The 144,179-nt window shown below is 35.5% G+C and overlaps 7 protein-coding genes, 4 long non-coding RNA genes and 2 pseudogenes across 20 annotated transcripts in view; 7 read left to right on the top strand and 6 right to left on the bottom strand.

Annotated features, from left to right (window-relative positions):
* Positions 1 to 6,137, top strand: part of LOC108347547 (AUGMIN subunit 7) — a 9,895-nt gene extending 3,758 nt beyond the window's left edge. For all 4 annotated transcript variants that reach the window (XM_017586862.2, XM_017586861.2, XM_017586860.2 and 1 more), the window contains 6 exons: positions 556 to 647; positions 752 to 877; positions 2,183 to 2,273; positions 3,730 to 3,837; positions 4,355 to 4,453; positions 5,710 to 6,137. In XM_017586862.2, the coding sequence (XP_017442351.1) occupies positions 556 to 647; positions 752 to 877; positions 2,183 to 2,273; positions 3,730 to 3,837; positions 4,355 to 4,453; positions 5,710 to 5,907 (714 nt within the window). In that variant the 3' untranslated portion in view covers positions 5,908 to 6,137. The remainder of the gene's footprint in view (positions 1 to 555; positions 648 to 751; positions 878 to 2,182; positions 2,274 to 3,729; positions 3,838 to 4,354; positions 4,454 to 5,709) is intronic.
* A 20,056-nt stretch (positions 6,138 to 26,193) lies between these two features.
* LOC128194026 (uncharacterized) lies at positions 26,194 to 26,717 on the bottom strand. The gene is made up of 3 exons (XR_008245309.1): positions 26,670 to 26,717; positions 26,362 to 26,585; positions 26,194 to 26,262 (listed from the first exon to the last, which is right to left on the bottom strand). It is a non-coding gene; the product is annotated as an uncharacterized LOC128194026 (long non-coding RNA).
* A 2,954-nt stretch (positions 26,718 to 29,671) lies between these two features.
* Positions 29,672 to 31,249, bottom strand: LOC108347193 (low affinity inorganic phosphate transporter 4). The gene has a single exon (XM_017586354.1). It carries the CDS (start codon positions 31,247 to 31,249, stop codon positions 29,672 to 29,674), a length of 1,578 nt encoding a protein of 525 aa, XP_017441843.1.
* Positions 31,250 to 43,844: 12,595 nt separating this feature from the next.
* Positions 43,845 to 48,086, top strand: LOC108346926 (pyruvate decarboxylase 2). 2 transcript variants are annotated; one of them, XM_017585996.2, is made up of 6 exons: positions 43,845 to 44,629; positions 45,865 to 46,028; positions 46,351 to 47,001; positions 47,093 to 47,210; positions 47,397 to 47,585; positions 47,674 to 48,086. In XM_017585996.2, exons 1-6 carry the CDS (start codon positions 44,108 to 44,110, stop codon positions 47,842 to 47,844), a joined length of 1,815 nt encoding a protein of 604 aa, XP_017441485.1. In that variant the 5' UTR covers positions 43,845 to 44,107; the 3' UTR covers positions 47,845 to 48,086. The 2 variants fall into 2 exon arrangements, with proteins under 2 accessions (XP_017441485.1, XP_052724511.1); XM_052868551.1 differs by having other exon boundaries at positions 43,848 to 44,629; positions 47,081 to 47,210.
* Positions 48,087 to 48,450: 364 nt separating this feature from the next.
* LOC128194095 (uncharacterized) lies at positions 48,451 to 50,500 on the top strand. 2 transcript variants are annotated; one of them, XR_008245413.1, is made up of 4 exons: positions 48,451 to 48,708; positions 49,661 to 49,695; positions 49,786 to 49,985; positions 50,081 to 50,500. XR_008245413.1 is itself a non-coding variant. In XM_052868824.1 (3 exons), the coding sequence occupies exons 1-3, from the start codon at positions 49,672 to 49,674 to the stop codon at positions 50,157 to 50,159; spliced, it is 303 nt and encodes a 100-aa protein (XP_052724784.1). In that variant the 5' UTR covers positions 49,622 to 49,671; the 3' UTR covers positions 50,160 to 50,500. The 2 variants fall into 2 exon arrangements, 1 of the variants encoding a protein (XP_052724784.1); XM_052868824.1 differs by lacking the exon at positions 48,451 to 48,708 and having other exon boundaries at positions 49,622 to 49,695.
* Positions 50,501 to 52,992: 2,492 nt separating this feature from the next.
* LOC128194048 (uncharacterized) lies at positions 52,993 to 54,868 on the bottom strand. The gene is made up of 2 exons (XR_008245336.1): positions 53,409 to 54,868; positions 52,993 to 53,318 (listed from the first exon to the last, which is right to left on the bottom strand). It is a non-coding gene; the product is annotated as an uncharacterized LOC128194048 (long non-coding RNA).
* Positions 54,869 to 55,797: 929 nt separating this feature from the next.
* Positions 55,798 to 58,249, bottom strand: LOC108347198 (uncharacterized). 2 transcript variants are annotated; one of them, XR_001833847.2, is made up of 6 exons: positions 57,729 to 58,249; positions 57,515 to 57,593; positions 57,324 to 57,404; positions 57,074 to 57,195; positions 56,437 to 56,482; positions 55,798 to 56,022 (listed from the first exon to the last, which is right to left on the bottom strand). It is a non-coding gene; the product is annotated as an uncharacterized LOC108347198 (long non-coding RNA). The 2 variants fall into 2 exon arrangements; XR_008245163.1 differs by lacking the exon at positions 57,515 to 57,593 and having other exon boundaries at positions 57,729 to 58,247.
* Positions 58,250 to 70,080: 11,831 nt separating this feature from the next.
* On the top strand, positions 70,081 to 89,666 carry LOC108346641 (uncharacterized; annotated as a pseudogene).
* Positions 89,667 to 90,145: 479 nt separating this feature from the next.
* On the bottom strand, positions 90,146 to 94,882 carry LOC108346640 (transcription factor bHLH140). Its single transcript, XM_052868850.1, has 6 exons — positions 94,745 to 94,882; positions 94,544 to 94,653; positions 92,532 to 93,493; positions 91,371 to 92,043; positions 91,105 to 91,275; positions 90,146 to 90,642 (listed from the first exon to the last, which is right to left on the bottom strand). The coding sequence occupies exons 1-6, from the start codon at positions 94,782 to 94,784 to the stop codon at positions 90,304 to 90,306; spliced, it is 2,295 nt and encodes a 764-aa protein (XP_052724810.1). The 5' UTR covers positions 94,785 to 94,882; the 3' UTR covers positions 90,146 to 90,303.
* A 12,737-nt stretch (positions 94,883 to 107,619) lies between these two features.
* On the top strand, positions 107,620 to 134,162 carry LOC108346391 (kinesin-like protein KIN-14D). 4 transcript variants are annotated; one of them, XM_017585479.2, is made up of 9 exons: positions 131,303 to 131,577; positions 131,664 to 131,715; positions 131,814 to 131,867; positions 132,068 to 132,123; positions 132,219 to 132,273; positions 132,396 to 132,470; positions 132,555 to 132,701; positions 132,783 to 132,921; positions 133,892 to 134,162. In XM_017585479.2, exons 5-9 carry the CDS (start codon positions 132,262 to 132,264, stop codon positions 133,909 to 133,911), a joined length of 393 nt encoding a protein of 130 aa, XP_017440968.1. In that variant the 5' UTR covers positions 131,303 to 131,577; positions 131,664 to 131,715; positions 131,814 to 131,867; positions 132,068 to 132,123; positions 132,219 to 132,261; the 3' UTR covers positions 133,912 to 134,162. The 4 variants fall into 4 exon arrangements, with proteins under 4 accessions (XP_052724490.1, XP_017440967.1, XP_017440968.1 ...); XM_052868530.1 differs by lacking the exon at positions 131,303 to 131,577 and adding an exon at positions 107,620 to 108,114 and having other exon boundaries at positions 132,068 to 132,273; XM_052868531.1 differs by lacking the exon at positions 131,814 to 131,867.
* Positions 113,159 to 120,475, top strand: LOC108318685 (receptor-like protein 35). Its single transcript, XM_017556406.2, has one exon. It carries the CDS (start codon positions 114,019 to 114,021, stop codon positions 117,346 to 117,348), a length of 3,330 nt encoding a protein of 1,109 aa, XP_017411895.1. The 5' UTR covers positions 113,159 to 114,018; the 3' UTR covers positions 117,349 to 120,475.
* Positions 134,163 to 135,131: 969 nt separating the features above from the next.
* LOC128193974 (uncharacterized) lies at positions 135,132 to 136,862 on the bottom strand. Its single transcript, XR_008245183.1, has 3 exons — positions 136,636 to 136,862; positions 136,348 to 136,538; positions 135,132 to 135,275 (listed from the first exon to the last, which is right to left on the bottom strand). It is a non-coding gene; the product is annotated as an uncharacterized LOC128193974 (long non-coding RNA).
* Positions 136,863 to 137,793: 931 nt separating this feature from the next.
* LOC108323700 (receptor-like protein 7) lies at positions 137,794 to 142,137 on the top strand (annotated as a pseudogene).
* Positions 142,138 to 144,179: the final 2,042 nt, after the last annotated feature.

Genomic DNA, 144,179 nt, shown 5'->3' with positions numbered 1-144,179 from the left:
TAGTGATACCTGTTCACTACTGTTTAAAAGGGTTGCCTAGATTAGCAGATGTAGTATATGGGAATTTTAATTCTTGTGACTACATTGATGCATTCGTGAACAGATTTTAGTTATCTTTGGGGACCATATCTATATATTTTGAGTCAAGGCTTAAAGCAGAAACGGTTATTGGAAATTAGCTGAACTGGGAACTACCTGTTAATGTGCTAAAGCATAGCAATTGATTGGTCTGGTTTTGTCTAATTCTCTTTTTAACTAACATGTACTATTAATCATTAATAGCTAATCCATTGAAACTTCACTAAATATTATATAATACTAATGGTTTAATAAAATTCTTGTGTATTAATAAAGAAAGGAGGTTACGATAGGCTTGCCAGTGGTCTATTTTTCTCCTATAAGTTGTATCCATTGGTCTATTATATTTTGAATATATGGAGAAGAGTGAATATTTAATGTTTTATGTCCTAATCTTTAATGCATTACAGTAATATTCATATATGTACTTGTAATGATTTACCTAGAAGGCTGGTAAGTATTATTCAAATGTGATAGGGGCATGGAAGCTATGAAGACCGCACTGAAATGCTTCGTCTTATTGTAGATCTTGTGGAGGCAACAATATGTGCAGATAATCCGGAATGGAGGTTGTCCACTCTCAAATATTTCTAAGTGATAATTTTTTTTTCCTGTAAATTTTGTTTGTAGAGAAGCATTGACATAAATTTGTTTTTTATTCTGATTTCTGTAGTGTTGACGAGCAGGTAGCCAAGGACATTCAATTGATAGATTCCATTGCAGAAAAACAAGCTCAAATATTTTCTGAAGAATGCAAATTGTTTCCTGCAGATGTTCAGATTCAGTCCATATATCCATTGTAAAAGTTTCTTCATTTTCTTATGGATATTTACCTTCCCATTCTGTGATTATTTGAGTAAATATCTTTATTTCATAACGACGATCCCCCATTTGTAAAATTAACTCACCAAATTATTTAACATTTGATATAGGGTTGACATACGTAAGACATTAGGGCATATATTTGAATTGCATTGGCTTGGTTTATGATGCAACATCAAATGTTACTTAGAAGTCAGGGGAGAAATATTCCGAGTGAAAAATTTGAAATATTCCATGATTATGCACAGGAAAAGCAGTATTTAACAGTTTGTCCTCTGTAAATATTAACATTGTGAAAATATAAACTGACGAATGCCAGTGAAAATTTCAGTCTGGTGTCCATAGAGGCAACCTTTTGTTCTATGGAAGATGGAGGAAGGCTAGAATATCATCAAAGTTTTTGCATTAATTTGTTCTTTAGAGCTTTAATTGTGGCAAAGTTGTTGCATTAAATTGTAAAAGATCACCCATTAATGTTTAATCTTATGCTCGAGATGTATATATCTTGGCGTGAGGGGGTGTTGGAGATTTCACATCAACTATAGATATTTCACCTTACAAACCGATTTTGTAAGGTTGAGTTAGATTTAAAGTCTCTTTCTTAACAGAAACTAATAGAAAACAGTACAGAACCAGAGCCTTTACAGTACAAGTACACACTTTATAAATAATATCAGGTCATAAATATTTGAAAAATAGGCTATAATAACCACTGTATAAATGATTCTCTAACCAAAATTTAGTAACCATAAACGATGTTATATAATGCACACTAGACTCTGCCAGTGTCTTTTTCTGGGGACTTTCTATTTTTATCATGCAGGGACTGCACATTTTTCATGCTTTATTGATATTTTCGTTTTCTCTGTTTTGAACCTTGTTGTGTCTTGGAGAATATTTTAAACTCTCCTTAATTATACATTTGCACTTCTGCCATTTGAACTTATTTTTCTTTAAAATGAAGTAAAAATAATATTGCTTTGAAAAGTAACACGTAGTGAAGGTTCGTATGCACACTCACAAACTTACCCATTAAACATATTTAAAATGGATCCATAATTTTAAAGATTTTTTTATGCTTTTAAGATTATTGTGTTTCTTTAAAGTTGGGCACTCAAATGCTGCTGACACTTTGGATTCAGCTTTTGGATTCAATTCATATAAATAATATATGTTCAATTGGAAGTTCAGTTGATGGAAATGGTTTATCTTTTGCTAGTAAAAGAAATTGTCTCCCACGAGAGATTGTAACATTCTGGTTTTTTAATCAAAATATTTTCAGGCCAGATGTCTCTGAGCTGGAGTCAAAGTTTTCTGAACAATCAAAAATATTGTTGAATCTTCAACAAAAAGTTGATGACTTGGCATCCAAGGTTTATTGAACTCCTCAACCCAGTTGTCTTTAATAGTCATATGATATGATATCTGTAGCTGGAAATTAATCAGTAAATTGAATTACTTTTTGTCCGTCTTTTTCTTTCAAGCCATATGGTTTCACCTATTTAGTGTACTGCATGTTTGATGATTTCTGTTTTTACCAAAATAAACCTATGATAGCACTGAGTTTTATGTTTCTTACTAAATAGTTTCCAGATACTTATTTTCTTCCTTCATCCTCTTTCTCTGCTTTTCTTCTTGTTTTTTTTTTTCTTTTAATTCTTTACAAGGATTTACTGAAAGAGGACATGAACCAAGTTTGTTATTGATACTGCGTTGCATTTCTTGTTGACTGCTGCTATTTCTTTAAATATTATTTTGCTATAGATTTAGGCAGATATTCTTATAGACTAATCTACACCAAGAGCTACTAAAACTTTACTTCATTTGTTTACTATAATTTAATTTTCTCATGATTTTAAAAATAGTTTCCTTGCAATTGAATTAGTTGAGTCCAAAGATAGTTGCCTTGCAAATTTATGAAAATGGGGAACTTAAGATTGAAACTGTAAAATAATTCTAGAGGGCTTGATTGATCCCTCTCACAATCTTCTATTTATAAGAATAAATTGATACATAAGTACATGATAAATAGGATAACCCTAGACACAATATAATTATGATAAATAGGATAATCCTAGACACAATATAATCATGATAAATAGGGTAACCCTTGACACACTATAATGATGATAAAATAGGATAAATATCCTAACAGGGGAATAAAAAAACACAAGATTACACTTTTATAATTACTGGTGAAGATATCGGTTGGTAATGAAGAAAAAAAACAAAATAGTTTTTGGATTTAGAAAAGGTTTTGTTTTCATTTCCTATTTCCACAAATAATTGCATAAATGCTGCCATGCTTTTACTTATTTTCGAAGACTTGTATAGGAAATAATAACAACACTATGTTCTTGTTCTCACTATTTCCTGTACAAATATCTTTGAAGAATGGAAGTAAAATGAAAATAAGGTAATATTTTCATAATATTGTTGCAAAAAATAATTACAACAATGTTATCTTGTTTAGCTGTTTCATGTTTTAAAAGGGTCTTGTTTTCATTGTTTCCCATACAAATCTTTAAAATTGGAAACAAAATGGAGACAGGATGACATTTTGGTAATTAGTTGTGAAAATAGGAGATTAAAACAGAAAGTTCTCCCAAACAAAACTGGCCTGTAAATGTCAGTTTTTCTTTTAGTGAGTCTCAACTCTTTGTCTCTTGCCATTTTTGTTGACATTGTGTGCTATTTTTCCTCGTCTTTTAATATCTTATTTTCTAATTATTATTATTGTTTTACAGGATGAGACTTTAATTTCAAAGCATTTCTGTGTAATACTATCATATATATTTTGATATTGGTGCTATCTTATCCTGTTTGTAGCATGCATACCATCCAGACGAGGAGTATACAGAGGTGGAAGCCCAGCTGAGAGCACATTTGGAGTCTTTCCTAGAAACAGCTAGAACATTCAATTTGATTTACACCAAGGTTTAATCATGCGTTTCTCTAAGATGTTTGCATTCCCTGTCCTATTTATTTGAATCCAGTCAAATAAATATGTAGTAGTACTACAAGTGAAAAAAGAGAGCATGATAATGAATGACGGAACTATCCTTGCTTTTATATTCAACTAGTCAGGTTTTTGTTTATTTACTTCTAAACATCCCATAATTTGAGCATCTAGACCAGAATAGCTGATATCTACGGTGATCTGATCACGGTACTGCTACCTCTGAAACTGGTAATTTTAATTGACATTTATGAAAACCTGTAATTGACTAGGTATAGCTCAGAAATAAAACCATAGCTAAAAGGTGATTTTGATACATTTTACTGATTATTAAATAGTGCTGTATACTTACAGTTCCAATCACTAGAAGGTACTTTAATGTATAAATTTTGTATTAATTTTTTGGTATTACTATTACGTATTTTCATGATATGACAATGCTCTCTAAAACAGTAATTACATCTGGGGAAAGTTTATAAAAAATTGCTTATGTAGGAAATTCGTCCATGGACACACATGATGGAGGTTCCACAACTTCATGGCTTTGGACCAGCAGCCAATCGTTTATTGGAGGCCTATAAAATGCTTTTGAAGGTAACCTTCTTATGCTTGGCATAAATGTTTTTTCAAAAACATTTGGTACTACTGTTTATGTTATTAAAAATTTAAAATCAAGTGAGGCTGAACGTGATTCTAAATTAATCTATTAGTGGCTAGTTACAGAGATACCTATTCATAAAATACAGAACTCCTTTTTGTGTTCTGGTAGATCATCCTTGTTTTATTATTGGAGATCATATATTGATTAGAGATATGACTTAATTATTGTATATAAGTTGGTAAAAACTTCATTATATAATTAGATTTACTTTTTAAAATGATATTAAAGTCTATTCTAACAAGATTTGTTGGACCATTCACTATATCATATTGTTATCAAAGCACTCTTATGTATATTCTTACGTTTGAGATGTCTAATCCATGCGATGAGATGGTGAGTTGGAGATTCCATATCAACTACAAATATGACCAAATTAAAGTTTATAAATTGATGTAAACATTATCTTGTAAATCATTTTTGTAGGCTGAGTTTGATTTAATGTCCATTTTTTAAGACATGTAGTTCTTATTGTCTACCTCTCTTAATCCCTCCAAATTTTCTAATTAGATTGAATTTTGCTCATTTGCTAAACTTTTTTCTCATCCACTTTTTTATTTGGGTTTGGTCTTAAGCTATTAGCCCTATTTCGTCATGAATTTCCCATTAATTCCGTGATTGACCAAACTTGGCATCAAAGCATGCTGTCCGCAATATAAAATGTGTGCATGTCTGTATCATGCCTTTAGGTGCTTGCAGATGTGAAAGGGATAAACAAGTGGGAAACAGTATATGACAATCCCATGTTGAAGTTTTGGTTGCTTAAAAGTTGATCTAATTCATAGTTATAATAAAAAGAAACGTGTTTTTTTGGCTGATCTGATGACTAAACGATATGTATATTGAACAGTGATTCTTGTGGTATAATGGCGTGATTCAAAATAGTCTTAAAGTTCTGAGTTTGTATTGATCTTGAAAGAATAGAGAGATCAAGTAGATTTTATCTAATTAGAAAAAAAATTTGGTGGCGGGTCAACTCCTTTTTCTACCTTTACATGAATAGGCAAAACACAAGCTCTGTAAACTATAGTAGATCTGATTTAGAGTTGTGCTATTGGTTTACACTGAACATTGCATAAAATTTCATGTTGGTATGTTTTTGTAAAGTGAGAGAATTGAGCTGTTAAAGGAACCTATGTTCTGAAAATATTATTGCCTTCACCGACTATATTTATGTGATTATTTGAAACAGTTTTTGGGCAACCTACGGAATCTTAGAGATTCACATGCAGCTCTTGCCTTTGGTTCTTCTGAGACATCTGACGGGCCTTCCTCTGTTACACGAATAATATCTGAATGTGAATCTGCATTGACAGTCTTAAATCATGATCTCGGAATTCTCTCTGCTTCCATTGCTCGTGAACAGGGAGAGAAGATGAACATTGGATGAAACATGAAAAACTAGTTACTAATCCTTATTCTTTTGATTTTCTGAACTTGTGCATAATGTTCATATTGTTAACATGAAATTGTTTCATTTTCCAGACATATTTAGAAATTGCATGTAAGCAAGGCTCTCTGACAGGGTTAGTGTAAACACGTTGAAAGTCTTAAGTGTGACTCGTAGACTTGACTTGTAATCAAAGAAGAGAATACTTAATACACAAATCATTAGAAAAACTTAGTCAGTGTTATATATATATATATATATATATATATATATATATATATATATATATATATATATATATATATATAATGTAAAATATGAATAAACTAAATAGAATATTGATCACCATCCTTCATTAGATATCTCAGCGATTGGTAGGATTTTGCTCTCTGCACTCCAATGATTACTACCTACATCGTCGTACTAATAAGATTAAAATACCCTTGTTTGTTGCTGCCGCAAAAGCTATTGATGTTGAATTTTTGTGGAGATTATATAACGAAACAGTGTTCTCTTTTGAATTGCTGAATTCGTAATATTTCTGAAATGTTCAATCTGACAAGGAAAGATAGGTGTTTATGTAAGGTTTCAGAAAGCTTGTTTAAGAAAACATCTCTATGTTTAAAGAAGTTCGTTTTTTAACAGATTTAATATTTTTTGTCTTAATATTTATAGTAATTGTTCAGTTTGTTTTAACTTTTTTTTTACCCAATGTAATTTTAATGTTTAAAAAAATAAATTAATATGGTTTGTTAAATTAATGTTAATGTCATTAGAGGATAATAACTTAGTGGAATGACAAGAACAAGAACATGTGGCAGAGTTAACCTTCTCATAAATCACCCTCTCGTCCTAATTCCATTTCACTCCTCCAACTCTTGGTGTCGTGGTCGGAGTTTCAACATGGGTGTCTTGTTGCTGCATGGGAAGGTGAAGGACATGTTCGCGGTGGTGAATGACTCGAGCAACCCTTATAACGATTTCAGGACTCTAATGCTAGAGATGATTATGGAGAAGCAAATGCTTTTGCAGACGAATATAGAGAATCCCTTGTAGTGTTTTCTATCTCTGAATTTCTATCATCATCATAAGATCATTGTCCAGGTTTCATGGAGATTTGGGAGGCTCTCTTCTTTTATTGATTCTAATATTAGTAAAAGAATAAATAAGAGGAAGAAAGAAAATAAAGTGTTTTTTGGTATTTTTTGTCAATTATCCTTTTCCTAAGGTTCAGTTTTTTTTTTTTTTTGGAAAATAGGCTTCATGGTGAGATATGAGGAACTTTGTGGCCCTTGAAGTCGTCCACACAGAGAAAGAGGGGACCAAGAACTGCAAAACGGAGGGGTTTCTTCTTGCACCTCAATTTTACTGCTTGCACCCACACATTTTACTGTGATGTCAAATATGTCCCTTTCAAATTTATATAAAATATTAAATTAATTAGGTAGGTGCAGTAATTACTGTTTAACAAACGTACTTATTGAGGGAGGAGATATATTTACTGATCTTGGCAACCCAAGTTACTTTTAACTTCAATTTTCTCTCTTCTTCAACTTCAATTTTCTTTTTCTTTCAACGGCGTTTTGGTGAGTTTTCTTTACTTCGTTTTCATTCTTGTTTGAAACTTCCTTAATTTTCTTCATCAAATAAAGAATATGTATTCATTTCATTCTTCTTCACTTATACATTTGTTTTTTTGAATGTTAAGATCCGGTATTTATTACATAAAAATGTCATAATATTATATTAAATAAACAATAAAAAATGACATATTTGATTATTGAGGTTGGCCTGAAAAGGAAAAGGCAAGAGGAGACAGAGGGGAGAGTGAAAGAAGTGAGTAAAGTGAAAGAGGAAAAGAGTGTGTATGTGTTGTGGGGATGACGGAAGGAGGAGAGAGAGTGAAAAGTAAGAAAGAAATTAAGAGTGTGTGGCATTCCTTTTGGAGTGGAGTGAATGTTGTGAGGAAGTAAATATAAGAGAGAGAAAATAAGATTTAGGATTTTTACAGCAAAAGATATGGGCAGGTTTTAGAAAACCTCGGAGGTGCAAAAAGGAAAGTTAGAAGTGCAGGAAGAAAGCCCTAAACGGTGTGGCTTTTCCTTTTTCTTTTAGCATTAAAAGGTCATTCCTTGGTAAATACTAGGTGAGAAATTAATCACTTTTTTTTATTCGATTAGACACACTACATAAAGATTGTTGAGTCATGATGGTGAACCATGTAATTTTACAAGTTATTTATAAGAACTACTTTCCAATTCAGTTTTTCTACTAAATTTTTATGTAATATTATCTGTTGTACCTTTAAAATATATTGATGTATATTGATTTTGATATTTTAAAATATATTATATTTTTTTTTAAAATAGTATATTTTAAAGGTAAAAAGAAAAAAGCTTAAGAGAAATTGGATTGCCATATGTTTAAAGTTTAAATTGTTTTTTAAAGGTTATTTAATTTTGTTAGAGGAGTAAAGAGTGTATATGTTGAATACAGAAACTATTTTAGGCAGTGGAAGATGAGACTAAATACACCAAGAATTACCCAAATTGATAAATAATGTGCGATACCAAAATCAATTAAAAAAAATCGATCAATGTGGATTAGAATTAATTAATCATTCTGTTAAGGCAAACAAATCAATAATCAAATTTAATAAAATTAGATTTTGATTAGGTCGATTCTAATAACAATCTCTCCATGATTAAGTTTGTTTATTTAGTTATTTTAAATTTTAAATTTATATTTTAATTTATTACATTTTTATTTTCAACATAACTATGCATGAATCACATGAACAACTGTGATCCATAAATCTCAAATTTGGTCATTTATACCATCAAATCTTTTGGTTCTTGGAATTTGAAATCTTCTTGAGCGGATCACGCATACCAGACAACACAATGCGATGAACCTTAATCTTCAAACAAGAACATGATGCACGCTCCACTCACATTACATGCATTCTTCTCTAACTATCGCTCTCATTCATCAAAAACCTGCAACAAGCATTAATGAATCGATTAATTCAATTCCATTACCACCAACTTTGTTTCTGGTTTTCTTTCATGTCTGTGGACAACCTACCTAAATAACTAAAAGTTCATGTTGTTTTGTTTTAATCGCCCCTTGGTTTGAACTCAGACGTTGTTACTAGCTGTCGCCAGTGCCGACCAGTCTGAGCCAAATGGTTCTTTGTTTGACCAATTGCGCAGCTTTCTTTTGCAGCCACCGAATGGGTCCACAAAATCTTGTAAGCACCAACTTTTGTCTCATTTTCCACCAATTTTGTGTATCAGGTGGGCAACACAATCCAGGCTACTGGCTAAAGCTGTCGTTACATTTATATTGGCTCATGATGACACTTTACAAAACGGTATTATTTAAAATATAAATGTTTTTTGAAAAAAAAAATACATGTTTTTCATAAGATTTTTTTGTCTTATTATGTTTAGTAAATAATAAAATTTTAAGAACAAATGTATTATTTATTTGTTGATTAAATTTGTATTGTTATCTTTTATTTTTTTTTTCATTCAGAAAATTGTTACTTCATTTATTATCTTGAAACAAAATATATAAATAAGTTCGAAAAAGTTTCTTCCACCATTCTAAAAGCTTAAATAATTAGTGATAATATCAACGTTATAATTATTTTATTTTATCTGTTTTATTTATAGGTTTATATTTTAATTTTTTTTAATTATGATATAACGGGGATTATTGGATTTTTTTCCTACTGATAACATTAGTATCAACCTTTATTATTTAAAATATCTTAAGTAATTGATATTTAATATATATATATATATATATATATATATATATATATATATATATATATATATATATATATATATATATATATAATCTCAAAGAGATGTAGTCCTTTATATTTTTTTTATTATGTATGATTTGTAAGTGTTCCAAATTTTATAAAATATTTTATTTTATGGGTTAAATATGTTTTTAACACTTAAACTATCAAGCGAATTTATTTTTAGTACATCTTTTAAAGTAAGCTATATTTTGATCTTTCTTTTTAAAAAAAACTATAATTTTTCGTCTTTCAAAACCAACGACGTTAAAAAGAAGCTGAGCTAGCTAACGGTGGAGTGTTACGACATTTTTTTTTGTCATTCCTGCCATATCAGCATCTCCTTCAACCTTTCTTCACAGAACCCTAATTTCCCTCAGAAACCCTAGTCGCCATAATGCCGCAAGCCGCCATCAATGTCGCACTGCCAACACAATGTCGCGCCGGCCAACCACCATGCTTAAATTCAAGATGGTACAGTACTGCGATGAATTAGAAGTGGAAGAATAAAACTGAGAAAATATCATTACTCAAAACAACCGTAAGTCAAGAGGGACTACATATCGAGGAGCGCTTCGGTGGCATCAGAGAGCATGTGGACGAATCTCATGGCCAGAATCACCCAACGGCAAAGGCCTTGGCAACCACGAGGGTTGTTGTCGCGAAGGAGAAACGCACTGGAATTTCTTCCTTGTAGTATCACGTTGGAGGTTATGATTTAGGGTCTGCTTGCAAGTTTGAGCGTTCGGATGGAGGTGGTGAGGCACTGTGGGGGTTGCGCGAGCTCAAGGCATGTGTTAGGGTTTCTGTTCTGGGTTTGATTTGGGGTTTTTTGGGCTGTTGCATTTTTTGGGTTTTGTCTTGCAGGTCAGGAAGAAAAAGTCGCGAGGAGCTTCGCCGTTTGGATGTTCAACGGCGTTGCTTGCGGTGCAGAGAAAAGTCTCACAACGCAGGTTTCCTAGAGGATTGGGAGTTTTGCGATTATGATGGTTATGATTGTGGAGGCTCGCGACAACGATGAATGGTTGATCATGGTGGTGGTCCGATGCGAGCTTGGAGGATGACGAGGTTTTGATGGCGGCCTCGCGATGATGAAGGGAGAGTGGTGGCAGAGAGATTGAACTCCTAATGTTACTGCTTGCGTTGAGTGGTGGCACGATGAGGTTGCTCGCGTCTGGGTGTTGATGGTGGAGGTGCGTGATGGAGGATGGCGACAACTAGGGTTTCTGCGGCGGCGGCTTCACGACGACATGGTGGCTAGCTGGCGCGACATTGTATTGGTAGTGCGGCATTGACAGCGGCTTGCAGCATTACGACGACTAGAGTTTCTGAGAGAAATTAGGGTTTTGTGGAGAAGGGTTGAAGGAGATGCTGACATGGCAGGAGTGACAAAAAAAAATTGACGTTGCACTCCACCGTTAGCCAGCTCAGCTTCTTTTTAACGCCAAGACGAAAAATTATGATTTTCTTAAAGAGAAGGATCAAAATGTAATTTACAAGAAGGACTAAAAACAAATTCGTTCTTTTTAAATTTAATCCTTATTTTATTTATCCGTGTAATCAATAACATAAGATATTGTTTATAATTGAACAATTTATAATATTTTGGATGGATTGATTGAGATAGGTAGGTAAGGGTTAATTATTATCAATTAAAATAATCCTTATATCCTTGATCATAAAAAATAATGTTAAGTTTTTTTCTTATAAATTCATGTTATATATTATTATGTATTTTGTCATTTTATATCTTGATCATAAAAAATAATGTTAATTTTTTATTTTATACATTCATATTATATATTGTTATGTATTTTGTCGTCTGAACTATGCAGATATTTCGGTTATTTTAAAGTACAAGTATCATCTAATCACATGCACAATTTTATTAATAAATAAAAGAAAAAATACAAAAAAATAAAACATGAGATCGAAGCAAACCTATATAAATAAAACTGATAAAAAATTAAACAATGCAAAAAAATAATTGGAACCTATTATAAAAAAAAGAAAAAATGAAATTTAGATGACATTTTGCGTACCATTTATTGTGATAACCATGCATTGTGATTATCCTCCATGTGAATATTTAATATTTTTACAGAATTCCAAACATTTATATCATCTCTTAAAAAGAGAAGGGAAAATAGAATGTAGCTCCTTATATTATGCATAACAACCTGCATAGAAATCATGCAGTGAAATATTTCATTATTCCTTCTCCTCCCTATCATCCTAACTGTTACCTTCGACTCTTATTAAAAACATAGCATATTTCAAAATCAGTATAATTTAAAATCTTTTAATAGCATATTTCAAAATCAGTATAATTTAAAAGATTAGGATATGTGAACAATTTTTTTAATAATTTTTTGACAATACATTATAATATCACTATTTTATTAGTTTGTATATTTGAAAAGAATTAATCACAAATATCATATTACTAAAAAATAAGGTTGTTAAAAAAACATTTTTCTAATCTAAATGATTTTTTCTCCAACCGCGTACATGATATTTTTTTTTTGTACCGAATCAAATAAGATACCAGTTGAAGTACTTAGACTAGAAATGCCACTAGAATTTTGACGCTTTTTTAACTATCCTATGAAAAAAAAAGAATGTATTTCTATCTTTAAACCAGAACAAATTTGCCTTTTTCTTTCCAAAAAAAGTATTGACACTCCAGAGCACTATTTGATTCAACCATAACTTGACATTCCTTATTTAACAATCTATCAAGATCATATTCTATAGCAGTTTTTAACAATTTAAAGAACTTGTTTTTCAGCTATAATACGTTTCAAACAAACTTGTCTGTTCCAAACTTTTAAAACTTTCTTTAAATTTTGTAGTATAAACATGGGACAACCAATAATAGATTCAGACCAGGAATTTTTAATAACAGTTTTACAATCTAGATTTTGCAGAGCCACATTTTGAAAAATCTAAAAGAAGATGGCCTATTAGCAATTCTAAATTTAGTAACTAAACAATCAAAGGACAGTGATCAACCTAATTTCTTTGGAAAATAAAATATACTGAAATCATTCTTTCACACATACAAATCTTTTTCATTATTCATTTTATATTATTTTTCTTAATTTTTTTTAAAATACAAATTTTTATTTTTTATAATTATTTTATTTGTATAATATATGTTAAATGAATGTATATGTATATCAGTTACTCTAATTAAAATATATGTTTTGAAACCACTGCTCTAAACTTTGAAAATTACCTAAAGCTTTGTTGTGGATATTCCTGACAATTCTAGACAAGAAATATGATAAGGCATGGCACCACCTTTAGACTATACAAAATCTAAGACAACAACTAAGAACCCTCCAAACTATTAAGCTACCAAAGACTCCTTCGAGCAACGTATGAATTTATCCTTCTAGCGATAAATCCTCTTGGTAATTAGTAAAAATATAATTCGGTAACTTACACATTTGAGGTTTCTATAGGATAGTGTAAGAACCTAGAAAATAGAGTAATAGAATATATAAGTAGATTAAAATAATGAAATGAGCGTTTTACTTTTAAAATAATCGTATAATATAGATATAACTTACTAAGGCTCGGTTCATTATCTAAATCACTTCATCTCTCTAAAACTTTCGTTCTCTACTCGTTCTCTGCCTTCTCTCTAGCTTTCCTTCTTACTGAGTTGTCGGATTGACGATCAGGATGTGCCCAGACGTCCACGGCGTAAAGGGCTTCATAACTGACCGATCAATTTCTCGATTCTAGTAGATAAGCTGTTCTTCCCTTTTTCTCCGATGTTTTTGAACCTAGACCATGTAATCTCTGCTGGTTGCATGTGTCTTGTGCGTTTTCTCATCCATTCTCTGTCAAATTCTAGCTCTAAGAGCTATTCTTGATCACCAATTAGTGATTTGTAGGGTCCTGTTGAGTTTCCTTGCAGTGCAAGGTACTGTAGAGGTGATCTGGTGAGCTGCGCTGTGATCTCTGAGGTAAGAGGAGTTAGATACTATTTTTAAATTATTGTATAAGATATATATGCTGAGTTATGTATTATCCTGCTGTTTGGAGTATAATTTGTAATTTTGGAGTGGATTGAATTGGATGTATGTGAATGTCTAAATGTAAAACTGGGAATTGATGTTTGTGAATTGATTTGGATAAGATATATTGTTGTAATTAAGTTATTAGAGATGTTAAAACTGTTATGATAGTGATTAGGTAGATGGTTAAGTGAATTATGGTGTTTTGGGGCATTTTTAGAGGAAGCGAGGTAGTGAATTTGGGAATTAGAGGTAAGAGGATCATTTGGTCTGTTTAGGCAGTATAGGTAAGTCAATTGTGACTTGTGTGAGTCTTTTAAATGATCAAAAACCTGTGCAAAGTGGTAGAATTGAGTTTGGGTCTTTAAGTTAAGGAATTGAAGGTTGTAGAGTAAGAATTAGTTCATAATCACTTTAGATTGGTGGTAGGCATGTTTAGGATCACTTAGACAAGTTTAATTAGGTATATAATACAATCTAGAAGTGTTAGAAGTTGGGAGAAATGGTTAGAATTGGTATTTTGTGGTTGAGTTGCATAAATCTGCAGAATTTCGTTATGCAGATTATGCAGACTCGTTGTGCGAATAATTTCGCATAGCTATGGTGAGCTGCTCTCTGCCAAGGGTATTCGCACAGCACACCAACTGCGCTGTGCGAATGACTTAAGAGGTTGCTCTCTGTATGGGGTGAGTTGCTCTCTGCCTAGTGATTTGAATGGCGAATCAGGGCGCTGTGCGCCTGGTTGGGGTCTGAAGTTATTCCTGATTTTTATTCGAAGAGCGATAAGGATCGCATAGCGGGTGGGTTAGGAAGGTTGGTCTCTATCTAGACTTTCGCATAGCGACTTGGAGCTGCTATGCGAGGGGTTGAGGTCTGGTACCTCTGCGAGTTAATTCGCATAACGAGACAAGTCGCTATGCGAGGGACTCCTAGTTTCGCCTTGCGAATTGGGTACGCAGAGCGAAAGGTTTGAATCAGTTGCTCTTTAATTACTTTGTATTGAGTTGATTAAACTAATTGTGGTATGTATTGTGAATTATGTTTGAAGATGGATGTTTGTATATAATTGAGTATGATTATGAGTTCAATTCCAAATAAAAGGTATGTGATTCAAAGGGGTGAATGTAAGTTTCATTGTAGAATCTCTTGGTGAGATTCCAGGTTATTTAGAATGAATGTAGGAGCTCAGTCTTGAGGGTTATCTTGAAACTCCAATGGTCAATTATTTTCAAGTAGAGATGATTGAACCATGTCGTGAGGAGTAGCAGGAGGTCTTAGTCTTGGAGGCTTCCAGTATGTCTCAAGGCCCGGAACAGACTAACCTCGTGAGTGTGGTACGGTGAAACCCATTGGCAATAACTTTGCAAAGCAGTAGAGGCCACCACGAGTGAACGACCCGCCATAGCTCGGCAATTATTCCAAGTCCGGACGAGTCAAGTCTAGAATATAACATGTTAGGAGGTGTGATCTAGTATACTTTGTTTGAGTGAACTTTGTATGTTACATGCTATTATAACTATATGATCTTTGTATATCTAGCTCACCCTTTTGCTTATGTTTGTATGTTGTTCGTGTGGTGTTTTCTTTTGCAATGATCATCCATTTGGATGTAAGTAGAGGTAGACGAGGTGTTCCTGGAGCAGGCTTTGGAGGGTGATGACGCTGCTGTCTAGTTTAGTTAGGATTTCTAAGATCTTTTTGTATAGTTTTGAAATACTCTATTGTATATAAAGTTTTAAATTTTATAGTCATTTTGGATGACTGTAAGATTAACTCTTTATCTGCAAGTCTTTAATTGTTCTATCATATTATAATGTTGACTACTATTTATATAGTTTATGCTATATATTTTGGAATGTTACAAGTAGAATAAAAAAATCTTAGTAATCTTATCTCTTGCATTAAATTTGTTATATCATGAACAATAATAATTAAGTATCTTTTATTCTTATCATTGTAGGAAATATTTTAAGTTGTATGTTATTCCATCTTTATCAATATTTTATTCATCTTATGATATTTGATCATTTTTTAAATGTATATATCAACTATAAACAAAAATTCATGAAATATAAGAAATATATATATATATATATATAAACTAATAAATTATTGTAAAGTAATTAAGTTTCTTAAATTTATCAATTAGTTTATTCAGGATTCAATACATTTATTATTAGTATTATTTTATCTAATTTCAATTTTAAAAATATACAATTTTTTCTTTTCAAATTGATGATAAATTACAAAAACATAAAACATATATGATATTTATGATGGTTAAAATCACGGTCACAAATAAAAATTTTAATGATTAAAATTACAATAAAAATTACATATGTCAAAAATTAGAAATATTTTAACTGCTCCTAATTTTGTTAGAAAAAAAATTCTAACCATTAAGAACTATCACAAAATTTTCTATTTTTTTTAATCTTTGATCATATATTTTAACAATTAAAAACCACTACAAAATATATTATATTTTATTATCATTTAATATTTATTTATGAGACCCCTTAAAAATTATGTGTGAGTGGAAGTCAGGTGTTAGTGAAAATCAGAAAGTGGAAGACAGGTGTGAGCAGCTGAGTGGCCGATCGGTTTTGACGGTGATGTAAAATTTAAACTTTCAAATTTCGTGCCACTTTTTCTGCATGCACTCTTCATCTTCAACCTTCTGAGTTTTTATCTTCTCCTCCTTCTCTCTACAAATCTCATTCTTCTCTCTAAGAATTCTCATCTTTCTCTTCTTCCAATCTTCAATCAGATCACATTTGAGTCTTCCTGGTGCCAAGAGCTTCACTTTACACTGATCAAGTTGTTGGTTTGAGCTGGTAAGTCATTCCTCTCTTAGCACTGTTGTTTTATGTCACATGCAAACCAAGTTTCTGGTTGCATGAGTTTACCATCTCATTCTAAGCACACTTCTGGTCTTTTATTTGGTTTAGTTTCATAAATCGTGACCGTAGGAGCCTAAGATTTCTGGTGGTGAATTATCCTATACAAATTGTGAGCGTTCGGCTAAGCTTAAGAGATAAGGGAAGCTTATATAATTTGATTAAGGTTATTAGTTTTGAATGGCTGTATGTTGGTTTGATTATTTGATGAATATGAAGTATTGGTGCTACTGCATGCTTGTTTATATGAGTGGATGATTTATAACTAAGGTAGACTGGGTTGATATAGGGTTTGATCTTCAATCTGCAGCTTTCTGCATAATCTTGTGTTTGACACCGAGAGTCATTATTGACCGTTCGGTTTTCCTTTGAGCATTCGGTCTAAACTGAGTTCTTCTTCTGTAGAGAATTTCAGTTAATGACCGATCGATTTTATATTATTATATATGTAAATAAGCGTTCGGTCTACGTATAGTTTCTCCTTTGTACTTCTTAAATAAGCTTAGTTAAGATATTCAAAAATACCTGAATTCTTAACTATTATATTTATCCTTTGTTGAAAATAAGTCATATGTAATTGTAATTAGAATATATTCCTTCATTGTATAATCTCAGTAGTGCTTGGTCATAAACCTAGCTCTTGGTCTTGGTAGTGCTCGGTCACAAACCAAGCGCTCAGTCTCAGTAGTATTAGGCTCCGAAATAAGTGCTCGGTTATACAATATATTCCTTAATATATCTGCATTGGGTATTAAGAGTGTTCAACCAAACTCCAAAGTGTTCGGCCCTAGTTTGTAGTGTTCGGTTTAAACTCTTAGGTCTTTGATAAAAACTTTCCTTATCTTTCAGTCAGGTTTAAGTATATTTATTCTATAGTATTCCACATATTTCTTGAGTTCTGTCTAGTAAAGATCTTTCGGTCAAAGTTGTTGTGTATCTCGTAGTCTTTTCTTATTATTATTATAAGTGTTAGGCTTATAACGAGTCTTGTCTCTCATGGACCGTTCGGTCCTATTTGGTGGATAAGTGAAAGACTGCTCGGTCTTACACTAAGTGTTCGGTTAGATTAGTTTAAGAGGTATTTTCTCTCGTTCGGTCTTGCTTCTAAGATGGAATATTGTTTCCTTGATTCAGTTTGACTGTATTGATAATGAAGTATGATGACTTTAAAGTATGATGTGATTTGAATGGTATGGATATGGAAGAGTATTCCAGGGAGGAATATCTCAGGATGTGTTATGGAATGGTAAAGTATGAATGTGGTTATGCTAAGGTGGCGTTTATCCTGATATTCTATGATTACTCATTCTCGAGTAGAGAGGAGTAAATCATGTGTGAGAATGACAGGAGGTCCTAGTCCATAAGGTTAAGATGGGCGATATAAGAACGAACTAACCTCGGGTGGCAGCTGTTGAGGACATCCCAGCTACTACATCACCCGAGTGTAAAAACGTCGTAGCTACACAAAATTCATACAGTCCGGAGAATCAGAGTCTAGTGGTCGTTAATTGCATGCATTAATGTATGATTGGTGGATTGATTGAATTATGGAATTATATCATATTGATATGAATTATATGTGTATTGAATTAATTAAATTACATAAGCTTACTCTATTTTCCTGTCTTGTCTGTTTTGTCCTTCCTGTTGTCGTTTTCTGTTGCAATGATCATCCTATGGATGTGAGCAGAAGGAGAGGAGTTGTTGGAAGGGACTCTGGAAGAAGTGGAGGTTAAGACCGAACCATAGAACCGTTCGATAGTTATAGTTATTGTGTTTTGTATACGCGTTCGGTTTAAGCTTATTTTGTTGGAACCGTTCGGTCTAGACTTTGTTTTGTAAGGTTTAAATTTTGGAGTATTATTGTAAAGCCGTTCGGCCATAATCGTACCTCTTCTTTTTCAGAACTGAACTGGAATATTGTTAATATGTGAATATTTTATGGTATGATTTTATACTGTATTTTTTGGATGTTACATTATTAAAGATTTAAAACTACCACAAATTGTTTAAAATTTTAAAAATTTCAGATATTAATTATTTTTCAAAATTTTATAATAATAATTAAATTATCTGTTTTATTTAAAATTATTTTAAATGATAAATGGTATTAATAATTAAATTTTCATATGATCTAAATGATAAATTTTTTTACATACCATGCACAACAAAATAACATTAGTTAAGAGTCAAAATGACAAAAACAAAAAATTAAACAGGGCATCAAATGATAAACTTTACATGTTTTACATCCAAATTTTCCATGTATGACAGAAATAAATGGGTTTCAGTCAAGTTTTACATGTTTGTAGCATGAGCTTTAAGGTTACCAATCCAACCATAGCTAACTCATCACTGAATTACTTTTTATGTCGGTATAAAATATGCTTCATAAAATGAAACTCTAACATGTTAGTTTAAATAATTAATTTTGCAACATTGTAAAACCTTGCTGCAAATCAGAGTAGCCTTGAGAGATAAATAAAGTCATCATCAAATGCCCTCCTAAGTACCCATTTCTAAATTCTCCCCCCCTTTTTTTTTTTCTATCTGAACAAATTAAGTAGAAAACCACTTAATAGAATGTAGGCTTAATTACCTACTTAGTCCCCATGTTCGGAGGTAATTTGCTGTTTAGTACCCGGTTTTAAAAATGTAGGCATTTGATACCTATGTTTTGAAATTTGTATCAATTGAATCCTACCCACTTAACGCCGTTATAATTGATAACGTTTTTCTGACTGTGTATGTGATTTGTGCAATCGTGGCAATGAGGTGGCTTAAGTGACTTGACGTGGCAGGCTGAATTGGGAATTTGAAATGGGGTTACATTTTTTAAATTGGGGAAATAAACTAATTAGGGTTTTTTTTATAGGTAGCTAGTAGCAGAGGTTAAAGAGGTGAACTGAGGTGGGGGTGGCCTTCGCCGCGAGAGGATCCTCTACCTCATCCGAAGTTTCGCCGGCGACGCTAAGCACCACCAGGACCACTGCCGGCGATGTCGTTCACGCCCGTCGGAGCAGTTCTGGCCGCCGCCTCCTCCAAGCAGACCGCCGCAAGTTGCTTCTGGTCTTTCTCCTTCTCTTTTCACCGTCGACCCAGCCACCCGTGCCACCACCTCTTGCGTCGCCGGCAAACCCCAAATACCACCGGATCCGTTCCCAACCGCGACGCCGTCAGCCTTGGAAGCCGCCGCCGATTGACTCTCCCCTTCTCCTTTATCTATTTTCTGTTTTTGTGTTTGGGTAGTTAGGAATGGTGGGTTTCTGTTGTGTGCGCGTGTTTCCTGTTCAAAGATTCAACTCCTTTGGTGGTGATTAGAGATGAAAGGAAGCTTGATGGCTTAGTCCCAGTATCTGGTTTGGTTTTCTGGAATTCTGGGTGGTTGGCGGAGGGATAATGATTGTTGCTGGAGGAAAGTTTGGTTAATGGGTAAAGTTGAACTGGATGCTGGTTGATGATTGTGATGTTGGCTGTGAGACGGTGGAAGGGAAATCACGGGTGTTGGAGGTGATTGAAGAAGATGAAGACGTTAGGCGCAGGCCGTGAGTTGTTGGAGACGAACGCTCGTGAGGAAGACGAACGCTCATGAGGAAGACTGGATGAGAATTGGCCGTGCGGTAGGTTGGAGGTTCAGTCTTGGAGGAAGCCTGCCACGTCAAGTCACTTAAGCCACCTCATTGCCACGATTGCACAAATCACATACACAGTCAGAAAAACGTTATCAATTATAACGGCGTTAAGTGGGTAGGATTCAATTGATACAAATTTCAAAACATAGGTATCAAATGCCTACATTTTTAAAATCGAGTACTAAACAGCAAATTACCTCCGAACATGGGGACTAAATAGGTAATTAAGCCTAGAATGTAAGATTTTTTAAGTGGTGGTGTATTACAACTTTCTGTACACTTACCATTTGGTTTGGTACTCAACATCAAAGTTCATTGCAACTCCAATAAACTCTAAAAAATGTTACTCTAGCTTCTGCACCCCAGACAAAGGTTGATTTATTAGCAATCATATTGGTGGATTGCTTTAACTTGCATTAGAAAGAGAAAATATCATCAGCCCTTTAACTTCAACAGTCAAACCATTTAAGTTAATCTGACTAAATATGATAACTGTGGGACCTTGAGCCAAGTTTACTTCAACTCCTAAGAATATAAACGTCTAATTAACAAATAGTGTAGTGATGTATCAATCCCTGTCTCTATACATAAGCAGTGGGACACCATCCAGCGTTGTGTTTGCATTCACCTTCAGACCATCCATTGGAAAATGTAACATCCAAAAGAACAATACAAACTGTACTCTACAAACGACCAATAAATTATTCGGTCACACGCTGTCATATTCTACTTGCCTACAAATCGATCTATCCTATCTAGTTGATATGTTTCTATCCGATCACAATCCGATCACAACACGATATGTTTCAATCTGAATACAAATTAACTTGTTTTCACATAATTTTTTAACTTTACATATTCTAGATCAAAGAACTGTATTATAAATTAAATGAGTCACGATATCTGTCTTCATCTCTATATATAAGAACTCACAATATTTATAATTATCTTATAAATAGTCTAACCATCAAAATAAATAATTCACGTTCGACCTACTAACAAATTTTGGATTATATCATGACGAGGCATGAACTTTTATTTTGTCCTAGACTTCGGATAAACTTCATAGGAGACAACTATAACATAAATCTTGTTTTTAACAGTGCATTCATAAAAAAATATATGACAATTTGATAATGAAAAGATGTATATGGAGTAAGAACCCAAATACTTTATGGTTTAAATTATATATATACATATGCAATGCAATCATTTTAAAATGATTGTATATATATAATGTAAAAAATCTTCATAAATTCAAATATGTTGACAGTATTTACATGAGATGTTGGAAGCATTAAAAGAAAAGAAAAATATTTGTATAGGCTACACATTGAGCAACAATAAACTACAAGACTTACCTTTGCAAAAAAGTATGTGCCTGTTTGACTGTTGTGTTTATAATGAATGCCATTTGAAGCAGAATTTTCATCTACAGGTTGATTATGTCCCTCTCTTGGCAGTGGTAATGTAGCCTCTTTTGGTTGTCTTTCCTCCTCAACTATCTAACTCCATATAACATATATAAGATACAAACTATTAATTTGATCGGCATCACTAAATAATGGCTAGAATATATTCCAAAATTTAACATGTATAATGGACACAAGAACTATTATTTATTTTTCTGATCATGTGAAGGAAAATCAAGTATTCATTTTCAATTTCACTTCATAATCATATCCTCCAATTCCAACTTCATAATCATAACTTCATAAATTAACAACTATTTTTTTCGTAATCCGAAGACTAAGAAAGCTTAGAAAACAATTACTATAAATAAAAAAATCAAAAAATAAAAAATGAAAAAAATTATATGTAAGTACAAATCTGTCATCTACAGAAAAACACTAATTAAACTCTTACTATAACATTCAAAAATAGAATATGATTTCAAAGAACAAAAACAAACTCTGTAAAAATTTTAAAATATATTTTGAAAAACTTAAGCTATCAGACCTTAATGTCAATTTCTTTTGATGTTGTAATGTGAATGTTGATCTAAAAACCGTAAGAAAATGATATTTTAAAATTGATATTATTTTTAAAATAATAAAATTCAATTATTTATAATCGAATTTTATTATAAAAATTACTCCTAAGATCTTATTGTGTGTCTTGCATGTACAAAATTTAAACCCGATCGATAATAACATAAATATTAACCTTAATACTCATCAAAAGCTTATAAAAAATGTATATAGCTGAGCTTATTTTATTTAAATATAAGGCCAATTTAAAAAATAAAAATAAAAATATAACTAAATTAAGAATTATTAAAATGATGCAAAAAAAATTGTAGAACTTAAAAATGGTTAGAAAATGGAATTAAAAATTATTAAAATAATGCAAATTATCGATTTTAACTTAACTGAAATCTATTCTTTATTAATAATTTCAAAAATGATATCTATCTACTTTTCACTTATTTTTATCTTATTCATTTTCTTTTCTTTTCTCTTTTCTTTTTATATATATCTTTTCTTAAGTATAAGTTTGTTTCAAGTATTCCGTTTTAATTTTAAATTATTTTATTTTCTATAAAAAAAATATACCTATAAATATACAGACAATATGGTCTAACTGAAATCTAAGCAATTAAAAGATTAGAAAAATAATAATTTGATGTATGTAAATTTTTTACAATAATTTGACATTATTTTTTTTATTATTTACTCTTTCTTTTAAAAAAAGATAACTATAAAAATTTAATTTTATATATAATTATTTTACCTTTATTATGTTTCTCAAATCTTTATTAGGCTTAATGTCTCCGTAGGTCCCTATTTTGGTCATGAATTTCAAATAGTTCCTCTTCATTTTCGGCGTATCAATTGAGTCCTTGTTTTTGTAAAATTGAATCAATTACAGGCCTGCCGTTAATTTGGACAAACGGCCGTTACGGTATTGGTTAGGTGGCATGGTTGAGTGCAGTAACTAATCAGACGTGGCATTTAAAACGATTTTTGTATTAAATAATTGGTATGCACGTATGATTATTCAGTTTTGGGTAAGGGCATACTAGGAAATTTGAAAAAATTAAAGGCCAAGAGGTTTTAATTGACGAATGCACATGAGATTGGGGAAAGAAATTGAGGGTTTTTAATATTAGGGTTCGCGTGAGAGGCCAAAAATGGGATCCTAAGTTCGATCCAAAAATCAGGTGTATCTTTGTTCGATTCGAAGTGGGAGGGTGCGCGTTCTTTGTTCGATTCGAAGTGGGAGGGTGCACGTTCTTTGTTCGATTCGAAGTTGGAGGGTGCGCGTTCTTTGTTCGATTCGAAGTGGGAGGGTGCGCGTTCTTTGTTCGATTCGAAGTTGGAGGGTGCGCGTTCTTTGTTCGATTCGAAGTGGGAGGGTGCACGTTCTTTGTTCGATTCGAAGTGGGAGGGTGCGCGTTCTTTGTTCGATTCGAAGTGATGGATAATGAAGTGCAAAAGTCGCATTCTTGTTCATCTTCGACATGCAATGGGTGGCGGAATCAAAACTGTGATGTCGTTTTTCGTGGTGGTGGAGTATCTACCATTGATGGTGTATCACCCCTTTGCCTCTGTGGAGAGAAAACAGTGGTAAGAACAGCTAGAACTGCTAAGAACAGAGGGAAGCAATTCTGGAGCTGCCCTAAGTACAAGGTAAGAACGTGTAGAAGTAGGGTTTTGTTTGAGTGGAAAGTGGTTTTAATTTTTATTTTTTTCACAGACTGGACATGAAGGTGGTTGCAATTTCTTCAAATGGTGTTGTGAAGACGGTGATGACAAAAGCTATACGAATGTGAAGTGGGAAGAAAAGCATGAGTCTTTGTCAAAGACAAGAGAAATGGGAGGTGGATCGAAGATGATGAGTGATTTGATTAAATCTGTCAACGTTGTGGAGAAATGGATGAAGGTGTTGACAGGATTGGTTATTTTGATTTTTTTTACTTAATATTATTGTAATTTCAATATGGATCATAAATCCATAATGTAGTAGTGTTGATCGTATTCTTAGGAAGAAATTAGCCGGGTTTATGTATATGACTAGATGTAGTAGTGTTTATGTATATGACTAGATGTGAAGGAATGAAGTTGTGTTACTGAAGTGATAAACATAATAAATTGAGGTTTTGGATTAATGTAGCAGGTTTTAAGCCTTTTGAAAATTGTTTAATGTTTATTTTATTCACAGCAATGTTACATAATAATTAATGCTCGGTCCGGTCGTCCTACCGTGTGTATCGCTCGTCAAACTAGGTCCCTGTTCCCTAGCGTTCGGTTTAGTCATCCTCCCTCGTGTATCGCTCATCCACCTACGTCCGTGCTCAAGACCTTTCGGTGTGGTCGTCCTCCCTTGTCTAGCGCTCGTCCAACTACGTGCGTGCTGAAGACCGTTCGGTGTGGTCGTCCTCCCTTGTCTAGCGCTCGTCCAACTACGTCCGTGCTGAAGAGCGTTCGGTCTGGTGGTCCTCCCTTGTCTAGCGCTCGTCCAACTACGTCCGTGTTCAAGACGGTTCGGTCTGGTCGTCCACCCTCGTGCATCGCTCTTCCAACAACCTCTGTGCTGCAGACCGTTCGGTCTGGTCGTCCTCCCTTGTCTAGCGCTCGTCCAACTACGTCCGTACTGAAGAGCGTTCGGTCTGGTGGTCCTCCCTTGTCTAGCGCTCGGTCAACTACGTCCGTGTTCAAGACGGTTCGGTCTGGTCGTCCACCCTCGTGCATCGCTCTTCCAACAACCTCCGTGCTGCAGACCGTTCGGTCTGGTCGTCCTCCCTTGTCTAGCGCTTGTCCAACAACCTCCGTGCAATAGACCGTTCGGTCTGGTCGTCCTGTATCGTTGTATATAAGACGTCGAAGAAGGAAATTGTAATATAACCAAAACATTGTAATACATCCAAAACAGTTCCTGGTCATTGACAAAATAGTTCCTGCTCATTGTAATACATCCAAAACATTGTAATACATCCAAAACCATACATAGTTGGCATCATTGTAATACATCCAAAACCATACATAGTTGGCATCATTGTCATTCATTAAATTACATAGCAGTAAAACAATTAACCTTGTTCCTTAGACTATTACATAACCAAAGTTCCTTAAACTTGGCATCATTGTCATTTATACACACATCTATAGTTCAGCTTCCTCATCATTCATACACATTTCAGATAATTGCGATGATGGCATGATTGGTTCTTGGGTTGCTTTCGGGCAACGACTCCTGTTGTGTCCAACCTCCCTACATATCCCGCATCTCTTCCGCAAACCACCCTTTCTCACTCGTGAATCATCCTTTCTGATCTCCCACTGCTCCAGTCTTCTTTTCCTTTTAGGTCTTCCAGGCATAACCTTTTTCCTAGGAGGCATGACATCCGGATATGGTGTTAGGTCCCACATGTTGTTGCCGTTGATGGGATATACGATTGATGCATAGGTTTCTTCATAGGTGGACTTTAGAAAGCAAGCCGGAATGAACTGCTGGCCATCAATATTAAGAAACTTCATTGCGGCAAGGGAGTGACAACATGGAATTCCTGTGATGCTCCATCTCCTGCACGAGCATGAGAACTCGTCTATGTTTACAACAAATTTTTCTCCACTTTGGGAGACGTGTCTTACTTCAAACAGTTTGTGTGCTGACCAGCTATAAAGAAATAAAAAATTTAAACAACACATTTAAGTGTCTGACATAAAGTTTACCAAGGAATGAATAAACATTTATGAAGTTATGAAGAAAGTTACCTAGGTATCCAATTCTTGGTTGCTTGGGATTCCTTTGTAAATCTGGCCTGGATCTTTGGACAAATTGGTCCTGAAAATGATTGTATCTTAGACCTATTTTTTGCCCATCTTTGCATTATGTATACCCTAATTTCTTCCAGCATTGTTATGATTGGTTTAGTCCTGGTGTGAACCAAGACACTGTTAAAAGCCTCACTGATATTGTTGACCAATGTGTCACATTTTGGTGTTGGACTGAATCTGGACCTTGACCAATATCTACAACAGATGATATATACACATGTTAAAACTGCAACTAATATGGACAAACATAAAATAATATAGAAAGGGCAAAAATAATTAATACAAATTGTCAACCTTGGAGGGATGGCAATCAAATGCTTGAATGCGTCTTCATTTATATCTTTAATGTTTCTCATCTCCCTTTCCCAGTTTTGTGGATGAGTGGCAGTAGCTGCCCTCCACATCAGCTGTTTCAGATTTTTACCAGGAAACTTTTTCCTAAAGTTTGAATATAAGTGTCTGACACAAAATCTCTGGTCAACACCTGGGAGTAACTGTTGTATGGCTGGTAGTAGACCCTGTGGTGTTAACATAAATGATTTATCACCATATCAAATTAATGAACCAATATACGAAAGAAGCAATTTAAATATGATTATTACCTTTTGTTGGTCGGAGACAAAAGTAATTGAAGAACACACTTCTCCACCACTAAGATCATCAATCAAAAGTTCCAAAAACCACATCCATGAATCTTTGTTTTCGACTTCTACCACCGCATATGCAATGGGCAACATTTGATCATTTCCATCCCTCCCAACAGCCGTCAACAGCTCACCACCATACTTCCCTCTCAAAAAGGCTCCATCTAATCCAATTATTGGCCTACAGCAGACAAAACTGTCTTTGCATGCCTTCAGACAACAGTAAAATCTCTTGAAAATTAACTCACCCTCATTATTCTCAACATGGACCTTAACTGTAGATCCTGGATTTCTTTCCAACAACTCATGCGCATAATCATATATCCTCTTATATTGTTCATTAAAGGACCCATCAATTTCATTAGAAGCAATAGCTTTGGCTCTATAAGCCATAGACCTTGATATACCTATGTTCCACTTCCTTTGAACTTTTTCACGAATATCAACACCCTTCATCTTAGGATTTTCCTGAACTGTTTTCACCAACTTTTTGCTCAACCACTTGGCGTCAACTAACTTCAGGTTGAACTCCCTGCTGCATGTATGAATGTCTTTTTTAGTTCTCAGCTGCCATGATTTTACAGCCTCCATATAACCAAAGTATATGGTCCATGGGCATTCTCCTTTTGCACCAAAGCACTTCATCCTCAATCTTCTCTTGTCATTTTTTACAAACTTTATATTCCTCTCATTTTCCAAGGCATACCCTTTTACAGCATCTAAAATATCTTGCTTTTCTGCAAAAAAAGTCCCAACTTCCCATGTAAAGTCTACCATACTTTTTGGCATACAAAAAATACCAAAACTCCCATAACCTTCACTGTCATTAACCTCTTCATCACTATCTGTTGCACTAAAAAATTCCTCAGATTTCCACTCAAAATCTGACAATCCTCTATCGTCATGATCATCACATTCAACACTGACATTATCACGGTCATCATCACTATCATAAAGACTTTCTACTTCTACTTCTACTTCGACATTACAATCTACATCACCATCTATATCACATTCAACACTCACATCTACTAGGCCCTCTAAGCACTCATTAATTCCATGTACATCACCTTCTTCAATAGATGTACTCCAACTACAAAGATAAACTTCATCCTCCACGACTCCTTCACACACATTCAACTCTTGCTCTTCTTCAACCTCATGCAACTCTTGTACGTGACCATGACCTTCAACCTCTACTTCAACAGCACCACCATCTTCTTCACCCTCATTCACCTCTTGTAAGTCACCATCAACTACATCATTTACTTCAACACCGTCACCATCTTCTTCACAAACATTGACCTCTTGTAAGTCACCATCAACTACACCATTTACTTCAACACCCTCACCATCTTCTTCACAAACATTGACCTCTTGTAAGTCACCATCAACTACACCATTTACTTCAACACCCTCACCATCTTCTTCAAAAACATTCACCTCTTGTAAGTCACCATCACCTTCACCATTTACTTTAACAGAATCACCATCTTCTTCAACCTCTTTTTGTACTGTACCATTACCTTCAACTTCTCCTTCATCATTAGTAATGTCTTCAAGCATATGAATGACTTCGGGATCAGAAACTACATGGACAACGTATAAGTGAACTTCACCATTAAGCCTAGCTAAGTTAGCCATATGCATGGCACCTCTGTCATCAATCAATTGTTCAAACCTATTTTCCAACACTAAACCCCCTCCTAAACAGTACCATAAATCTTTAAAATTCTCATATCCTAAACTTTTGACTACACTGACAACCACAAAAAAACTCCACGTGTCAGGGTCAAAGGACAAAGTTGTTGTCTCCCCTTCATACTTTAGGGTACTATCATTAATGAACTTTCCTCCATGGTGGAACACACACACAATAGCGTCCTCCATTACGCACAACACAACATAAATATATCTACAGACCTATTATGAAAACATATCACGACAAAAAAAATATATATTAAAACAGGCACAGAGATCAAATAACTTTAAACATACGCACTCAGACAAAGTCAAATAACTTTAAACATACATGGGGGACCACCAAAATGCAATCAAAACCAGAGACCAAACCATACATCAATGGGGGACCACCACCGAATATTGTAGTTTCGATTGAATAAAAACGAATACAATAAAGCACAAACACTTACCTTCCTTTAGATGAACCTCCACTGACCACGTGCTTCAGCTTCTTGCTTCCAACAACAAAAGGACCCACAGACACCGCCCACTGCATGCACTCTGCCGCTTCAGCTCGAACTTACGATCGCGATTTTTGGCCTCTCACGCGAACCCTAATAATAAAAACCCTCAAATTCTTTCCCCAATCTCAGTTGCCCTTTAATTTTTTCAAATTTCCTACTTTGCCCTTACCCAAAACTGAATAAACATACGTGCATACCTATTATTTAATACAATAATCGTTTTAAATGCCACGTCTGCACTCAACCATGCCACCTAACCAATACCGTAACGGTCGTTTGTCCAAATTAACGGCAGGCCTGTAATTGATTCAATTTTACAAAAACAAGGACTCAATTGATACGCCGAAAATGAAGAGGACCTATTTGAAATTCATGACCAAAATAGGGACCTACGGAGACATTAAACCTCTTTATTATGTACGTGTCATGCTATTATTATTCCAAAAATTAACATTGAAAACATGCACTTTTCTTTATAATGGAGCTCCTTTATAATATTAATATAAAATATATTAACAACATTCACAGACGATCGAATCCTGGCTTGAGCTGTATTGATCACACAAACACGAATCCAATATCTTATTTGTAGAATAAACATATACCATGAGACACAAAAAAGCATAAATTTTGGCCCCATTGTTGCTATGATTATTATTAGTATGGGTTACCATTTTTTGATTATTATCATACTGTAATAAACCTGTAATATTAAACCTGGGTGCAGCAACATGCAATTGAATCAGTTCCTCTTTACATGGTCTCTGTCCTTGACACCGGAACCCTATAATCGTTGGGCGTTGCCGTCAGTTCACTCTCTCTCCCATCCTCACCGGAAATCTCCTCCAACGATCTACCCTTAGTCTCAGTAACCAAGAACGAGCAGAAGAACCCTAACAGGTTAGTCACCGCCAGCAAAATCATCGCCTTCTTAATCTTGGGCGTTTCACCACCCACCGTCAAGCTCTGTATTCCGAACGTCCCCACCAGTGCCCCTGCCTTCCCCGCCGCTGCACTCAGCGCATGGCACGTGCTCCTCACTCGCGTTGGAAACAGCTCCGCGGGAAGTACGAACGTCGTGCTGTTAGGTCCGAAGTTTGCGAAGAAGAACGTCAAGCCGTAGAGAAGAGCGAAGAGGCCCTTGTTCTCGCTCTTGAGGTAATCGTACTTCACACCGATCACAAACATGAAGAACGACATCATGAAGAAGCCCACGAGTTGGATCTTGTAGCGCCCCAGCTTCTCGATGAAGAAAACGGTGAACCAGTAACCGGGGAAGGTCCCCAGCAGAGCGATCACGAACATGGCACGTGACGTCTGGAACACTTCACCGATGGCGCTCATTTCAAAATCTTTGTCTATGAGTCCGATGGCAGGGAAAATATCCTTCTGGGTTAGATTCTGGCTGTAAAAAGCGATGTCAAGAAGAAACCATGAGCTCATGGTTCCGATCAAATGACGCCCATGACGGTTAAAGAACTCGTTCGACCACAAAGGGTAGTTATTCGCTGCGTTGAACTCGGCAATCTTATCTTGCTCTGCTTGGATTTCAATGTCCAAAACTCTCGCCATATCCGCCGCAGCTTGTTTTGCGTTACCTTCTATGATGGCAGTGTAACGCCCCGTTTCTGGCATCTTCATTCGCCAGTAGTAAGTCATCAGCGCCGGAATGGCACCGATCATGAAAACCAACCGCCATAGAAAATCAGCCTCCGGTGGCGTGGACAGGACGCGGTTTTGGGTATACGTCGGAGCATGGTAATAGGATTGGAAAAGCGCGGAGAGTGTCATGGAGACAAGCCCCGCGAAGATGATTCCCACGCCCTGCATGGCGAACACTGCAGCTATAAACGCCCCGCGTGTCCTCTTGTTGGCGTACTCCGACATGATAGTGGCGGAGAGGGGGTAGTCGCCGCCGATACCAAAGCCAAGCCAGAAGCGGAAGAAACACAGCGTTCCCATTACGGATTTCGCGCTGGCCCCGAATGAGAGACCGGAGGCAATGGCGCAGAGAACCATGAGGATGAGGGTGATTCCGTAGACCTTTTTCCGGCCGAGTTTATCGCCGAGCCAGCCGAAGACTAGCTGGCCGGAGAGGGTTCCGACAATGGCGACACCAATGACGAAGTTGTTTACTGATGTTGGGAGCTTTCCCGGCTTGTTGGAGCTAGGATCGAAGTAGTACAGGCGTCCCAGAAGTTTGGAAACCGTTGAGATACAGAAAAGGTCGTAGGCGTCGGTGAAGAACCCCATGCCTGCGATCACGATGGCCGTAACGTGGTACCATTGGGTTCGCGCTGAATCAAGCGCTTCAAGCACTTCCAGTGCCATACTTAACAAGCTTCCTTATACTTTCTTCACTATGTGCTTGCCCTTTGTTGTCTTCTCTCATCACCATCAACATTTCCCCTTATATATAAATACAAAACAAATGTTGATGTAAGTTTGAAAGTGTTTGAATGCAGCCATGGACGTTTACTTCTATGCTTTGTGGATGTGAACGAGAGAAAGTTGTGATTATTTGGTACTTGTTTATGTGGATATTCTCCTTGAGTTGATCATCTGAGAAGGATATGCTTAATTTGAACCAAGTTCTCTTTGGCTTTTTCTTCGTTGCTGTCTGTCCATAGGGATTAATGCTATGGCGTTACTCTGTTGGAGATTTAGCTGCTTCTGAAAGCTTTCAAATGAAGTGTACGTGAGACAAACGTTGATTGCTAAAAGAAAGCTACCTACTAAGCTTGTCTACAATGTGCTCTCTGTGAAAATTTTGTTAATATCATAAAACATTATTGGATGGTTTCAACAAAGTATATATTTAAGTAGAAGATAATTTAACAATATTTTTTGGCAACGATTTTTATAATAAATGTATTCATTTTTATAACAATTACCTTAAACATGATACTCATAAAATTTTACAATTACCAACTTTGTTAGAGGAAGGAATCTAGATTTCGTGGTGGAGAAATTGGTGGTTTTTGGTAAACTCTCTTTGATGGAGTTAGGATACTATCTGCTTATTGAGATATTTAGCCAAAGTAGATAAATACATGTCTACCCATTATAACATTTTCCTGAAATACTGCCCATGTGTGCAACGACTACTTGCTCATTAGCTGATATTTTTAATTATAATAAAAGGTATAGTAGAAACTGCCATATAACTTTTTGGTATTATCTTTCTAATTATTAAATAATTATAATTCTCAGTGAATTTTTCTTTTATACCAACCTTTTATATCGGTTGAGATCACGCAGTGATAATATCGTAAATATAAGAAGTTTTTCTATATTATGGATCTAAAACAAGTATAAAACGTGACAATAAATTATAAACTTTCTTATACCAATTTTGTAATAAATTGATATAAAAAGTCAATTTTCTATACCGTTTAAACTTAGAATCAGTATAAAAAGTGTATTGTCAAACCCGAAGACCAACCATTAACCGAATAATCTAATAAAATTCATGATTGATGACATTTTGGACTGAGTCCCTAGACCGACCTCTTGGACATATCACTTATGACTGGTATGATTGGGCAGTAGTTAGATCGACAAAAAATAAAAGCACCTACCAATCACTATAAATAAAGTTCTAAAATATGACTTTCATAACATATTAGTATATTATTGTACTAATCATTTATTTACTGACTTTAACATCAGAGTACCTTTTGTAGGTATCATCCAAATAATTCTAAGCAAACATAAATCCTTTGGAGATCTAAAAGACAAAGAAGAAGAGCATAACAAAATAAGCAATCTAAGAATTGATACAACATTTCCTGTTAACACTCCAAATAAATATTATTAAAAATTATTTTTAGGAGAGTTACTAATAAAAAACTATAGGTATAAATTTTTTATAACATGAATAAATAGTTTAAAACGAATAAGAAGAAGAATTGTGAATACTGAATAATAGTTTAAATGCCTATAAAATAAAATATTGATGAATTAGATATGAAACCTAATAGGTCAAATATATGAAACTTAATAGATTAAATATCAAGGAACATGAAAGGAGAACAGTAAAAAATTGAACAGAGAAAAAAATGCACACTTGGAAACTCAAAAATAAAAAATTAAGTGAGTTAAAGGTAAGTTCAATAATACATTTCTTATTTGTGTGACATTTATTTATTTATTTCTTAAAAAGTTGAATAAAACATCTCTTATTTACGTGACATTTTAAAAGCTGTCACAATGCTGAAATAAATTTCAACATCTTATTATAAAATATTGTTTAGAAGTTACACAATATAAAACAATATAAAGAGTGGGAAAAAAAAGTGAGGAAACATTCATTATAGATCCTAAAAACCTACCATTGTCACATTAATTTTTAAATTAAAAACTATATTCAATATGTATTTAGAGTAAAAAACAAATGTTGGTTAAATATAATTGCTTATTATAATTTTAGTGTGTAAATACATCTTTAACATTTATGATTAAGGAAATAAAAATCATTCCACCCAATTTGAAAAAAATGTTAAATAAATTTGTGTACAAACAGGTAATTTTAAATAAGTAAAATTAGTAAAATGAATAGTAATAGTTGAATTCTAATAATAGATTATAATTTTTGTGGATATTCAATTTATTTTAGAAGTGAAGTTTTAATATTCATAAATTCATAAATAATTTAAATTTTCTCTTTTTGTAGGATATTTTTTATTAAAATTTTAAATTTTCTTTTTGGTAGGTTATTTTTTTATTAACATTTCATTTATTAATAATTTATATAAAATTATAGATTATTATAAAAATAATCATTAAAATCATACATGTGATTTTTATTAAAGATTTAGTATATTTATTTTATTTATTCAAAATTAAAATATTTTTTTTCAACAAAAAATATTATCTACAAACCTATAGTACAAATATATGTTAAAATTAATCCATAATCCTGATAACTAATATCTGATTAATCCAGTTTCGTATTATTATCCAAACCAATTCTAACATAATTAGGTTTACTAACATTGTTGATTTAGTTATTTTTAATTTTAAATTTATATTTTAATTCATTACATTTTTATTTAGTTAAAAATTTTGGATGATCTTTCTATTTATACTAAAATCTCAATTAGGTCTTAATTTTTAAATTGTGTAATAAATAGACAATTTCCGTTAAGTAAAAAATAAGGCATTAAAATGTGTCTGTAATATTTAACAAAACACATGTCATTGTTGAATCATTTAAGTCATTGACGTGTTATTTCATCCTTTCTAGTCATTCACTGTTTGCCCTAAAATTTAAATTAACTCAAACATTATTCATCTTCTTCGAAAATTGATTGGCTGAGACGTGTATAGTTCTTCTTTGTTCTGCACTTACAATGGTCAGAATGGGCAAGCTACTATGCTCTTGCCACCACCCAGAAACTCCAAGTCAGACCAACCACCACCAACAACATTCACTTCTATATTAGAAACCCAAGGAAACCCCAAGGTGCAACCACCAACAATGAGTACCCAAAACTTAAGAGACTGAAAAAACATAAGTCACTGGATCATGAATATCAAGCTCGCACCACCAACATGCAGAGATGAATCAGAAAATCAATTCGCAACCCCGATCCCCAAACGAACCCAGATCGCAAGAATCAGAAACCCAAAACGCGAAAACCTTAACCCATAATTCCCAATTTAAGAAACCCTAATTTCAAACCCTAAATCGTGACCATCGAGAACCATAAATTGAAAGAACATAAGCAAAAGAAAACCCGAAAACTGCAAAGTCGCAAGCCACACACGATTTTCCCTCACCGCGAATCGCCGCGCCTGCCACCGGAAAAACGTCCCTACATCGCGAGTTGAACCAGAGGGGAAAACAAGGAAGAAGGGAGCCCTCTCCTTGCATCGTAACCAAAAATGGAAAGAAGGAGAAGAAAGGTACCTCCCCTAGAAACATCTCTGCACACGAGACCAAGAAACCCCACGAGATTAGGTTCTTTTTCGAGAGAGAAACAAAACATTGGGGATTCAATTAGAGTTCTGAGTCTCCGGTTAGAGAATAAATTAAAGGCTTAAATGTTTATGTAAATTTGTGTTTAATATTCGGTTTTAAAAATGAAGGCATTGAATTCCTATGTTATGAAAAATGTATGAATAAAGTTATGTCCGTTAAGTTGACAGTAACGGTGATTAAGTCCATGCTAATGTGACCATATTTTTTTTCTTCTCTTTTATGTTGTTGAATTTTTTTTTTCTTTTATTTAGTTTTTTCTTTGATGATTTGTTGAACTTGTTCTTTCTTTGTGAACCTTATTCATATATTTTTCATAGAGACCCAATGTCTTTATTTTTAAAACTGAGTATTAATCAGAAATTCATCTAACATGGGAACGAAGTAAACATTTAAGCTTAAATTAAATACAAATTAAATTTTTTAGAAAATAAATTAAATACGTATTCCACACAATAAACTTACTCATATCATATGCGCCACGTCAACACATCTTAGCTATTTTTTTCTATTAAAATTGTCTATTTATTACATATTTTAAAAAATTAAGACTCAATTGAAACAATTTATAAGAATCAAATTGAGATCTCAATACAAATATGAGGATCATCCGAAGATTTTAATTCTTTTATTTTCAACATAACTACGCATGCGTCACATAATAAAAAATGTGTCGTGCAAAATCTTTTATTAGAATAGATTTGATTCCAAAATTATTAAAATTGTGCAAGTTTTGAAAAAAAAAAGTTAAAGTTGGACAAATCTGGGCATGTTGCATGACTTTATAACAAAAAAAAAATGTTACATTACTAAAACAATTTCGTTGTAACTGAAAAGAAATTGTGTAAATTTTGGACGACTTTTTCTCTCTCTCTTTTTTTTTTTTTTTTAAATTACTCCTTCATTCACATTATATATATAAATAGAGAGGTTGTTACAACATTCAACAACTTTAATATATGTCTCGGTTGATATTTTTGGGACCGAGAGACTAACCTGCTGATGTGTCTGGGCCGCTCGCTCGCTTCTAAACTCCCGCTGTTGGCCGATCGGTGTTGGCATAAACCGATCGGTCTTCTTCTAGACGGGGGAGGATGTACCTGCAAAAGGTACTCCGACGCTCAAGTTAGGCGTGTGATTTGAAGAGCCTCGGCTCTTGGTTGAATATTTAGTGAATGATTATCACTGTTCAGTATTTGAGAGTAGTGTAGAGCGAATAATGCGTAAGTGGAACGTACCTGGCCTTTGGCCCTGACTTTGTATTTATAATTTACCTCATGGATCCTAAGCTGATATAAGCCCAATAAAATATAAACAGAATAAGATATAAACAGATTACCTGAATATCTGGTTGGTTGTTTGTAACCACTCGGTTAATATTTTATACTATACATTATGCCCCCCAAGTCCGAGTTAAGCGGTTGGCTTTAGCCGTGGTTAACTATAGGACTGATGAGTTTGAGGGAGGCTGCGTTGGCGGAACTGAAAGCGTTTTACCGCTCGACCTTCAATAGTAACCGAGCGGAATTTACCGCTCGGTCTTCGACATTTGTCGAGAGGGTTTTACCTCTTGACCTTCGACATTAACCGAGCGGGATTTACCGCTCGTCCTTCAACAGGAACCGAGAGGAATTTACCTCTCGGTCTTCGACATTTGTCGAGAGGGTTTTACCTCTCGACCTTCGACAGTAACCAAGCGGGATTTGCCGCTCGTCCTTTAACAGGAACCGAGAGGAATTTACCTCTCGGCCTTCGACATTTGTCGAGAGGGTTTTACCTCTCGACCTTCGACAGTAATCGAGCGGGATTTACCGCTCGTCCTTCAACAGGAACCGAGAGGAATTTACCTCTCGGTCTTCGACATTTGTCGAGAGGGTTTTACCTCTCGACCTTCGACAGTAATTGAGCGGGATTTACCTCTCGACCTTCGACTTTAACCGAGAGGGATTTACCTCTCGACCTTCGACTTTAACCGAGAGGGGTTTACCTCTCGACCTTCAACTTTAACCGAGAGGGATTTACCTCTCGACCTTCGACTTTAACCGAGAGGGGTTTACCTCTCGACCTTCAACTTTAACCGAGAGGGATTTACCTCTCGACCTTCGACTTTAACCGAGAGGGATTTACCTCTCGACCTTCGACTTGAACTGAGAGGAATTTACCTCTCGACCTTCGACTTTAACCGAGAGGGGTTTACCTCTCGACCTTCAACTTTAACCGAGAGGGATTTACCTCTCGACCTTCGACTTTAACCGAGAGGGGTTTACCTCTCGACTTTCGACATTTACCGAGAGGGCTTTACCTCTCGACCTTCGACATTAACCGAGCGGGATTTACCGCTCGACACTCGACTTTAACCGAGAGGGATTTACCTCTCGACCTTCGACATTAACAGAGAGGGATTTACCTCTCGACCTTCTACATTAACCGAGAGGGATTTACCTCTCGGCCCTCGACTTTAACCGAGAGGGATTTATCGCTCGGTCTTCGACCTAGGAGTGCTTCCTAGGGAACGGGCTTTATCGTTCGGCTTTGAGAGGGTTTTACCTCTGCTTTGAGCTAGGATTGTTTCCTAGTGAACGGGATTTACCGTTCGTCTTTGAGAGGGCTTTACCTCTCTCCCGAGGGGGATTTACCGCTCGGTCTTCGACCTAGGAGTGCTTCCTAGGGAACGGGCTTTACCGTTCGGCTTTGAGAGGGTTTTACCTCTGCTTTGAGCTAGGATTGTTTCCTAGTGAACGGGATTTACCGTTCGTCTTTGAGAGGGCTTTACCTCTCTCCCGAGGGGGATTTACCGCTCGGTCTTGGACTTGATCGTTAATTTTGAACTTTGCTGACGAAATTGGCAATCAGTGTTTGCAATAGGAGACTTCCCCTTCGTTAATTGAATTCCATGATACTTTAAGCATGAAGTCCGTTTATGACAAGATCTTAGTACGCACTTGCATAGTTGATGGCGTGGATTTTGATATATATTTCTTCAAGATGTCTTGCTGAAATTCTCATGATGATATATATTATGGTATATAACCGTATAATAAATGATTCGGTTATGAATTGCACCGAATAAATAACATATATAATAAACAAGGTATCAAAACCGTCTTGAGATTTTATAATATTGTTGTTGATAATTATCTCTAACACAACAATTTCTTTGACTATTTTAATCATGCCAAAAAATGTTTCGGTTATAATAATTAGATAACTATATTTATAGTTATATACTATATTATATATCATATATCATATAATATATTATGGATTATAACATATATATTTAACATAAAAATAGTTGTTATAATATCTATTATCAATTAGATATTTTATGAAATATTCATATTTCAAAAAATACTTATCTTGTTGACGACGTCTCACGTAGAGATGATGATTCATCTACTGTAGTTTTTGTCGAAAGTTTCTGGTGTGGATCTGAAATAGTGATGTCGAGACTGAACGCTCGTCTTGGTTTCTTGTGGTCATCATTGGGTTTGACGCTCGGCCCCACGGTGGGCGCCAAAATGTCTCGGTTGATATTTTTGGGACCGAGAGACTAACCTGCTGATGTGTCTGGGCCGCTCGCTCGCTTCTAAACTCCCGCTGTTGGCCGATCGGTGTTGGCATAAACCGATCGGTCTTCTTCTGGACGGGGGAGGATGTACCTGCAAAAGGTACTCCGACGCTCAAGTTAGGCGTGTGATTTGAAGAGCCTCGGCTCTTGGTTGAATATTTAGTGAATGATTATCACTGTTCAGTATTTGAGAGTAGTGTAGAGCGAATAATGCGTAAGTGGAACGTACCTGGCCTTTGGCCCTGACTTTGTATTTATAATTTACCTCATGGATCCTAAGCTGATATAAGCCCAATAAAATATAAACAGAATAAGATATAAACAGATTACCTGAATATCTGGTTGGTTGTTTGTAACCACTCGGTTAATATTTTATACTATACAATATACTTCACAAGATAACTGAAGTAATGCTAACATGTCTCGAGACTTTGCTTTTGACTCAAATAATTAACAGAGTCGTTTCAAGTTGCAATGACTTTAACTTTTACAAAAAGAAGTCGTCCAAAGTTAACATGATTTCACTTCAGTATGAGATGACTTTATTTATTATGCACGACACAATTTGTCAAACCTCGGAATTTGTTTAAAACTTGTATCATTTTCATAATTTCATACCACATTCTATTTGTTTAGTAGACTAACTTTAATTGTTTAATATTGAATAATACAATTCATATAGGTTCATATTTAATCCAATAGCACGATCCAACAACGTTCATTAAATCTCTTTATTCTTAAACAACTCAAGCTTATGTTTATTGAGAAATATTCACATATCATAATTAATCTCAACAATTTAATACTATGATTTATTTTAATGAAATATAATTATATTGTTATTAACTACTTTGATATTATATACTTGAGATTAATATTATTCTAATGATAACATAGGTTCACGATCCGTGTTAATCTTATAAATGCAACTAGTATTCTTCAATAAATATTCATTCAATAATCACTCATATTCACTACTATATTCATAAATATCAAATACTAACTTTGAGCGTTAAAGAATCTTTTGTTGATGGATCTCCCCTCCTGAAAAACAAGGGATTCAATTTTGGTCATCAAAAGCATTCAAGCCACCACTAGGATCTTGTCACCTGTCCATAGATCCATGCTCAAGATTCTAGTAAGATGACATTGGTACCTATTGTGGGGCTGGTAAAGAGATTCTCAGACAAACCATTGGTCTCTTAAGTCCTCCATTGGGGATGACCAATCATTCATTTTAAACCTCAACTAAAGGGCTTATCTTTCTACGATACATAATAGTTCCAATTCACTTAAGAGTCGAGGCCTAAGACAATTTAAAACTCATTACGCTCTTAGACGTCTTTTAAAGACAAAAGAATGACATGCATCAAAGCAAATAATACCTTAGATGCATAGTGATTGACCCTAACAATAATACTCGATAGCTTTAAAGTAGAAATACATTATAAATTTTTTGCTACGCTAAATAAGTGTTTTTTCAATTATACTTTATTAGATATACATAAATTAAACAATATTAGACTAAAAATTATAATTGGTACAAATTATATTATATTACACTGTTGTGATAATAATAAATAAGTTAAATCTCTCGGATGGTCCTCATATTTGTACAAAAATCTCAATTCGGACATCAAGTTTTAAATTGTCTCAATTTGGTCCTCATTTTTGAAAATGTGATACAATTTGACAATTTTCGTTAATATATAATTGACGACATTAACTCAATGTCATGTGTCAATATGTGGTTTTTTATATTTAATTTTATTTTTAATTTTTATTTAAAAAAAAACTTTGTCACATGTCAAATGAGGTTCTTGCCACATGCAGAGATAATGTGGCGTGACAAAGACAATGTCATGTGACAATGATAGTAACATGTGTCATGTGAAAAATCTCAATTTAGACCTTTTATTTGTATTTGGTCTCATTTTAGTTCTAATATTTTTTTTTTTAAATTGGACCAATTTCATCCATCTCCAAATTAAAATCAAATTTAACTTTTATATAGATGTATAATGATATCTTTATTAAAATTGATATTTTTATTAAATAAGTTTTACAATATTAAATTTATGTTATGCATTGAACTTTATTTAAATTTTGTTTCAATTATGTTATACATTTTAAAATATTTTTATAACAAATTAAAATGAGTATATTTAAAAGAAAAATTTATAGATTTTAATTTTTTATATTTATTTTAAATTGTTATATCATTATAGATCTATATAAAAGTTAAATTTGATTTTAATTTAGAGAGGAATGAAATTGCTCCAATTTAAAAAATCATTAGAACTAAAATGATATCAAATACAAATAAAATGACTAAATTGAGATTTTTCATATGACACGTGTCACAATCACTAGTCACACTGTTTCAACATGTGACAAAGTTTTGTTTTTAAAAAGAAAATAAATAAAATTAAAAAGATTAAAAAATAAAAAAAACCACATACTGACCTAGTTATATATTAAAAAAAATCAACTTACATCACATTTTTTTTTGAAAAAATGAAGCCCCACTTAAAATAACTTAAAACTTGATCACCAAAATGAGATACATATACAAAGGTAAGACATTCGAGAGTTTTAACATCCAAGAATTGTCACTTCTTTTATTTGAAAAACACAATCATTCAAACACTAACATTTAATTATGATTTAAGGAGACAAATTGATTATGTAACATCCCAAAATACAGTAATAACCATAAATTAGAATTAATTACATTGCAAAATCAAACAGTGCAGTCTTACACTAAACATCAACGTTCAAAAGCCGAACGACATTAATTTCAGAGTTAAAATGCAATAATACAGAAGTAACAATAGTTCGGGACGAACGGTTTTACAAAACCAACTAACCGAACGTTCAAAATCAAAACTAACTAGCTATTGCCTATGAATAACCGGACGTTCTAAGGCTCGGCCTTGACTTCCACATCTACCAGATTCTCCTCCTCAATTATATCTTCCAACAAGGCATCTCCTTTTGCTCACATCCACATGGATGATCATCACAATGACAAGACGGACGTACAAGGACGAGACAACACAAGAAAACACAGGGTAAGCTTATGTAATTTAATTCATACGTCAACATATAATTTAAACATTTGAAATCACACAAAAATATTTCAACACATATAACCATCCAAAAACTCTCATTAGCCAGACCGTCCGGACTGTATGAATCTGTGTAGCTACAGGCATTCTTGCACTCGGGTGATGTAGTAACTGGAATAATCACATCAGCTGCCACCCGAGGTTAGCCCTATCCAAAGTACCCCTAAGGATTAGGACCTCCTGCCGTTCCCACACATGACCTACCCTCCTCTACGTGAGGACGAGTACTCACAGAACATCAGGATGAACAACCAGCATTAGCATGCCCACAGTCATACTTTACAGCATTCCATATTCATTCATACATGAGTCGTTCCTCCTTGGAACGCTCGTTCAAATTCCACAACCATTATTTCATCTCATATACTGTTCAATCCTTATAATTTTTCACTTTAACCTCATTTTCGTCTTCCATTACAATTACATAAAATAACGAGCGTTCAGCCCTCTTCATAACGAGGACGAACGTGAAAACGAGATCGAGAACTCCTCTTTTCAGAACCGAATAAACCGACACATCATATTTGACGAACGTCATTTTCTACTCGAATCAGTTGAATGAACTGACTCTAAGAAGATCAAATCATTTCTCAAAGAATAATTTAAGTAGGAAGGCTCTAGGCCGAATCCAATTGGATAAGGACACCTCAAGATGATTAAATGACCATACCGAGCACAATTTAACTATAGAAGCCGACTGCCAGTCAATGACCGAACGCGGTACACGGATTTACAGAATTTTGGACGAACGCTATTTCCACTCATTTGGTAAGTAACGACAAGGACGAGCGTTCGGTATAAGACCGAGCGCCACTCGTAACGTACGCTTTGGGTCAAAACCCATCGCGGAGTTGTACTCATAATAGAAATAAAAATAAAGGTAACACGAGATGGTGAAGTTAGGATTTAGGAATAACTGAGTGTTCAAAGGTATATTTATAAAGTTTCTCAACTCCTCACATAATACTCAGGGCATCTACGTTTGGCCGAACGCTCAAACGTAGCACTAATACAAGAGGGCGTTCGTCCTCAACTAGAATTCTTCCCAAATGAAAGAATTCCATTTCAAATAAAGTTTAATAATAACACCGAACGGTCAAGGACCGTTCAATGACGAACGTACGTTATCATAGGGAAGTTTTTATTCAAAGTTTCATTTACATTTACTCATTTCTCAGCATATACATTTCATATTTTCAAATACTCATATCATAGTACATTTCATATTCACCATGCATCAGTTCATACTTATGATCATATATCAAAAATCAAATAACACAGATCATGCTTCATGCAACTCACAGAACGTCCATACAGCACAAATAAAACATACGAATTAAATTAAATAAGCTTCCCTTACTTGGATTCGTGAGTGAAACGTTCTAAGCGCAAGATTTTGATTCGTCCGCTTACAGCTTTCTATCCTCAAGATCACTTAACTATTCCAATTTAATCTAACCACATAAAAATTAGGAACAACTTAGACTTACAACCCATGCATGCAACCAGAACTTGGTTTTGCATGTAACACAAGAACGAACGACTAGGGACAAGAAACTTACCAGTTTCAGAATCTGGAATTGTTCGGTCCAGAATGAAGCTCACGACGCCGGGACTTCTTCTACGGTTTCTGAAATGGGATCGGAGAAAGGAAGGATGAGTTACAGTAGAGAGAAGAAAAGGTTTTTTCTAGAGAGAAGGAGAAGGAAATGGAAAGTCAGAGTTGGGAAGGAGAAGTGCATGCAGAGGAGAGTGAACAGAGTTTTCAGAAAAATTATTTTTGTCTGCCCCACGTCCAAACGAACGTGTGCTCTCTTGTGGACACCTGTCCTCCACTACTGATTTTCGAATCTTCCATTCTTGACACCTGGCGTCAGTGTTCAGAGTTTTGGGTGGGTTTTTAATGATTCTGAGCAGGGTTTTGGACGCATTAAATGAGATTAAACAGGTGGGGTTTGGGTTAAATTTCCGAGATCTGACAGATTAACTTACAATAAAAATAATACAATAAAAAATAATAAAAACATGTATTTATAAAATTTATACATTTATTAACTCTGGTCATATATTAACAAGCAAAACTATAAGTTTTTAATTAGAGAAACTTTTTCTCAATTCATAAGTATTTTTACTAGGCTTTTCATTAAGTAAACAAAAAATTCACATAAAGAAAAAGAAAAGTCAGCCGGAGCAAAAACAGTGTCGTAATTATGTGTCGGAAGTTGAATTTGGAAGCAGTGAGACACACATCACATGACATATCACATGGTGCAAAGCAAAAATAGGAGAGAGCAGTAATACCCATTCCAAATGGCTCTTCCTTCCAACATGCAAAACCGGAAAACCGCCCCTTGTAATGCAACCCACCATCTTCTCTTCCTCTCACTATTACACCACACACACACACACCCTTATAAATTCCCATACCCTCTTATTTCTCTCTCACATTATTACAATCACCGTCAACACACACAACCTTAACCTCATCAAACTCAAACAAACCCATGGACAGCATCGGCTCCCTCGACTCCAGTAAGCCCGCCAACAACGACGTCGGCAATGTCCCCAACGGCACCGCTTCAGCCATCAAGAACTCCGTCCCCGCCACAGCCGTCCCCACCACCGAGGCCACCCTCGGCCGCCACCTCGCGCATCGCCTCGTGCAGGTTGGGGTCACAGACGTTTTCTCCGTCCCCGGTGACTTTAACCTCACCCTCCTCGACCACCTCATCGCGGAGCCCAAACTCACCAACGTCGGATGTTGCAACGAACTCAATGCCGGGTACGCCGCCGACGGCTACGCACGGTGCCGGGGTGTCGGCGCGTGCGTGGTGACTTTCACAGTGGGCGGGCTGAGTGTGATCAACGCAATCGCCGGCGCGTACAGTGAGAATCTTCCGGTGATTTGCATCGTTGGTGGACCCAACACGAACGACTTCGGCACGAACAGGATCTTGCACCACACCATTGGGTTGCCAGATTTCAGTCAGGAACTCAGGTGCTTCCAAACTGTTACCTGCTACCAGGTCAGAATCTCACCCTCATTTTGTTTCCATCTCCATTTACCATGTTATTTCATTACAATAATCCATGGTTTTTAATAAAAATAATAATAATTCGACACCTATGAACAAATAATAATTCTGGTCTAGTGACTCTTGATTTAAATTACAGTGTTTTTGTATATCTTTTTTACATAAATACGATTGATTTATTAGAAAAGTTGGGGTATTTGAATAAAATTATGAAAAATATTTTTTTAATAATTATTTTTATAACTTTTTTACAATTGCAATTGGTTTATTTCAAATATTTTTTTAAAAATAAATTCTAACAAATTAATAAAATAGTAATACATGATTTATTATTAAAAATTATTATAAAAAATTGTCCAACATATCTGAGGTCTAAAATTATTTAGATCGTGACACATGCAATAATCATAATAGCGTCTTAAGCATTTAATTAAAGAGAACATTCATTTTCTTAATTTGCCTGCTTTCTATTTTCAACCAATCAGACATCATCATAAATATGATTTAAAGAAATATTTTACTTATTCTAAAAAGGAAGAAACTACATTAGTGTGTGATTAGACATATTGTATTCAACTTTTAATTGTTGATTATTTATAACAGACTTCTTTCCTATTTATGTCTTTTTCTGTGGGTGTAATCTGAAAGGATAAAGTGATTTTGAGTAGATCTCAGTAAAAAGAGAATTAATGCACCTGAATATTTGTGAAACTAAAAATCACCATTCATACTTTTACCCCTCATAATAAAAAAATTATTTTCAGTAATGAATTTTATTAAATTATTTTTTAATATATGTAATAAAAATAATTATTTTCTAAATTAAATTATTGATGTATAATGTTATATTATTAAAATAAAATTTTGAAGTGAATGTTTATTTCAATAAACAACGTCAAAGTATAATTTTTCAGCTACAATTACTTCAGTTTTAAGTGTACAAGGTGCAATAGTAGTATTCCTGTATGTAACGTGACTTGAGTACTTATCTTCTGAAAAATTATAAACGGATACCTTTTTTATCTTGTACATTTTTCTAACATAATAAAGTATTAATATTTTTAACTTTTTATTTAATATAGATCCGTTTATTTTACATTTAAAAATAAAAATATTCTTTTAATATACATGAACTGAAGTAAAGAAAATAAAGTTTTATTTCTTAACTTTCTTGATGGATATGAATCTGTGATTGTGCTAAATGATTTTAGTGTATGGTTTGATAGGCTGTGGTGAATAACATAGAGGATGCTCATGAAATGATTGATACAGCGATCTCAACCTGTTTGAAAGAAAGCAAGCCCGTCTACATAAGCATAAGCTGTAACTTGCCTGGCATTCCTCACCCCACTTTCAGTCGTGAACCAGTTCCATTTTCTCTCTCTCCCAGGTTTGATTTTTCATATTCTTTTGATTAAATACTCAACTTGGTTTGTGAGACATTGATTCCCTTAAATGGAAATTTATCAGTCACTTTAGTTCAACATTTGAAATGTCATTCTACTTGAGTAATGATGTTAACATACTTTTTATGAACTAAAATTGCAGCAAGTGGTTAGATTTAAGGTTTAAATTGATAGCATGAGGTTGTTCTTATTCTTGAAGGACTAATGTTTGTTGTAAGTTCTTTTAGAAAGGGGAAATGATGATAATAGATGTATATGTTTCTTTCTCAGTGATTTTCTTTATTGATGGGTGTTATACTGTTACAGATTGAGTAACAAGCTAGGGTTGGAGGCAGCAGTGGAGGCAGCAGCAGCGTTCCTAAACAAGGCAGTGAAGCCTGTAATGGTGGGTGGTCCAAAACTGAGGGTGGCTAAGGCATGTGAGGCTTTTGTTGAGCTTGCCGATGCATCTGGCTATCCATTTGCTGTGATGCCATCAGCCAAAGGACTAGTACCTGAGTACCACCAGCACTTCATTGGCACATTCTGGGGAGCTGTGAGCACTGCTTTCTGTGCTGAGATTGTGGAATCTGCAGATGCATACTTGTTTGCTGGCCCCATTTTCAATGACTACAGTTCAGTAGGGTACTCTCTCCTTCTGAAGAAGGAGAAGGCCATCATTGTGCAGCCTGACCGAGTTGTGATCTCAAATGGACCTGCATTTGGGTGTATCCTCATGAAGGACTTCCTCACAGCACTTGGAAAGCGTCTTCAGCATAACAACACTGCATATGAAAACTATGCCAGGATATTTGTCCCTGATGGAAAGCCTCTGAAGGCTGAACCAGGAGAGCCTTTGAGGGTTAATATACTGTTTAAGCATGTTCAAGAAATGCTGTCTGGTGAGACTGCTGTGATTGCTGAGACAGGGGACTCCTGGTTTAACTGCCAAAAGCTGAAGTTGCCAAAAGGATGTGGGTGAGTAGCACGTTCAGTGTGATTGGTGTTTACCATTTTAGTTTTCATTCTATCGTTTGTTTTCAGTTTTGAAGAGAAGGTTTGTTGACAGGTACGAGTTCCAAATGCAATATGGTTCAATTGGATGGTCTGTTGGTGCAACTCTTGGTTATGCTCAGGCTGTTCGTCCAAAGCGTGTGATTTCTTGCATTGGTGATGGAAGCTTTCAGGTTTGCCTTTCATAACTATCTAAGCACACTTCAATCAAAAGGAAATTGTTTTTTCTTGGTTACAGTACTCCAATAAATTTACAATTTTCACTCCCTCATGGTCTGCTATAACAAGTCTAAATTTTTTTATCCTTACTCAACAATTCTTGAGCTAATTATAATGCATTTTGTTTAACTTGTTTGCAGGTGACAGCTCAGGATGTCTCCACAATGATACGAAATGAGCAGAATCCCATCATCTTCCTGATAAACAATGGTGGATACACCATTGAAGTTGAAATTCATGACGGGCCATACAATGTGATTAAGAACTGGAACTACACTGCCTTGGTTGATGCAATCCACAATGGTGACGGGAAATGCTGGACCAGTAAGGTAAGTGACTACAAATTCTTATACATTCAACAACAAATTTGTTAATTTGCATTCTTATGAAAAGTTCATTATGCATGCCTTATTTCAGGTCACATGCGAGGAGGAACTTATTGAAGCAATTCAGACAGCAACAGGAGACAAGAAAGATTGCTTATGCTTCATTGAGGTGATTGTTCACAAGGATGATACGAGCAAAGAATTGCTTGAGTGGGGCTCTAGGGTCTGTGCTGCAAATAGTCGTCCTCCTAATCCTCAGTGAATTTCCTACCATGAGCCATTACAAAGCTGATGGAATCAATATTGGAGTTTGGCTTTATCTTAGTTGAGATTAATTCCTTCGAGATGCTTGTGTACGAGAGAAATTATCCTGTGTCTGTGCTTTGCACTTAATGTTTAGGTGTAGTGCATTTTACGGAAATTTATTCTTCGGGGACAAAAATTAATCTTTCACATTTTTTCTATAAATTAATGCTATTCTCTATTAACTTTGAGTTCGGAAAATTTATTACTTTATCTCACATTTACATAATAGAATCAGTTCACCTACCATGGTTAATTAATTTCTTTTGTAGTCATATGAATCAAAGTTCTCTAAAGTTGAATTTTCATCTGCATGAATCACATTGATTAAAATTAAACTTTAATATTAAATTATAAATAAGTTGAAAATTATAAATCATTTTATTTCAAACTACATACATTTCTTTTTAAACTACAAGTTCTCTTTATTAATGTGACATATATATATATATATATATATATATATATATATATATATGAGTAGTAATACGGTGACACGCTTACGTGTCACTTACATTCATTTGACACGGTCCACGTCAGCTTTTTTAAAAAAAAACTGCAAAGTGATGGAGGGTAAAAGTGGAAAAACACCTAGGGTTTGTGTTTTCAGATTCGAAATCCCCATTTGAGTTTTCTTAAGAAACTCGATTTCCACCACTGTCATATGCTTCTCAATTTCATCTTTCAGACACCTTTTTCGTTTGATTTTACGGTCCAGGTTTGGTCTTCAGATTTGTGTCGCGCGTTTCGTCTTCGGATTTGTGTCGCGCGTTTCCATCAAGAAACTCCATTTCTGTCGCGCGTTTCGTCTTCGGATTTTACGGTACAGGTTTTTGATTTTTTATTTTCTGTGTTAGGCTGTGTAGTTTTTGTGGCAATGTAATTTTTTGGTACATCGGTTTATTGATGTGGGGTTGTGGGGGACCAATCTCTGATTTTTGGGTTGATGGGAGGTGGGGTTGGTTTGTTGGTGATGTGTTCTATGTTGGAGGTGGGGTTGGGGTTGCTTTGCTGGTAACGTGTTTTATGTAGGAGCTTTATGTGTGGTGCGACAGGAAGCAGAGTAGTAAAAAGGTTGAGTCTTTTGAGTTTCATTTTGACCCTAGGGTGTAGGCGTGATACGGGGTCCATTCGGTTTAAAATTGGGGAGGTGGTTTTTTAGACTTTTGAGTTTGTTTTTGTCGCTATGCCGTTGACTGAGGTTGGTTTTTAAGACCCTTTATGCATGCATGAGTTGAGTAACGAGCTGCAGGAAGTGGTTATGTTGTTAATCGTATGTGGTTATTTGTAAATCTGGTTTTGTACTGCCGTAGAAGTTTTTTATATTCAATGAGACAATGAGAGCCTTAGAAACAACGAGACCCTTCACAACCTGCTAAGCCAGTGAGCTTGCAGGGCAACCTTTTCTTCCACTACCAAACGAAATCAGATTGCAATATTCTCCCTGCATTAGCTGGTTATCTTGTTAGTCGGATGTGGTGATTTGTAAATCGGTTTTTGTACATCTGTAGCAGTTTTTATATACAATATCAATGTCCACATTTTAAAGTGCAATAAGTGGTGTTATGGTTAGTTATGCATGCATTAGTTAGAAACATTGTATTTTTTGGTACAGTAAGTGGTCAATGTTCAAATTTTAATATCACGATTCCACTTTATGCATGCATTAGTTTGATACACTGTATTTAACCAATTTATTAATTTGAACATGTGACTGTCAAGTGAGATACATAGTATTATACAATCAATTTTATTTTGTTTTGTTAAATTTGCAGGATATAGTGATATGGACAAAGAAGTCAGTGAAATGGTAAGTATGGTGTATTTTTATTAATTTACCATTAAATATGCACAATGTTGTATTGAATTAAGTAACATACGGTTTGATTTATAATTGCAGGCCTCACTTAGAGTTAGGCATCGAGTCCAGACACAACATATAGTTCAAGTGAACGGTTGCCTATCATCCTTTCAAAAGGAACGTTTAAAGTCAACACCTTTCAAGTGGTTGGTGGATATGGTTGATGATATGGTTATTTCTAGCCCTATTCTTATAGAGTTAATCAGTAGGTGGCAAAAAAAATGCCCGATTACACAACGGTTGGTCTTCTTTAAGTATATGTTTGTATTGTTTTAAATGGTTTTTTAAAACAGGTTATTAATTATAATATTTCACTACTGTAATATCAATGCAGGAGCAGTTACAACTTATTCGACAACAAACGGTGTGTGATTGGGTATTACATGAAGGAAATATGCATAGAAGTACAGTAATGAAGAACTGTGGAATGCTATAGCAAATGAAGAAGTCATGAAATAGGATATAACTTGTAATGATGTTGCTGGAATATGATAGAATATGAAACAATTTTTGTTCTATGGTTTTTTAAGTTGTTTACTATGTATAGTGAAGGATTAGTTATGCACTAGTATCACCAATGTCCATTTTGTGTACATAAGCTATTAACTAAATTAGCAGAACTTGCAGTGAACAAAAGTTATTGAGCAAATAACCATATAAAACTTAACAGATAACCACTAACTGTTCGAAAAATATTTGACATTGAAATTGAAGTTGAACACTTGTATTGTTGTGTCGTCCGTCTCTCTTCGTTCAAGCCTTGCTTCTTCTCGTTCGTTCAAGCCTTGTCTCTCGTCCGTCTTCTCTCTCGCTGTGTGACTGGATCCTGGACAACGAGAACATTAGCAGAATGGAAGCCCTAAATCTATACGGCATTGTCTAGGATTGCTAAGAAATTATCAAATTTTGACATGTATAAGATGTTCAAATATGTACCTAATGTTATTTGACAATTTTGACATGTATAAGATGTTTAAATATGTACCTAATGTTATTTGACAATGTACACTATGTGTTTGTAATAAGAATAGTGGTTGGATTTCGAAATGAATTGTTTTTACTTTGCGTTTGTGTTTGTTATAATGACAAAATTAGTGATTGAAAAATCAACGCAGCATTATAATAAAAATTTGAACAGTACGAGACCATTTTCACTAAAATTAATGGTAATTAATGCGAAGGATTTGATAAATTTCTGAGTGGGGAGATGGGTGTTGGTGATTGATGTGAACGCAAGAAGCGTGGAGTGACCCGTGATGAGTAGGGGGACGAAGTAGTGCAAGGAATGAGTGAGACTGCTGAAAAAAGGGTTTGGTAATCGTTTACAGGACCCCTGTAAACGATTACCCGAGAGAAATTGTGAATTTGTACAGAAAGTCCAACACAGGTACTCAGTCAGATGAACACAGGTCACCATTGGACAAAAAACTGACTTTTATGCTAATCTGTACCTGTCTGAGGCTTGTGCAGGTGTTCCAGAGGTGGGAGAGGGTGGATGGTGATGTAATGTGAGGCCAAGGAGGGTGGGGAGACCCCTCATGAGTTGGAGGAGCAAGCTGTGCAAGGAATGAGTGAGACTGCTGCAAAAAGGGTCTGGTAATCGTTTACAGGACCCCTGTAAACGATTACCCGAGAGAAATTGTGAATTTGTACAGAAAGTCCAACACAGGTACTCAGTCAGATGAACACAGGTCACCATTGGACAAACAACTGACGTTTATGCTAATCTGCACCTGTCTGAGGCTTGTGCAGGTGTTCCAGAGGTGGGAGAGGGTGGATGGTGATGTGATGTGAGGCCAAGGAGGGTGGGGAGACCCCTCATGAGTTGGAGGAGCAAGCTGTGCAAGGAATGAGTGAGACTGCTGAAAAAAGGGTCTGGTAATCGTTTACAGGACCCCTGTAAACGATTACCCGAGAGAAATTGTGAATTTGTACAGAAAGTCCAACACAGGTACTCAGTCAGATGAACACAGGTCACCATTGGACAAAAAACTGACTTTTATGCTAATTTGCACCTGTCTGAGGCTTGTGCAGGTGTTCCAGAGGTGGGAGAGGGTGGATGGTGATGTGATGTGAGGCCAAGGAGGGTGGGGAGACCCCTCATAAGTTGGAGGAGCAAGCTGTGCAAGGAATGAGTGAGACTGCTGAAAAAAGGGATTCAGTTTTAGGCACCCCTCATGAGTTTTAGGCACCATTTTGTATGACATAATTAAATTCATTATAACACACCATTAATAGAGATTCAGTTACACAACATACACAACAAAATGATATATTGTACGTTTCAAATATTACAGTTATCCATGAAATAGTGTTAAAAGAGTGTTAAAAATGTGTTGTTGGAATATCGCGGTCCTTCAGTAAATAACCGAATAAAGTTGTCCATATATCCAGTTAGTGCATCAAAGAATTAAAACTTTGATATTGAATTTAACCAGTAATATTGTTGTACAAAATAAAATTCAGAAATAACCACAAAGGTCTAACAACATAACCATTTATTGTAACCAAATCAGCGCCTATGCATTTAGTGAACGAGCGCTCTCTACACGTGACCGAGCGTTCGTTCTGTACAGCTGACCGAGCGTCCAGCGTTTTCGCCCATTTATTGTAACCAAATCAGCGCCTATGCATTTAGTGAACGAGCGCTCTCTACACGTGACCGAGCGTTCGTTCTGTACAGCTGACCGAGCCTCCAGCGTTTTCGCACATCGCCCTGTCGCCCAGGACGCTCGTCACATAGCGAGCGCACGAACATTTCATAGCAAGCTGACGCTCGTCGCCCCCTGCACGCACAAGAGGACGGTCGTCCACAGAAGATCAAGTCCACGCTCGATCTGCTAGTGGACGCTCGTCCATACGTCCGTCGCTGGCACATGGACGGTCGTTTAAAGGTCGTGCAGACGCTGGACCAGATGGACGCTCGTCCAGACGCTCATCCAGAAGGACGGTCGTCCAGATGTGGACGCTCGTCCAGACGCTCATCCAGAAGGACGCTCGTCCAGAAGATCGTAGAGAAGTGGACGCTCGTCCATAAAATTGGACGGTCGTCTAGAAAATTGGACGCTCCTCCAGAAAATTGGACGCTCGTGGTGGTGTACAAAATCAAATTGCATAAATAACCACTTATATTGTTGTAGAAAACCAATTCAATAAATAACCGAATAAAGTTGTCCATAAAGTTAAACACTTTTAATTTTCACGAAATGAACTTCATATAAAACTTATAACATAACGAACATTACATAAGCACTTAATGCAACAACAAATTGATCAACATAAGTTAAGTAGTTCACAAATTTTTCTAAATAACACATCCATGTGACCACGCACAATATTCGACAACAAACAACAACGATAAATCTGAAATACAGGCAAGAAAATTATGAAAGTTTTAAAGTTGTTGCATTTATATTGTTCTTCTTTCATCCAGTGCCTTGAGGTTTGTGAAGAGGTGGAATCAATTTCGATAGAATGTCATCAACGGAGCGTGTTGGAGGCTTCTTGGTATCAATTGGTATTGATAGACGTACTAGGTCATCAGTTGGGCCCCCAATATCACTTCCAAAAACCTGCACAATCCGAGAGTATCATTTAAAGTCATAGAAAAGTTTACAACATATATAATAGTACAATAGAAAATTGTTCACCAAAATCTTTACCTTGACAATATTCCTCAGAGTTATGTCATAGGGTAATACATGCAAAACAATTAATTTCGTAAGAGCTGATTCCACAAGGACACTAGAAACAGAAAAAATGGAGAAAGAAACTTTTGGTGTTAATCAAGCACTTAGCTCTATGAAAGAATAATCTATATTTAAATTCATAAATTAGATGAAACTATTCTCTACATAAAATCCAAGGAGTTATAAATAACAGTGGCCAAACACCATATACAAACCACAAACAACATAATCACGCAATATATCTAGGGGCAAACAGGGCACAATGCAAAATGCTAATACAACTGACCAAGAAAGGGCAACCTAGTAGTGATAGAAATAAAATATATGTGATGGATTCCAAAGCAAATTTATCACTGAGTAAAAAACAGTGGATGCAGGTAAATAACATATACAATACATAAATTAAAAATAAAATGGTGCCAGAAGCAAATGTATGAAAAATTCAGGACACCTTAAACTGATGTTCAACTCTCATGACAATATTTCCCTTTTTCTAACTCAAAAAAAATATCATCAAACAGATAATAATGAAGGAACACAGAGGGAGCCAATGCAGCATGGACAGGGAGTTTTCGGACTATAACAAAAAGGGGAATCATTTCAATCAGTTCATGGGAAGTAGCTCCACCATTGGCGCGAAGACAGTTAGAAACGTTTGCGTTGCATTTCGTGCTGCTGCTGAGCAGAATAACCGTGCTGGGTGGGTGCCATTTTGCAAACTATTCCAATCACTATTCCCTCTGATTTCGTGGAACTTTTTCACTCTCTAGCTCTCCATCGACACTACCCTTTTTCCATTTCTTGTAATCATCTCACACTTTATCCATTTATTGCAATATTCCCTTTTGCAAATAAGCAAACCAAGCCCAAAAACACTAAGGACAGTAAATAATCCTACAGGTTTGCCCAATCCAGAATTTTATCTCTCACAACATTTCCCCCTTTAGTCTAGGGTTTCCGATAAAATACCAAAAATAAAAACAAAGATAGACAAATTCTGAGAAAAGAACAAAGGAACAACAGTATCATACTTTATATTATTCAAACGGTACAAAGGGGAGAAATAAGAAAGGGGACAAACCTTCCGCGCTCCACATCGATCACGTCCGGTACGAACTTTGCCTTCGGCTACACCTTCGCTGGTACAAACTTTTCCTATCACGTCCAGCCTCCGGTGGCAGCAATGGAGTAGGGTTTGTGTTTTCTCCCTCGATCTCTCTGGTTCTCTCGTTATCTCTCGTTCTCTCTCAATCCTAACCCTAGCTCGAAATTTCGAAATTTGAAATCCCACACACGATCCTAAGCCAGCAAGTTAACTTGAGCGTTTCGAAATTTGAAATCCCACACACAAATCCTAAGCCACACAGTGAAACGCAACGTTTCATTTAACTTTTTTACCTACCAACTCAGCACCAGCCCATAATGTCAAATGACCAAGCTATCCTTCATGATGTTGACAGTTTTCGGGGCCCACCGCGTGTCAAATGAATGTAATTTGCTTTAACCGTGTCAAAGAATCATTTTTGTATATATATATATATATATAAAAAGAGAGATAGATGTCACATTAATAGAAATGAGTCAAAGGGTCAACCTCTCCTTTGTGAAGACAGTGACAGGTGTTTCACATCTTAGACCTACGAAAACAATAAAATAAAGTGAAAAACAAACTTTAAATTTGTTTGTAACAGGTCGTACTTAAGTATCTAAAAACAGATTTCCATACAGTGAAGATGATACAATTTGGGAGGGAATGAATGAAGAATATTCCGTAGCCACTGGAATTTATTTCCGTTGTCTGTTGGCGAAAACAAGGGAATAAAACTTTGCTTAAATTGTATATCAACTATTTCTTTTTCTAAAATAGTATTCACTGTATATATAGAGTCTAATTAGTCGTTTTAGTGTAATAAATGTTTATTTTACTTTTAGTAAAATAAGTAAAAAACTATATTCCTAATATAGAAGATTTTAATTTTTGTTAATTTTAATTCACTGTATTAATTGTTACATGTATTAAAAAAAATTAAGGTTTATATGTAATTAATCTTGAGAGAACTAACTAATACAAAAACAGACTTTTTAATTTTGTTTTCCAATAGATTTAGATTCGACATACTTAAATTATAGACTTAGATTTGATACACTTAAATTTTAAGTGTTGTTAACTAAGAGACTTAATTTAAGTCTGATATTGACCAACAGACTTTCTTGACACACAGATAATTATAAAAAAAAATGATAATGGATTTAATTTTATTGTGACCAGCTTAAATTTACTATTTTTTTAATTTTATTTATTTAATCAGTAAACCAAAACCTAAAATGAAAAGAATCAAATTATCTAGTAAATTATCCAAAATCACCAAAACTAAATGATTATGAATTAAGCTTGAAATAAAAAAAAATATTAAACATATGAAAAATTTGGAAACTATATATTTTAACATTACATTTCAATTTTTAATATAAATTTATTCAAATAAATACTTTTAAAAGTACTCAAATTAATCTTCACATTGTAGGAGATAACTTGTCCATTGCCAATAGACTCCATGAAGTGTTTCCAACTAATCTGCCTGTTACCCTGTAAAAAGAAGAAAATTAAATATTATAAATAATAAAAGAAACTGAAGAAATGTACAATAAAAGAAAATTAAGAAATAAAAGAAAAATAAAGAAAGCCTTAAAAATGAATTTTCTAGTGTCATTTTTAAAAGTTTTCTATCAAATTAATCATGATAAAAACCATGCGACTTCACTGAAACTTTAAATCTATATTAAATTATGTTTTAGTTTGAATTTAAATAATTATTATCATTAAATTTAAATTAGGTCTGTAAGTTATAATCCTAATAAAAACCAAAGTAGAAAAGCCTTTTACTTATATTATTTGGGTGGTGAGAAAACGGAGATAGAAGAGGTGGCTCTTTCTTTTGTACGTGGCGCTATAAATGGGACTAAATCATACACACTAATATTAAAAATAGTTTAGCCTCACCAGAAATTTCAGTTGTAGATCCCATTGCAACACCTAATGATATGTCCTGCATCATAAATATATTTTTTAAGTGAAACACATTTGACAAGCTTAACCTTATATGCAAAATTGAAAATTATGCTTAGCAAAATAACTTATGTGGAAACCATACCAACTTGTTCTTGAAAGGGAAAATGATTAAACCGGCATGCTCTGCAGCGTTTCCCATAATTGATAACAAAATGATGCTAATGAAGTTAACAAAAATGCCCCAACTTATTCTATAAAATATAAAGTGTTAAAGCTTGTTCTACATCCTTAATAAGTCAAAATGAGTGTCATATATTGAAAAGGAATTGTTATTTCTTTAGCAAAATTGTTGGAGTAAAGCTTATGAAATGTGTTGAATCAAGGGTAAAACATCAATCACCTCTTGTGCATCAAAAAATTGTCGATGTGTTTTTAATTGAAAGAAGATGTATCCGGCATATGCTAGAAGCATAACAATGCCGCTTGCTCTCTCCATCATGCACCATTCAATTGTTTAAGACCAATCAGATCAAATGTTTTCTTCACAATATAACATAAAGCAATGCTTCCTTGACTATCCTTCTAAGACAAAAAATAAAATAAAAAATATGTAAAAAATAAATGAAACCTGTAGTTAAGAAGAAAATGATGGAGGAAAATGGTGAGCTGAAGTTTGGTCAGGTCGCTCCCAGGACAAAATCTGCTTCCCAATCCAAATGGAATAAAAGAACCCGCTCTTGCTGTGTGATTCTGCAGAATACATAATTTTAAGACACATAACATATCATCTTCTGTTCCTCAAAATCAAACTCACATGTTCAAGAATGAGCGGAAGAACATTCTTTTTTTCAAAATTAATTACTATATATCATACATACTTCCCATCTGGAAAGATCGAATTCCTTTGGATTGATGTAAGTTTCAGGGTCCATATTTCCATCCTTTTGGTATAGTAAAACCTGCAATTTTGCATTTTCCCATAAATGCTAAGGTATTGTAATGAACGAAAATTTTTAAATGTTGTAAGAATACTGAAAAATATGGCACTAAATAACTAAACTAAACTAACCATTGATGCTGAGGTCAACCTTTGCCTGTCTAAATTTAGCAAATGAGATAGATGTTTTGCACAGCATCTCATGGATAACCTATTCAGAATATAGTTTTCTCAAACATAGCTTTTTTAAACAGCTTCATATTTCTCATCTTAATGATTCAGACCCTCATAAACATAGATTACATGCCATCAAGAACATATTATATATAAATATAAATCTATATACCTTCGAAAGATATTCCATTTGCTTAATTTCCTTTATGTATCAGACAAAAAAGGACCATTGCAATGCTGGTCTGTCGCGTCTACTATATCGCCGCAAGTGGTCATCGCCGGCTGGAGGAGAGAAGAGGCTTACAGATTGCCGCTTGGAGGTAAGAAAAACATGAATCGTTGCAGATCGCTGGCCGCACTCACCAGTGCCTCCATTGACGCTACCAGCGCAACCACCATCAACCACCACGGGAAACCCGAAAGCGAGAATTAGAAACCCAAATCCCCATTTCGAAACCCTAACCCCCAAAAGAACACACGAAATTCTCCAAATCAGAATCCCCAATCCCAAAATCGTAACTTCAAAAGCCATTCCTTCAATACTCGAACATGAAAGTTGGTTGACACTATTCCGTCAACGCATCGCTGCCGGTGAGCCGCCAAAAGGTCGTCGTTGCCGGCTGGATGAGAGATGGGGAGGGAGAGAAATGGAAGGGTTTAGCACTCTGAAACATAAAAAAAATTAAAAAGATAAATTTAAAATTTTATTTTAGTATTAGCATCTGTTATAAATTTAAACAGTGTAAAATTTAAGTCTCATCCTCTTTAAACAGACTTAAAACAAAAAATTTTAAGTCTCTTGTTTAATTAAGAGACTTAAAGTAGTTTATTTTATTTACAAAATTTACATAGTATATTTTTTAAATATAAATTTAAGTCTGTTATCAGATTAATAGACTTAAAGTAGCATCTTTTATATACAAAATTGTCACAAGATATTTTTTAAGTCTGACATTTTATTAATAGACTTAAATTTACAGACTTAAAAACTTCTTTTTGCATTGTTTCATGATTTGACAAACACTTCAAAAATCAAATATGTGTTTATTTATCTTAATTATTAACTGATCAAATAAAATTAAGGGAATTAAAATTTTATATTAAGAAGATAATTTTTTTCTCATCATATTCAAAATATTTTAATATTTATTGTAAACCGATTATTTATTTTTGTTAAATATTAATATGTTAGATATATTAGATTATTATATATTTTAAATAAATATTTTATATTTTTTTTATCTTTAGTTAGTATAATGTCAGAACCAGTAAAATCAAAGCACGTCTCGCTTAGTGGAATTCACATGTCAAGAGGTAGACGCGACACTCAGATGACGAACGCCAGGTGTCAAGCGAAGAGAATCAGAAAGTCAGTTAGTGGAAAACAGGTGTCGATTGAAGAGGGGACGTTCGTTCTGACGCGCGGAGCAAAACTTGAATTTTCAGAAAAATCTACCCCACTCTCTGCATGCACCCCTTTCCAGATTTCTGAAAAATCCCATTCTCTCCTCCTTCTCTCTACGTCTTCTTCATTTTCTCTCTGAGAAAATACTCACTTTCTCTCCTCCGATCACTATTCCGGCACCGTAGGATCACTACCGGCGTCCCAAGCTTTAGTTTGATCCGATTGGTTTCAAATTCTGAACGGATAAGTTTTTCTTGTCTTAACCGTTCGTTCTTGTAAACATGCAAACCAAGTTCTGGTTGCATTAGCCCTTAGTTTCATTCTGATCGAGTTTGGTCTGTTGTTTTACTTTGGATCGAAGAGTTGTTGAGCGTTGAGGGTAGAAAGGATCGTAGTTCAGAGAACTGAGTCCCAGTCTGAGGAACGTACGTTCACGCTCAGAGGTAAGGGAAGCTTATTTAATTTAATTTGTATGCTGTTGAAATGTTTGAACGTTCGTTTAGTTGATTGAATGATTTTGATGCATGATGACTGTGTGATTGGATTGCATGAACGTTCGTCGAGTTACTAATTTAAAATGAAGTATGATTATTGTGATATTTGACTATATGATATATGATGGTTGCCATGTTTTGATGCTTGAAATAAATGAAACTTATATGATATGAGCGGTATGAAGTATGAAAGTTGATCATGATATGAATGTAATAAATGGTGAAACTATATGTTAATAAATGAGCGTAAATATAAATAATCCTGATATGAGTTCCCCTAAGAAATTGTACGATCGTACTGAACGGTCCTCGACTGTTCGATTTTTCTAGTGAAGTTGGTTAGGGGTGCATTCTTTCATTTGGAAGGAATCCTATTTGAGAACGAGCGTTTGTATCTCAAACCACTATGCTTGAGCGTTCGGCCAAGTATAGCTGTGTATTGTTGCCCTGTTATAAATTTAAATATCTATATATGTAGTTATTTGAAAACACGATCCCAGTAATATATATATATATAAGTATAATTATCAAGCCTTTTATTATAAGTTTAGTAGTGCTCGGTCTTACACCAAGCGCTCGTACTCGTTTCTTGTATAGTCTATCTTGATGAAAATAGCGTTCGTTTAACTTCAATAGAATTTTCTTCTCTACCGTGCTCGGTCATTTACTGGCATTCGGATTTCTTGATGTAAAATCAAATAAGTTAAACATTCATAAGCGTTCGGTTTCTTCATGAGAATTCTTCTAAGTATTATTGTTGAAATATCTTGAAGTGTCTGTATCGATTGGTTGCAGCATAGAGTCGTAGCCTTTGACGAGGCCCTTTCAGCGTTCGGTCAGAGTTATCAAGAGTCAGTTTATATAATTGAATCACTTTGTAATGAACGTTCGATTCGTTCGTTCCTTGCTATATTTAGTACTCTCGGTTTCTCTCTCAAACTGACAGTAACCCTCTCGGTCTTATTCTATTCTGGAACTGGAGACCTCTTTGTCTCGTTCCAAGTGTTCGTCCTCGTTCTAAAGGAGGATGGAACGTTCGGTACCTGATGTCCTTAATAATCTTTGAACAAAGAGGAAATTGAAATGATTGGTAATGAAAGACAAACTTGAGATGATTGATAATGATTGATGAAGAAAATATGAGATGAATGAAATGTTGTGGATTTGTACGAGCGTTCCAGGGAGGAACGACTCAGGTTTGAGAATTTGAGATTTGTAAAGTATGATTGTGGTTATGCTAATGCTGGCAGTTCATCCTGATGTTTCGTGGGTCCTCGTCCTCACGTAGAGGAGGGTAGGTCATGTGTGGAAACGGCAGGAGGTCCCATCCTTAGGGGTACTTTGGATGAATAGGACTAACCTCAGGTGGCAGCTGATGAGAGTATTCTAGTTACTACATCACCCGGGTGCACGAACGCCTGTAGCTATGCAGATTTCATACAGTCCGGACAGTCAGTCTAATGATAGGCTTTGTATGATACATACGTTGAAATTTATTTGGTGTTGGATTAATTGAAATGTATGTTTATGCCTGAATTAAATTATATAAGCTTACCCTGCGTTTCCTGTCGTGTCTGGTTTTGAACGTCCGTCCTTGTCATTGCAATGATTATCCGTGTGGATGTGAGCAAAAGGAGACGAGCGGCTGGAAGAGGCGCTGGAAGAAGAAAATTTGGTAGAAGTGGAAGTGAAGAACGAGCAGTAGGAACGTTCGGCTAGTAGAGGATTAGTGTTATCGTGAGGTGATCGTTCGGTCACCCCTCTTTTGTTTTTATCTGACCGTTCGGTTTTTTTCTTTTGTAAACCGTTCGGTCAGACTTGGGTTGTTCTTGTAATTATATTATAACTCTTTTTGTAAGGTCGTTCGGCCATGAGCGTACGCTCGACTCTAGTGTAAGACTGATTCTGGATTATTACTGTGATTATTCTAATATATAGTTTATTGCTGTATTTTTGGGATGTTACATATAATATTATTTCTATTTATATTTTGGACTTAGTTTATATTTATTTTATTATAAATTCAATATAATATATTTATATTTAAGGAAGATTAATATGATACATAGTTCTTTTACTATATTGAACATGATATTTAGAGCCTAAGGTTTTTCGGAAATTTTTTGTCACCCATATGTCCATTATAATTGTCGTTGTCGTAGTTAGAGTAGTCGCCACCGTCATTGTCGCTAAAGCATCAGTTTCAATAAGCGACTACACGGTTATGCTTCTTTCGTCTAGGCGACTACAACGTCATTAAGATCATCACCGTCGGAGTTTAGACGCATTCTCACACGTCAATCATAGTTTATTATTGTTGTCTTTTCCAATCGCACGTAGCAGCACATGTGTCATTGTCTTCGGTGCCGACCACCTTCGTGGACTCGTCATGACCTATTCTCCCTAGATTTGGCCTTCCTACATTGATTGGGCTTGTTTTCGTGTTTAGGGTTTTTCTCTCTCCTACTTGTTTATGGCTTATTTCCATGTTGTTTCTTTTGACCTCTTTCTCTATCATTACTACGTTTGACATGTCCATACAAACTATGTCAATGTGCATTTATGTATTGATAAGTCAGAGGACACTAATTATGTGACTTTGGCATCAAACGTTAAACTTTGGCTTAAGAATCAAGGGTATGTTGATCATAACACTCTGAGCGAGATAACTATTGATTTTGTTGCAATTACTTGTTGATTCAAAGTTGATGCTCAGTTATGCATTGTTATCAAGGGTACCCTTCACTCTTCTTTAAAACAAAATTTTCATTCTTAGGAAACATGTTTTGAAATCTGGGAACACGACATATACACCCATGATACTCAACTTAGTTATGGTGTTTGTCATATCTTTTCAATGTTGTTGCTCCTCGATATTAGGACTCTATGACTGATTATATGAGTAAAATTCATGCTATTTTTCATGAATTTAATAAATTATTGTCTTTTGCCTATACTCCTACCCCAGAAATAGAGCAATAATCAAAGTTCTTCATGATATTGGCATTACACAGCCTTGTTGATAAATATTTCCATATTTGTTATCAAATTTTAGGTTCACCTGTTGTACCCACTTTGACTTCTACTTGTTCCATTATTTTGTGTGCACCTACTAAACTCATCGATGATACACTTTTTTATTGACTCATCGATGATACACCTATCTCAACATCATCACTCTCACAAGTCGGGAAAAGATGTCACAAGTGTGACCATTGTGGTAGGTTAGGTCACAAGATTGGCAAATATGTTACATGGTCGTTCTCCTAGATTTGTTGTTGTTGTTCAGACTACTCCTCCCTCACAATCACCTACTAGGATCCTCTTTCATTCGATATTACGGATTACTCTATTATTTTCAATAAATTTCTTAAATGGTATAAAAATCAACAACTTTCTTGTTCCACTACATCTATAGCACACATAGGTACATATTTTGTTGGCTTGACTCCATCTTCTTCTCTTAATTCTTGGGTTCTTGACTCAGGAGCCACATATCACATTACTAGTAACAAATCTTTGTTTTCTCTTTATCCTCTCCGGATCCTTTACTTTTTTTTACAATGGCTAATGGATCTAGTACTTTAGCTCATGGAATTGGGATTATTAACCTTTTTCCTTTTTTATCCATTGATAATGTTCTTTATGTTCTTGGGTCTCCTTTTAACTTATTATCCTTTAGTTTTCTAACTCATTCTCTTGATTGTGTTATCTCTTTTAATAAATACTAGTACAGGTAAGGGCTTTTATATTAGTTATTTTGGAGATTATGCTTCAGTTCTTTAACCAAAATATATTCAGACGAGGTAAAAAATATATAACTTTAGGCTTCAGTTAACCAAAGCTTGTTCTTTACTTTATGCTTCAGTTCTTTTTGAATAAGAATCGAAGCTTATTCTTATATATATATTTTTTTTAAAAATCAATTTCTTCCTATCCTTACGTATTTTTTACCGAAGAACCACTATGTTCCCCACAAACAAACAAAGCCACCACTACCTTTCCCACCTCCACATTGAACAAAAGAGATTAAAAAAATATTTGCATTAGAAAAAACAAATTATGAAATAGAAAAAAAAATTGAAGACAAAAAAGAATGAACCTCTAACCACTTTCAAAATGGGAAGAAAATGTATGCTCGTACTGACAACGCGGCAACACACTTCACGTTGGCTACAACGAAGGGAAGGAGTGGAGGAGTGACGTCGAAAGTGACAACGTGGTTCGCATTTGGTGACAAGGAATGGTGAAAAGTGAAACTTGTAGTGGAGAACTAATATGGCGTAAATGAAAAAACTTTGGTGAGAATATAATTTTAATCCTAACATACAAATAAGTCTCAATTCTTTAAAGAACCGAAGCATACAGTTGTGCAAATATTTTGAAAATATTTGCACAATTATAGGCTTCGGTTCTTTAAAGAACCGAGGTCTATAGTTTCACAAATATTTACAAAAATGTCACCAATTACATTTTTGAAATTATTTGGAAAATTATAGGTTTCGGTTCTTTAAAAATCAAAGCATATATCGTTGTAGACTTCGGTTACCTTAAAATCAAAGGCTATAGTTGTACAAAAATTTCAAAATGTCATCGCGTTTTGAAATACTTCGTTTTCCTTGAAACCAAAGCTATTGAGTGATTTCAATATCATTTTTTTGTAGTAGTGAAAGATTTTGTTCATTTACAAGACCAAAGTTCGAGACAAGTGATTGACACTGAATGTGAGTCTCATGGTCTTTATCATCTCCACCCTTCTACAAATGTTGGAACGGTTATGAAGTCTCCATTTCTTTTTCTTGATTAGTTAGGTCATCCCAATCTTGCAAAATTGTAGCAGCTTGTTCCTAGCTTATCCAAGTTGTCTAATTTAGTCAGTGAGTCATGTTAATTAGGAAAACATATTCGTAGTTCCTTTCCTCGTAGTGTCTCACAACATGCTTCGTCTCTTTTTGTCTTAGTTCAATATGACATTTGGGAACCTAGTCATGTTAAGTCTAATTTAGATTTTCGAAATTTCATTACTTTTATTGATGATTATTCCCGATGTACTGGACTGTTTTTAATGAAAAATCTAATGCTGTCAAAATGGGTTGTAACCCGCGAGCCAACCCGGCTCACCACGGATTTGAGCCGAGTTGGGTTTGGAAAAAATGTAATTTTTTTATGCGGGCTAGTTTTCAACCCGGTTCACTTAGAACCCGGCTCACCGGGTTGAACCCGTGGTGAGCCAGGTTGGCTCACCAACCCATCTAATTTAATTTAATTATTTATTTATTATTTTGTGTTTTATTAGTTAGTATTTTTTTTATATTGTAGATGGTGATAAAGAATAAGATGTTTCTAAGACACAAAAATATTATAGATTTATATATTCAAGACTCTAATATTATAAATGGACAAGTGATACAAAAATTATCAATATTAAAAACTTATTTTTTCGCCTTTTGTACATGTTTTTGGATTACGTTTGGATTGTATGATATTGTTTTTTATTTTGAATTGTCTTTGGAGTTTAACATCATTTTAGTGTGACGTTTATTTAGATTTGAATTGAAAAAAAATGTAATTTTTTATTTTAAAAAAACCTTATTATTAAATGAGTGAGTGAGCCAACCCGTTTAACCCACCAACTAGTGGTGGGTCAGACCGAGTTCAAATTTTTTCAGCTCGCTAATAAGTGAGCCGGGTTGGGTTGACTCACTAAGTAACCAACCTGTTGTAAGCCGGGTCTGGTCGGGTCGAGCTGGGTTACCTGTTTTGACAGCTCTAGAAAAATCGTTCTGATTTATTTTTATATTTTTAAAACCTTTTATAATAAAATTAAAACTCAATTTGGTGTTTCTATTCAAACTTTGTGACTTGATAATGGCCATGTGTAACATCCCAAAAATACAGTAAAACCATATAATAGAATTAATTACATTTAATGATAAACCAATTTAGTTTTATATTAAACAAGCGAACGATTTTGGCCGAACGGCCTTACATAGGTTTGTCAAAAGTAAGCTGTACAAGATAAAGGGAAAACATGACCGAACGACTTACAAAAGTCCAATTACCGATCAGTCAAATAACAAAAGGGAAAGGAAGTGACCGAACGGTCACTTCATACTAAACTACTAACTACAACCGAACGTCCTACTGTTCGGCCTTCACTTCCACATCTACGAGGTTCTCGTCCTCCAAAGCTTCTTCTTCCAGCGCCTCTTCAAGTAGCGCGCTTCCATCTGCTCACATCCACACGGATGATCATTGCAACGACAAGACGGACGTACAACAAGACAACACAAGGAAAACACATGGTAAGCTTATGTAATTTAATTCAATTGTCAAACATACAATTCATACACCAACACACATATGAAATTAACAATACACTTAAAGCAAGGCCTACTACTAGACCGACCGTCCGGATTGTATGACATTTGTGTAGCTACGACGTTCGTGCACCCGGGTGATGTAGTAACTGGGATACTCTCAACAGCTGCCACCCGAGGTTAGCCCTAACTGTCCAAAGTGACCCTAAGGACTAGGACCTCCTGCCGTTCCCACACATGACCCACTCTCCTCTACGTGAAGACGAGTACTCACGGAACATCAGGATGAATCGACAGCTTAGCATAACCATAGTCATACCTTACCACTTTCAAATATTCAATCATGAGTCGTTCCTCCCCGGAACGCTCGTTCAAAATCCACAACCTTATATTCATATTATATACTTTTCATCTTTCATAATTTCCCACGTTAATATCGTTTTTATCACACTTTCCAAGAACGTCAAATAACGAACGTTCAGCCCTCTTCAGAACGAGGACGAACGAGATGAACGAGACCGTGAAATCTCTCATTCCAGAATAAAATAAGACTGAAGGGTTACTTTCAGAGTTTAAGAAGAAATCGAGCACAACTATAAAATATATGTAACGAACGTTACTTATAACACGAATCTATTAAATGAACTGACTCTCGTGAACTACAATCAACACTTGAAGAATACAGTAGGTACGGAAGACTCTAGGTTGGAGACAGCGAAGGTATACGTGCCACGCCCTTTAAAGAATCGACGTAGAATAATTCATGTATATATATATATATATATATATATATATATATATATATATATATATATATATATATATATATATATATATATATATATATATATACCAAGACTAAGTGTCGGTCAATAACCGAACACAGTAACGAAATTTCTACAGAGTTTGGACGAACGCGGTTTCATCAGGATAACTAAATTAAAGGTTTATGAGCGTTCGGTGTAAGACCGAACGCCACTCATTATGGGAGTGAGAGCTGAGACTTATCAATAATTTATAATAGGAAAAATTTATAATCATAAGGATAAACACATTGGGGACATGGTTGAAGAATAACTAAACATGCAAAATATCTGTTTACAAGATTTTCATTTTCTCACGTAATACACAAGTGAATCTATGTTTGGCCGAACGCTCAAACATAGTACTATTACAAGAAGGCGCTCGTCCTCAACTAGAACTCTTTCCAAATGAAAGAATTCACTCTCAAAAGAGTTTATAAGAAACACCGAACGGTCAAGGACCGTTCAATGACAAACGTTCAATATCATAGGGAATTTATTATTCAGTATTCACATATATTCAAAGTCATTCCTCAGCATAATACTTCATAATTTCATACTTACTACTATAGCCCATTTCACATACTCATACATTAACTCAGTTATTTTCACATATCAAATAATCAATCATCACATAGTCATGCTTCATACAACTCAACGAACGTTCATGCAGTATAGTCAAAAACATAAGAATTAAATTGAATAAGCTTCCCTTACCTCTAGTGTAAACGGTCATCCTACTGACTGAAGTTGGTTTGCCAAAGAACTAAGATTTCCTTCTACTCCCAATAGTTCAACTAATTTACGAACCAAAATCAAATAACATACCAACAATGATTCAGAATTAATACTAAGGACTCATGAAACCAGAACTTGGCTTGCATGTTGGCCAGAACGAATGGTTAAGAAAGAGAAGACTTACTAGTATCAGAACGTTGAAGTGATCGGTTCAAAATGAAGCTTAAGACGCCGGACACACTTCTACGGTTTCTGAAATGTGATCGGAGGAGAGAAAGATGATTTACAGTAGAGAGAAGGGGGGAGTTTGCTAGAGACAAGAAGGAGAAAATGAAAGATCAGATTTTGGGAAGGAGGGTGCATGCAGAGGAGAGTGAGACAGAAGTTTCAGAAAATCATTTTCTTCCCACGTCCAAACGAGCGTCCGCTCTCCTTCCGACACCTGCCTTCCACTATCTGATTTTAGAAGTTTCGGTGATTGACACCTGGCGTCTGTGCAAGGGATTTCGAGTGCGTTTTTAATACTCTGACGGAGGGTTTTTGGGTTTCGTTTTCCGAGGTCTGACACCATGAATATCTTTCCTATTCCAATTTATGACTGTGAATACTTGTCTTTCGTCTATTTCTTTTATGACCATCCCAAAACTTGTCAATGATGCCTTAGCCCATTCTAGTTGGCGTCAAGCCATGCTAGATGAACTAAACTTTATTCAGAATAGTGGAACTTGGGAGCTTGTCCCATTACCATAGAAAATCAGTTGTTGGTTGTAAGTGGATTTTTGATATCAAAATTGATCCTGATGGAAATATTGATCACCTTAAAGCATGTCTTGTGGCCAAAAGGTTACACAAAATTTTTTGGTTGGATTATGGTGATACCTTTTGTTCAGTGGCAAAAAGGTGACATTTGTTCGTTTATTTACAATCATGGTGACTCTTCAATAATAATTTCTTTATCAACTAGATGTTTTACAGAGATTTTAAAGAAGAGATTTATATAGAGAAACTTTCAAGGGGAGTCTTTTGGGTTGGTAGAAATATTAACTTATTATTTATTTGGGAATGTCGACCTTTGTCTAAATATATACATGAAAACATCTTACCCTCGAGTGAGAGATAATTTCTCAATTTGTGAAATAAATTACTAGATCTAAAGTTGTATGGTCTTCAGAATAGTTTGGTGAAGTGTTTAGGATGTACTTGGAGAGTTCATGTCGTAACTTCATTCAAATGCCTTATAATGTATATTGCATTTGCCAGATACTTTTTTATTTATTTATTTACAGATTTGGTTAAGAATAAAACAAACATGTTAATTACTTTAAAAGAGTTCCATCATTTGTTGCAAACGTTCATAAGAAAAACGAGATTCCACATCAATTAGTCAAAGTAACTTTAAAAAAAAGTAACTTATAGCAATTTTTTTATTAGTTTTTATAACAACTAACGTAGACCAATGTAAAATGTGTGCTCTATAGTAGAGATGTGTTTTTGGTAAGAAAGGCAAGTCTTTAAGAAATCTCAACATGTGAAAGAGAGTCTTAGCTAGCGCATTGGTTACTCAACAGAAAATGAGCATTAACAAGTGTGGAAAGACAAAGTAATTTCGTTATTTTCAACAACGAAAATGATTTTTATGGAAAATTTCATTAAGGGTTGGAGGGTTTGACAAATCTTTATTAACAAATTACTAAGTTATTCATCTGAATGAGTACACTTGACTTTTAAAAAAGTATTAAGTTTTTTTTTTCCATTTTTTGGTTTTTGTTTTCAACTTGTTCATTTGTACTAGGTGGAACTTTCCATTAACATGTACAGGAAAATAATAAAAATTGTGATAGCAAACTTTTTAAGTTAGGTGTCCAAAACATGAAGAGATATTATGATAACGATGAAGGTGCGGAAGCTATGGATGATAAGGGGTAAAACTCGCGTTTTGGTGGTGATGGGATGGTTCTCTTAGAGAGGTGGGTTATCAACCCTAGAAGAAGGTGGTTAGAAGAGATTACATGAGATGTTTTAGCCTTTGATAACCTAAGTGAATATAGCACAAAAATGACAAGATAACTTTACTCAAATTCAAAAGGAAAGACAAGATGGGGAGACACTACTATTTATAGGTTAAGGATGTCTCAAAAATATAGAAGCAAAACTCTAAAAACAGTATCTTGAACTAACTTAAAGACAATGACAAAAATCCTCTCTAATAAGAAGAGGACATGTGACCACTACCCATAGAGAATCATTTCCATTCGTAGAATGACATGTGACCTATGTAGAAACCTTTCTAATGTGAGCATGACACATGACCACTCTCACATGGGAGGTCCACACACCCTTGTCCACCAAGCTAGATTTAAAATTTGATCACTTAACCTAAGCTCTTGGACATTTACTTTGGGTTAACATTGGACATTGACCTTTGTTGACCCAAGTGGTTTAAAAACCTTACACTTCTTGACCCAAAATATAAAACCTAAATAAATCCTAGAATACTTAGACCATAATACAAAATCCAAATAAATCCCATACTACTTGACTCAAAATATAAAATCTAAAAGATACAGGCTAGATCCATCTTGCACATATGATTTCAACTCTTGTGTTTGACCATGTCTAGGAAATATGTCATGATATATATATATATATATATATATATATAAAAGACGAAATTAACCGTTTTTTTAAAAGTGAACTATCATTGTTTTCAAAATAGTAATTAAGTCTAAAGAATAAATCACAACATTAAATTACCAAAGTCATGATGGAAAACATCACGGACAAAGGTATTTGTCAGTGAAACTTCACCGTTTCTTCTGATGCTGAGTGCCGACCTCTGGCTTCTTGTAATTTTACAGTTATAAAACAATCATCATCTTCAATGAAAATTGTGCCAGTACAGCATTGATGATGCCATGTTATTGGTTTTCATAAAGAGTTAGCGCATACCCACAAAATTTTCACTTCATTATTAAAACTTGTGCATTATAAATTTTGAAAATATTCATTGGTTTCAGTTTTCTTAGTCCTCCGAAACATGAACTTCATTCTTTTTCTAATGAGTTGCATATTTCATAAACTATTTTTTCCTTCTGAATCAGTTTTTATAGCAGCAGAGACTTCGTCCCTTACACAATCCCAGTTCCTCAGTTACGGAGAGACCTTAGTTTCCCCCGGTGGAATGTTTGAACTCGGTTTCTTCAACCTAGGAAATCCCAACAAAACCTACGTCGGGATCTGGTACAAGAATATCCCTGTACAAAACATAGTATGGGTTGCAAACAGTGCCATCTCAATCAAGGATTCTTCTGCCATCTTGAAACTAAACAGTTCTGGCAATTTGGTCCTCACACAAAACAACACGGTTGTCTGGTGCACAAGTTCTGAAGAAAAGGCGCAGAATCCAGTAGCAGAGCTCTTGGACTCTGGCAATCTTGTGATAAGAGATGAAAATGAAGCAGAGGCAGAGGCATATCTGTGGCAAAGCTTTGATCATCCATCTAATACAATGCTGCCAGGAATGAAGCTTGGATGGGACCTCAAAAGAAATCTCAGTGTTTTCCTGAAAGCTTGGAAAAGCGATGATGATCCGACACCAGGAGACTTATCTTGGGGCATTGTTCTGCATCCTTATCCTGAGTTGTATATGATGAAGGGACCAAAAAAGCACTATAGACATGGGCCATGGAATGGTTTGCATTTCAGTGGAAAGCCACTTAACACCATCTACCATTATGAGTTTGTCTCCAACAAGGAAGAGGTCTATCTCAGATGGAGACTCAAGAAAACTAGATTAGTAAAAAAAGTGGAACTGAACCAAACTGCTCAAGAGTGTCAACGCTATGTATGGTCAGAGAAATCCTGGATTTTGAAATCGACAATGCCAGTAGACTACTGTGATAATTACGGAGTTTGTGGAGCAAATACATATTGCAGCACTTTTGCATCAACAATGTGTCATTGCTTAAAAGGGTTCAAGCCCAAGTCTCCTGAGGAATGGAACTCAGTGGAATGGTCTCAAGGATGTGTCCTCAAACATCAACTTAGCTGCAAAGATAAGTTGAGAGATAGTTTTTTCTTCATGGATGGCTTGAAAGTGCCGGATACTGAATATACGATTGTGGATGACACTATTGACTTAAAACAATGCAGCGCCAAGTGCTTGAATAACTGTTCTTGCATGGCATATACAAATTCAAATATAAGTGGAGCTGGCAGTGGCTGTGTCATGTGGTTTGGTGATTTATTTGACATCAAACTCTATTCAAATCCAGAAATGGGGCAGCGCCTATATATAAGGTTCAATCCTAAAAAAATAGGTAAATACTTTTGCTGTTTGATCTCTTTATTACTTCTCTCTTCCGAGTTTCAATATTGTGTGACAGAGTTTAAGCTTGGTCCTTCAATACGTAATTGAAAAAATGTTGTTTTATTTGATCCAATTCAACTGTGAAGAGTCTATCAGTCACAAGACGAACCCTACAATAATATATGTAACATCCATTGCTGCAACTATTGGAGTGATGCTTGCTATTTATTTTGTATACAGAAGCAACACTTCAGGTAAAATTATTCTTCCCTTCTCTAACATTTCTCTGCAATCACGGATTATTTATGTGTTTGATCAGAAACAACCATGAAGGGACACAACTAAAGCTAATAGCTAGCACAGTTGGTGCAATTAGTGGGATTTTTATTTTCCATTTTGTCATATACAGAGTCCTAAAGAACGTTGCTGCTAAATTATTCACCCATAACTTTGTCCCTAATATCTACAGTATATTTTGTGCCCTTCCCTATTTGAATATTACAAATTTATCTATGTAAATCAGTTGCAATCCCTTCATCTTTCATAATATTATTGAATGGCTTGTTCCTTTCTTCCTTTTCCAGATAAGTCAAAGACAAAAGAGAACATTGAAAGACAGCTACGTGTTCTGGATGTGACTTTGTTTGATCTTTCTTCCATCAAAACCGCCACTAACAACTTTTCATTCAACAATAAGATTGGACAGGGTGGTTTTGGACCTGTATATAAGGTAATTCAATATTTAAGCACTTAACACACAAGAAACAGCTAGAGTCCATAAATGTATTGCTATGAAAACAGCTTTTGAAATGAAATGAATGCACTTATGCAGGGAAAATTAGTGGATGATAGAGAGATTGCTGTCAAGAGACTTTCACAAAGCTCTGGACAAGGAATCACTGAGTTCATGACAGAAGTGAATGTGATAGGAAAGCTTCAACACCGAAATCTTGTAAAGCTCCTTGGTTGTTGTTTTCAAGGAAAAGAAAAGTTACTAGTATATGAATACCTGGTCAATGGAAGCCTAGACACCTTCCTGTTTGGTATGTAATTTGAAAAATGCATATAGACACCTTTCCCACGAGCACTTTTTGGAGAGAAAACAAACATTCTACGGAAGTTAAAATTAGCTTATGTAGAAACTAATTTATAGATATTCTCTCATTTAATTTATCAAAAATTATATTTTAAATTGTATAAGTTAGTTGTAGTTACCTTTCTTGTTCTTATTTTCTTCTTCCAGAAGTGGCTACAAAAATACATTTACTGAACATCCCTAGATCAGTCGTATTTTGCAGCTTAGTCCTCTTGTATATCTAATATTGAGCAACATATGTTTGTGAAAAAAAACACAGATGAAGTAAAAGGTAAATTGCTGCAATGGCCCCAACGCTTCCACATAATAGTTGGGATTGCCAGAGGGATTTTGTATCTACACCAAGATTCCCAGTTGAGGATTATTCACAGAGATCTCAAAGCAAGTAATGTTTTACTTGACCAAAAGTTAAATCCAAAAATATCAGATTTTGGATTGGCCAAGGCTTTCGGAGGAGACCAAATAGAAGGAAACACAAATAGAGTTGTTGGGACTTAGTGAGTGTTTCTCTAACTATACAACATCACACTTGGTTTAGTTTTGAATGTTACGATTTTTTTAATCTAAATGTTTCATGCAGTGGATACATGGCTCCAGAATATGCTGTTGATGGACTGTATTCCATCAAATCGGACGTTTTCAGCTTTGGTATTTTGTTGTTGGAGATTATAAGTGGCAGCAAAAATAGAGCTCTCTGCAATGAAAACCAAACTCTGAATCTTGTTGGTTATGTAAGCACTCAAAGAACTTATTATTTATCTATGGTAGAGTATTTAGTTTCACCAATAACTAATTAACTGATAATATTTGGTGAGTTCTTTCTTTTGTTCCATAAGACAATTTGAGACTTTATTTAAAGGAATCAAGTATAGTACCACACATAGCAAGAACTTGTTGGTTGTGGTAGTGTTTGAAAAGGAGTAACTAACTTTGTTCTCTTTCATGTTTCAGGCATGGACAGTTTGGAAAGAGCAAAATGCCTTACAGTTGATTGACTCAAGTATAAAAGACTCATGTGTGGTCTCAGAAGTTCTACGATGCATCCATGTTAGTCTGTTGTGCGTGCAACAATACCCGGATGATAGGCCAACCATGACATCGGTTATTCAAATGTTAGGCAGACAAATAGAACTGGTTAACCCAAAAGAGCCTGGTTTCTTTCCCACAAGGATTTCGGACCAAGGAAGATTCAACTCAAATAAAAAACAAGAGACTACAAATAATGAATTAACCATTTCCTCATTCAATGGCCGGTGAAAGTTATCGAGTCAGCTGAACATATTGGATGAATATCCTTTGGAAGTACTTACGTTGCATTCCCAAAGGATTCTTGTTTCAAAACATGTTTAGTTGGGCTAATGCATTTGAATAATTACATATGAAATTCATCAAGGGTTTTGAAATGATGTTACTTTCTTCCATGGGAAAAAGAAAACTGATACTGATAGCATAACCTAGCCACAAATTCCATGTTATCTACTGTTGGTGCAACAACAACAAGAGATGCTGAACCTGATATCGAAAAAAGTACGATAAGAAGATAGGGAAAGATCGACTCCCTAGTTTGGTTCTATAATTTTTCTCAGCTAGTTTTTAGTTTTCTTTGCTGTTCTTGGAGTTTCCCATTTTGGTAAACTCTGTAATCAATCTTTGGATTTTAAGACATGTTGTGTTGATTTTGTGCCCCAATGGTTTTAATTTTACTCTCGGTTTAAGTTGATTTGATTTTTTTTTTTACCCTATCTATAGTGGTGTTTGTTTTAAATGAATTTGCTTACGTGAAACTCATTACTTCACTTCACTCCTTTACCTCGCACAAAAGGACATAAGATGTCCATTTCACAAAAGGCCATGGGGAGAAAATGTTATGAAGCTCTTCCTCCCGACTATGCACCAAATTTCCATGATTTTGACAAGGCTTACACTTTCTAACATCAGCTGCACAATCCACTTCCATATTAGGCCAAAAGTATCTGACCCTGGACCCAGATTGTCATTGTTTGTGCCCCTAAGTGGTACCCACATATCCCTTCATGCATTTCCCAAATAATGTAGTCGACCTATTCCAAAATTACACATGCAGATCGAACGTACCCTGCAAAGTTATCTTCTTTTCACGACTTCACCACTACTCCGTATTCGTTTGCGAAGTCTCTCCTTATATCACATAACGAAGAATGTTTGCAAAAGATTATCTGATGCTCAAGTTAGCCCTTGATCAAATGTATATTAAATACAAAAGTGAAATCAAACTATCATTAAAATAATATTTATAGATGTATTTTGTTGACCATGAGTCTCGTTTGAATGGACCACAGTTATGGACTCATTAGCCCTGAGGCTCAATGGCCAACTTACCTATGAAACTAACTTGTTTTTAGATAAGTCTTGTAACATTGGAATGTCCTCAGCAGGCATTTGGAAATATCGGTAAGCGGTACCCAGTCTCCACCTCATGGTCCTTGAAGTATGTGAGGATTGTCGTGTTAGTTCCAGGTTGTTCAATACCAGGTATTCGGTAACCGATATTATGTATATCTGAGTTATAAGCCTTGATTAGCATGAAAAAGGGGTCTTCAGCCATATATACAGTACAGAAAGTCTTTCAAAAATCTCAACATGTCAAAGAGAGGCTTGGCGTATTGGTTACTCAAAAGAAAATAGCTTTACCAAGTGTTGAAAGATCTTCCCTGTTCCATGCCCACGGCAAAACGTTTAAGAATAGTCTATTGACAAGACCTGATTACAATCCATTCATTAGAAAAACTAATGCATGCTCCTTAGCTTAGTTTCACTAAAACTTTTCGTATAGGCATTAACCATCACTCACAAGTTATCATTTATTGTGGTCTATTTATAACAACTACGCAACTAGTTTTGGACGTGTTGAATGCTCTAGGAAAGAAAGAAATTTTGTTATTTTGAACAACTAAAATGGTTTCATGGAAAAGTTTATATAGGGTCCGAGAAAACTTCTTTATGAATTAGTGAGTTATTCAAACATATGAGTACACTTGATCTTGAAAGTGGCATTATATTTCTATTGTTTTCAACTTGTTCACTTTTACATTCACATTAATACTTAAAGAAAAATAAACTGTGAAAAAAGGGAAAATAATAAATTAAAGACTAAGTCTCAACTTTAAATTATCAAAGTCAAAGATGGAAAACGGCAAGTATGAACTTGTTGTATATATCAGAGTCTTTGATGGACTTATTGCATTATCCATTATTGAACTTGTATTAGATCATCAACAAACATCTAATTTCGCGTATGACCTTTATTGGATGTTTATCATATCACCAACAAATATCTAGTCACAAGTATGAAATGTATGCGTTGGAGTTAATGAAAATTGTGCTAGTCTCACCACTGATGATGCCATCTTGTTGGTTTTCATAAAGAGTTAGAGAATACACAAAAATTTTGACTTCATTATTATAGCTTGTGCATTATAAATTTTGTTAACCCCTCTTAAAATATTCAGTGGTTTCGGTGTTCTTAGTCCTCCGCAACGCTGTGTTAAGCTCTAACTGCCAAGCTTAGTACTCAATGAACTTTATTCTTTTCCTAATGAGTTGCATTGTTCATAAACTGTTTTTAGATTCCGAAACAGTTTTCATAGCAGCAGAAATTTCATCCCTTACACAATCCCAGTTCCTCAGTAACAGAGAGACCTTAGTTTCCCCCGGTGGAATGTTTGAACTCGGTTTCTTCAACCTAGGAAATCCCAACAAAACATACCTCGGGATCTGGTACAAGAATATCCCTGTACAAAACATAGTATGGGTTGCAAACAGTGCCATCTCAATCAACGACTCTTCAACCATCTTGAAACTAAACAGTTCTGGAAATTTGGTCCTCACACAAAACAACACGGTTGTTTGGTGCACAAGTTCTGAAGAAAAGGCACAGAATCCAGTAGCAGAGCTCTTGGAATCTGGCAATCTTGTGATAAGAGATGAAAATGAAGCAGAGGCAGAGGCATATCTGTGGCAAAGCTTTGATCATCCATCTAATACAATGCTGCCAGGAATGAAGCTTGGATGGGACCTCAAAAGAAATCTCAGTGTTTTCCTGAAAGCTTGGAAGAGTTATGATGATCCAACACCTGGAGACTTGTCTTGGGGCATTGTTCTTCATCCTTATCCTGAGATGTATATGATGAAAGGACCAAAAAAGCACTATAGACATGGGCCATGGAATGGTTTGCGTTTCAGTGGAAGGCCACTTAATACGATTTACCATTACAAATTTGTCTCTAACAAGGGAGAGGGTTATTTCAGATGGAGCCTCAAGAAAACTAGTTTAGTAACAAAAGTGGAACTAAACCAAACTGCTCAAGAGTATCAATATTATGTATGGTCAGAGAAAACATGAACTTTGTATTCAACAATGCCAAAAGATTACTGTGATCATTATAGAGTTTGTGGAGCCAATACTTATTGCACCACTTCTGCATCAGCAATGTGTGATTGTTTAAAAGGGTTCAAGCCTAAGTCGCCTGAGAAGTGGAACTCAGTGGAATGGTCCCAAGGATGTGTTCTCCAACATTCACTTAACTGTGAAGACAAATTGGGTGATGATTTTTTCTTCATGGATGGTTTAAAAGTGCCGGATACTGAATATACGTTTGTGGATGAGACTATTGATTTAAAACAATGCAGAGCCAAGTGCTTGAATAATTGTTCTTGCATGGCATATACCAATTCAAATATAAGTGGAGCTGGCAGTGGCTGTGTCATGTGGTTTGGTGATTTATTTGACATCAAACTCTATTCAAATCCAGAAATGGGGCAGCGCCTATATCTAAGGTTCAATCCTACAAAATTAGGTAAAAACTTTGGCAGTTTTATTTTTTTTTATTTTTCTGTTCCGAGTTTCAATCTTGTGTGAGATAGTTTAACCTTTGTCCTTCAATATGGAATTGAACAAATGTTTTTTATTTGATCCAATTCAACTGTGAAGAGTCTATCAGTCACAAGAAGAACTCTACAACAGTATTTGTAACCTCCATTGCTGCAACTTTTGGAGTGATGCTAGCTATTTATTCTGTCTACAGAAGGAACATTTCAGGTAAAATTATTCTTCTATTCCCTCACATTTCTCTGCAATTATAGGTGAACATTTCTATATATTATATTCTAAACGGAAATTCTGCTGTTATTGATCTTGTTGAAAATCCTTTGGAATCTTGGTTAAATTACCTTATAGCAGGGTTCTATTCCGTCGTATCTCTTTGACATAATTTCATAATAATGAACAACAATCTCAAAATTCTCATGTTTTCTTTTCTCAGAGGAGCCAAAAGCAGAAAATAATTATCAAAGTTATGTGAATGCTCTAGATCTCTCATTACTTGATTAGTCAATAATTATTGCAGCCACTGATTATTTATGAGTTTGATCAAAATCAAACAAGAAGACCTCTGCCTCATCATAGATAAAACTAAAGCTAATAGCTATCACAGTTTGTTGGGAAACAGCGGTACTTGTTCCCTCCTCTGTGAACTCCAAAATGGGCACTGTGCGGAAGCGTAAAAATGAAAGCGTAGGAAAAGAGAAAATTAACACTGAAAATTTTAACGTGGAAAATCCTCTCGAAAAAAACCACGGGACCTAGTCCAGAAAATTATCTCCACTATGAAAGTAGGATTATAGTGTTTCTCTCACTCTTTGAGGATCTCTCTGTAAATACCTCACCCTCTCGGATGGTACACAAAACTCAGTTTTACACACTCACAAAACAGACTCTCTCTGTTTTTCACTCACACTACCGTGGTAGCTATCTCTATTTTTCTCTGTTAGCTTCTCTCTTCACCGATTTTGATTCTCGGTGGATGTCTTGCATTCTGCTGCACATACTGGCTTCATTTTATAATAAATGAAGGAAGTAAACGTTAAAAGGAATGAGTGGTTGTGCTGAAAGTCTGGAAAAGTTGCGTGCATTATTTTTGGCATGGGAACAAAAGCTCCTGCATTCCAGCTTATTGGGACCCATAATTTTCGTTTTATTCCAACAAAACTCCCCCATAAAACAAATAAATGGGTCTTCTATCTGGAAGATACCACCAGACCAGCACCTTGGCAACAATCTTCAACCTTCTTGGTTGGAATTGACTTAGTCATCATATCGGACCAATTCAAGTCTGTATGGATTTTCTCAATCTTCAATTTCTTCTCATCCAGCGCTTCTCGTATCCAGTGATACCGCACGTCGATATGCTTCGAGCGTGAATGGAACATGGGGTTCTTGGTTAGATGGATGGTACTTTGATTATCACAGTTCACCACATAATCGTCTTGATCATGTCCTAATTCACTTAGGAAATTCTTCATCCATAGCATCTCTTTAGAGGCTTCAGTCACCGCTACATACTCTGCTTCAGCAGTAGACAATGTCACACATTTTTGTAGCTTTGACTGCCAAGAAACAGCTCCCCCTGCAAAAGTAATCAGATAACCTGATGTTGACTTCCTTGAATCGACATCTCCAGCCATGTCTGAGTCTGAATATCCGATTAGCTTTAGATCTCCATTGCCAAAACACAAGCTTCTTTTGGCAGATCCTCTTAGATACCTTAGTATCCACTTAACAGCTTCCCAATGCTCTTTTCCTGGATTTGACAGGAATCTGCTCACAACTCCTACAGCATAGCCAATATCTGGCCTTGTACAAACCATTGCATACATAAGGCTACCCACGACAGAAGAGTAGGGTACCTTGCTCATTTCTTCTTTTTCTTCTTCATTCTTTGGACATTGAGACTTGCTGAGTTTGAAATGTCCAGCAATTGGAACACGAGCAGATTTGGCATTGTGCATGTTGAACCTTTTGAGAATCTTCTCAATGTAATCTTCTTGAGATACCCATAGCATTCTTCTAGAACGATCTCTGGATATTTTCATTCCAAGTATCTTCTTTACTGCACCCAGGTCTTTCATGGCAAAAGACTTGCTTAATGCCTTCTTGAGAGCAACTATTTTAATTTTGTCCTTCCCTACAATCAACATATCATCAACATACAAGAGAAGTATGATGGACTCACCATTTTCATAATGCTTCACAAACACGCAATGGTCTGCGGAGGTCTTCTTGAAATTATGTTGGATCATGAAGAAATCAAATTTCTTGTACCATTGTCTTGGAGCTTGCTTCAGACCATAGAGGCTTTTCTTCAGACGACACACTAAGTGTTCTTTGCCTGGTTCTTCAAAACCCTCTGGTTGCTTCATGTAAATTTCTTCTTCTAGGTCTCCATGTAAGAATGCTGTCTTGACGTCCAGTTGTTCAATCTCCAGGTCTAGTGTTGCTGCCAGACCGAGAATCGCTCTAATGGATGTCATCTTCACTACTGGTGAGAATATTTCATCAAAATCTATTCCTTTCTTCTGGTTGCATCCCTTCACGACAATTCGTGCTTTGTACCTTGGGCTTGGGTTGTTCTCTTCATTCTTGAGCTTGAACACCCATTTGTTTTGCAATGCTCTCCTTTCTTTTGGTAATTCTACCAAATCATAAGTCTGATTTTCCTTTAAGGATTGCATCTCCTCTTCCATGGCTTGCAACCATTTGCCTTTGTCTTTCGTCTCCATTGCTTCTACAAAGCTTTGAGGTTCACCTTCATCTGTAAAATTAACATATTCATCTGAAAAATACCTTCTTGACGGTTGCTTCTGCCTTGTTGATCGTCTCAATTGGGGTTCTTGCGGAGCATCCTCAATTGGTTGATCTTCTTCCGTCAGATTAGGTTGATATGTTTCTTCAGCCATTTCATCAAGTTGTAACTCTGGTTCGGCTTGATGAGTTTCTCCCCCTAAGTTGTTCATCACAATAGGGCTTTGATCACTTATCAGCTTAAGTGTTGGTTTCTCCACTTTCTTGATGTCTTTGATTGTCTGATCTTCAAAGAACACCACATCTCTGCTTCGAACAATCTTTCTGTTTGCAGGATCCCATAATCTGAAACCAAATTCATCTCTTGGAGAACCAAGGTATATGCACTCTTTCGCCTTAGCATCGAGCTTTGCTCTTTCATCTTTCGGAATGTGAACAGATGCCTTACATCCGAAGACTTTCAAGTTGCGATACGAGGCCTTTTTACCGAACCATACTTCTTCTGGAATCTTACCGTTTAATGGTCTTGATGGTGATAAGTTGATTAAATCAGCTGCTGTCACCACTGCCTCCCCCGAGAATGACTTGGGAAGTTTTGCGTGAGACAACATGCTCCTGACCTTCTCGGCAATCGTTCTGTTGAATCTTTCAGCTACACCATTCATCTGAGGTGTCTTGGGAGGTACTTTCTCATGTTTGATCCCATGAGTCTTGCAATAGTGCTCGAACGGACCTCTGTACTCTCCACCATTATCACTTCTCAAACATTTCAACTTTCTACCAGTTTCACGTTCAACTGAGGCGTGAAACTCCTTGAAGATTCGTAGAACTTCATCTTTTCTCTTCAATGGATAGACCCACAATTTTCTTGAGTGGTCATCAATGAAGGTAACAAAATATTGAGCACCACCAAGGGACTTTTCAGAAGTTGAACAAACATCTGAGTGTACAAGATCCAAAATATGCTCTTTTCTTCTTCCATTTTCAGATCTACGGAAGGACACTCTACGCTGCTTACCTGCTAGGCAGTCTTCACATAATTCAAGTGGTTGTCCTTTTATACTCTGGAGATGATCTTTCGCAAGGATCTCTAGTCCTTTCTCGCTCATGTGGCCCAGTCTTTTGTGCCACAGCTCCTTACTTTCTTCTTGAGCAACATTTGTCTCTCCTTTGCATATCTTTCCTTGCATGACGTACAAAGAGCCTTCCTTTTTGCCACGAGCAACAATCATGCTTCCTCGGCTAAGTTTCCATTTTTCATCTCCAAACTAGTTGTTCATTCCAGCATCATCTAGCTTACCGACTGAGATAAGGTTTAGACGCATTTCTGGTACATGTCTTACCTCCTTCAGCACAAGTTTGTTTCCATTTTCTGACGTCAAAATCACTTCTCCTATGCCCACAATTTTGCTTGTGACATGATTACCCATCTTCACTGTTCCAAAGTCTCCTTTTTGATAGGATGAGAAGAATCCCTCATGAGGAGTAACATGGAAAGATGCTCCGGTATCTACTATCCAAGTGCAGTCATCAATAGCAATATTTAGATAGTTTACCTCAGTGATAAGGAACACATTCTCATCATTTGATACCACCGCTGTTGTGGTCTTTTCCTCCAACTTCTGTTTGGGATCTACCATATCAGGGTGTACAGTTCCATTCTTCTGATCTCTCTTCAGGAATCTACATTCTTGCTTCTTGTGGCCATCTTTTCCACAATAAAAGCATGTTAGACCTTTGGAACGAGACTTGAATCTTCCTCGTGATTTTTCACGTTTTCCTTTGCTTCTGTTTTCACTCCTTCCTCTATTCTCAACAACATTAGCTTTTGAGTGACTACTCGATCCCCTTTCTTTCCTTCTGGATTCTTCATTCAGTAAACTGTCTGTGATGTTATCCAGACTAAGCTTTCCATCTGGTGCTGAGTTACTGAGAGTGACCACCAATGTGTCCCAGCTCTCAGGTAGAGAACTAATGAGTAAAAGAGCCTGTAATTCGTCATCGATCTTCATATCAGCTTTCATTAACTGGTTCACAATACCTTTGAAGGTATTGAGATGCTCGATCATATTCTGGTCGTCAGAGTACTCCAACTTTACGAGTCGCCTGACTAGGTGAGCTTTGTTTCTCGGAGTCTTCTTTTGAATCATAGATTCAAGCTTTGTCCATAACTCATACGCATCGGTATAAGTCGATACATGCTCAAACAAGCTTTTGTCGATGTATTTCCGAATCATAGCCACTGTTTTACGATTCAGAATCTCCCAGTCTTTTTCGGTCTTCCCTTCCGGAATTTCCAGATTTGTGATCGGCTCATACAAATCCTTGCAGTATAGATGATCTTCCATCATCGGCTTCCAGTAGGAATAATTATCCGCAGTTAGCTTGAACATGTCTCCTTCCATCTTGAGTTTCACAGGACCGTGACTTTTTCGAATCGGTAGCTCTGATACCACTGTTGGGAAACAGCGGTACTTGTTCCCTCCTCTGTGAACCCCAAAATGGGCACTGTGCAGAAGCGTAAAAATGAAAGCGTAGGAAAAGAGAAAATTAACACTGAAAATTTTAACGTGGAAAATCCTCTCGAAAAAAACCACAGGACCTAGTCCAGAAAATTATCTCCACTATGAAAGTAGGATTACAGTGTTTCTCTCACTCTCTGAGGATCTCTCTGTAAATACCTCACCCTCTCGGATGGTACACAAAACTCTCAGTTTTACACACTCACAAAACAGACTCTCTCTGTTTTTCACTCACACTACCGTGGTAGCTATCTCTGTTTTTCTCTGTTAGCTTCTCTCTTCACCGATTTTGATTCTCGGTGGATGTCTTGCATTCTGCTGCACATACTGGCTTCATTTTATAATAAATGAAGGAAGTAAACGTTAAAAGGAATGAGTGGTTGTGCTGAAAGTCTGGAAAAGTTGCGTGCATTATTTTTGGCATGGGAACAAAAGCTCCTGCATTCCAGCTTATTGGGACCCATAATTTTCGTTTTATTCCAACACAGTTGGTGTAATTAGTGGAATGTTTTATTTTGCATTTTGTCATTTACAGAGCCCTAAGGAACATTGCTGCTAAATTATTCACCCATTTCTTTGTCCCTAATATCAACATACTTAATGGAAGTTGGGAATAATTCAAATTACCAGGATGCATTTGTAGTGTATTTAAAGTTTAACTAGAAATGAGGCCACGTAACATTTAACGATGGGAGTTTGAGCTTGCAAAAAATTAAACAAATTGAGTTGAACTATATATTTTGTGCCTTTCCCTATTTGAATATTACAAATTTATCTATGTAAATCTGTTGCAATCCCTTCACCTTTCATAATATTATTGAATGGCTTGTTCCTTTCTTCCTTTTTCAGATAAGTCAAAAACAAAACTGAACATTGAAAGACAGCTACGTGTTATGGATGTGACTTTGTTTGATCTTTCTTCAATCAGAACCGCCACTAACAATTTTTCATCGAACAACAAGATTGGACATGGTGGTTTTGGACCTGTATATAAGGTAATTCAATATTTAAGCACTTAACACAAAAGAAACAACTAGAGTCCAGAAATGTATAGTTATGAAAACATCTTTTGAAATTATATGATAGGTTTAGTGACAAGGTTTATGTGAGAAGAAATAGAGGAGGCAAGTAGTTATAACTTCCTAGCAGGTAGTTATAACCTCTTGCAGTTATGTTGTGTAATTATCTTTTATATTTTTTTTATGTTAGATTATTGTGGGTAATTTTTAGTGGGTTGAAAAAGGGAAAATCTGGAGAGACTGGTCCTCTCGAAACACTTGGAGAATTGAAATCTGATGTTTTTTGTTTTTACCACTTTGGTAGAACGGGTTGTGGTTCTAATTAAGTTCTTCTGTGTAATCTGTTTTACATCAATTTTGTGATTTTTGGATACCTATCATTATATGAATGCACTTATTCAGGGAAAATTAGTGGATGATAGAGAGATTGCTGTCAAGAGACTTTCACAAAGCTCTGGACAAGGAATCACTGAGTTCATGACAGAAGTGAATGTGATAGCAAAGCTTCAACACCGAAATCTTGTAAAGCTCCTTGGTTGTTGTTTTCAAGGAAAAGAAAAGTTACTAGTATATGAATACCTGGTCAATGGCAGCCTAGACACCTTCCTGTTTGGTATGTAATTTGAAAAATGCATATAGACACGGTACGGTTGAAATGTAATGTTATTTATAGTGGCGCTTTTAGAGTGGGCTTTTTAGGAACCTTCTGTTTTTTTCCTTTTATGTTGATCTACTATCCCTTAAATAGATTAGTATGTGTATTAGGGTTAAGTGAAGAGTAATAATAAAAATTTCAGGTTCTCTTCCAACTCTTTAAGTTGGTATCAAATCCAGCCAGGTGTCGCTGTCTACCGTCCGTCGCTGCTGTCGTCCGCTGTCGCCGTTGTAGCTTTTTCTCCAGCAAAATCAAGGGTTAGGTGTGCCTTGACGAGTGTGACCCATCCCTAGTGGTCGCCGCTTCATTCTCCTCCCGACGTGTCGTCACTCGTAGCTTCTTCCCGGCCAACCTCGGGTGTGTGGGCTTCACACATTGCCTTTCCTGTGCCGAAACATCACCGCGCCATTACCGGTCATTTTGCCTCAGTCTCTTGAGTGTGTTATGGTCGTTGTTTTGCTATTCCATTAACAGTAGCTTCGATCTAGGGTTTCTACCCTCAAATCAGTTTTTCCCTCTTTCGTTTGGCATTAGAATGACTTCTGGTTTTGGAAAACTTTCTCTATTTGCTACCCCTACCATTACTTCTGCAAAACTCAGTTCGTAAAACATTTTATCTTGGTCTTCTTTGTGGAGTTATGGTTTCTTGGTCAAGGATACCATGATCATCTGGAACAAGATATTTCCATTGTACCTGATGAAGAGAAATCTCAATGATAGAAGCTTGATTTTCAATTATGCGTTCTCCTATGGCAATCTGTCGAACAAGAGGTCTTAGAAATTTTGAGACCTTACAAAACATGCTCCTCCTTTTGGAAAAGAGCACAAGATATCTTTGCTAATGATGTGCAACGTATCTTTGATGCAACTCAAAGAGTGACTTCCCTCAGACAAGCCAATCATGATATGGTTGCTGACATATGAAAGGCTCGTGCTACCGTAGAGGAATTGAAGAATTTCTTTGTGGCTGATTCTTTAGAAGGCATAAACAAGAAGCTTGATAAGTTTTACATGGTCTTAATTCTAAGAAGTCTACACTAAGATTTTGATCATGTTCGTGATCAAGTGTTAGCTGGTGATCAAGTCTTATTAATGGACAACCTAGTTACTCGACTTCTTTGGGTACCTTCATTAGTTAAAGACGAAAATTCAATTGATGGTATTGAAACATCAGCTATGGTAGCCCCACAAGGAAGAGGAGGAGGCAAAAGCAAGGAGGACATGGTGGTCGTAGTATGCGTCATCAATGCACATATTATAAGAAAATAGGCCATACTCGAGAGAAATGTTATGCCTTATATGGATATCTAGAAAAAGCTGCTCATGTTTCTAAATCTGATGATCTAGAATTCAGAATTTCAAATGAAGAGTACCAAGAATTTTTGAAGTACAAGTCTAGAAAATCTTCTAATTCTAGCCAATCCTCTTTCATGTCTAATGTGTCAACTGCCTGCATATCTCAATCTGTGGAAAGTCATAGTCCATGGATCCTAGACTCAGGTGCCTAAGACCATATCTTTGGTAACATTCCTTCATTTTCTTCCATGTCCTCTCTGAAAATCCCTCATTTCATTATTGTTGCCAATGGATCCAAAGTGTCATCTCAGGGAATTAACAAAGTTTCCTTATCTCCTTCACTAAATTTAAATTTTGTTTTGTATATTTCTCATTATCATTACGATTTTAATCTCCTTGAGTCAATTGAATTGTTCCTTAAATTGTTTTGTAGCCTTTACTATTAATTCCTTTATTATATAGGAACATGGTAAGTGTCGTCTGATTGGAGAAGGACATGAGTCTCGAGGACCTTATTTCTTAAAACATAGCTCTTTAGTTTCCTATTTTACAACTTCATCCCCAAAACTTTTTCATGATCGTTTGGGCCATTGAAGTTTTTCCAACTTGAAGATGATGGTTCCGAGTCTCAAAAACATTCAAGTCTTGTCAGTTAGGAAAACATGTTAGATCCTTTTATCCTAAAAGGTCTGTTGGTTGTAGAGGAGTTTATGCTATTAAAGTTGGTCTTGCTGGTGAAATTGATCGTCTCAAAGCTCGTCTAGTAACTAAGGGATATACTCAAGTTATGGCCTTGCCTATAGTGATGCTTTTTCTTTTATGGCTAAAACCAGTACAGTTCGTATTTTGCTTGCTATGGCTACTATTCGTCAGTGGCCACTTTACTAGTTGGACATTAAAAATGTCTTTCTTCATGGTGATCTAGAAGAGGAGATATACATGGAGCAACCTCTTGGGTTTGTTGCTCAGGAGGAGTCTGGATTAGTTTGTAAATTACGTTGTTCCCTCTATGGCTTGAAGAAATCACCTTGAGCTTGGTTTGGTAAATTTGGTCGAGGTGTGCAAAAATTTTGGATTGAAACGATGTGAAGCGGATTATTCAATGTTTTATGGTCATTCTTCTCCTAACAAATGTGTTTATCTCATGGTGTATGTTGATGATATTGTTATTATAGGGAATGATGTCACTAGAATTACTCAATTAAAGCATCATTTGTTTAACCACTTTCAGACTAAAGATCTTGGTCGTCCAAAATGTTTTCTTGGTATTAAAGTGGCATAGTCAAAAGAGGATGTCATTGTTTCACAAAGGAAATATGCTCTTGATATTTTAGAGGAAACAAGCCTGACAAATTGCAAGCCCATTAATAGTCCTATGGACTCAGATCAAAAGTTAATGAGAGATCAAGGTGAACTTTTCTCAGACCCATAGAGATATAAAAGGCTGGTTGGAAAACTCATATATCTTATATAATAACAAGACCTGATCTTTCTTATCTAGTGGGAGTTATGAGTCAATTTATGCACAATCCACATGTTGACCATTGGAATGCAGTGATTCCCATTCTCATATATGTAAAAGGAAACCTAGGACGGGGATTATTGTATGAAAACAAGGGAAGCACTTGAATCAAAGGATATTATGATGCAGATTGGGTTGATTCTCCAATTGATCAAAGATTTAATACATGATAAGTGTTGTTGCTCAATCTAGTGTTGAAGTTGAATACCAATCTATGACTTTAACTACATACGAACTTTTATGGATTAGACAACTTCTTCAAAAATTGAAATTTTGTGAAAATGAGCCGTTGAAACTGTAATGTGACAACCAAACAACCGTTCATATTGCCTTCAATCCAGTGTTTCATGAGATAACAAAACACATAGAAATTGATTGTCATTTTATTAGAGAGAAGTTGTTGTCCAAGGAACTTGTTACTGAGTTTTTCCAATCTAATGAACAACTCGAAGACATTCTGACCAAATCTCTAAGAGGGCCTAAAATTCAATTTATATGTTCCAAGCTTGATACATATGATCTATATGCTCCGGTTTGAGAGAGAGTGTTGAAATGTAATGTATTTTTTAGTGGGCTTTTTAGGAGCCTTCTGCTTTTCCTTTTCATGTTGATCTACTATCCTTTAAATAGGGTAGTATGTGTATTAGGTTCAAGTGAACAATAATAAAAATTTCAGTTTCTCCCAACTCTTTAAGTGACACCTTTCCCACGAGCACTTTTTGGAGAGAAAACGAACATTCTACAGAAGTTAAAATTATCTTATGTATAAACTAATTTACAGATATTCTCTCATTTAATTTATCAAAAATTATATTTTAACTTGTATAAGTTAGTTTTAGTTACCTTGTTCTTATTTTCTTCTTCCAAAAGTGGCTACAAAATACACTTACTGAACATTCCCTATATCAGTCATATTTTGCAACTTATTCCTCTTGTATATCTAATATTGAGCAACATATGTTTGTGAAAAAAAACACAGATAAAGTAAAATGTAAATTGCTGCAATGGCCCCAACGCTTCCAAATAATATTTGGGATTGCCAGAGGGCTTTTGTATCTACACCAAGATTCCCAGTTGAGGACTATTCACAGAGATCTCAAAGCAAGTAATATTTTACTTGACCAAAATTTAAATCCAAAAATATCAGATTTTGGAATGGCCAAGACTATCGGAGGAGACCAAATAGAAGGAAACACAAATAGAATTGTTGGGACTTAGTGAGTGTTTCTCCAACTACACAATACCACACTTTGTTGAGTTTTGAGTGTTACTATTTTTTAATCTAAATGTTTCATGCAGTGGATACATGGCACCCGAATATGCTGTTGATGGACTATATTCCATCAAATCGGACGTTTTCAGCTTTGGTATTTTGTTGTTGGAGATTGTATGTGGCACCAAAAATAGAGCTCTCTGTCTTGGAAACCAAACTCTGAATCTTGTTGGTTATGTAAGCACTCAACAAACTTATTATTTATCTATGGTGGAGTATTTAGTTACGAATACCGGTTTCACCAATAACTAATTAACTGATAATCTTTGGTGAGTTCTTTCTTTTGTTCCGTAAGACAATTTGAGACTTTATTTAAAGGAATCCAGTACAGTACCACACATAGAAAGAACTTGTTGGTTGTGGTAGAGTTTGAAAACGAATGACTAACTTTGTTCTCTTTCATGTTTCAGGCATGGACAGTTTGGAAAGAGCAAAATGCCTTACAGCTGATTGACTCAAGTATAAAAGACTCATGTGTGGTCTCAGAAGTACTACGATGCATCCATGTTAGTCTGTTGTGCGTGCAACAATACCCGGATGATAGGCCAACCATGACATCGGTTATTCAAATGTTAGGCAGACAAATAGAACTGGTTAACCCAAAAGAGCCTGGTTTCTTTCCCACAAGGATTTCGGACCAAGGAAGATTCAACTTAAATAAAAAACAAGAGACTTCAAATGATGAATTAACCATTTCCTCATTCAAGGGCCGGTGAAAGTTATCGAGTCAGCTGAACATATTGTATGAATTTGCTTTGGAAGTACTTACGTTGCATTCCCAAAGGATTCTTGTTTCAAAACCGGTTTAGTTGTGCTGATGCATTTGAATAATTACATATGAAATTCATCAAGGGTTTTGAAATGATGTTACTTTCTTCCATGGGAAAAAGAAAACTGATATTCATAGCATAACTGATGCATGTTGTGATGAAGGCTTCATTACATGAGATAACCCTACCCACAAATTCTATGTTAGTCTACTGTTGGTGAAAAAAAGACCGACTCCCGAGTTTGGTTCTATGATTTCTCCAAACTAGTTTTTAGTTTTCTTTGCTGTTCTTAGAGTTTCCCACTTTGGCTAAACTCTGTAATCAATCTTTGGATTTCAATACAAGTTGTGTTTATTTCAACCAATTACTTTGTGCCCCAATGGTTTCAATTTACTCCCGGTTTATGTTGATTTAATGTTTTTTACCTATCTATGGTGGTTTTGTTTTAAAGGAATCTAATTGCGTGAAACTCATTACTACATTATGTGTTTAACGCTGAATATATATGCGCTTTTAGGTTAAGGAGAGCTTTACGTGACTTAAACCATGGAAGAGGTGCAAATACAGTTAGTCCATGTACTTGAAGAATTAGTTTCGGGCGACATTTATTTGTTAAACTTTAGATTTTGACTTAAAATGATCTCAAAGCCTGGAAGAATAGTTTGTTACTTAAGGAACGACGAAGTTCAAGGAGAAATATTCCTTCTACAGGATTTAAAATTTAACCATCTAATATTACCACTCGTATATGCAAGGTAAGCTGAAAAGAAACTCTTTTCTTTTCCTTGCTCTAGATTGCAAAAATACGTCAATCTTTCACTACACATTAATGGTTTTATCTCGTGTACTCAAAAGACAGCATCAAAACTAGTGTTGCTTGAAAGCATTGGAGGCAGAGAAACTAGTACTACTGTACACTGTTGCGAGGTTCCCCCGGAGCATGCACTAAACGTCCATTCTGAAGTAGGTATGCAGGAAATGGGGATTGGCAGCTTCTTATATGAGATTTTAACCGGGGTATGTTTGGATGTGCACTTCTACATCTGTGGCACCTCAACTCCATAGAGAGTAGCTTGTCATCATCTTTCAACGTTGCCTTCCCATCACTAGAGACCTCATCCATTACATCAACCGAGTCACGAAAGAAAGCAGTGTTAAATGAGTTCCAGTGCTTCTTATTCTTTAATTGTGTTGATTCAAAGTCCTGGCTAATAACATGTAAATGTAGTTGTCGCATCGATGGTGCCTGCAGATAGTACAGAACAAAAATAGTTTAGCAGTTACTGAAGATTTCAGTTTACAAATGAGACACTCAACCATGACCAACAAATGAAAATAGCTCAGCCATAGTGTTGCACTTGCAGTAACTCGATGGTTAACCTTCTCACAACTGAACCTTGTACTAACAGGACAAGTAATTATTTTAGTAACTTATTTCTTTCACAATTTTAAATATATTCCTTGTTGAACATCACTGATAGTATTTATCAGTAATAACCTTTAATTGATTGATACGTTTAACCACAAAAAGAAGTTATCTTTAAACTCAATTTTTAATGTGAATCCAATTTAGTCATCACCTAACTCAAATGCGTTTTCACAGAAAACATAAGTACTAAAGTCACTCATTAATAAAAAGAGAACATTCTTTTCCTGTTGTTTGGGCAGGATAGAGGAAAAATAGCTCTTCAATATACATTCTGCATACCGAGTGATACCCAAGTCGAAATACCAGAGAAGCATTCTCGCTTAAGAACTTCTCAGCCCACTTTAAACCCACATCGTGCATCATGTTCAATAACTGAAGGTGCTCCTTTTGGACATCAGCGAGGCAGTCAAGACCCCCAGTTCGTGCCAACACCAGAACATGCTTCTGCGCCTGCAAAACACCAGTAAATTCAGTTTGATACATTAGCAGCAGACTAATTCATAACACAATAAAAAAGGGGAAAAAAAGAAAAGTGAAAATTCAACCTTTGGATAGATATCATTCAATACAACAACATCATCGGAAATTTCAAGCAAATCACCCTTATGCTTTTCAGGATGCATAGCTATTTGGTGAAGAGCTTGAGCCCATGATCCCCAAGCCTTACTCCTGCTCCTCTCTATTCTTCTATGCTCTGAATCTACCTTTTCACCCTTAGAATCAGTAAAGGGCAATCCTAAGTCATCCTGAGTTCCCTTGCATTTCTTGCTTTTCTCTGATCCATGATCATCACTTCTCTTACTCTTTTGATCAGTACCTGTAAAATATTTTCTGGAAGAACAATCAGACTGAACCGGCAACTCCAATGATTTCCTTTCAAGCTTTTCACCTTTTCCCTCTGGTATCCCTGGGTGGTTCCGCACAATAGACGCAAAACCATCAAAGAGTGAAGTATAAGCATCTTGCAGAATTTTGCAGCCTTTATTATAATCATTATTTAGATAATTTGGTCTTTGTGGGTTCATATTAGGTCCAAGAACATGTATTACATGGGTTACACCCTCTCTGGTGAACAAAGGAGAAGATGAAGGCAGAGGGACAACAGCAGCATTCCCAGGTGAAAGAGATTTTACTTTATCTTTTGTTGCAGACTCCAGTTCTGGACCTGCAGCATTAAAAATTGCTGCATTAACACCTCCACCTCCAGGTTTCAACCTCCTGCAAAGGATTTTTCACTTAACCAAGAGAAAATTTGAAAGTGGCAGATCTGACTGAAATATTGTTTATTACAGGTTTAAAGTGCTAAAGTGGGGCCTGCGAAATAAGTAAAAGATAACAAGATCCACATCAATCAACACACAGGTGTTGGTGTGAACTGAAATAATTAGAATGGATGCCAAAATCAAAGGCAGTTTTAGTTGATTGATTAGCAGCTGATTGTACATTGCATACTCTAATTGCTAGATATAGCATTTGCTCCTAAAATTAAAGTCGACAAAAACTTCCTTATGTGACTTCAGATAAGTACAGGGATCGGGGCAATACTAATTTACAAAATGGCATGTCATCTAAGTGTCATAACGGTCAGTAATCACACATGTACATGGGTGAGGGTCGGCTTCTGTTTATCAAGTTTTTAAATCATAATTATGGATTATTGTCAAACGCATTTACTTATATATTGCAATCATAGAAATAGAACTTACCAGTTGGCAGCATTAGCAATGGCATTGCATCGCAAACCTCCCCTGGAATAAAGATGAGTAATGTCCCCAACATGGGTAAAAAACTTTTGGGTGTCCATGTTTTTTTCTGCAATTCTGGCTTTAACTAAGGACAAAATCTTTGACTTATGAGATAAGTCAACAAGAACAAGTCTGGCATTCCTAAACTTATTTAAGAACTCTGCAACCTTCTCAACGATAATATCAGCTGCCTTCTCAAGATTGAATTGGAAATCAGATGTTGAAATAGAGGGAAATGCCAGAGTTGGAATATCATCCGGACAAACTGGATTGGCATGCGAACCAGCAGAACCAACTTCTTGCCTTTCTACTTCCTTTGTCTCTAAGTTGTCAGTATCTGAAATTGAGGAAAGTGCTTCCTTATCTTTGCAGTACGAATTATTTCTCGGAGTCTGGGAAGTAGGCTCTTCAGTGCCACTCGTTGTAGATGCAGCAGCAAGTGGGACCTCTGCTCTTTTTAGGAACTTCATTATGCCAACTTGAATTTTCGAATCTGTATTCTTCTGGCCAAAGCAGCCATGCGGAAGATTATCCAGTGGCCCAAGTGAGCTGTATAAATTAATCGCATTTTTTACATCATTCTCATTCTGACAAAATGTTATCCGGTTAAAGCCTTCACTTAATTTGGGAAGCTCTTTATGTTGAAGCATTCTATTCACAACTGCAGCTGCTCTTCCACCCTGCAAATTTCCTTCATGCCCAGTTCGATTGACTGATCGAGAAATACAAAGCTTCGCAGGAAGATCAAGTACAACTGCATGGACATCTATTTGGAGTCCACCACCAAGCTTTATGAATTCTGACCGCTGTTCTCTGTCAAGATTGCACCTGTCAATAAATACACTCTTTCCATCCTTCAATGCACTAGTTGCACTGCTTAGGCACTGAGCTTTAGTTCCTGCTTTGCCATTTCCAATAGTGTCCTAAAACAATTTAATAAACAGTATAACTAGTGTTAGATAAGATCAGAGGCATTTGGGTGAACCTGTTCTCTCTCTCTCTCTCTCTCTCTCTCTCTCTCTCTCTCTCTCTCTCTCTCTCTCTCTCTCTCTCTCTCTCTCTCTCTCTCTCTCTCTCTCTCTCTCTGTCAACAGAGTTAAAGCAAATGTTGAGCCTTGGCAAAACAGTAAATTTACTGTCTTCAGACTTGATAATCATTAATTTTAGCAATAACAGTATCCTTGTGCACTCAAAGATAAGATTTTGTACATCGAACCCACACAGAACCGCACAATCTCTCCGCATATGGTAGTAACTAACAGATTTAACAAGGGATGTTTATATAAGGCCAAACAAATCAATCATTACAATGACACACATAAAATTTGCTTTCACAAAATATATTGATTGCATCATTTTATACAAGTATATTTCGTTAGGGGAGGTAAATGACAATTTTTATTTATTTTGTTCTACTGTTAAAGTTTCTTTTATAGAATGAATATACTTCGCCAAAAATGTATTTTAACAATGAAATATATAATAAGATATCTCTTCCAAATCCTTCATCTTTTACCCTTATCCTCCACCCAAACATACCCCTAAGTCCCCTACCCAGGCATGAACGGGCACATGCAATAAAAACATGACAAATGTCTACACCCTTTCACATATACGCAAATGCACAAGGCATAAAAAGCTACCCTGATTCAACTCAAACTTATTAACGCTGTCAAAATCAACCATTTCCCATTAATTTCCCACGACGAACCAACACCCCCAAGCCTGTTTTCATGGCTTTGAAGCGTAGTTGCAACTGCATTGCCAATACCAGAACCGTGGCAAATCATAAAAAACATTCATATTACGACTATGATATGATAGTGGTCGTGAACAACAACTTAAAAATAAAACTTTCTTTGTTTCCCTTTCATGGTTATCCGATCAGTTAACCTAGTAAAATAAACGTCCAGCGGAAAAAGTAAAACCCATTGAGACATTTCATCGAACAGGTAGAAGGGAGTGAACTAAACCTGGCAAACGCGAACCCAGTGGCGAGTAGATGAACGCATTACATCTTCGCCGAAGGTGGATTTACCACTCCCGGGTGCTCCTACCAGGATCACCAAAACGGGCTTGCCCTCTGCATTTAAGACATCGACACACAAAATCAGAGAAAGGGTTTCAATTCCGTGATTCATTTCGTGAATGAAGTGAAGGTTGTAGAAGGAAACCTCTGGGTGCAGAAGTTTCATCCACGTCCATCATGTCCATCTTCGAGTTCGAACCTTGTTCGTCAAATTGCCATTGCGAATTTAGATCACAAGCAATGTAAATATTATGTGATATTGTCTGTGAAGTTCGGGTTTTAATATTTCTCGTGTTTTTAAAGAGAAAAACTTCAATCTTAATTAAAGTTTAGAGTACGAGAAGGACTAGATTATATTCTTAATTCTTTATTTTCACTGGTTATATTTAAATTAGGGGTTATTGAAATGAGCTTTAAATTTTTTTTTATTAAAAAGTTTCACTACATTGAGATAAATACAGTTTAAAATACAGTTTTTTTATGATAAGATTACTGAGATATTTTCTTTTTTAGAGAAAGAAATTTCACTACATTGAGATTTTAAAATACCAAAAAGATTAATTAGTATTTAAAAGTGTACAAATTGTAATAAATTATTTTGTAAATGAATGGTTACAAATTTTGTATAACTTTTTATTTATTTGAATAAATATTTTCGTATGAAGAAAATCTCATTAAGTAAATGAGTGTTTTTTTTTTTCATTCCAACCATTTTTAATTTTAAAAGAGAAACAACATATACAGTTCTATATTTTTTTTAATTGTCAATTATTACTATAATTTTTATTATTCAATTAAATGAAAATAAAAATTTTCTTTATTTTTAATTTTTTAAATTTTATTAATTTTTTTAATATTGTTAATTATAATATTGTTGTGATTATTTTCCAACAATCATGACAATGTTACGAGTATGTGTATGATAGGATAAGATGCCATTTAAATAACATGCTCTTATCTATTTGACAATTTAGTTTCTATTAATCAAAATAGTTTTCATAATACATTTGATCATAATAAATAATATTTTGATGAACTAATATTTTGTTGTAATTGTATTCATGTGATAAAATAATCAAACTATAAATAAAAAATATGTTTAATATCTTTGTAAAAAATCTTATTGTTTAATGTATAAACTACTTCTTATGTCACTCTCAAACTCATTTAAAAGAATATATAATGATCAAGATGAAACCTATAACAAGATGCAAATTCAAATTTGAATTTATAAGTCATCTTTGAAGTTGTTTGTAGTTAAGTCACATCCTAATAAAACGTGACATAGTAGGGTTAATTTTTCACAATTTGTATGCTAGACTCGGTGTTATTCGTGTTAGAAAGAGATATTGGGAATGAAAGACACTTTAAGCATAACAATTTTAGTGTAGTGAAGGTTTACTTAGTTAGAAGGTTATTAACCTCTCCTACAACTTTAACAAAATATTTGAATGCAAGTTTCAATGGTCTTATTCAAAAAACCTATTAAAAATGAAGTAATAGAACCAACTAATGGTCTTAATTAGAATTATAAACAAAAGTGCATTGTCTTTATAAATTGTTCACTTTATTAAGTTGTTCTAGCAAGGAATGTTCATTTGTATATCCTTTTCTTGAGAGTTTTTCTTGGATTTAAAACATATTTATTTGTTGTAGCAAAGTGTGACACTAAAAGTATAATCATTGAAAGCTTAAAGCAACTTATTGTTAAACAATACTTTTGTTCTTCGTATCTAGAGGAGATAAATTGGAATGATTTTTCGTACTCATTATAAAAAGTGACCTAAAGAATACTTATAAACATTTTGATGATTGAAATTCTTTAAGAGTTCTTAAAAAAGAATTTGACATAGATTAAATGAATGAGCCAGTATAAAAACTCAATGTCTCTTTACATAAACTATTTATACTATGTTTCACAAATTGTTTATCAAAACATTTGTTTCAAAGTATTTTTAAGCTTAATTGAACTATTAATACTCTAGGGCTAACATATTCCTTAGAGTTGATATTAGAACTACCTTCTTAGGATTAGTATACAACAAAATGGCTCAGCCATTCATAGAAATGTGGGACACTCTTATAAATGCATATATCAGTTTACTTACATGTGAACTAAGTTTTTCAGAAGAAAATGAAAACACGTGTTCAATATATTTCAAACCATATTAAACACATTTTGACTCCTCAAGCAAACATTATGATAATTATAATCATATTGACAAATTTTTCTTTATTAGTTAAGGTGTATTTCACAAAAGTTAGTTACTGGCTATGTTGTATAAATAGGAACATGAGTCAACAAGTATTGACAACTAAGAATTGTTCAATTGTGATAAAAAAAACTAAGTTGAGCAAGAGTTTAGTGAGAGAGAAACTTTAAGTTGTAATCTCTATTTATAGTGATTTTTTTTGTGTATGTAGATTGAAAAACCATTAACACTATCGATATCGATTGAACCATAATATTTTTTTTCTTTTAAATAACTTTTTTTTTCATTTTCTTTTTTCTTTCCTTCATCTTATTCTATGCGGCCGTTAAGGATTTCAATGTAATGTAAAATATTAATACATTATTTTTCTATTTTTTTAATAACAATTTTTTAATCAAATTTTATGGAAAGTTATTTATAACATTTCTTTCTCAACAAATAAAATGATTAATTATTTTGATAATCTTGTAACCATGGTAATTAACATATTAAATATTGATAATCATCATTACAACACTCTTAAGAATTTAAATTTAAATAAATTTTCTGTCTGAAATTTGGATTAAATATAATTTGGGTTTTTTGAATTTCAAAATAACCATTTTATCGTTTAAAATTAATAGGAACTGAAATCGTATATTTTAAACTAGACTGATTGAAATGATTTTTATTTATTTTTTAAATTTAGGACCTTAAAATGAGATTTACCCTGAATTTCAAAAGTTTAGAAGCCTTAGTATTACTCTTCTAGTAATAAAACTTCTCTCAGAATAAATGGGCCTAAATTTAAAATAAATAAAATTCAAAATATAATTATTAATTAAAATCGAGCTGTTTTTAATCAGAAATTAAAAATAAAGAAATGTAATTTGAAAGTTTCAAGTATTTATGTCCAACAAGACAACAAGGATTTTGAGCCGTGTGGGAGCTTCATATATGCAACCTTTCTGGTCCCAGACTCCTCATTGGAAGGGCTTAAACAACTCATGGTCATTCATCTTAGTCATGAGTGCAAGGAATGCGTGTTAAATTGTCTTTAACAAGCTTGCAACTTAGTAAATGTGGACTAAGAGGAAGGTTTCCAGAACAAATTTTCCAATTGAGAACAGTGTCCATGATTGACATATCTCACAACAGTGATCTTTTGCAAGACTTCCCATTGAACGGATCCTTCCAGAGCTTGATTGTAAGTAATTCAAGCTTCTAAGGGACTTTGACACTGGATCTGGAGTCTCCAATTTCTTAGACATTTAGACCTTTCTCACAATCTGCTGACTAAGTTGGAAGAACCAATGCAGAAACCTAGTGAGAATTTAATTAGCCTTGATCTACATAGCAACAGTCTCCAAGGTTCACTCCCACCTTTTCCTAAATATGCCACCTATTTGGTTTTCTCCATAAACTACTTCACCTCTTCTATTCCTGACATTGGTGATCAACTATCTGCTACAGTTTATCTTTCTCTTTCACGCAACAGTTTCTATATATGGCCAAATTCCTGATTCCATATATAAAGCCTCAGAACTTCAAGTTCTTGAACTCTCAAGCAACAAGTTTGAAGGGACAATTCCTACCTGTTTAAGCAAAATTGAGACTCTTGGGGTGCTGATTCTTCGAAAAAACAAGCTCACTGGCAGCATTCCCGACATATTTCCGTTGTCATGTTCTTTGAGAACACTGGATGTTAAACAAAATCAGTTACATGGAAAACTTCCCGAGTCTCTTGCTAACTGCTTGGCATTAGAACATATCCACACTCCGTGTACTTGTTGTCCGCCAAAATGGATTCCATGGTCCCATTGAATGTGCAAAGACAAAGGGCACTTGGAAGATGCTGCAAATTGTTGATCTGGCGTCGAACAACTTTAGTGGTATGTTACCAGTAGGGATGTTCAAAACATGGGAGAAGATGATGTCTGAGGAGAAAGCAACTGCGGAACGTGTTCGATTTAAGGTTGGTGGATTTAATGGTTTATATTATCAGGATGCCGTGTCAGTGACCTACAAAGCTCGACGATTGAGGTTGTCAAAGCTTCTGACACTTTTCACTTCTAAAGACTTCTCCCACAACCACTTTGGGGGTCCAATACCAGAACATTTAATAATTTCAAAGCACTGCATGTGCTTGCTTAACTTAGAAAAGAATTCTCTCTCAGGTGAAATTCCACCATCTATAGGGAGTTTGAAAAATCTTGAATCATTGGACCTCTCGAAAAACAACTTCATAGGATAACATAACTTGCTACTCTTTCTTTACTGTCATTCTTGATCCTCTCATCTAATAATCTCATGGGAACTATCCCAATTGGTCCTCAACTTCAAACATTTTATGCAAGTTGTTCTGAAGGCAATGATGGCTTATATGGACCTCCTTTAGGAATGCTTGCCAGCATTGAGTGGCATGGATCAATGTTGTATCATCATCATAAACAGGGTCTGCAAGATCACTTGTAATTATTGGAATATCTTAAGCGTGGAATTGGGACTAGTTTTTGGCCTTGCAATTGTTATTTTTCCAGTTCTGTATTGGAAGAAATGGAGGCTAAGACAGTGGAGGTGTGTTGATAACATTCTCTGTCGTATCTTTCCTAATCTGCTGCATCTCGAATATGAAAGCCATGGAGGACAGACCTGCATTATGTTGAGTTTGAGAAACAACCATTCTGACGATCTCTGATTTAATCTAACATGTTCCTTCCCATTGTTATCATGTTCTTAGCCTGAGAAAATGTGTTCAACATCAATCTATTGAATAGCTGCCTCAATGAAATTTGTTTGTTTGACTTTCTGAAAGATTAATGATGAATAACATTATATACGTCTTTACATGTTTTTCTTATTATTTGTTCGAATGGAATGATATTTCAGTTTAGCAAGGATCGTGATAGTCATAGTTCTTCAGCTATTTGTTCAATAAGTATACTGAATATTACCATTAAATTATTATATTGAAATAGAGAATTGACGTATGTAATAATAGGAACATTGAAATTAAGAGTTAATTTTATTTTGATTTAATTACTATTTTAGATCTTATATTTTGGGTTTTGTTCCCAATATTTATTTTTCGTTTAATTAAATAAATTTAATTTGGTCAATTTTTATAGATTTGTATAAACAACTTAAAAGAGTGTTGAGTTTGCTATTTGTAACCGACACATGTCAATATATTAATTTGTTTATTTTTTTCTTTTTGTTTTGGATTTATTTTAGTTTAAACTTTCGGATCGTCCTCAAATATCAAATTTTGGATTCATATATTTGTAAAATTGAGTCAATTTTATTCTTTTCATTAAGTTTTGACAAACAGCGTTAAAATTTGCTGACATGATACACAATTAATCTGCTGATGTATTACATGAAATTTATTATTAAGTCTTTTATAAGTGTTATATGATAGGTTATGTTACATTATTTAATTGTTCAAATTAAGAATTTTTTTGGGTTAAAAGATTTTTAATGAAATAGGATTAGAGATAGGTCGCGACCGGAAAGAATCCCGTTCCCTCTGCCAACGCCAACGGTAATATTTGTTAACGGTGGTCAGGGTCGACAATTGGAATTGTTAGCATGTGAAAAATAAAGAGGGAAAAATGAATTGAATCGAAAAATTGAAAAAAAGCACTGTTTTTCATCACCTACCCGGTCTCAGCACCCACACCATCAATAATGTCAGGTTCACTGTAGAATATAAACTAAGGAAAATTGAAACCTACTTGAAACGGAAACAACAAAAAGGATAGAAAAATAAATTAAAATTTCGGGAGTAGAGGAGGAATCCTAGCGTTCCTTGGATATTTTAAAAGGGTGCGCTCCATTAGGTTTTGTTTATTTTTGAAACTTAATTGTGATGAATAGTGTTTCGGTGCAGAGGAGGAAAGTATGATTTGACTTAATTGGGGTTTTCTTTAATTGTAGGTATATATACATATATACGTGAGGTACGGGTTCTATCTAGAAAGAAAGAGGAAGAAAGTATGATTTGACATTTGGAATAGGGGTTTAGTAAATTTGTTTTAAGTCTCTGTCGTGAAGATGAAGGTATTGAATTGGTTGTAGTGGGTAACAGTGTACAGACCCTCTCTCTGTGGTCTCTCAACTTGGTTACCCGATCGAGAAGAGAATCTCGTTCGGTCGTCAATGTTGTGTTGGAAGCAGTGGCCTTCTGAAGGTCCAGTTGTGCATCATCCAGAGATCGTTGCATACGACGCTGAGCAGCACGAGCCTCGACCAACAGTGTGCTGGCTTTTTCTTGTCCTCTTCCGCCATCCGTTCGGTCTCGGCTAGCCGAAGAGTAAGGTCCTGGTTGGCCATAACAGTAGACTCGAGCTTTTCTTGGAGTGCTTGAAGCTCGGCGAAAGCAGAGGCTTTTTTATGGGCGGCATAGGTCTGACACAAGGCCGCCCGTGCCGTCAGCTCCAGAGACATGTTGGAGGCCTCTTCCTCGGTCATCCCACTGACCAGGGCCTTGTCCTCGGCGAAATGGTCGAAGTGGAGATGCTTGGCCACCCAGGAGTTGGGACTCAGAAGACTGGGGAGAGGAGGCCCGTCGGGAAAACTCCTCTTAGCATGCTTGGACTCAGCCGAAGTCTCCCGAGCGGCCTTTCGTTTCCCCTTCTTCTTCGGGGGGGACTTGGAAGGAGGAGCTGGATCAGCCACAGTCTCGACCGGAGGTGGAGGAATGGAAACCTGTTGCACTGGACGAGGAGTGACAGGTCTGGCGACGGTGGATGGGGCGTGGGATGAACTCCCGCCCGGTTTTCTCACATCGCCCCCCTTTGAGCGAACAGGCGGGCGAAGGTGCTGTTCTTAGAAGGATCCATCTTCGATAGGTAATCTGCAAAGCGAAAGAAAATTCAGATAAGTTCCAAACGGCTGCTCAATGAAAGGCGATTAAAGATAGCTTACCGAACACATTAGATGGAAGATTTTTGTTGCCCAAAAACCCGATCAGAACACGGCAAGAGGATTTAGGGGGTAGTTGACAAAGCTGGTTTATTAAGTCCAGATCCTCGGGAGCCATCTGGGGTTTAGGCCAGGAAAGGACTTTCCGCGGATCTCGGGTCCAGTAGGAAGGAAACTTGGCTTCTCCGGTCGGGGAGCAAAAGCTCTGGTAGCCGGTTTCCGTCGGCACGACTTTAAAGAAGTGATTTTTAAAGTCTTTGTTGGAACTGTTGTAGAGGGTTAACAGATGTTTGTTCCCGACCGTCCGGAAGGAAACCCAAGGCTTGGATGGATGAGGTTGTACGTGGAAGAAGTAAAGGAAGGCGGCAGGAGTCGGTTTGAGAGCTAAACCGGAGCAGATGGCAGAGAACGCTTGCATGAACGCCCAACCGTTCGGATGAAGCTGAGTAGGAGCCAAGTTAAGCGTTCTCAATACACTCATCTGAAAATCAGAGAAGGGCAGAAGAACTTCAAATCTTTGAACATGGTGGCATAAACGTAGAAGAAGTCAGAGGGGTAGTTGCCCCGACCGTGGCAGACGCGCTCGGTCCTTTGATAGATGGCTAGTTTGAAATGCTTGGCGTCGGCAGCAGACTTGACCAGGCAGATGTGGTTGATTAAGTTGCGGAAAGCTTGGCGATCGTAGAAAGAAGAGGGAAGTTGCCTAACTTCATGGGGCACCCATTCGTAGCCGGGAACCGGTGGCCAAGCTCGGGGCTTTCCATCCCAAGCGTCGGTTGAGTCCACGTGGATGGCAACTTCGTCCAGAGCATCACTATCAACCAGGAGATCGGAGGAGTTCCCTGAAGGTGAAGCCCTAGCACCAGGACCGGAAAATACAGCCAAGGAGGAAGAGGATGGACTGGCATTGTCATTATCAGCATACCCCCTACCCTCGTCGCCGGAGAAATCAGAAGACATGATTACCTGAGTGGAGAACCGAAGGAGCAGAGGAAAGTTCAGAGGAAGGTTCAGAGGAAGTTTCAGAGGAAGGAGAGGCTGGCGACGGCGAGGAGATGAAAGTGAAAAAATTAGGGTAAAAGAACGGGTATTTATACCAAGATTAAAACTGACTCAACGAGTATGTCCGAAGCGCCAAACGTCAGGAGATCTGACGGCCCAAGTGACTTGACGTTTCGATTACGAAAAGATCTGACGGATCAGGCGATCTGACGTTTCGGTTTTTCACATTTCCCGCCTAAAAGTTACAGGCGGGACTTTACAGTTCTCACCAAAGCAAGTGTTAGCGTGTTAAAGACTTGTCACAGCAAAGAAAGATATCGGCCGAACGGAGATCACTTCAAAACCCTACGCAAAAGTATTTTTGCTAGGGCTTGGGGGACTTGTGTTACTACCGAGGGTGGACAACCGACCGGGAAGATTTGGACACAACCGATCGGGTGTTCCAAACTTGGTATGTCCGATCGGAACTCGTAAGCACAACGTATCCGATCGGGCAGTTGTGTAAAATTGCGGGCTAGAGACAGTAGTTGAATGCTCATGAATGTGTTGTTAATGAGGTAACAGTCATTGTCGAGTATTTAAAGTGTGCATTGAAAGCCATTAAGAGGTAAATTAATGGGGAATATTCTCTGAAAGCATATAAATAATAGTCAAAAGAGAAGGTAAACTCTCTGTTCTGTGATAATTACATAGACTTGCTAAAGCCCATTCTGACTTGAGCGTCGGAGTGTTTGCTGCAAGTCAACCCATTTGCGTGGAGGACGAGCGCAAGGAGAGTGGAGGAACGAACGTTTGGAGCGAAGAAAGGAGAACCGATCGGAGGAAGAGGAGTGTTTCAGGGCGGAGGTAGCTGGACTTTTCCCCGGTCCCATTCAGCAGAAACACCAGTAATTATGAGGACCCAATTTCTCTCTCTTTTCTCCCTCTTCTCCAAAGTAGCATCACACGTCCACCTTCTTCTCTAAAGAAACATTACATGTGGGTCATGTGAGCATCACCAGGATGAGCTACGGCGCCACATCCACCAACTAGAGCCACCAATGATGAAATTCGTCATAAAGGTTTCATTGGCGTTAGCATTGTACCTGTCTTTTCCTTCATCCTTCTCTTCTCAAAATCCTGTAGGCTAGAGAAGTAAGAATTACTCACTCCCTCAAATCCCACATATCTACTAGCACTTCATGTTTTTCCCCTTATTCATCTTGGTTAATTGTTAAGTTTTAAGTGATTTGGAATTTGTTACATCAACTCTAGGATGAGAATTTCATTTAAGAGGAATGGAGAAGTCGTGCACTCTAATTGTCCACTTTGACATGGTCACATTTGTGCAACCGAACAAGATTGATGAGATGCTAGAACAGTAACCAGTTTCAGCAAGTGTACTGAGTGCGTAGTATCAAACAAGTCTCTTATCTATATAGATTTGTTAAGATTGTCCAATATTTATTTTTGGATTTAATGAAATAGTGTTTGCTGAATTTTTTATGATCATAAAAACAAGACCTAATAAAGATTTGGAAAATATGGTGATAAATATGTGTTAGGTTTGATTTTGTCTCTTCTTCTTTTGTTGTCCTAATGGTTATCTTTTATATTTTATATAGAATTCATTCACTGGTAGTACTCTAAGGTAATTCTAAACTTCTTTGTAAGAACTTTAAACCTAATGTAAATCCTCCACTTTTGGTTGAATTAATTTTTTCTTTAAAGTATATGACTTTTATTTTTAAACGAAGCTTTAGAGCATGTACTAGCCTCTAAAAAAAATGTGATGGTTTGATTGACCATAATTTAAGATTAATCTTCTAACTTAATCCAAATAGTGAAATAAAATGACTAGTTAATTCACCCAATCAATAAGCAAAATTAAACCACAAACAATTGATGAGAAATTATATCTAACCTAACACAAGAGGTTTTAACTACTCAAATAATCAAAAAAGCTAAGCTCTAGTTTGTTGTTCCTCTTATATTCCTTTCACTAAGATAATCTAATTTGTTTTAGAAAGAATGCCTAAAGAAGCTAAGAATGGGATGATAAAACTAGAGGCATGGATCTGTATTTATAGATAATTTTGGATGGTACTCAACAACAAGGGTTTCCTTTGGTGGATTTTCTTTTAGCTCAGTCGTTTGTTCTAGTGATTAGCATGTGAGTTTTCCTTATTTGGAGGGTTTTCTTGGTAGTTTAGTCCCTTTCTTTGGTGTTTCAGGTTTCCTTTTGCAAAGGGTTTTCTTGTGTTGCTCAGCCTCATTTTATGTCGCTTAATTGGAAGGCCAAAATTCATATTCTTTCTTTGCCATCTTAAGTGCTCAACACCAATAGTGGTGGCTCAGCTACATCATTGTTATTCAAGAAATTCTAATTCTTCATACCTCATTATATTACTTTAAGCTTAAAAGGATTATTTGTTCAGAAAAAATCGTCTATACGTCTAAACGCTCTCATGTTTTGAAGTTTAACCAAATAACATTAAACAAAATAACAATATGAAAATAACTTATGATGAAACACAAAACCTAGGTTCAAAATCTCCAACATAGGAAAACCTTAGGAACATCTAGGATTGTAGAAAATAGAAAATCAACTAAGACAAAACACCCAGATGCAATGCTAAACGAATGATAAGTCAAAGCGTCTAAGAGAGTTTAAACTAAACGCGTAAGCTTACTATACCCAAAGGGTATTCGATTGAACTCTTGGGAAAATAAAAAAGTGTCAAGACAATGTCTTTGACAAGAAACCTTCTAAAAGACTAAACAAAAAAAACACCAAGGAAAGCATAACATGCTAAGCGCTATTGCTCGTAAAAAGACAAAATCACAAAAAGCGTTTACATCAGTCTAAACGATACCATGAGCTAAATTGTTGCTTCGTCCAATAATGAAGTTCCTATTCAACACTTGGTATCTTTAGAAGAAAAGCTTAATTGTTAAACGCTACCTCAACGATAAAAACATGAAAAACACTTTGTTGTTCTGAGTAAGCATTAAATGACATTAAATGCTCAACGTTAAAAAACAACAAAAACGATAAGAGATAAGACATATATGCTACATGCACAATCTGTTAAGACAAAATCGTGTGTACGTCTAAATGCTCTCATGTTTTGAAGTTTAACCAAATAACATTAAATGAAATAATAATCTGAAAAGACAAAATCATCCATAGGGTTGTGACACCCTCCACGAGGTTTCGCCACCTCATTCACTTTATCCATAGGGTTGTGACACCCTCCACGAGGTTTCTACACCTCATTCACTTCATCCATAGGGTTGTGACACCCTCCACGAGGTTTCTACACCTCATTCACTTTATCCATAGGGTTGTGACACCCTCCACGAGGTTTCTACACCTCATTCACTTTATCCATAGGGTTGTGAGACCCTCCACGAGGTTCTACACCTCATTCACTTTATCCATAGGGTTGTGACACCCTCCACGAGGTTTCTACACCTCATTCACTTCATCCATAGGGTTGTGACACCCTCCACGAGGTTTCTACACCTCATTCACTTTATCCATAGGGTTGTGACACCCTCCACGAGGTTTCTACACCTCATTCACTTTATCCATAGGGTTGTGACACCCTCCACGAGGTTTCTACACCTCATTCACTTTATCCATAGGGTTGTGACACCCTCCACGAGGTTTCTACACCTCATTCACTTCATCCATAGGGTTGTGACACCCTCCACGAGGTTTCTACACCTCATTCACTTCATCCATAGGGTTGTGACACCCTCCACGAGGTTTCTACACCTCATTCACTTTATCCATAGGGTTGTGACACCCTCCACGAGGTTTCTACACCTCATTCACTTTATCCATAGGATTGTGACACCCCCCACGAGGTTTCTACACCTCATTCACTTTATCCATAGGGTTGTGACACCCTCCACGAGGTTTCTACACCTCATCAACTTCTTCCATAGGGTTGGTATCCCTTCACGAGGTCTACACACCTCGTCCATAGGAATGTTACACCCTCCGCAATGTCTACACACCTCAATTCTTTTGGCCTGTTCATATTTGTTTTAAATTCTCCTGTTGTTCATTGTCCACTTTGAAATCCAGACGAAAATAGTGTTTCTTTCTTTACTTAGCTTTTACTCCAATAATACGAAAATTCAAAATTTTCATATTATTAAGCAATATCTAAGTAAAGAGGGGCAGCTGTCAACACCCAATTTCGTCCGGATTAGCTATTTGATTTATTTTACTTAGGAGTGTAAAAAAATAAAAAATAAATAAATAATAAATAAATAATAAAAATAATAATAATAATAAAAGGAGGGGTTCGTCCTCGCCCTTGTTCGACCGTTCGTACACTTTCTTGCTCGACCGTTTGTCCTCACCAATGCACAGCCTCAACCGTTCGGTCATGTTATGTGTTAGTGAACGTTCGGTTGTGTAATGTGTTAGTAAGCGTTCGGTTAGATTGTTTAATAAGCGTTCGGTCTTCGTTTGAACGCTCGGTCTCAATGACGTTTGTCTCTAAGCGTTCGGTTTTAGACGTTCGTTCCGGAAGAAAATAGCCCTCGTCCAATTCACTTCCCCTTTCTACCGTTCGTCCTAATCACTCCCGTCTTCTGCCGCTCGTCCAATTCACTTCCCCTTTCTACCGTTCGTCCAGGTCGCTCCCCTTCTCTTCAGCTCGCTCGTCCGAATACTGTGGTGTTCGTTTTGTTTTATTATTTTTGTTGCATTTTATTTGTTTTAATAAAAATATATAATAACAATAAAAAATAATAATAAAAAATAAAAAAATAAAAAAATAAGAAAATAATAATAAAAAAGGGAATAAAAATAAATAAAGGTAAGTGTTGGTATGTGCCAAAACAAAAATCTGAAATAAGGGATATTGTCTTGAATTTCTGAAAAGTTGTTTAAAAATAATTAGAGAGAACAAAATCAGAGGATGTGGAACTCCTAGAAAGCAGTGAGGCAGTGTTGGTATCTCTCAAAAATGATTTAATCATTTTTGGCTTCACCTTGGCTTTTGGGTTGTAAAACACAAACGGTGGTATCCCTCTTGCACGGCGGCCCATCTTGCAACTATGTAAAGTCCCTTTACAGAACGACAAGACTCTGAATTCTCACCAACTAAAGGGGACCTTACAGAAAAAAAGAGGAATCAGCTGAGACCGAGGAGATACAGGAGGTTGGCAATAGAAAACGGATCGGGAAGAGGATCAAAAAAAGAAAAAAGGGAAGAGAGGAGTTTTGAAAAGAGGGGACGAGACTGAAGCAAGGAGGACTGGAAGTGAAGTTGCTGGATCACAGAGGTGAAACGAAGAGAGTAAATAGAAGCGGAAATGAAAACAAGAGACTACTGGACCAGGCGTTGCTGAAGCTGAAACAGAAAGGGAAAATAAAAGATAGCTTCAAGAGGTAGGCCACTAAATTTGAACCTTAAGATTGCTTGTATATGATATTCTGTGTATGATGTTGACTAAATGCATGATATAGTTATTCCACCTTTGGGCGGAAGTCTGTTTAAATGTTAATATCATTATGAATGGAAAATATACGTTTTCCTTCATCACCACATCCCGCCATCAACAGCTCTCATTGCTTCCATACTTCACCATCTAATCTTACTGCACCAGCCGCCCCATTATTTTGATGGAGAATATTGTTTTTGTCTCTTTTAAAAGTGCACTCATTCCACTGAAATGAAGAGAGTGGAGGGCCCGTGTTTGGTTTAATTTTTTTGCAAGCACAAGAAGTGGGGACATTGGCTTTAAAAGAAGTTGGACACCAAGCAACCAGGGGGTGTTTTTTTTCCAAAAGGGGAGGACGTTCCAGAGTAGAGGGAGATTTTCTTTTTCCTTTCAATCTCTTCATTCCTCCAAAACCAAATCCATAGATCTGGATTCTTGCTCATATGAAACCCAATTACTTTCAATCTCTTTCCTATTCTGTATTCTCCGTATTTCTTACACCCCTTCAGCAAACCAGTATCAACATATTTCACCCGCAAAATTGATTACCATAATCATGACTAAACACTAAAATCCTTTCCCCACTTATCTCTTCAAAATTGAGCAGCTACTAGTCCAGAGGTCCAAAAATTATGTGTGAGTATTCAAATGAAAGCCCTTTGAATCTAGAATCCAACCCAAAAAGTTTCATTGCATTTAGAGCTCTGTGGAAAAAGATATGAGCCAAACAGTAAGCCAAGGTCAGTGCCAGAAACGAAACAGTTAAGCCTGATTTCGAAATTATACTGCATCTAGTCCAGAGGTCCAAAAATTATGTGTGAATATTCAAATGAAAGCCCTTTGAGTTTAGAATCCAACCCAAAAAGTTTCATTGCATTTAGAGCTCTGTGGAAAAAGATATGAGCCAAACAGTAAGCCAACGTCAGTGCCAGAAATGAAACAGTCAAGCCTGATTTCGAAATTATACTAAAGCTAATCCAGAGGTCCAAAATATAAAATAATTTATCAGTGAAACAGCAAAGGTCACTATAAAAGGAAAGCTGAAGCCATGAGGAGAGAAATGTTCAAGCCAATTCTTCGTGCAACCTCGTTTCTCACCCGCACACCTCCATCCATTCCCTGGACTCGGACCCATCCAAACCTTTAAACAAATAAAAGACAATAATAACTTTATCTGCACCTCCGTTTTCATGTTTACACCCCTAGCAGATCCAAAGTTGGAGAAGAAGAATATTGGCCCCAAACAAAGGAGCTTCAATTTCACTCAGCACCCCTGGTTTTTATCTTTGTACCCCTATTCCTGTTGAACTTTTTCTTTTGTTTCATTTCTTATGCTTGTTTCTTTATTTGATTATTTGGTCTTTATTGTATATAACTCCTTGTATAGTTTCCTCACCCTTTTCGTTTTATTTTTATCTATTGGTTTGTTTGTCTCGTTTTACATAAAAATTACAAATAAAAATAATTAATTAAAAATTACAAAAAATATGTTTTAAAGGTTAAGCACACGTGTGATCGCTCGCATCGTCCTTGTGCTAAAAACTTTTTCTTTTTCTTAAATAAAAATTACAAAAAATATGTTTTAAAGGTTAAGCACACGTGTGATCGCTCGCATCGTCCTTGTGCTAAAAAACCTTTTCTTTTTCTTAAATAAAATTACAAAAAATATGTTTTAAAGGTTAAGCACACGTGTGATCGCTCGCATCGTCCTTGTGCTAAAAACCTTTCCTCTTTCTTAAATAAAATTATAAAAATATGTTTTAAAGGTTAAGCACACGTGTGATCGCTCGCATCGTCCTTGTGCTAAAAACCTTTTCTCTTTTTTTAAATTAAAATACCAAAAATATATAAAGTCTACAAAAACTATAAATATTAATACTTTCAAATGAACCAACCATATTGCTGGCCAGAACTACGTGATCCTTTATTCTCCATCAAAAGTGGAGATACGTAGGAGCAAGGCTAGTCCTTGTCAGGTTCACTTTCCCAAAAATCCAAATTTATCCAAAATCATTTCCAAACAAAATTCTCAAACAATTTCCTAAACAAAATTTCAAGCAGTTTTCTAAACGAACTACGGAACCCTGATTTCTCATTCTGAATGAGAATACGTAGGAGCAAGGTCAATCCTTGTCGGGCCCAAAAAGCTAAAAAATATTGTTTGTTTCTTTAGAGTTTTATTTTAAGGGAAAGTTAAACAATCTGAAAACCACATCATATTCGTGTATTTAATTAAAGGTACTGCCTTAGGCAGGCGTTGTAGGGTGCTAATACCTTCCCTACACGTAACCGATTCTCGAACATAGAATCTCAGTTTCGCAGACCATGCCTTATCATTTTATGGTTTTTCCGTAGTTTTCCAGAATAAACTATGGTGGCGACTCCAAATCTCTTTTTTCAAAACCGTTCTCGTTTCTTTTTCACGGGTCGTCGTCCCGTCGCGATTTTCCGGTTGCGACACTTCGGTTATGCGAAAACCGAAGCGTACAACCATATATACTTTGGTCAAAATTTAACTCGTGGTGGAACTGAGATATTGCTTCGGTTCACATGATACCTGCAGCCTATAACACTGCACAGTGCATCTATTGCTTCGGGTTGACCACAACCAATGCCTAAACCGCTCTGTTACTCAGTCTAAAAAGTCTGCAAATTGCTGACAACTCCCTATTGCCTCGGTTTGCTGGGAAACCGGTGCCTAAACCACTCCCAATTGCCTCGGTCTGCAGGGAAACCGATGCCTAAACCACTGCTGCACCTGCCACTTGCCTGCTACGCCTGCTCCACCTGCCTGTTACGCCTGCTCCATATACTACTTGCCTACTTTTAACCGGTGTTATATGGGGCTATTACCTCGCGTGTTTGAGTGACCGAGGTAGTAGCTCCACTTCATTTTTTCAAAACCCGCAGAAACTCCATTTGCATCGACAACTTCTTCTTCCTCTGCTTATATACGTTCTTCTTCCTCTGCGTATACCTTCTTCTTCCTCTGCGAGTTCGTCCACCAGTGCCACCCCTTGGCCCGCCGCGACACCCCTATGCTGCCAGTGGTCTCGCCTGCCTCCGTCTTGCTAGTGGTTGCGCATTACACTGCTCTTCGTCGTTCTTCGCCAGTGCTACCTCCGCCACTATTGCCTTCGCTGCTGCTGCCTCAACCACTGCTTCAATCTTACTGCCTTCAATCTTCCACGGCGGAGGCTCCATCCTCAACGTCGCCACAAAAAATGTCAAGCTTCCACCTTTTCACAACGATTCTAGGGTTCAACCCATCCCTAACAGGTTTAGCTTGATTTTGCAGGTTGAAAATTGCTGATGAGGATGAATGGAGGTTGAACAGGGTTGCGCGAAGTGAGGTTGGGGGATTTGCGATCTACGTGGACGCTGGCAGTGGCTACGGCGGTGGTGATGCGATCTGCTAGTTTCCTTTCTGATTGTAGGTTGTGTAAAGGAGAGAGAGAGCTCTCGCGGTGGTTCTGTGGTGGCCAATAAAGGTGGTATGATGAATGGAGTGTTGAAGATTGGTGGAGTCGTGGCGGCGTCCTGGTTCTTCAGTGGTTCTGTGGTGGTCCAACAATGGTTGCCTTTCTGGTTCCCTCCTTTCTAATCTGTGTCACGATATTGTGCGACAGTCGCGGCGGCGGCGTGCTGGTTCTGTGGCTTGGTGGGTTTTGTGGCTTGGTTCTCTGGCTGTGAAAATGGAGAATATCGGTGGTTTTATGGCTTGGTTCTCTCGCTTGGTTCTCTGGCTGTGAAGATTGGTGGGACTCGAGAGTGAAAATGCCAAAGTGCTACCTTCTCTGACCCGGTTTAACCCGAACAGACAATAGCAAAAAAGAAAATAATCACCTTACTAACTCGGTTCAGAAGGAGTCAAAAGTCCTTAAAAAAGAAAAAAAAACAGACCTACTGTTTCGGTTACTGTGAACTGAGACCAAAAGCCCATCCCTTTATGCCTCGGTTCAAAATCGAGACCAAAAACCCACCCCTTTTTACCTCGCCTGTATATGCTTCGATTCAAGAACAACTGTCTATGAGCGAAAATAACCGCTGTCGTTTTTCCTGACTGCACTAGTGACGACTGTAAAAGAGTTTGAGCTAAACGCGTAAGCTTACTATACCCAAGGGGTATTCAGTATAACTATCGGGAAAACGATACAATTTCAAGACAATTTCATTGACCAAAAGATTCTAAAAGACTGAACCTAAAACACAAAGAAAAACATAACGTGCTAAGCGTTATTTCTATGAAAAATACAAAATAACAAGAAGCGTTTACTTAGTCTGAACAATACCATGAGGTAAATTGTTACTTCATCCAATGATGAAGTATTTACTTAACGCTTGGTATCTTTAGAAAAAAAACTTAATTTTCAAATGTTATATTAACGGTAGAAAATAAAAAATCACTTTGTTGTTCTGAGCAAACATTAAGTGAGATGTTCACTAATAAGTGAGTCGAGTTAGATTGACTCACTAATTGATCAACCCGTGGTGTATCGGACCAGATTATCCGTTTTGACAACACTAACTATAATATTACATTAATTATTACAAAAGACATGGACAATACATTTCACGTATAGCTCCTGGGAGGAAAATTTTTATTTGTATATATAAATTTAAATGTGATTATCTCGACTTCATAAACAATGCTTTCCACGTTGTCTTCCAAATCTGTTTGCTACTTCCACTTTCTACAAAAATTCTATGTTCCTTCGCAATTGTGGAAAAGACACAACTGATCAAGTCCAACTATTTGACTAACAAAATTGAAAGATGCTTTTGATTTTTCAACGAATATATATATATATATATATATATATATATATATATATATATATATATATATATATATATATATATATATATATATATATATATATATATATATATATATATAGACGATGACCTCAAATTTCTAAACAAAACCAAACACCTATTATAAGTGCTAGAAGTAACTTTGCACAAAATATATCTTACATTTAAGCAAAGTAAACTGTACAAGCTTCTCAGTTCTCTATCACGTATATTTGCCATCTCTTCACATTGTAAGATACAAAATAAATATTGTCTGTTTATTGCAATAAATATAAATGGAAGGTAAAAAATATTTTATTTCAGCTCTGACTGCCGATGCTTCTATTTAAACTTATTTAAATTTTTAATCTTAATTATATTCTGTCAAACAAATATTTAGTAATATTTTGTTCCACCATTTTAAAACTTTAATAAAATTCTAAAATATATACACAACTTCGATATGAAAAATATCTGTTTTAAATTTCTTCTTCTGGAATGTGCGAAAAAGACTTCCATTTCGACCAGCATGATGACTTTAAGGAAGGAATAATTCAAAATGGCACCCAATCATCTCATATCAACAGTATGTTTGAAAAATTCAACACTTCCTACCTTCAATTCACCTACCCCTAGATAACTAGCCACTAAAACAAATTCACATACCCATATCCTTTAAAAAATTAATTATTAATAAAATTTGAAAACTTCAATTTAAAATTTATTGCAACCTTTTATTAAATTTTTTTATGTTATAATCAACGTAGATATTTGAGTGAAAGAAAATGAAACTTTGTTGAATAGTGATTAATTTAAAATAATTTTTTTAACATATTAATATAACTATTAATGTGAACTACATGAAAATGGAAACCTACTGACAATACTTTGATAGTAATGGTTCTTGTGCTTTCCAACTTATGTTAGACTGGTAGACTAACATGACCAATAATGATAGTCTATAAAAGGATAATGATATGTTTTGAAATGATAATATGTCTTTACCATGGTACCATAATTTTTAGTACCACACAACACCTTCTCAAAGCTTATAATGAGGAGACACACTCTCTTGTTGCTTTTCTTGATACCATTTTACTTAATAAACTGTGGTGTCAACATTTTTCCAGCAAATGGTTATTTTCTTGGCCATCAGTGTTCTGTGTTGCTCCATTTAAAAAGTAGCCTTATATTTAACCCTGCAGTATCCAAAAAGCTTACTCTTTGGAACCAAAATGAAGATTGTTGTGAATGGCATGGAGTGACATGCAACGAGGGTCGTGTTATAGCCCTTGATCTCAGTGAAGAGTCTATCTCAGGAGGATTTGTTAATTCAAGCATTCTTTTCAACCTTCAATATCTACAAAGCTTGAATTTGGCTTTTAATAACTTAAGTTCAGTGATTCCTTCAGAACTGTACAAGTTAAGTGATTTGAGGTATTTGAACTTGTCTAATGCTGGATTTGAGGGGCAGATTCCACATGAGATTTCTCAACTCAGAAGGTTAGTTACTCTTGATTTTTCTTCCTCATTTACCTCAAGCCACAGGCTAAAACTTGAGAAGCCAAATCTAGAAATGCTTTTACTACCAAACCTTACAAATATCACAGAATTGTATCTTGATGGTGTATCAATATCTGTCAAAGGTCATGAATGGTCCCATGCTTTATCTTCATTGCACAAGCTACGTGTTTTGAGCATGTCATCATGCAATCTCCCTGGACCTATTGATTCATCACTTTCTAAGCTTCAGTCACTCACTGTTCTAAACTTTAGCCACAATAATATGTCAAGCACAGTGCCGGAATCCCTTGCAAAATTGTCTAAGTTAGTCAAATTGCAGCTCAGAAATTGTGTTTTGAATGGCTCATTTCCAAAAGATATCTTCCAAATTCCAACTTTGGCAATCCTTGACATATCAGACAATGAAGGTCTTAGGGGTTCTTTACCAAACTTCCGATCACGTGGTTCTCTTTATGACATGAATCTTAGCAATACAAATTTCTCAGGATTGCTTCCATGTGAGATTTCTAATCTGAAGCAGTTGTCTAGAATTGATTTATCTAACTGCCAATTTAATGGAACACTTCCAAGTTCAATCTCTGAACTCACCCAACTTGTTTATCTAGACTTGTCTTACAATAACTTCACAGGTTCACTCCCTTCTTTTAATATGTCCAAGAATCTCACATATTTATCCCTCTATCATAATCATTTGACTGGTGTGTTATCACCCAATCATTTTGAGGTTCATAAAAATCTTATCAGCATTGATTTAGGATTTAACTTTTTCAGTGGGAAACTCCCCTCATCTCTTCTTAAACTCCCATGTCTGAGAGAACTTAAAGTACCTTTTAATCAATTCAACGGTTCCTTGGATGAGTTTGTTTTTGCCTCCCGTTTATTAGAGATGCTTGATTTAGGTAACAACAACTTCCATGGTACAATTCCTGCCTCTATTTTTCACACTACAACACTTCGCCTTATCCAACTGAATGGAAATAAGCTCAATGGCACAATACAATTGGATATGATTCGAAAGCTTAGTAACTTAACTTCATTAGGTCTCTCAGGTAACAATTTGTCAGTTGATATAAACTATAGGGATGTTCATGACCTGTCAAACTATCCTAATCTCAGAATTCTGATGTTGTCATCTTGCAAGTTGAGAGGAATCCCCAGTTTCTTAAGAAATCAATCCACACTACTACGTCTTGATCTAGCTGACAACGAGATCGAGGGCTCAATACCACACTGGATCTGGGAAAATGAATATCTTGCTCACTTTAATCTTTCCAAAAATTTTCTGACAAGTTTTGAAGGAAGTTTCTGGAACCTTAGTTCAAACCTTTTGCTCTTGGATCTTAGTTTCAATCAACTACAAGGGTCTATTCCTTTCATTCCAACGTTAGTAAATTGCTTGGACTATTCAAACAATAGATTCAACTCTGTCATTCCACTGGACATTGGAAATCGTCTTCCTTTCATAAATTTGTTGTCTTTTTCAAACAACAGCTTTCAGGGACAAATCCCTGAATCCTTTTGCAATGCTTCAAGTCTTCACCTGCTAGATCTTTCCCACAATAACTTTGTTGGGACGATTCCCGAGTGTTTTGCTACGATGAGTAGTCTAAGAGTGTTGAATTTTGGTGCAAACAAACTCCGTGGCTATATTCCTAATTCAGTGCCAACTTCATGTAATCTAAAGTTGTTGGATCTAAATGACAACCTTTTGGAGGGTATCATCCCAAAATCTTTAGCTAATTGCCAAAATCTGCAAGTCCTAAACCTTCAAAAAAACTCATTAACTGACAGATTTCCATGCTTCTTAAGTAATATTTCCACCTTGAGAATTATGGATTTAGGGTTAAACAAACTTCATGGCTCAATTGGATGCCCGAGAAGCAGTGCTGATTGGAAAATGCTCCATATTGTTGATCTAGCCTCCAATAATTTCAGTGGTGAAATACCAGGAGCACTGCTAAACAGTTGGAAAGCAATGATGCGAGATGATAATGGTGTGTCCGAATTTGGCCACTTATTTATTGATCTCTATGATCACTACGACCCCAAGAATTTTCAGGATTTATTGTCAAGTGTGGACAAATCTCTATTAGCAAGAATAGCTAAACTTTTTACAAACGCCTCTCGCTCTATCCTTGACCAGTCATCCACTGAATCTTATAATGCAGTGGATATTTCTCGACTTCAGAATTCAATTACCATTACCAACAAAGGTAAGCAAATGGAGTTGGTCAGAATCCAAAAGATATTCACGTACTTGGATATGTCGAGCAACAATTTTGAGGGTCCAATACCAAATGAGCTAATGCAGTTCAAGGCCTTGAATGCTCTAAATTTGTCAAATAATGCCCTCTCCGGTCACATCCCATCATCTATTGGAAATTTGAAGAATCTTGAGTCTTTAGATTTGTCAGAAAATTCTTTTGATGGGCTAATTCCAACAGAGCTTGCAAGTCTATCTTTCCTTGCATATTTGAATCTCTCGTTTAATGAACTAGTGGGAGAAATTCCAAAGGGTACACAAATTCAATCCTTCGATGCAGATTCCTTTGAAGGGAACGAAGAGTTATGTGGAGTTCCTCTGATCCATAGTTGCAGCAATGATGAAGGGACATCACCTGAAACACCAAATGCTCATTCCCACAGTGAGAGTTCAATTGATTGGAATATTTTAAGTGCCGAGTTGGGATGTATTTTTGGCTTTGGAATTTTCATCCTCCCTCTTATTTTCTCGAGGAGATGGAAGTTATGGTATTCCGAACATGTAGATGAGATGCTCCACAAGATCATTCCCCCACTTGAATTTATGTATGAACACAGTGGAGGGAATAGATACAAAACTCTAAGGTGGAAGAACTGAAGGTAAGCCTTTACTCATTTAGCTTCTGCAACAGGGAAAGCTTGTGCTTCTGTATTTCACCCTTCAGCAATATTTAGTTTCACTCACTGTTGTTAGAAATGAGGATGCTTCTCGTGCCCATATTATTGTTCGTCTTACAATCTTCTATTTTCTTTTCCTTGTTGTAGGACCAAATAATTTCTGTAAATGGTGCTAAAAAGAATTTGAACTACCATGCCTCTTAAAAGTCTTGACTTTTATTGGAGATTGATTCCATCACTTGTTTCTCTCTTTCCATTATTGGGTTGTTGGCTTCTGTTTCGGGTGTTCATTGTAACATCCCAAAAATACAGTGATAAAACCATATAATAGAATTGATTACATTTAATAATAATTCAGTTCAGTCTTACACTAAAATAACGCACGACTATGGCCGAACGACCTTACATGAAGATATACAACTTAATCTGTACCAGATAAGAGAAAAACATGAACGAACAGTTTACAAAAGCTACATACCGAACGCTTATTTTGAAACAAAAGAGAGGAGGTGACCGAACGATCACCTCACAACAAAACTAATATAAACTAGCCGAACATTCCTATTGCTCGGTCTTCACTTCCACTTCTATTAAATTTTCTTCTTCTAGCGCATCCTCCAACAGCGCATCTCCATCTGCTCACATCCACATGGATGATCATTGCAACATCAAGACGGACGTACAAGGACGAGACAACACAAGGAAAACGCAGGATAAGCTTATGTAATTTAATTCAAGTATAAACATACACTTCAAACAATCAAACGTACAAGTTAAAATTTAACATGCATAACATATACATCCTATCACTAGACTGACTGTCCGGATTGTATGAATTCTGTGTAGCTACGACGTTTGTGCACCCGGGTGATGTAGTAACTTAATTCTCATCAGCTGCCACCCGAGGTTAGTCTGTTTCGTCCAAAGTACCCCTAAGGACTAGGACCTCCTGCCATTCCCACACATGAACTACTCTCCTCTACGTGAGGACGAGTACTCACGGAACATCAGGATGAACCGCCAGCTAAGCATTTCCACATTCATACTTTACAAATTTCAATATTCAACCAAGAGTTGTTCCTCCCCGGAACGCTCATCCAAAATTCACAAACTTTCTTTCATCTCTTATACTCTTCATCTTTTAATCTTATTCATTTTAAAGTCATTTTTACCATAAGTTCTAAAAACATAAAATACCGAACGTTCAGCCCTCTTCAGAACGAGGACGAACGCTAGGAACGAGACCGAGAAGTTGTTTGTTCCATATTAGAATAAGACTGAGGGATTACTATGCGATGTAGGAATAAATCGAGTACACTTTTTACCATATGGAACGAACGTTACTTACAATCATGAATCAGTTAAATGAACTGACTCTCGTGAATTCCAACCAAGACTTAAAGAATATAACACGTATGTGGATCCTAGGTAGGAGAAAAATATATAAACACATCAAGACGTTAAAGTATTATACTTAAAATATTTCATACACGGAAACCTAATGTCAGTCAATGACCGAACATGGTATGGGAAAATTCTATTGAAGTTGGACGAACGTTAATGTCATCAAGAGATGTCATTCCCTAACAGAGATCGAGCGCTTAGTGTAAGACCTAGCGTCATTCGTTAAAAGGACTTGGAGTGAGGTCGAGCAGTACTAAACTTGAAACAAAAGATTAATAAATAAGGTACTAGCGGAGGTGTGTTTAAGAATGATTAATATATACAAATACATATATTTACAAGATTTTGAGTTTATTTATGGATACGCGGATGCAACTACACTTGGCCGAACGCTCAAGCACGGTATTTTCACAAGGAGACGCTCGTCCTCAACTAGGATTCTTTCCAAATGAAAGAATCCAATTTCACATACTATTACTAGAAACACCGAACGGTTAAGGACCGTTCAATGACGAACGTACATTATCATAGTGGAATTTCATACTTAGATTTTCAGTTATCTTCAACTCATTTTTCAATATATTCTTTTCATAACCTTATAATATCACATTCAACATCAATTTACATACTTTAAAAATCCATATCATGTTAATAAATCATACTCCAAAGAAATAATCATATTCACATTCATACATTCTAACATCTCAACCAACATAAATCATAATCATTTAATCCAGATAACGATCGTTCATACAACAAAATCATCAGACAAATTAAATTAAATAAGCTTCTCTTATCTGAATACGTGATTGAACGTCCTAAAGGTATGTTTTGGGGTTCGCCCGGATAAAATCTTTCTATCCTCAATGATCAATAACTTCTTCAAACTAACCAAACAACATGAAACCAAAAATAACTTAGAGTACACGCCCGCATGCAACCAGAACTTGGTTTGCATGTAACAGAAGACGAACGACTACGGACAGATACACTTACCCGCTCAAACTTGAAACTCGTTCGGTTCAAGATGAAGCTTGAGATGCTGGAAGTGTTCCTACGGTTTCTGAATGATGATCGGAGAAGAAAAAGTTTAGTTCAGGTAGAGAGAAGGGAGAAGTTCTAGAGAGAAGGAGGAGAAATGGAAGATCATAGTTTTGGAGAAGAAGGAGCATGCAACGAGAGTGTGACGTAAATTTCAAAAACTCATTTTTACTTAAAACGAACGTCCGCTCCGTTGTTGACATCTGCTTTCCACTATCTGATTTTCGGATCTTCGAGGCTTGTCACCTGGCGTCCGTTCAGAGGGGTTTTGGGTGCGTTTTAATGAGATCTGACAGGTGGGGTTTTGGGTGCGTTTTAATGAGATCTGACAGGTGGGGTTTTGGGTGCGTTTTAATGAGGTCTGACATTCATGGAATTTAGCCAAATATTGGGTTGGAAAAACGTAGAGAAATTTGGAAAAAAAATTATGTGGATCCTTGTAACTGTTGAAACTGGAAACTGGTTTGGTATGAATGCTACTTGGGTTTTTTTATTAAATGGCATCTACTTTCGGTAAAAGTAGAAGGGACCTGCTTTAGATAGAGATATATTGATCTTGAGTCACACGTTATTTAATGTCGTTATCTAAGATATTTATTACAATAACATCCGTTTTGAATAAGAAATAAATATTAATTGGTCTTTTATGTTGATTTTATTTAACTTAATTTTAATAATATATTTTTTAATTTGATTTTAATTTTCATTAATTTTATTCAATTTAGTTTTTTTTAATGGCATCTAAACACAGATAACTAATGAATAATGTTGTCACATAAATTAGTAGTTCTTTTTTGTTTTACACTTTTTATTTTTTTTAAATTATTTTAATTTCAAAAAAAGTTTACGTGTCAAAATAGCATGGTGTCACGTGTCAAAATCAGTGACAAGTATTAAGATTAATGTTTTATATTCAATTTGGTTTTTATATTCGTTATTTTTTTATTTTAGTTATTTTTTTAAATAGAGTATGTAACACAAGAAAACTCTAGAAAGAGGGTTTGAATAGAGTTTTAAAACTTTTCGCAAATCATTATTTAATTTCTTTTACAAGGGTTAGGCAATCTACAATAAAAAAAACCTGTTTTTATATTGGTTTGTTTCAAAGTGAACTACATTCAGATCTTTCTTAATTACCTTTAAGGAGTTCCACTAATCATATAGTATTACAACGAGTTTAAATATTCCTGCTATACAACTAAGGTTAGAACAAGTATAATCACTCCTGGTATCAACTTAACTGACTAGACGATCTAATTCTACTAAGTTAACCTTACAAGTGTTGTACTTCACTTATAAACAAAGACAACAAAAGTGTTTTGCAAATTACAAGAACAAAATATATAACTCTGTTAGAGAGATTTGAAATCATTAGAGAGAAATTCTGAAAACTTGTAAAAAAGGTTCCAAAGAACAAGTCCAAGAGCTTTCCCTCACTCAAGTTCACCCTTAGGCATCCATTTAAGCTTTTCATATTTTTTGTACCCATCTTGGTATCGTTCGCTCTTCCAACCTATTATTTTTCTTCTTCGAATTCAAAATTTGTGTTCGTTCTTCCTAAGCCTTCATAAATGGCTATGTTTTGGTAAGGGGTTGAGGTTACTCAAAGCACTTAAAGTTATCCTGAAGATTGGATGAGCTTCCTCATAGTCCTTCATCATCCAAGTTACATTGTTTGCCCTTTCTCCTCCTTGTCCAAGCTGAGATGGTGGATACACCTCTCAAAGGCACTATGATGCTCAAGTTAGTGGCTTTATGTAATAATCTTGTAACAAATATGATTAATCAGAATTAATTACCTGACCTCCCCCGTCAGACATATATTTATAAATATTATAATGAGCTTACCATTATTCCTAGTAATTTTTAATCAATGTCTATTATTCTCATTAACTGTCCATTAATAGTTATTATTGCTCAGATTAATTATCAATTGTTTCCTATACAGTACACCAGCCTCCAAGCCCAAACAAGCTCTCTATTTTACTTGATCAATGAGCTCTAGGAGTTCACTGAGAATGTTCCCTAGGTTGTATAAACATGAGTGAGAGTTCACAAAGAACATTCCTCACCGAGCGGTAAGCTTTAGGAGTTGACTTAGTGTAGGTATCAGTGAGTCGCGCAGCGGATTGTAAGCGATCGTTAAAAGCAGAAAGCGTGTAGCGGTCAGTAAATAAGTTACAATGGTCCGTTTAAAAAAAATGATTTTATTGAAGAACTTTTATCAAACATTTGGTGTGCTAAAAGTGTAGAGAGTGTAGGGAAGAGAAAAATCACACAAATGATTTTTATCCTGGTTCGAATCAAAAGATTCTACGTCTACTCGTTAATCACTATAACGAGTTATTAACTATTTCACTAAAATCAATTTAACAATTACAATAAGATGAATATAAATTAAGAACATCAAAAACCTTCCTTCGACAAACGAACCGGAAGAAACCGCTCAACCAACTTGAAGAGAACCGCTCTGATCTTAGATACACTAAGCGCGAACTTCTCCTATTCACAAGACTTGACAAGAGCACACTATCACTTGAGAACTTCCTCAAACAAACTGTATTCTCAAATGACATAGATGTATTTTAACTCACAAAGAGTTTCCCTTAGGCACAAAGCTCTAATACTCTCAAATGAAAAGTTTTTTTCCTAATAGTTGTGAAGACCCCTATTTAGAAGCCCAGGGTTAGAAACTAAAAAGTCATCTCCCAACTACCACAAATAATCTATTATCATATGTGATAATCGATTATTTATGTCCGTTATGAGGTTTTCAAAAAGTGATAATCAATTATTCTTAAGGATAATCGATTATTTGCGCGACCTGGACAATATTAAATCAAACAGTGATAATCGATTATTCTAAACAATAATCGATTATTTGCGCGAGCAACTCTTTTCCAAATAGGCTCGTGGTAATCGATTATTATACCAAATAATCAATTATCTGCACAAAGACTCTCTAAACAGGAAAACTTCTAAGTGTTCTTACATCAACAAAGTAATTCCTATACAATTTATTCTACAAAAAGGCTTTTAAAATAAGTACAACAAAAGTCTTTAAGTTCTTCATCTTGTAGCATCATCAAAACCATAATATCTTCAAGACACCAATGCTCCTCATTGGTAACACTTAGAACGTTCTCTAGGCTGAATAAACATGAGTGAGAGTTCACGGAGAACGTTCCTCATTGAGCAGTAAGCTCTAGGAGTTCACTTAGAACATTATCTAATCTAAATAAACGCGAGTAAGAGTTCACAGAGAACGTTCATCACTTAGCGGTAAACTTTAGGAGGTAACTTAGAACATTCCCTATGCTAAATAAACACGAGTGAGAGTTCACGGAGAGCGTTCCTCACCAAGAAGTAAGCTCTAAGAGTTCACTTAGAATGTTCCCTAGGCTGAATAAATGCGAGTGATAGTTAACGAAGAAGGTTCTTCACCGAGCAGTATTCTTTATGTTGGCCAAGTGGCTTGTATGAAAGGTATTGTCATCTGCACAGAAAAAATATAACAATTCAAATTTGAACTATCAGAAAAAGAGTAGCCAATCAAGCTAACACATTTACGACATTAAACAGTTAATATCAAGCTAGCTTAAGCTATAAGGCCAGATGACCAAGCAAGCGATATCGTTCGATTGAACGTTTGAAGGCAAAAAATGAGGAATCCGTACTAGAATGGGCCATGGTCAATATGTTAGTTCTTAGTGTCCTCCAACCTGCAGGACACTAACGTGCCTATTATGCTTTGGTTGATCAGAAACCAAAGCATAATATGGCATGTTGGCATTTTTGAAATTTTCACTAATGTATATGCCTCGATTCTTTGTTAACTGAAGCCATAGGGTAGATACTGCCTCGGTTATGAAGGTAATCGAGGCCATAAAGTTTGCAAAACCTACCAACAAAAGACTTTTCACCTAAAAAATATTTGTGCATTAGTTTTTGCATCGGTTGTTCTTAGAACCGAGGCCTAAAACCCCCTACTCCAACTGACAATCCTTTTTGCAGCCTGACAAAATCTTTGTGCAGGGGTTTTGGCCTTGGTTGCTCCTAAAACCAAGGCAAAAAACCCTTTCCCCACTGACGTTCCCCTTAATTAATACATTAGGATGAAACCCTAAAAAAATTTAGTAAATCAGATTTCCTATAAATCCTTAGGTATGAGTAATCTGACGAACCCTAAATATGATAATTACTATTCTAAAAATCAAAACTTAGATTAGGGGAGAGATTTTTTTGTTGTTTTATGGCTTTGTGGAGGCGAGAATCTGGGCTTGTAACTCCTGGTGTGGCTCCAGGCTCTAAGTCAAGTGCTCGCGACCCCTTTTGTTCGAAGGAGGCAATGACACTATGAAGGTGCGATCTAGGTAGGGCTCGTTCGTCGCACAAGAAGAGCTTTTTCTTCTTCCTCTTCTCCCTGTTTCTAGTTTGACGATTTCGGGGAACTCTCATTCTCTCCGATTTGGTTTGTGGTGCAAGGATGGAGGCTCCCTTCCTCTTCTCCTTTTCTAGTTTATCTTGTGAGAAGGGGAGGCGTTATTCTTCGTTTTGTTTTTTTTTTTTTGGTTTTAGGGTTTTTTGTTCTTGTTTTCGAATATGATCTTGGGGGTTTCAATTTATGTGTGAAGAGCTCGCGATTTGGAATGTATGAAGATGACGAGGCAGCGACACCCTGTTTGGCGAAGGTAGTGACGACATCGAGTTTTGGGTTTAGGGTTTTTTTTATTCTCTAATTTTGGGATTAGTGTTTGCTAAAATTGAGAAATTAAGGATTTCTGGTGTAATTGGAATTTCAATGATTGAAATAGGGGTTTTGATCTTGTTCTGTTTTAGCAATTAGCGATTGTGGAGTTTTCAATTTGGGGTGCTTTTGATTGCATGTTTGGGTTCTTTTATTCGTGGATCTGAGGTTCCCTAGTGGTTTTGTGGTTGAAGCATGGTTGGGGCCAATGAAGGTGTTGATGTGTGCTGCCATGGGGTCACGGCGACCGGCGTTGGCAACTCTGTTCTGACTGAGGTGTTCCTAGTTTGGGCTGGGCTGGTACATTTGGGTTTGGCTATCTGATTTGGCCATAAAGACCTGTTAGGAAGTTTTAAAAAGCATAATAATAAAGGAAGAGAATTGAAAATAAACATAGGAAAGTTAAAAGGCTTAGAAATAAAATTTAATTAAAAAAGAAATTGAAAATAAAATTTATTAACGGTATAATTGGAAATAAAAGTTAGTTGGTTTGAAAAGAAAAATAATATAATTTTAATGAGATTTTAAATTAATTGAAACTTAAATTATTTAAAATTAAATATTTTGGAATTAGAAATTAATTTATTTCCAAAAAAAAGGCTTTGGCAACGGTTCTAGCCTGAACCGCTGCCATAAGCCCATTTTATTACCTCGGTTGAATCGTAGTAATAACCCCTCCCCCCCACTTTTTTTTTCTTTCTTACTACTTCGGGTGCAAGGAAACCGAAGCAGAAACCTTTGACATATTACCTCAAGTTGAACCGAGGCCAAAAGTCTCCACCTTTTTACCTCACCGGTATATGTCTCAGTTCGAAAACCGAAGCATATTATCAAAAACAACCGTTGTTGTTTCCCTTTGCTGCACTAGCCATAACCGTATTGTCAGACATCGCTTGAGAGTCTAGGTTTGGGTCCTTACCCATCTAAAGTCTTTCGAGTGAATGCTCGTTCTCATAATGCATCATCTTCAACTTCTCCTTCTAATTGAATTACAAACTCAAGTTAATGAATATTTTATCAATTACTTGGTTTGTTCCTTTTATGATTAACTTGATAGGTATCATTTTTCTTACTTTTAAAATAATGTCATATGTTACAGGTATCCTCATTGACATCACAAGTCAATGAAATGAAGGCAATGATAATATTTATGTTGCAAATTTATCAGGGTCAACTGCCTTCACAGTTTGCCACATTTCAACCATCACCGGTAATAATAACTAAATGTATTTTGTTAAAAAATATGTGCTTCGTTTCTCACACCAAGAGGGGGGGAGGGGAATTGGTGATGTATAAAAATGATCGCTTTTACAAACTTTTTCCTAAAATTGTAAGTCTTTAAACTTTTCTTGAATCGCAAGTAAAAATGTATGCAATGTAACAATATGCGTATTCAAAGACAAATATTATGCAATCGATTAAATGCAGAGAGTTAAGAGAAGAAGATTCAAACTCTGAGTTTTTATATTTGTTCAGCCAAACCTACATCCAGTGTCCTTTCGATCAACCTTAGACCGAAAGCCAATTGCACAATAAGATATGAGTTTTTACAATAAGGTTTTTACAGCGACCTCACTCGTCAAAATGTAAACAACCTCTCTAACTCACTAATCTAAAATAGCCAATTACAACAAACTAGCAACAAGAATAATCCTCTCCTACAGTTAACCCCTTTGTGATCCCCCCTCAAAGTCAAGAATCACACGTTCTTCTTCCTGTATACACCACAGGGAAACAACAAAACTAATGCATTTGCAAGACCTTCCTAATCTAGCAGTATGCACCTCTGTTGTGCAGAATGATCAGACAGTTTGAATCAATCAATCCAACTTCTCAAACAACCTTCAAGACTTGAACACCACAACAACTCTTGGTTCTTGGAGCGTTTTCCTCTTCTATAAAACTTTAAAGCATTTCTCTGAAACATATATGTTGAGATTGTTGATAGGGGGAGCAAAGGTTAAACTTAACCCACAATCTCAGTAATATATGTGTTTTTGATGATGACAACACATAATAATACATGTGTATTATGTCATGTTCTATATTTACATGTCATATGATTTTGATCAATGTGTTAAATTTGTTTAAGCATATATGAGAGCATGATTGTGTTGCTCATTGCATATCACTGTGTTACATATGTGTTTTTATATGTGAATGCATGATATATGATGTTGAAAAGAAAAATCACATGCACTTATGTTGAACTTTAAATGTGTGCAGTTTTAAGTTGGTTTCATTATACCATGAATCGATTAAAACTCGTGTCTTTGCACAAACTATTTTCAAGTGTGCTGTGAGATTTTTTTCAAAGAGAAAGTTTTTCAAAACTATGCTTAACATTGTTACTTAGTCGATTACATGCATACTGTATTCGATTAAGTCTGTTATTGTATTGAAATTTTGTTAATGCTTGACATAACTATCTAACGGTCATAATTTTAATTGTGTTGAACAAACATTAAATGATAGTAGACTGCATTAATTGTGCATTCAATTAATTGTCGTGTTTGCTGCTAACTGTTATAACAGAATTATTATATTCGATTACTTTTGGTAGCTTATTCAATTAAATTGTGTCTGAGATGTGTTATTCTATAAATTGACACGAATTTGATTTTTGTAAGAACTTTTGGAAAATCTAATAGTGCGATATCTTTTACTGAAAGTTGTGATCTTACAGGAAGAGAGAAAAAACTCAAAGAAATAAGAGTGACCATGGTGATCAACTACTTGTGATTTCTTAAAGAGCAAGACTGTTGTGTTTTTCAAAGGCTGATCAACTTGCTCATTTGAGTGTCATTGAGCGATCAGACTCTGCAATCTTTTAAAGATTGGTTTGAGGTTCCCTATTGTGATTACATGAAGAAGAGTGTGTGGTGTTCTTGACTTTGAGAGTGTTTAGTTTGTGTATTGCCTACATTTTGATTAGAGGGTTAGAGAGGAGTTTTACATTTGTAACCTAAGGTCTTCTGTAAAAACCTTGATCAATATAGTGCATTTCCTTCCTATGGTTGGAAGGACACTGGATGTAGGCTTGGCCAAACCAGTATAAAAACACAATGTTTGAATTTTCTGAACCTTACTCTTTTACTGAGTCGATTGCATTGTTTACATATTCGATTAAGTTTCCGATGCATTGCTATTTGATTATCTTGCAATTCAAGAAAAGTAAAAGCATCAGTTTTTGTGAAAAGTCTTTTAAAGATTGTGTTTTTTACACTTCACCAATTCCCCCCTCCATTTCCCCTCTTGGTGTGAGAAATTGAGTCATTCTATTTTAACAAGATATGAAAGTGTTAAAATCAATTCTCCTGCAGAAATAATCATGCATCTATATATAGTTTAACTCAAATCAGACATGTTTTAATCGATTATGCTATTAATCTAATCGATTTTATCTCGCAATTATAACAGATTAACAACAGTCAAACTCATTAACTGAATGCACAATTAATATAATCGATTTGCGTGCAATGCTTGGTCAACATATTTAAAAATATGACTGTTATGACCGTTATGTCAAGTAATGAAATAATTTTCAAGTCTTTAACAAACTTAATTTAATACAATATGCATGTAATCGATTAAGTTTTAACACTTAGTATATTTTGAAAACTTTTCTTCTCAAAATCCATCACAACACACTTGAAAAAGATTTGTGCAAATACACGAGTTTTAATCGATTTAACCACTAACTTAATCGATTTAACCACTAACTTAATCGATTTAAAACATGTTGTTTTGCCACAATTTAAAGCTTAAGCTGTCTAATGACTTTAATTGATTATCACACCATTGTAATCGATTAAGTCATGCGGATAGGCTTGGTGCATGTGGTTTTTCCATTTCAAACCTCATATTATGCATACACAAATATAATCACATTTCCAACACAGTAGTATGCAATAATCAACATGATATGTTCACAGTATGCTTGTACAAATCTCACAGTAAGCATATAAGCACATAACACATATAACACAGTACATATACATGTGTTTTTATTAACTATGTGTTGTCATCATCAAAAACAGATATCATAGAGATTGTGGATTCAGCGAAACATGTGCTCCCCCTATCAACAATCTCAACATATTTGTATGATTTTTTAAAAAAAATATAACCGATTAACTATTATGTTATGTTGTAGGTATATGATCAAGGAAGTGTGCCAAACAATGAATGTAGCGAAGAAGAAAATTACACATACCCTCGGATGGTCTCATATTTATATGAGAATCTCAAGTGGGTCCTCATATTTGAAACTGTTTCAATTGGGTCATAATATTTGTGAAATTGAGTCAATTTTGCTTTATCCGTTAAGTTGTTACAGATGGCGTCAAAGTCTGTTAATGTGGTGATACTAATCTCTGTGATCTTATTACGTGGAAATAAATTTTAAGTTATGACATAGAATTTGATAACCCTTGCTGCCACATCAACATCCTCTCCACAAAAACCCTAATTCCCTAACCCTTGTCGTCATGCTGCAACTGTGCCGCCACCATCATTGTCCATGTCGCGCTGCCGTAAGGCCGTCGCCTAATCCTAATTTGTCCTCCTCCATCAACCTTCATTAGAAGACCTCCTTTGCGCCGTTGTTAAGCTTCAACGCATCATCTTGTTCACAGCACAAACAACGCCTACCTTGTCGTCACTGCCTCAGGCAACCGCCGCCATCAACAACGCAAGACCTCACACCACCACCCAATTTTCTCTACCACATCATACCATCACTGGAATGCCAACAACGCCTCCATGGTCACTACGATTCACAAATCTCCACGAACGCATCCATAATCTCTGCAAGCCAAATCGGAAGCCTCTTCCATGGCATTCTCCAAAATCCAAAAATCGAAGAGGAGGGAAACCTTTTCACCACAATCTTCTTCGCGCGAATCACTTGTATCTTCCACACAGAAAAAACCCTAATAACGACTTCGTAATGTTAGCTCCAACATTCATCTTCTTCACCAGGAACCTGAACACGCAGAAAACCAAATCAAAATCGCAACAAAAATGGCCGCTGCGATTTGCAAATCTCTACAAGCCTCCTCCATGGCAATAACAAGAATCTCGAACTCGTAGAGTAGGGGAACCCTTCTGCCACCATCACCTGACACACAGACCTGCAGAAAATCAAAACAGAGAAACCCCCAATAACTAACCAAATCGCAACGTTCCTTCGCAATTTACCATCATCGCAAGAGACTACCGTGAACAAATAGCTACCTACCGCGAGTTTAGTTTCACCGCCAGTATCCGTGCAAGCAGTGCCATCGCGAGATCGATTCCTCCTTAAAATCAATCTCCTTTGCGCCTCCACTATGTGTGATGGTACAACCTTTTCTCCCCTCTACAGAATGAAAAAACCCTAATTTGTCATGTCATAATTTTTTAATTTAAATAAAAATTTCACCATATTACACAATGCACATCAGCATAAACACGTCATCACAATTTAACGCCATCTGTGAAAACTTAATGGACATGGTAAAATTGACTCAAATTTACAAATATTATAACCCAATTGAGACAATTGTATGAATCATATATGTTGAACAATATAGTTATTTTTATATAATAATATTGAATTTTATATTATATTATTTAATTGTCTGTATTGATATTAAAACCAAATTTATCATAATCCAATTTTAACCCATCAATAACAAAAAAAAAATTGATATGTATACATTTTCGACAGTTTTTTATGAAATCCTTGCAATTAGGGGTGCTTATAAAGAAACCCAGTTATATATGGCGATTTTTCCAAAACTTGTTAGTTCCAGCGATTTTAATAAAACTCCTATAAATAGAGACGATTTTGGAATTTGAAAAATTATTCTGTGTTATTCCAAACCTTAGTCTTAAACTTTATGTTTAATTTTATATATTAATTAACCTTTCTTTTTCGAATTGCTAATTCTTTCTCATTAAAAATTCCTTATAACATTACTGGTTTCACTAAAAGTCTAACGTGAAAAATGATTGATAATATTTTTATAATTAAGATATCAAACTTGCGTTATCAAAAGATAATATGATGTTTATAGAAGAACTTCCCAGAAGGCTGACTCTAATACGACTTTGTTGGTGCAAAGTGACTATAGTTGATGGGTTTGAATCGAGCCTATACACGTTTTGTAATCATTCTGCACAAAAATATTTAACAAACACAATTATTATAAAGATTAAGACATAAAAAAAAATTCACATATACCTAAGACTAGGTCAAGTCTCCTAAGTTTTCTGCTTAGTCTCTTAAGTTTTCTGCTTAACAAATTCACTAAACACACTTTTGACTATAATGAATATTAACTTCTTAAAGCTACAACGAATTACTATTCTCTAAATTTACGAGATTATCCTCTTTAGAAATTATAAATATAAATCTCTTCATCTTAGAAGAACGAGTTAACTTCTCCCAATATTTTGTCTCAATTTGTCTAGATATGAAAATTATGTAGGCAAAAACCAAAACAAAAAAAAAATTGTATTTTTCTTTTTTAATTTTTTTTTCTCTTCAAACTTTTGGGCTAATGTTATCTACTCCAACCATAGTTTATCTCTTTTGTATTTTTTTAAGAGAAATGATACTTTAACAACAACATTCGACAACATTTTGACATGAGCCACGTGTCAAAATGTCATTGGTTCACATGAAAATTAAATTAGAAAAAGGAAAATGATGTGGAAAGGAAAATGGGAATAGAGTTTCAAGTGGCGGGTTTTATTTTGTCATTTCAAAATTGAATTGTGAGACAACCTTAGAGAGAGAACCCTAGATAGAAGGACTTCTCTCCCACCCAACCTTTTTCATGCCTCTTCCCAAAAGCTTCGCCGGAGAGTCGGAGTGTCGTCGTTGACGAAAGTATTGTCTGTTCCACTAACCGGCGTCGATCAACCCGTGAACATCTTCGAAGCTTTGATTGCAATGGCCAAAATGAGCGTTTTCACCGTTCTGCGGTCGTTTGACCGTTCTTTTGGGAACTCTTTAGTTGTTGTTTGGTATGTGTTATTTTCGTTCTACTTTTTTCCACCATTTATTGGTTTTATTATTTTATGGATGTTATCCTTGTTTGGTTTTGGTGTAGTGTCATGAAGAAACTTGGTGAACAAAGTAAAACTTCTCATACGAGGAAGAAGGTACGTAGGGTTTTGTTAATTTTGATGTGCTATTGTAGATATTTTTACTTTAATGGACTTGTTTGAATGTATTAACACTGATCTCTCGTGTTTTTCAGCTTATGGATCTTTCAGTGCTGCATAAATGTTTTTATTGAAAAAATATTTTCCTGGTATGAACAAGTTTTTTGCATAGGTTTTGTTCTTTCAATTTACTGGGGCTGTTGATCATCTTCTTCGGTCTCTTCTAGGAGGCCAGTTTCATTATTATCCATATATAAGTGTTTGACTATGTTTATTTAGTTTTTTTCCCTCATTCTCTGGTTTTATATCTTTCTCTGGAAATTCAAATGTTAATTTTTTTATTTTATAGGTGTTTTCTTAGTCACCTTGATGTTGTTGCCCTTGAAGAACGGATTAGCACAAAAGGTTTTTTCACTGAGGAAAGCTTTATCCCAAAATTGCATATTCCATGTGATGAAGAAATTCATTTTGCAAATGAGCTAATAGACATTCACTTTCAGTTAGCTTTGGATGATCAGTTGAAAATATGCTAGTCTAAAATCCATGCAGACCAAGGTATGAGAAATACCCATGTCTAAAGTAGTTTATATTTTCTTGTAGTAATTTGGTATATTATTCACTTATTATTATTATTATTATTTTATTTCATTGTCTAAAAAAGTAAAATTTATTTGAAGATAAATCTTAATTTGCAAGATGAGCGGATAAAGGTGCTGCAAGAGAAGCTCTCCACTACAGAGGAGAAACTGCAGGTAATAAATGAGGCATAAAGTTAAAAGAAAATGAAGTCCCATTGGACTTGTGATATGATACATTGGACTTTTGTTCCTTATTAGGTTTCTGACATATCTGCAAATGAGACCAGAACAGAATTTGAAGGTCAACAAAAGCTTGTACATGAGTTGCAAAGGCGTTTAGAAGATGCAGAATATAAAGTTACAGTAGGGGAGAAACTGAGGAAAGAATTGCACAATACGATTTTGGTAATTCCCTGAGCTAAATTTCATTGGTAATGGAAAAAAAGTAAAACAATATGCAAACCATACTAATCTCTGTTTTTACAGGAACTGAAAGGGAACATCCGTGTGTTCTGTAAAGTACGGCCTTTGTTACCTGATGAGGCTCGTAGCACAGAAGGAAAGGTTATATCTTATCCCACATCGATGGAAGCATTTGGATGGGGCATTGAATTGACACAAAGTGGTAAGTCTCATGATACTGAACTTGAAGTTGTTCTTTTATCTATTTCATTAGTATACTAAGTTTATTTATTTTTATTATTTACCACTCAATTCATAGCTATTGAAAATTTGTTGGAAGCACGTATTTTAAAGTTATTCTTTTTAATTTTAAGATCTATTTGTTTCTTCTTTTGTTTTTTGTTTTCACTTATTATTAGAATAAAAGTTATAATTAATAATAAGTACAAAAACACTTTTTCCAAAAGTGTAACCGTCCAAATATTATAACTTAATGGTAAATTAATCGATTTAACTTTTATTCCTAAAATAATTAATATACAATACAATTTCATCATCACGTCACATGTAGTTTTTTTTCCGAAAAGATATAGTTTATCAAGTGATGTTCTTTAGTTTGAGGATCTTAGTAACATTTTTTTCGCAGATTTAGATTCGTATTTTTGTTCTGATGCTGACGTAGAGTAAGTTATACAATAGTGTTAAAAATATTATATTACATCAAACAACTTGACCCATAAAAGCACGGATGTGATAGTTTCATTAATTTAATTAAAAATGAATAGCAAAATTGGATACTAGATGGAATAATGCACTCAAGTAACCAGGGATAAATACGTGGATTTAATTTAATTTAATTTAAAATTGTATATGTATTATAGTGCTAATGGATTTGAATCCATCAATCTGACTCATCACGAGTTTGAAACGGTTTGGTTTGAAAAAAAAATGAACTTTTGATTCAAGTCAATTTTGAGTTCGATCCACTATACCCCGGCTCATCCGGGGTTGTATCTGTGGTAAGCCAAATTGGCTCGTCAACCCTCTTAATTTTATGTTTTTTGTGTTTGTTTTATTATATTTGAAACACAATGCTCACTTACACAATTGTAAGCTATAAAAAATTTCATGTTGTGGAGCTTTCATAGAAATGTTGCATTTTATTGATATGTTGTGCATTTTTGTCTTTGTAGGAGGAACTGCAACAAGTTAGGGAGCAATATGTTTGTGAATGGATTTTGGATGTGGACAATGTTCGGAGAAATTAAGTGTTGCAAGATTTAGGCATTTTGTAGAATGTTGGGTAATAATGATTTTTGCAAAGTTATATATTGTTTGTTAAGAACTTTTTCAATATGTATTGATGTTGATTGTACATATTTGTTCTTAAGAATGTTGAAAGAAAAATAGTTGTTACATTTATTGTTAATGAAATTTGAAGATCAGAACGATCAATGTTTAAAATGTTTGCACTACAGTCCGTACAATCCGTATTAAATTTGGATGTCAGGATTTTTGAAATATTGTATGTCCAGGGTTGTATGTAGAAAGAATGATGAAAGTAAATTGGCTTAAGTGACAATGATAAAAACAATTGGTTCCAAATTACTTATAATTGGAAAAAATGATGACAGAAATTAGGCACTTCAAAATGAGTTTCATGGTCATAGCTGACCTTCCTATGCAAAACGTTAACCTGAAGTACCCACTTATTTTGCCTTTGGTACCAGTTGTGTTCCTGCACAATGACTCTTAGTAATTATGCTTCCTTTGCCACGTATTTCTTCATAAATTGTATATAAATTGGTTCCAAATTACTTATAATTGGAAAAAATGATGACAAAGAAATTAGTCACTTCAAAATGAGTTTCATGGTCATAGTTGACCTTCCTGTGCAAAACGTTCACCTGAAGTACGACTTATTTGGCCTTTATGTGCAAAACCTTTACCTAAACTCTCCACTTATTTAGCCTCTGCCACCAATGCAGTTTTTCTAAGAAATATACCTTTAATACACCTATGGGACCATAGTTCAAATAAGTGAGGACTTACATTATGAGTTTTGCACAACATGGTAGACTGACTTTTACATAAAGTTTTCCAACTTCAAATATTAAGTATCATGTCCAAACACTTTTAATTTCAACAAGGAGGGTCTATAGTAATATTGACTTTCGTAATATTTTACCAAACTTTACAAAATTAACCAAATTTGTCAACATAATATCAAACATGAACATAAAAGACCTCCTTATTTGGTTGGCTAGCTAACTTGAAATACCTAGATAACAACTTCATTTCATGTCCACAAACATAAAAAATAAAATAAATCTCATTCAACCACTTTCATACAATGAAATTCAATTCAAATTAATGGGAAAGAACAATTCTTTGTACATCAACATATTAACTAATAGTAGCTCTTCTTCTGATGTAACATATGGAGTGTCATTCTTGTTTCCTAAGAACGTATAAACAAATAAATTGTCAAAATCATCCACGTTAAAAAGGAACTGGAAAACCCTTCTTAGCCATGCTATCCAAAACATCATTGAGGGCTTGACATAGGCCTACAATCTGCAACGAAATCCATCATCAGTAAAAGCTTGAGGAAATTGAACCGTTGAAGTTAGCTCTAAACAGACAAAACATGCTAATGAATTAAACAATATGGTCCTCAAAGATATAAAATAAATTTAATTAAGCTATTGCTACTTAGAATAACTACTTTAACTATTAATACAATAAAAAACCATCATCTTAATTTTAAAAACAAAATAGAGAAGAAAACTCAAAACCACACATGGTGACTGAAAAAGGAGTGAAAACCCTTTAAATCCCATAAAATTATGTCTTTTACACTAAGTAAAGTCAACTCTACTACATTATTCAAAGTATCAACTCTTCCCAATAAATTTCTTTAAATATGGAAGAATTATGTTCCAAAAAAAAACATTCCAAAGTTAGCACAAATTCTTCATTATAACAATATTTACATACTTCTACAACTAGTAACACTACTCATAAAAATTGACACCAAATATAATGCCAAATAAAGAATTTCATAAAGGAGCAACATAGCAACAATGTAACAAAAAATGAGGAACTAATTCAAAGCTAGTACCTCCACTCTTACATAAGAAGAGAAATGACTTTGGTATTTGTTATAGATACTATACAACTATATTACACATATAATTTGAATACATTGAATAAGAGATATATATGTAATTGGATTATAATATAATTTATAATATACAATTATTTAATTGTAACTATTACGTTGTTATTGGTAGGTTAATGTATTAAAATAAATAAATAATAAAATGTGTATTTACTTACCTTAGTGATTATTTCAACCATAAACGCCCATTTCTAAACACTAAAATATTATCAGATCTATTTAATTAGAAGTATCCAGGTACCACTACCTAGAGTTAACCATTTCAATTATTATTATTATTATTTTTATTATTATTATGACACTTGAAAGCTATACTATTCAGTCATCATCTCCTAGATCACAATTATAAGTGAGTTTCAACAAGTTCATGAGCCAAAAACAGAACACGAACCAATTAATGGAATCAATATACATAAAGTATTTCAAATAAAGTATTACAAAGTATTCATGGATTAGCTCCCCTACCTCATTTTCCAGGAAATAAAACGTTAACTCTTGGTGTTCTAAATTCCAAGCCTCTCTCTTGCTTGCTAACACTTTCATACAGGTTCACAAAACTTCTAAAGTACACCCACATCTCCTATTTTAACCTTACATATATTCTCATCTTCCTGCTATGAGAAGTTTCACTCTATTGACAAAGATCCTCCAATACACTACATCAAATAAGGTTAAACAATATCTCAATAAGAGTAATAAAACAACAAAGCCCCTAAATGGTAAAAAAAAATATTTAAAACAACTCAAACCCACCGAACAACAACAAACGATTGCCTAAAGGAACGGTCCAACGACGACGGAAAGGCGACACTTTCGGTGGCAGTTGCTTTCAAACAGCGGAATATGCTTCGGTGAACGACGCCAGTTCACGAAACAGACAATACTTTTGTCAACGACGGTACTCCGGCGAAGCTTTTGGGGAGAGACACGAAAAGGAGTGGGATGGGAGAGAAGTCCTTCTCTCTAGGGTTCTCTCTCTAAGGTTATTTCAAAATCTAATTTTTAAAATGACAAAATGAAACCCGACACTTGAAATTCTATCATCATTTTTCTTTCCACGTCATTTTCCTTTCTTTAATTTAATTTTCATGTGAATCAATAACATTGCCACGTGGTATCAAAATATAGTCAAATATTATTGTTAAAATATCATTTCCTTTTTCTCCAACGACAGTATAAACTACGATTATATATAAACATCATAGCCTATTTGAAAATAGCTATAGACTACTGTTATATGATAGAACCGATCCTATTTCCAACCGTAGTTTATAACTCTCTTTTTTTTAATGTTTGGATATACTCAATTCTTAAACCACAACTTAACATGAAAAATAAATCATTTTTTTTTCACAAGTGCTAATTGATGCCTTAAGGAGATAAAATAATCAACTAAAAATAAAAGAGACAAAGCAATAAAAAAAATAACAAATTACATGTAAGAGAGAAATCATTTTCAGTCTTGACTACAACCACGCTCAATTTAAAAAATTAAAACTGGATACTTAAACAAGACTTATTTAAGAAAAAAAATAGATAAAGTATTCAGAACAGTACAAAAAGGTCGGAGTAAGAAATTAATGCATTAAAAATGTGGGTCCCAAATGGAAGTCAATGTTGACGAAAGACGTCCATGAAGTTGCGAGATTTTAATACAAAAGCTAATATGACACATTTTTACCTTCATTTATAAAAATAAAATATCATAAAATATAAAGTTTTGTATTAAAAAAAAAGAAAAAAAAGTGAATAAGGTAGTATAAAAAGTGAATCTAAAAAATGTATTCGTGTAAAAGAATATTTTTCTTTAACGTAACAAACAAGCTTTTAGAAGAGGGAACAACTTTTTTTTATTTCAGTTTTCAACAATTGAAACTTCTACATACGGTCGTAGTGCAATTACCATCTACAATGAGAACAGAGCTAGTCTCAGCACTTCTGGCCATGCCATTGTTTTGGCTGTGCCTCTGTAACAACCTTTTTCTGGTTTCTGGCCTTTGTCCTCATGATCAGAGGTCATTTCTGCTCCAACTCAAGAACAATCTGACTTTCACCATTGAAACAAGCAGCAAACTCAAGTCATGGAATCCAAGTAATGATTGTTGCGGTTGGATAGGGGTAAAGTGTGACGAGGAGGGACATGTTACTGCTCTTGACCTCAGTGGTGAATCAATCACTGGTAGTTTTGGCAATTCAAGTAGCCTTTTCAGTCTTCAACATCTCCACAAATTGAATTTGGCTTACAACTATTTCAATTCTGTCATTCCATCTGCATTTAAGAGGTTGGGAAATTTGACTTATCTGAATTTATCATGTGCGGGCTTTCTGGGTCAGATTCCAATAGAGATTTCTCAAATGACAAGGTTGGTTACTCTTGATCTCTCTTCTCTTCTCTGTTCAACTGGGCAAGAGCTGAACCTGGGGAACCCAAATCTACGAAAGCTTGTCCAAAATCTCACCAGTATTAGGCAACTGTATTTGGATGGTGTAAGAATATCAGCTGCAGGACATGAATGGTCGAGCGCTTTGATGTCACTGCGTGACCTGCAAGAAGTTCGCATGTCATGGTGCAATCTCTCAGGACCCCTGGATCCTTCCCTTGCAAGACGTGACAATCTATCGATCATAGTTCTTGATTGGAACGATTTATCATCCGCAGTGCCAGAAACATTTGCCAATTTCAAAATGCTGACCATCCTAAGTCTTTCTTCTTGTCAGTTGACTGGAACATTTCCACAGAAGATATTCAACATCGGAACATTGTCAGTTGTAGACCTATCCTTCAACATCAATCTCCGAGGTTTGTTCCCAGACTTTCCACCAGGATCTCTTCACACCTTAAGAGTGGGTAACACAAGCTTCTCTGGAGCAGTTCCACACTCTATTGGTAACATGAGGAACTTAACTGAATTAAATTTTGTTTCTTGTCTATTTAACGGAACGCTTCCTAATTCACTGTCAAACCTCACAGAACTCAGTTACCTGGACTTGTCATTTAACAACTTCACAGGTAGAATTCCATCGTTTAATATGGCCAAGAAACTTACGCTCTTAGACCTTTCTTATAATGGTTTGAGTGGTTCAATTCCATCGTCTCACTTTGAAGGACTGAACAATCTTGTTACCATTGATCTCAGTAATAACTCGATTAGTGGGAGCATTCCTTCATCCCTTTTTACACTCCCCCACCTGAAAAGTATTATATTTTCCCATAATCAGTTTGCTCAACTAGACAAATTCACAAATGTTTCTTTTTCTAAATTAGACATCCTCCATTTAAGTAGCAATAATCTATCAGGGTCTTTTCCAACATCTATATACCAACTCAGTACACTCTCTATCCTCATACTTTCTTCAAACAAGTTAAATGGGACAATGAATCTAGGTAAGCTTTCGGAGCTCAGAAATTTGACTACATTAGATCTTTCATACAACAACTTATCAGTCGATGTGAATGTTACAAATGCTGAGCCATCTTACTTTCCCAGCATTCGCATTCTAAAGTTGGCATCCTGCAACTTGAAAACTTTCCCTGGTTTCTTGAGAAATCACTCCACAATATTCTCTCTAGATCTTTCGGATAACCATATCCAAGGAATAGTGCCCAGCTGGATTTGGAAACTACAGAATCTTGAAAGGCTTAATATTTCTCATAATTTGTTGACTCATTTGGGAGGACCTTTGAAGAACTTTTCCTCCAAGTTTGTTGTCCTTGATCTTCATCATAATAAACTTCAGGGCCCAATACCATTTTTTCCTGAAAAGGGATACTATTTGGATTTTTCAGACAACAAATTTAACTCTGTTATCCCACTAGACATTGGTAAATACCTGTCTTTCACATTTTTTTTCTCTCTCTCAAACAATACTTTGAGTGGCACTATACCTAGTTCCCTCTGCAATTCTTCAAATCTTCAATTTCTTGATCTTTCCAATAACAACATTTCTGGAACAATTCCTTGGTGTTTGATGAAAATGAGTAAGACCCTTGAGTTATTAAATCTTAGAAAGAATAGTCTCATGGGCCCCGTCCCGGATAAGTTTTCAGCTGCCTGTGCTCTAAGGACTCTGAATCTGCGTCAAAATAAATTAGATGGAAAGATTCCGAAATCTGTTTCTGATTGCACATCATTGGAAGTATTGGACCTTGGAGAAAATAAAATTATGGATGTCTTTCCGTGCTTGTTGAGGAAGATATCCACACTGCGGGTCTTAGTCTTGAGAGAAAATAATTTACATGGTCACATTGGATGTCCAAACACCACTGCCACATGGCGCGTACTTCAAATAGTTGATCTAGCCTTTAACAATTTCAGGGGCAAGCTACCTGAAACCTTTTTCAAAGGCTGGGAGGCAATGATGTCTGAAGAAAACCAAGATGAATCGAAGGAAAAAAATATCCGCCATAAGATCTATCAATATGGCCAACTATATTATGAGGATTCAGTGACAGTTACAATGAAAGGCCAACAGATGGATCTGGTTAAGATTTTAACTATTTTCACTTCGATCGACTTCTCATCCAACCATTTTGAAGGACAAGTACCAGAACAGCTATTTGAGTTTAAGGCACTCTATGCACTTAACTTGTCAAATAATGCTTTTTCGGGAAAAATTCCACAATCAATTAGATATATGAAGGATGTTGAGTCCTTAGACTTATCAAACAACTCACTGGAAGGAAATATTCCCACAGAACTTGCAACTTTATCCTTTCTATCAGGACCTCTCCTTTAATCATTTGGTGGGAAAAATCCCAACAGGCACCCAACTTCAGTCATTTCCAGCTTCTTCCTTTGAAGGAAATGATGGGCTCTACGGTCCTCCATTGACAGAAGAACAAGATGGTACAGAGCCAGGGGTGTTACAAGAACACCAAGCAACAGTTTCTACCATTGACTGGAATTTTATTAGTGTGGAAGTTGGACTGATATTTGGCCATGGTATGATTTTTGGTCCACTCTTGTTTTGGAAGCAATGGAGAATATGGTATTGGAAAGTTATTAACAAAATTCTCTGTTGGATCTTCCCTCAACTGTATTTTGAATATGCAACTAAGAGAGGTCAAACCTATGCAACTCTAAGGTGGCAGCATTAACTATTAATAGGAAATGAGCAGGTAAAGGTCATAATAAATGCTATATTTCTTTCCATGTTTACTTCTCCATAAATGTTTGAGTTTTGTCTTAAAGAAAATTAACTTTTCCAAGCATCATATTTTAAAACAATCGTACGTATATTATTATGTCTAAAACAATGGAGGATATGGAATTGGAAAGTCATTAACAAAATTATCTGTTGGATATTTCCACAACTATATTTTCAATATGCAACTCTAACGTGACAGCATTAGTTATTAATCATGATTAATGCTATCATTTTTCTTTATTTTTACGTCTCCAAATTCAATAAATGTTTGAATTTTCTCTCCAAGAAAACAGATTTCCAAAACTCATACTTTAAAACAGTGAGAGCATATTGTTATATTTGAATGAGCTACGAAATATTATGTTATTATCTTCTGTGTATATATGGTCTCTCATTCTCGATAAGAAAAAATAATTGACATAATAGCTACTTTTGTGTGACATCCGTGTTGGTTACATAAAGATGTGAAAATGCTATTTTTTAAAGAGAATAACAAGTAAAAATTTGTTATAATTTATGTGTCAATTTTTTTGAGTGATGCAAAATGTAATGGAAAGCTCATTTAAATATGTATTGGCTGTTTGCGTAAATATATATATATATATATATATATATATATATATATATATATATATATATATATATATATATATATATATATATATATATATATATATATATATATTATCGGTATATAATGAAAAAAACTCTCTTAGTATACTTTACTTATGTTTTTAATTAGAAAAAACACACGTTTCGTAAATTTGCTGACGGGAGGATGTTCTTTTGTCTTTTTTTTTCTTTTCTTTTCTTTTTTATTTTATTTATTTAATTTTAGGTCGGAGAAATTGGGCAATGACGGAGAGAATGAAACCAGACTTAATAGGCGACGCAGTGTGGATTTGGTGTCAATGTAAAAACTGAACTTATGGATTGAGTTTCAAGTAGTTGTCGAAGTAGTTCTTTATTTCATGAGGTTGATGTCATGGATCATGTATGCACGACATGAAATGTCTTTAAAATGTTACTTTTTCATGTTTTTTTTGTAATGATTTAAAAACTTTCTAAGGGATTTGAAAAACTCAATGGATTTCTTTTTCGTTGTTATTTTCAATTCACATAATCTTTTTAATTTGACATTTTTTGACAATTTTATCGTGTTAGGTAATGATACGATTTGATGGAATAGAAAAATTAAAGGAAAAGGATCCCAGTTTAATTTTTGCTTGGTTGATAGGAGAATGTTATTTTTCCTTTTTGTTTTTACTTTTCTCTTTTTTTTCTATTTGTTTTATTTTAGGTTAGAGAAACCAGAATTTGATGGTTAATATTAAACCGAACTTAATATAGCAATATGAAATTAGACTCGGGGACTAGTATAAAAACTAGACTTGAAGACTAGTGTAATAGATTTTTGGGTTGTCTTTTAAGTAGTTTAAGTTGTCTAAGTAGTCTCTTCTTTCATATTCCATATATGCATGTATGTATTTTGAGTGTGTTATTTGTTATATTTTCGAATGATTTGAAAACTTTCCAAGTGATTTGGAAAATTAAACTGAATTTTTTTTTTTTGTTAGTTCGAATTCAGAAAGTTTTTCTACTTTGACTTTTCTTTTAAATCATTTCTTTGACAATTTTATTATATTGGATAAGGGTATAGTTTCATGGGATGTAAAGGATGGAGATCTTTTTTCTTATTGTTACTACTGAGGGTAGGCAACCGACCGCAGAGTGTGTTACTATCGAGGGTAGGCAGCCGACTACAGAGTGTGTTACTACCGAGGGTAGACAGCCGACCGTGGCGTGTGTTACTACCGAAGGTAGACAACCGATCGGGTGTATCATAACATAGCCGATCGGGCGTGCAAGGAAAGTAGACTACAGACAGTCGTTAAATGCTCATGAATGCATGGTTAATGAGGTAACGGTCCGTGTCGAGTATTTAAAGTGAGCATTGAAAGCCATTAAAAGGTAAATTAATGAATAATATTCCCTGTAATTGTATAAATAGAAGTCAAAGGGGAAGGTAAAGCTTCTGTTCAATTTTATAATTATAGACTTGCGATAGCCAATTCTGACTTGAGCGTCGGAGTGTTTGCTGCAGGTCAACCCTCTTCTATTGACTAAGGACGAGCGAAGGAGTAAAGAGAAGGAGAACCGAGCGTAAGGAGTGAAGAGAAGGGTAACCGAACGCAGGAGTGGAGTGAGTGTTTCTGGACGGACGTAGGAATTTCCCCGGTCTCATTCAGCAGAAACATTTTGGCGTCCACCGTGGGGCCGAGGGAAGTAGGAGATAACCTTTAAGACCATAAGGATGGATCAAGACCCAGCAGCGTTTATACAGGAGATGAGGAGAAGAATGGAGGCCATGCAGGCGGAGATAGAGACCCTGAGGGCTGAGCGTGATGCAGCCCGAGGGGCGCAAGCTAATCGACCATCTTCGACGCGAGCCCAATCACCAGTGGTGGAGATGCCGGAAACTGATCCGGATTCAGAGGATGATACTGAACCTATGCCTGAGAGTTATGATCAGGGGGAGGAGCATAGTGAGGCCGGTTCGCATCGGGTTGCTAACCGTCCGGCTCCAGCTGGTCGGGTTAGAGCACTGCATCCGTTCACGGCCGCAATTATGGAGGAGCAAATTCCGGACCGAGCGTTCCCAGCCTTGGAAAAATATGATGGCTCGGGAGATCCGAAGGAGCATTTGAGGTCCTTTGTGGACGCGATGACTATTTACTCACCCAAGGAGAATGTGTGGTGTAGGGTTTTTTCTTTGTCAATAAAAGGAGAAGCCTTAGCCTGGTTCCACTCACTGAGACCTCGAACCATTAACAGTTTTGCCACGCTGAGGGACATGTTCGAACGACAGTTTTGGCGGGACGAGCGCAAAATCTGACGTACCTGGAGTTAACCATTATAAAGCAGGAGAAGGGAGAAATTCTTAGGGCTTTCATGGACAGGTTCAACTGACTCGCTCGGCAACTAAGGGGGTAGGCAAGAAGTTTACCATAAGCACTTTGGCAACCGCGTTGAGGCCCTCCCCGTTTGCTGACAACTTGTTCGCGGAGCCTCCATTAACCCTAGATGAGTTACAAGAAAGGGCCGCTCGTTTCATTAGAATTGAAGAAATGAGGGCGGTCCAGCGAAGG

Source organism: Vigna angularis, chromosome 9 (assembly GCF_016808095.1).
Source record: "Vigna angularis cultivar LongXiaoDou No.4 chromosome 9, ASM1680809v1, whole genome shotgun sequence".
In the NCBI taxonomy this organism is placed as follows: domain Eukaryota; kingdom Viridiplantae; phylum Streptophyta; class Magnoliopsida; order Fabales; family Fabaceae; genus Vigna; species Vigna angularis.
This window is presented reverse-complemented; position numbering and strand designations above follow the sequence as displayed.

Excerpts from the sequence above, each read along its gene's own strand:
- LOC108347193 (XM_017586354.1), bottom strand. The coding sequence starts at position 31,249 with ATGGCACTGGAAGTGCTTGAAGCGCTTGATTCAGCGCGAACCCAATGG.
- LOC108346926 (XM_052868551.1), top strand. The coding sequence starts at position 44,108 with ATGGACAGCATCGGCTCCCTCGACTCCAGTAAGCCCGCCAACAACGAC. Across the intron at positions 44,630-45,864 it reads AAACTGTTACCTGCTACCAG|GCTGTGGTGAATAACATAGA; the intron begins GTCAGAATCTCA and ends ATGGTTTGATAG. Across the intron at positions 47,211-47,396 it reads TTGGTGATGGAAGCTTTCAG|GTGACAGCTCAGGATGTCTC; the intron begins GTTTGCCTTTCA and ends ACTTGTTTGCAG.
- LOC128194095 (XM_052868824.1), top strand. The coding sequence starts at position 49,672 with ATGGACAAAGAAGTCAGTGAAATG. Across the intron at positions 49,696-49,785 it reads ACAAAGAAGTCAGTGAAATG|GCCTCACTTAGAGTTAGGCA; the intron begins GTAAGTATGGTG and ends TTATAATTGCAG. Across the intron at positions 49,986-50,080 it reads AAATGCCCGATTACACAACG|GAGCAGTTACAACTTATTCG; the intron begins GTTGGTCTTCTT and ends ATATCAATGCAG.
- LOC108346640 (XM_052868850.1), bottom strand. The coding sequence starts at position 94,784 with ATGGACATGATGGACGTGGATGAAACTTCTGCACCCAGAG. Across the intron at positions 93,494-94,543 it reads ACTGGGTTCGCGTTTGCCAG|GACACTATTGGAAATGGCAA; the intron begins GTTTAGTTCACT and ends AAATTGTTTTAG. Across the intron at positions 91,276-91,370 it reads TGAATGATATCTATCCAAAG|GCGCAGAAGCATGTTCTGGT; the intron begins GTTGAATTTTCA and ends GGTGTTTTGCAG.
- LOC108318685 (XM_017556406.2), top strand. The coding sequence starts at position 114,019 with ATGAGGAGACACACTCTCTTGTTGCTTTTCTTGATACCATTTTACTTA.
- LOC108346391 (XM_017585478.2), top strand. Across the intron at positions 132,702-132,782 it reads AATTGCACAATACGATTTTG|GAACTGAAAGGGAACATCCG; the intron begins GTAATTCCCTGA and ends CTGTTTTTACAG. Across the intron at positions 132,922-133,891 it reads CATTGAATTGACACAAAGTG|GAGGAACTGCAACAAGTTAG; the intron begins GTAAGTCTCATG and ends TTGTCTTTGTAG.